Source organism: Lissotriton vulgaris, chromosome 11, assembly GCF_964263255.1.
Source record: "Lissotriton vulgaris chromosome 11, aLisVul1.2, whole genome shotgun sequence".
Taxonomy (NCBI): Eukaryota; Metazoa; Chordata; class Amphibia; order Caudata; family Salamandridae; genus Lissotriton; species Lissotriton vulgaris.
Window position 1 is genome coordinate 590,909,291 of NC_141699.1, and position 144,179 is coordinate 591,053,469.

The 144,179-nt window shown below is 44.0% G+C and overlaps 1 long non-coding RNA gene across 1 annotated transcript; it reads left to right on the forward strand.

Annotated features, from left to right (window-relative positions):
• The first annotated feature begins 9,442 nt into the window (after window positions 1-9,442).
• On the forward strand, window positions 9,443-116,678 carry LOC147683188 (uncharacterized). Its single transcript, XR_015301026.1, has 4 exons — window positions 9,443-9,528; window positions 61,983-62,058; window positions 116,223-116,423; window positions 116,582-116,678. It is a non-coding gene; the product is annotated as an uncharacterized LOC147683188 (long non-coding RNA).
• The last annotated feature ends 27,501 nt before the right edge of the window (window positions 116,679-144,179 follow it).

Sequence of the window (144,179 nt, forward strand, 5' to 3'; positions counted from 1 at the left end):
TATGCACCAATGTCTTAAGTGGTTTGTGGGAAATGTGATGGTGTGACCATGTGTTATATGGGATTAAGTACCTCATGCCATTTATGATAAGGATATTGCAAGCCACCTCAAAGTTCCATAGCCTTATAAAGAAACTCGGCCTTCAGCCTTGTACCTCTATATGGTTATGAAACTCCTCAACGACTTCGAATATCCTTATAATGTACAGCAGTAGTACTTTGTCCCTTATATATTGTGGAAGTACAGAGATTATATCATAAAGTGTCTGTGTTTTAAAGCATTTCTAAAGTTATATATCAATCTTATTTTATCATTTAAAACATGTGATGTAATTTTGTGAAGAATAGATAACAAATAAAAATGTTTTGATTCACAGATCTGAGACTACATGGATGTACTTACTTCTAGCCTCAGTTCACCCACTTTCCTAACTGGAGGGTTGCATGGCTTCAAACCTTCTTCAAAGGATGATGCAAATACCTTTTAGCTGCAGCATGTTAAGAGGTCTGATAGCCAAAATATAAGCTTTGACTGAATGCTTTATGACTGGCATAGGTTTCAGGGTGTTTTTATTGGCTTGTCGTCAGAGACTGAAAAAAAGTTCACTTTTAAGTGAGAGGTGATTGATCACTGTATTGCATGCAATTCTTTGATTTATCATATGATAATGATATTACATCCCGTACATGCACCTACCACTACATTGCAAGGTAAATATATGTATAAGGTTCTTACTTCCTCTTTTACTTAACACTCAAGGTAAGTATGGGTGGAGTTAAGGATAATAAAAATATACCAAAGCTGCTGCATCTTGCTTCGCGATACTAAAGTCCCTAACAAAAATCCTTGCTCTCTTGCCCATGGACTGCAAGAAAAGAATGAGCCAGGAGAAGATTATGTCACACCTGGATCACAGGAATTTTACCTGAATATCTACTAACAAGACATCAGATAGTGCAGGGCATGACCAACAGACTTATTTTGGGTCTTCACAAGAAGGATTCAGTCAGGTTACATCTCTCTAAGCTTCACTGGCTCCCCATTCAAAAACAGATCTTTAAATGTTGTTGTATGGCTCACTGGGTATTCCACGGTTCAGGGCAATCTTTTACCAAAATAAATTACAAAAATGTATTCCAGACCAATATTTTTGATCAAAAACAATGCATCTTTTAAACATCCACAAAAAAGGAACATTGTCTCTGGACACAAGGCCTTTTCTTTCTGTCCAGTGAAATATTGGCACCGCCTTCCTGAACAGACCAAGGAAGACATTTCTGACTCCAATTTTAGGAAGGATTTGGAGATTTGGTTATTTGGTCAATCATTTTGATTACATTTTTTTCATCTCTTGATTCTCCCAGGTTTTTCTCTTTCTTTTCCTTCCAGTGGTTTGCCTGTGCTTGGATGCTCCCCTCAGGGTCGATGTATTGGTTTAACACATTTATACTCATACCTATACTACAAAATAGTGGTAGGTCAATGTAGTGAATGAGATAGTACTGTAGATTGATGTTTGTAACCTCTGTAGAAGTTCATCAAGGTTGTTAATTCATTTTGGTGATCTTTGCAGCAGTCTAAAGAGTGATTGCTGGCACATCACCAGATTTTCTCTGAAGAGCTGTACTCTTTGGCTTCACATTACTACATTGCATGCATTACATCATATGAGAATACATAAAGATAACTACCACAATGTAAGGTAAGAATAGTAGGTGAACATAATAGTCAGTAAGACCTATGTTTATAACTTACAACGAATGCTGTTACTGAACTGATTTGTAATGCGGACACAGCAAATGTATGTTTAGACTTTATAAATGTTTTCAAACTTCTTTTTAACTTTATGAATTTATATAATCTGATTTTTAAGTCATATCAGACTTGGAATGTTATTGCATAGCGAAGTTAATCTATGCAAAGAATATATGGGATAAAGGACCCCCTGCCGTACATTATAAGGATAGGGGGACCATCAGAATAAGGGCTTCAGACTGGCTGCCCTATATATAGTGGAAAGTCTGATGTTCTTTTTTTCTGTCTGTCACGGACAAATAAAATAGCGACCCCCACAACCTGGAAGAGCACTCGCAGGGTATGGGGCCATTAGTTTTATGTTTTTCAGGAACAAACACCCACTTGGGCAGTTTCTTATGAAAATCAAAAGAATTTAGTGCTTGTATGCCTCAAAGACAGCAGCCATTAACCAAATATTCCGTGTCTTCACAGGAGCTCCAGCCACTGCGGCTCCTCTGAAGTCAAAGAGATCCCTGTGGGGCCAAGGGTGATCTCCTAATTTGGCAGGTGGCAGTCCGGCTGAGTTGGCAGAAGAGAAGGCCTCTGCTACCCTGATAGATGGCAGGCCGCCCAGTGGGGGGCTACATCAGACAGATTGTTATTGCCCAGTCATGGGTAACATAATGGATACCCATTTAATTATAGGGAATAGAGGTTTTGTTAAGTACTTCTTACACTTTTCTTTGATTTAAAAATGTTGGCATGATTAAATTTCTATTTGTGCTTAGAATTAAAGTGTCCGGTGACTCCCTCTCATTTCTTTAATTTGTGCAGCTGCATTAGTTGTGCCTATCCATCATCTCTCAAGAACAGCTTTGCCTTTGGCCTTCTGTCAAACAGAGAGAAACAGAACCTACCTTGGCTAATCACTGATCCCTCGAATGACTATGATCTGGAAGGAGATTGGCTTTTATGCTTTGCCAAAGGCGCATCAAGAACCTTGCAAAGTTGAAACAGGGTGAACGGTGCTTTAAGTATCTTCTACACATGCACCTTCACCTGTCAGTTAGAAAACTTGACTTTTCTTTATGTTTGTTTGTTTAAATTAGCTAAAAGGAAGGACTAAGATATGTGTAACATATCTTGACCAGGGCCACTGATATTATCCAATTCTGCGGCCACAGCGATTTCTGCATAATAATGGATTTGTCACATTTGCCACATTATCCATCATCTGCCACATAATATGCAGATTTTAAATAAAAAATGTTTTTGTTTCTAGCTTAAATGGATCAAACGTAACAAAAAAATATGTTGACTTGGGTTCCTGCGCACCTGAATTTTTCTGATTAGGTTGACTGGTCATCTTTCATTTACTAATTGTTGTATTTGGGTGTTAACTTGGTACTCATTAAGGTGAGCTCTTTTTTCAGACCCTGTTACCAGGTGTAAAAAAGACTGCAGGATAAGAAATACTATCACAAAATGTGCTGCATTATGCTGCTTAATTTGCCTTTTCTTGTCGATTAAATTATTCAACCTTGCAGTATCATTTGGTCTTCGTCTGCTGCATAATTCCACTGGCCATGATCATGAACTCTTAAGGCATATTCATCCAATCACCTTCAACCTATAAAAGAGAAAGACGTCTCTCTTTCGCCCAAATTTATCAGATAATTGAGAATATATTTTTGGGGGTTGTACTCAGAATAATGTCTCAATATAAGAGGCATCCTAGAAATATGGCAAACTCTCTGTCATTAAATGAAGGAAACTTAGCCTATTCGTCAAGTGCCTTTTCTTTAAAGCTATTTTTGCACATTTTGTTACAACCATACATTTTCAATGTCCAATTTAGCAATCCATGAATTTAGATAATAGTTAAAAAATTAAGGTTGTACATGTTTCATCAATAAAACTGCTTTCCGGATATAACTTGCAAAGGAGCTGTGGAAATCTTGTTTAAATAGTGAACTAGTTGGCACTAACTACAAGGCTATTATCACCCTGCCAAGGTCCAATCACGACAAAAATGTTTGAGAAGTAGCATTGTTTGAGGAAAGCAGATAACAGCAGCACTTATTACTGTTAGCTCATGGTCTGCTTCCCTTTGCCAAAAAGCATAATTTAATAATGGAATCACATTACAAACACATGCCCACATCAGAAGATCAATTGTAAAACCACTGTATGTATTATTAAATCAGGATAATCCATGGGCTATTTGATTAGATAGGAAAATCTGAAGGTAGCAATTTAAGAATGATGTAATCACAACAGTGAGGTCTGAATGTCTTTCCAGTGTTAGCGAAATCTGTACGCCTTAAACTTGTAACTGCTTTTGTCAAGTACTATAATCTTTGTTCCATTATTATTCATTCATTGAAAATTTGCCTCATATGCGGACATAAAATAAAGGATTCATTATAGGCCTTTCAAAAAATGTATTAAAGATACACTAGAATACTTCTATGGTGCCCCCTAAATGTGTTGTGCGGAAATTTAATGCAAAGGTATAATCAAATTTGTTGTACGAATATGAAACAAAACTTAGACAAGACTGTACCTTTAAATTGACCTGCTAAGAATTTTGAATTTATTGGACAAGGTGATGCCAACTCCAATTTGTATACAACACGATGGTTCAGAGTGGATGGGTCTCACCAAAGTTAACAGTAATGGATTTATACCCTATTTCAGGAGTTTATTTCACAAAAACAATGAATTAGCTCGACAAGTGCTACAGTGTAATGTTAATGCTAACATTTTGGATCGAGTGACTTCTGGTCATACATATTGCTGCTTGTTTGGGTATAGTCAGTATGTTAAATATAAGAGTTTTTCTGTAAACTGTACCTGCTTTACTTACAATTAGGACATTCACAGAGTGTGTGTAAGTTTGGTGTGCATTGTGCATTGCACACCATAACAGGCATCTTTTGGGGGATTTTCAATGTTGTGCTCGCTGAACCGTAACTGTACTTTAACTCTTGTTTGTTCAATGAATTTAATTGATTTTGATGTACTACCTTCACATGCCATCTACCCATTCTGCTCTATGCTTACCCTTTAGCCAGGCCCTGTGTCCACCCCTCCTAGTTTCTGGTCCTGCCTATCTTTATACTTGTAGTCTAAGGCTAAACTTTGAGAAAGTTCTTTGCAAATGAAACACTTACTTCCCCTTTGATGGCTCTGCTCAAAACTTGATATCATCAAAAGAAAGATAAACTTTCTAGATGATTGCTCAATTTTGTGCTTATGTGCCAAATGTATTTGTAAATGAACACTTCTTTGAAATGGAAATCTGACCCTCCATCATTGATGGGCCTGCATGAAATGGAGACAAAACAAGAGCATGCTAAATATGGAGAGTCTATGCCAAATGTCACTTAGTTGCATCAAACAATTTCAAAGTTATTAGTATATAAAAAATATTTGGGCCTCTATCTTTTACCTCCACCCTTCCAATTGCATCTGCGTGATACCTGAACGACATACATTGGGAGGAACTTGGTAACTGCATGACACATTTGGTGCAGATTCATAAAACAGACTTAAAGTTCAGAGTAAAGGAAAAGTTATTGTCCCCTTGCAACTTTGTCCCACCCCCACCTCTGAAGGATTGGCGAAAACATAACAAACCAATAGAAAACCAATACTTTCAAGCTCCTGCCCATTTTTGCGCAGATTTCTCTTACGGTGCCAATGTTATCAGCAAATGAACATTTCTACCTTTCCTCTTTTACACTGGGCCCCATTGATGGATATGAGCAACCTTAAAAACATCAAGCGAAATCTAAACAGGCTAAGTATCTTTCAATTTATGTGCCTATCCATCAATCCTTGACTAAGGGCCTTATTACAAGTTCGCCGGGCCAGCTGCGGAAGGACCCCAAGAGCTATGAGACCGCTGCACCTGTGGCCTTTTGACCGCCGTGTTATGAGTTTATCGACTGCGTATGTGTCAAATGCACACATATGCATGAAATATGTGGAAAAATACCACCTATCCATTGCCGGAGTCCGACCCATATGTGGGCAGTCCTGGTAATGGGTACATGGTACCAAAGCACTTACCTGTATTTTTCAGAAGACAGGGTCGTATTCCTCGGGGTGAGGAAGCTGCTGTGGGATCCATGTCAAAATCTGCTTGGAAGAACTGGATAGGGGTGAGCATGCACCCTAAATCCTTTGCTTTCGCTGACCTATAGGCGGCGGTCCAACCGCTGTGGCCGGCTCATTTTTTAAATCAATACGTAATATGGATGGCAGTGTTCACCTATGTACTGCTCAATGGAGTCTGCCTTCCCCCAGCCACGACCCTGGTGGTCGGTGGTGTGCTGATGGTGCCTTTAGTCTAGCTGCGGTCTTCGCAAAGCCAATCAGCCCAACTCGTAATACGGCGGATTGCTCACCGCCGTCAGTCTGCTATCGCCTGGTCAGTGGTCCAAGACCGCCAAACTCGTAATAAGGCTCTAAGTTATTGGTAAATCAAAAATATTTTTGACCTCACCCCCTTAACTCTTCCCCGTCAAGCAGGTCATCGCACAATGTGAAATACTTGTAACTTACTAATGGCCTGCCACATTTGATGTAGATTTGTCAAGCTGCAATAAAGTTATTAGCAAACTAAATATGTATTGACCACCTTTATCTTTGCCCCTGCCTCTTGATGGATTGGCAGAAAATATGACATAGCAATAGAAAAGTATTTCTTTCAAGCTTTTGCCAAATTGTGTACAGAATCACACAATGCCAAATGTATTGGCTAATAACCACTTGTTTGCCTCCCTCCTTTCTAAACTGGGCCCCACGGTGGATCTGAATGAATCTGAAAATACCAAGAGTGATCTCAATTACTTAGGGGTCTATTATGATGACGGGCGGATCGCCACCGCCCGCATGGTGGTGGTGAACCGCCCGACATCATCCCCCGCCCAGCTCCCATTTCCCCCCCACCATATTATGATGGCGGAGGACAGCAGCGGATGGAAAAACTGTCTGCCACTTTTCAGCCCGGTCAACGGGTCGACAGGGCGGAAAGGGGTTGCATATGGTGGCGTGGTTGCTAGACACCGCCAGCCATATTACGATGACAGAGGGAAGCAGCCTTTCCGTGGCGGCGTTGCCGCCATGGAAAGGCATGCAGATTCCTGAGTTGAGGGCCCGTTGCGGGCCCCCAGGGTGTTGGGGAGTGGGGGGACACATGGGGGTACCTATGGTACCCCCCTGCATTTGCATGGACGACGTGGCAAGCACCGGGCGGTGTCTGCCACATTGACCTCACCCCCTTAACTCTTCCCCGTCAAGCAGGTCATCACACAATGTGAAATACTTGTAACTTACTAATGGCCTGCCACACTTGATGCAGCTTTGTCAAGCTGCAATAAAGTTATTAGCAAATTAAATATGTATTGACCACCTTTATCTTTGCCCCTGCCTCTTGATGGATTGGCAGAAAATATGACATAGCAATAGGAAAGTATTTCTTTCAAGCTTTTGCCAAATTGTGTACAGAATCCCACAATGCCAAATATATTGGCTAATAACCACTTGTTTGCCTCCCTCCTTTCTAAACTGGGCCCCACGATGGATCTGAATGAATCTGAAAATACCAAGAGTGATCTCAATTACTTAGGGGTCTATTATGATGACGGGCGGATCGCCAACGCCCGCATGGTGGTGGTGAACCGCCCGACATCATCCCCCACCCGGCTCCCATTTCCCCCCACCATATTATGATGGCGGAGGACAGCAGCGGATGGGAAAACTGTCTGCCGCTTTTCAGCCCGGTCAACGGGTCGACAGGGCGGAAAAGGGTTGCATATGGTGGCGGTGGTTGCTAGACACCGCCAGCCATATTACGATGACAGCGGGAAGCAGCCTTTCCGTGGCGGCGTTGCCGCCATGGAAAGGCATGCAGATTCCTGAGTTGAGGGCCCGTTACGGGCCCCCAGGTTGTTGGGGAGTGGGGGGACACATGGGGGGTACCTATAGTACCGCCCTGCATTTGCATGGACAACGTGGCAGGCACCGGGCGGTGTCTGCCACATTGAGCATGCAAATGCACGAATACCTTCTTTGAATTGCAGCGGGTCCTGCTGACAGCACCGCCCACCGCAATGCAAAAAATTCGGGATTCGCCCACCAGTGTGGCAGGCACATCCTAATTGCCCATGCGGGACCGCCGCACCCTTAGCGGGCGGTCCTCTTTCCCGGGCAATGGCGGGCGGACAAAGTCCGCCTGCCATCATAATAGACGCCTAAGTGTCTGCCAAATGTCATGTGTATTTCTCAAACCATGCTAATCAATTCAACATATGGCTTTTCAACTAATAAGCTATACCAAAGTGTTAACCTTTAAGCCTACTAGGCACATTTTCCAAGCAGTAATATCTTAAAAACTACTGAATAGATTTACACCAACCTAACAAAAGCTCACTTTGTAAAGTTTGCCTTTCATGCCAGATTTTGTGTAAATGTGTTCAGTGGTTTTGGCAGTAGATGCAAACAAATGTTCCTGTAGGCCCTAAAATAGGAAAGCACATCTTTCATGACCAACCCTCTTCTCTTTTTTACTCTTAGTTGAATACCCTAATTGAGTGCCATAATTGGTGGAGATTTATCAGTGGGGACCAAAATTATAACTGCTGCCCAAACGTAACTAAAACATGCGCCTTCGACGTAGACTGCTAAATACCCTACATAATACATCACTCTTGACAAGTTCTATGTCATCACTGATAACATCACTTCAACATCTGAAATGTCATATTTGATGACAAGAATGTGCATGGTGAGGGCACAATTTATAGCTTCTATATTGCACAAGGTATAGTTACCTGAGATAACCGATATGGTTCGGAAGTGTATAGTAAAAAATTGCAGTATCCTTAAAGGAGATCCAGTAATTGGTCCGAATCTCCCTGAGAGACCGAGCATAACCTACAGACGCGGCCGTAATCTCAAGGAAATTCTAGTGCACAATGACATAAACAACCTCAAACTTAACAGACGGATTGATCTCTGTGGCTTTTACCCGTGCGGGCATTGTAAAGCCTGTAACAACAGTCACTTGGTAAAGGAATATTGGAGCCCCAGTTCCAACAAAATGATTGAAATAAAACAGTTTCTGACATGTACCAGTACCTTTGTCGTATATGTGTTAGTCTGCCCATATGATCTCAAATACGTGGGCAGTACTACACATATGGCGAAGAAGAGAATACTGGAACACACTAGGGCTATCAACAAAAATGATAAACAATACCCCATTGCCAGACATTTTGAAATGCACCACTTCTCAGATCAAACCAAATTGTCATACTTTATTGTAGAACAAGTCAACGTAGGACAGAGAGGTGGTAATCGCACTTTGAAATTAAGGCAAAGAGAATCAAGATATATCATCAACACGTGCACCAGGTATCCGAAAGGACACAATATGGACGAGGAGCTGGACATACATTTACAGGATGAATAATAACCTCCATATATGCTACACTATTCTCAAGGTAGAAGAATTGCACAAAGCATGATAATTATTGTACTATATGTTCTGGTTATCAGGGAACGTTTGTTGGAGAGTTATATAGATCGAGTAGAAACAATTATGTTAGCAGTGGAGTAGCATTTACGGTATTTACAAACAACCTCGTTCTATTTCTCTAATTTCTATTGTTCTCTCCTGTCTCTCTCATAGGAAGGAAGGGAGGGACTTTGACGCAGGCTTGCGACATTTGCACCCTAAACCTTTCTCCGTGATTCATCCTTCATCTACTATCGCATGATGTAATGTATATCTTACTTTGAAAGTATACGGTTTTAATATTAATCTTCATGTGCACTGAATTTCCGATTGATTCTACTTTACGATTATTGTGTGAGGTTTCTTTCGTGCTAAAGAAGGACTTGTTGATCACTATATCCTCCTTTAATGTTATGCCATTTAGTTATGTGACATGATATTTATACGCCTATTGATGTGTGTATTGATATTCTGGCACTGACCAGCCATTACCTACATTCGTGCTGCAACATGTATTATTTGTCAAAGGCCCCCGCTGTCCGACAGTTTGCTCTTGCACTAACCAGCCATTATCTAACCGTTTATGTTGCTTACATTATAGCGTACATAATACCCCATCACGAGACTTAACTGTGTCATCATCTACATGGTGGGCAAATTAATTTACTTTAACCATTTACTTTGGTTGACAGCGGTCCTAAAATTCAATTGCTTTATTTGCATTTTAAGAGAGTCGGGCTCTCCATGTATGAAACAGACTGCGTTTCCCACAATGCATGACGTTGAGCATGAACTCCTTACACACTCTACAATAGACCAGTCCGGGTTCCAAGCTTAAGGTACTGACAAACTCCATATTTTATGATACACAACAGGAGTTGGATTATGATAAATATCACGATGAATTTTAGAAAGTATCACATTTAAATGAAAGACATGTACACCTTTGATGTGTATTAGCTTTGTGAACCTGTACAATATCGCGGTGAAAAACACAGTTCTCTTTCAGTGAGTATGAAGTGAACATATGTTGTTTTTTTCACTTTTTTGTATGTCTCTTTATAAGCACGAACTGAATACACAAACGTTGGGTGAACAAGCGCTCTGTGGAGTGTGAAACGCGTCACAAGGTTTATGACTTGAATAAACCTCGCTATCTTGGCTTAAAGGACCCGACTCCCTGTGTTTTGTATACAAACTAAGTGCTCGAAAGGTACGCCATTTTTTTTGGATATTTATTTTCGGCTGCTCCGCCGGTCACGAGCCACCCCTTGGAAGGTGAGGGATTTCCAGCAGGAGTAACGTTGTTGATGGATATATATATATATATATATATATATATATCAGCAAGGTCCAATATCACGATTGGAAATGTAAAAACTCACTCACTCGTGTTGCTTTTAAAGAATTACAGCAGCTTTATTTACCAAGTATTAGCTAAAGCCCAATGCGTTTCACCTTATCAAAAGGCTTGATCCTGTGATTATATATATATATATATATATATATATATATATATATATATATATATATATATATATTACCTACTGGCGGTCGCCAGTAGGTATATATAGTTAGGATTGTTTTGAATAGGGATTTCTGAAAATTCTATGTTGAATAACTTTGGCGTTGAAGGACGGAAGTGGCAGAAATTTTCAGGAAAATGGCACATTGTTTCTGAGCGTCCCCTGAAAGTTTGGGGGTGTTTCATGAAGTGGGGGCCGAGAAAAAAGGGGGGTCCCAAAACGTGTTTTTATCATTGAGTTTTCCATAGGGCGGTTGGACTCACTTTTAGCTCGAACGGCTGAATGGATTTCTATGGAACCTGGCAAAATTGTAGGTACTGGTAGCCCGATGTGCCTTTGCTAGGTCTCAAGATATGTGCAATAGAGGATTTTTAGTAATTTAGGTTAAAAAAATATATATATCTGTAAGCGCGCCCCCGGTACGCGCACCGGGGAGCGCTCCGGGCGCGCTACGCAACTTGCGCGCAGAAAGCTGATTGGCTCCCCGGTGTCTGTAAACATTCTAAACAGTCCGGAGCGGCCGCCATCTTGTGTCTCGGTAGGATCGAGACACAAGAGGTGGCCAAAACAAAGGGGGAAATAACCATAAGGGGGCAGAGTAGATCCGCCCTGACCCTCTAGGTTTGATGTGGGGGCTTTAAAAGGGCCCCGCGGGGCAAAACAAATATTTTTTTTTCGTTTTTTTGCGTGGGTACGCGCACCGGGAAGCGGTCCGGGGAGCGTAATATGGGGGAAAAAGAATGATAGCATTTTCAAATATTGTATGTTTATTGATTGTTCTTTTTGTTGTTTTTTTATTTGTTTTTTTTTATTTAAGTAGCAACATGTAGGTACCAATGCAGAGTCTAAAAATTAATATAAACCGTCTCCTTTGTAGATATCTTGCATGTTGTTTCAGAAGTTATTGTGGTATATGGAATTCATACCATAGTTTGTCAGGAAAGCAGAAACAATATGGAGGCAGAAGATCATAAAGAGATGTTAAATACACATTGGAGACAATATAGTTGGAGAAAGTAAGTAACTATGAGCAAACTTACTGTGTAACACAAAAATGTTGCACAGTATATTTTAAGTCTCACTTTATATTATATCTTTTTGGGTACTATTTCATAATTTTCAAATAAAAAAAGAATAATGTCTCAAACAATTTTAACTTTTAAAATTTAAATTTATTGTTCTGATTTTTCAAAATCTAAAAGAATGTGTAACATTAATTCATCAGGTATGTCCTCCTTTTCATTCCATGATTCATATTCTTCAACACATTTAATTAATTCTTCGTCTAATGTGTCATCCAAAAAGTCAATTTCTTCATTTTCTTCCTTTGGATTGTTTTCAATCTTAATTTGAAAGGAAATATTATTTTCTTTCTGTTGTGCTTCCATTTTCTTGCTGTAAATTGCATAAAAAATAAATATATCAGTAGAGATAGGTTACTGTTGGGTTAAAGTTCAGACAGGTACTTGTGAGTTTTTAACAGTGAAGTTATCTTTGGGCACTGTATGGATTCAGGCAGGAAGTAGAACTATTAAAAAGTGCCTGTGATGAAGACTAAGTAAATTCATAATTATACCATAGAAGCCTAGCTCAATCCATAATTATAACAGAGAAGCCTATCTCAATCTTTAACTCTTACAGAGGGACAGTATATAACTATCTGAAAACGTTTACACAAATTACCATAACATAGTTCTCCTTTCAAATTTTTAAAATAACTTCTTAGCTTTCAAAAAGAAGTTTAAGTTGTCAGTGAAAATGCTCTTCAAATGTACTTCAGGAAGTAGTAGTCAAAATGGCTGTGTTTCTCTCTCTTTCTTTATATATATTCAGGTACATAACCAATCAAATGTCATGATATAATAGTAGAAAATGAAAGTAACATTTTAATTGGTTGTCAATTCTAACACTTCATATGTGTTTTTGTCATGTAATTTACCTCAGGATATTTAGTCAGGCCTACAGCATAAATGTCTCAATGGAATTCCATCAAATGTGGGTAAATGGTAGGGACTGCTATGTAGTAGGGCCTATTCTATATTTGTTGAAAGTGTCTCCAGTGGTTTTTCTGTAAATTACTTTCCCACCTTTTTTTATCGAGCGCTTACCGGTTCGCGCACCGGTACGCGTAACGGCAGCGTTACGGGAGTCCTCCATTTTGTGTTTCGGTAGAATTGAGGCACAAGATGGAGGGCAAACAATGTTCGGAATGGGTAGAAGGGGGCACAGTAGTCACTTCCTGACCCTTTAGGTTTTCTGAGGGGGGCTTAGGACGCTCATATAGGCAAAAAAAAAATAATAATAATAATAATTTGCGTGGGGAGCGCCCAGTACGCGCACCGGTAAGCGTACCGGGGAGCGTACTTTGGTGAAAAATAGTGAAAAAACTTAGAAAAAGATAAACGTTTAGAACGATCAGAGGTAGGGTAGCTCTGAAAAGAGCTATTGGGTTCTGTGGCTGATTTAGGTACCTTCAAGTAGGTTACAATGCACAGTCTTAAATTCAGGAGGGATATTCTATTCCCCTCATCTGAAAAGTGCACACCATCTCCTCTGTAGATGTCTTGCATGTTGAAACGCAAGTTATTGTTGATTATTGAACCCATTCCATAGTCTCTCATGTCAGCAGAAACAGATTTATTCACATGTTTCCGTGATTTCTCAAATTGTGGACAAAATTGGTTGGACCAGTTCCATTTCTGTCTTAGGCATATATTGGAATATACCAAGGCAGTTTGGGGAAAAAGTGTCATCAATTGATGAAAGGTGTCCTTTAAAAGCATTTCCAGACCAACCCCAGTCATATTGCCCAAATCATTTCCACCACAGTGCACTATTAAGAGGTCAGGGTTTGGCAGATGCATTAACAAATTATATTAAAAACATATAAAATATATTTTTCATTTAAAAGAATAATACATTTTACAGCTTTTGATATTTGCTATTAAAAAACCATTGAAATTCACTGAAAAAACCATAGGTTATAGACCATATACAGTTAGGAATTAGCATTTACAAAACCTTGAAAATTCACTGAAAAAACCATAGGTTATAGACCATGTATAGTTAGGGATTAGCATTTAAAAAACCTTATTTTACTCACACAAAACCATTGAAATTCGCATATATAGTTAGTTGCACTAACTATATATCGTGCACTCGCAATCCACTGCTGATGACATCACATATTACATCATTCATGACATGGTCAGTGACATCACTGATGACATCACTGATGACAACTCAAATGACATCACTGACAACATCACTGATGACATCATTCATGTGTTAATACGATGAACCTCTTCAGACTCTAATATAACCTTAGATACACTCAGTGTAAACAGACACTCACAGATTGTCACTCATCCATGGAGTTACTCATACACCTACTCAGTCATGCAAAGAATCAATCACACCTCCATTTCCTCTACTATACAGTTATACACACCTTACTTATTCAAACATATTCTAACTCATATTTACTCTCTTTTACAATCACTGATACAAGTTTTAAATGATCCATGCAGCCACTCACACATTCACTGGCTCTTAAACACAGTAATTTATATATGTCAACTCTCAATTGTACTGTGTTTTACAAATGTACTTACTTTGACATGTAGCACTGACATATCCATTCACTCACCAATACACTCATGTACACAGACAACCACCCATACAGCTGTTTCCACATGCAGTTTTGAACCCATACATCTAGTGAATCAACTGTTCACACATCTATGCACAGTCACACACCTCCCAGCCACCCCCACACACACACAAATACTTGGGAAACCAATCAATAACCCATATAGTTACTCATATAGGTACTGATCAACACATGCAGCACTTTACAGAACAACAGATATAATGATGCACAAATTAAGACAGTTTAATCACTAACCCATGCACTCAGTGAGACACATTTAATCACTCTCTCATACAGTCAGTCATGCACCTACTAAATCCTTCATCCAGACATTTATACATCCACTCATTCTTCAATATGTAAGACATATTTTAACTTTACAGAAACATACAGTCACTGGATGTTGTCATCAGTGATGTCATTTGAGTTGTCATCAGTGATGTCATCAGTGATGTCACTGACCATGTCATGAATGATGTAATATCTGACATCATCAGCAGTGGTTTGCGGGTGCGTGATATATAGTTAGTGCACTAACTATATATGCGAATTTCAATGGTTTTGTGTGAGTAAAATAAGGTTTTTTAAATGCTAATCCCTAACTATATATGGTCTATAACCTATGGTTTTTTCAGTGAATTTTCAAGGTTTTGTAAATGCTAATTCCTAACTGTATATGGTCTATAACCTATGGTTTTTTCAGTGAATATATATATATATTCACTGAAAAAACCATAGGTTTCACACCAGTTATAGTTAGCTGGAAATTTTACTGACATTAAACCATTGAAATTCCCACGTTATAGTTAGTTGGACTCACTATAACTTGCGCGCCTGCAATGCACTGCTGATGATGTCACATATTACATCACTCATGACATGGTCAGTGACATCACTCATGACATCACTGATGACACCATCCAGTGAATGTGTGTCTTTCTGAAAAAAAAATATGTTTTATATATGTATATGAAAAAGGACGATGGAAGAATAAATGTTTAAATAAGGGTGTTAATGGATGTTTTATAAAAAAAATTGATTGGCTAACTGGCTTATTGTTAGCGAGTATTGTTTAAATATTTAAATGTTTGTATCAGTGTTTCACTTTGTGTATAAGTGGCTGCATGGGTTGGTGAGTAGCTACATGTGTGTGTATATGGGTTATTAGATTTTTTTTAGTATCAGTATGAGTGTCTGTATGGTTTGGTGGGGGTGTTACTTAACACATAGATGCATCAATGATTGACTCACTGTTTCTATGTCTTTTGAAGACAGCATATGTGCAGGACTGTATGGGTGGATGTGTGTGTATATGTGTGTGTTAGTGAGTAAATGACTGTCTCACTAGTGTCTTTATCAGTAATTACATATGTTTTAATCTAGTATATGTGAGTATTAATGTATATAAGTGAGTATATGTGAGAGTGAGAGATTGAAAGAGTTCCTGTTTAAATAAGTATGTGTTTCTATAAGTGATTGTTTAGGAGAGTAAGTATGTGTAGGTTTCCTTAGAAGTGCTAGTGTGTGTATAGCTGTATATTCAAATAAATGGATGTTCAATAGTTTATTTGCATGTGTGAGTATGTGTGTGAGTAACTTTTGGTTGACTGTCGGTGTGTAACAGGATGTATATGTGTATCACTACATATGATGAGTCAGTATATGTATGAGTGGCTATATAGAACTGTTGCTGAATGAGAGGATGTTTATATAGATGGTGGAATTACTGAATTGGTTGTTGTAACGGGTATGGGTATCTCCATTTTTTTGAAAATGTTAGTTTCTATTTTTGAATATGTGTTCAAGGGTTACATTACACTGAAAGGAGGTCTCTCACTCTGTCACAAGGATGGTGTCATCAGTGATGTCATGAGTGATGTCACTGACCATGTCATGAGTGATGTAATATGTGACGCCATCAGCAGTGCATTGCAGGCGCGCAAGTTATAGTGAGTCCAACTAACTATAACGTGGGAATTTCAATGGTTTTATGTCAGTAAAATTTCCAGCTAACTATAACTGGTGTGAAACCTATGGTTTTTTCAGTGAATTTAATAGGTTTTTTAAATGCTAATTCCTAACTATAACGGATGTGAAACCTATGGTTTTTTCAGTGAATTTCATAGGTTTTTTAAATGCTAATTCCTAACTATATATAAGGCCCCAAACCTATGTTTTTTTCTTTGAATTTCAAAATGTTGTTAATAGCAAATGTCTATAGCTATGAAATGTAATATTTTTGAAAATGAATGAATCATATATTTTATTTGTATTTAAAACAATTTTTTTGAAACATTTTTTTTTACCCTGGAGCGCTCCCGGGGCGCGCCCCAGTGAGCGCCCCGGAAAGCGTAGTCTTTTGAAGCTCCCCAGTGCGCGCTCCGGAGAGCGTCCCGTTAGCGCTATTGCCGCGAACGAAAACATCATCGTGACGTATCGTGTAGCTGCGTCCACGTGATACGCACGGGAAGCGCACCCGGAAGCACTCGAGCGATTATGATCGCGCAACGTAAACATTCGACGCGCTTACGCGACGCGACCCGGGGAGCGCCGCGTAAGCGCGTCGGTCATGTGACCTGAAAATAACACTTTTTATTGGTGCAGAACAGTTTTGGTTTCATAATGATGAAATCCCTGGTCTTGTGACCTGAAAATAACACTTCTCATTGGGTCAGGCCTTTTTTTTTCCAAATGATGAAAGACCCCACCTTTTTTCCATATTCTGACTTTGTCCTTTGACTTAGGAAGACCTGTTTTGCAGGTATATTTTGTACTTTGAAATGGCTACAATAGCAGCAGCAGCTGGAGCATCTGCACCACCACCACCACCACAACCACCAAGAGGACCACCAGAAGATTACATTGGTGGTCAACAAGAGGAGGAAGAGGAGGAGGAGGAGGAGGAGAAGATGGCTGGAAGAACACAATCAATCAATCAATCAATCAAGGCATTTATATAGCGCACTACTCACCCGGAGGGTCTCAAGGCGCTAGGGGAGGGGGGGTCCGCTACTGCTCGAACAGCCAGGTCTTGAGCTGTTTCCTGAAGGCACGGTGGTCCTGGGTCAGGCGGAGGTGGGTCGGGGGGGAGTTCCAAGTCTTGGCGGCCAGGTAGGAGAAGGACCTTCCTCCTGTGGTCGCTCTTCGGATCCGGGGGACGGCGGCGAGGGCGTGGCTGGTCGAACGAAGCTGGCGTGTGGGAGCGTAGAAGTGGAGGCGGCTGTTGAGGTATGCTGGTCCTTGGTTGTGAAGGGCTTTGTGTGCGTGGGGAGGAGACGGAAGGTGATTCTCTTGTTGACCGGGAGCCAGTGCAGATCTCTCAGGTGTCCGGAGATGTGACTGCGACGGGGGATGTCCAGGATGAGTCGTGCTGAGGCGTTCTGGATCCGCTGGAGTCTCTTCTGGAGTTTGGTGGTGGTTCCGGCGTAGAGGCAGTTGCCGTAGTCCAGTCGGCTGGTGACGAGGGCCTGGGTGACAGTCTTCCTGGTCTCGGTAGGGATCCACCATAAGATCTTACGTAGCATGCGCAGGATGTTAAAGCACGATGAGGAGACGGCGTTGACTTGTCTGGTCATGGAGAGGGAGGAGTCCAGGATGAAGCCCAGGTTGCGTGTGTGGTCTGTTGGTTTGGGTGCGCTGCCCAGGGCGGGGGGCCACCAGGAGTCGACCCAAGCGGAGGGTGAGGATCCCAGGATGAGGACTTCCGTCTCGTCCGAGTTCAGTTTCAGGTGGTGGTTCATCATCCACTTGGCTACTTCTGTCATCCCTTCATGTAGGTTGGCTCTGGCAGTTGCGGGGTCGTTGGTGAGGGAGAGGATCAGCTGGGTGTCGTCGGCGTAGGAGATGATGTTGAGGTTGTGTTGGCGTGCGATGGCTGCGAGGGGGCTAATGTAGACGTTGAAGAGGGTTGGGCTGAGCGAGGAGCCTTGAGGAACGCAGCAGATGACTTCGGTGGCTTCTGATCTGAACGGGGGGAGACGGACTCTCTGTGTCCTTCCGGTGAGGAATGAGAGGATCCATTCCAGTGCCTTCTCCTGGATTCCGACGTTGCTGAGGCGCTGCACTAGGGTGCGGTGGCAGACAGTGTCGAAGGCCGCGGAGAGGTCTAGGAGGATGAGGGCCGCTGTTTCTCCGTTGTCGAGCAGGGCTCGGATGTCATCGGTGGCTGCGATCAGGGCGGTCTCGGTGCTGTGGTTGGCCCGGAAACCAGACTGAGAGAGGTCGAGGGATCCGTTTGTTTCGAGGAAGGCGGCCAGTTGCTTGTTGACGGTCTTTTCGATGACTTTTGCAGGAAACGGGAGCAGGGAGATGGGGTGGTAGTTCTTGAGGTCGGTGGGGTCGGCTGATGGCTTCTTTAGTAGGGCGCTGAGTTCGGCGTGCTTCCAGCTCTCTAGGAAGGTAGCGGTGTCGAAGGAGGTGTTGATGATGTCCCGCAGGTGGGGTGTAATGACAGCCTCGGCCTTGTTGAAGACGTGGTGAGGGCAGGGGTCGGTCGGAGATCCGGAGTGGATCGAGTTCATTGTGCGGATGGTGTCTTCAGTTCTGATCGGGGTCCAGGCGCGGAGGGGGGTGGTGGGGGGCGGTGGTTCAGTCGTGGCATGCGTCGGTTGGGTGCTGAAGCTGTTGTGTATGTCCGCGATCTTGTTATGGAAGTAGGAGGCCAGGGAGTTGCAGAGGTCTTGTGAATGGTGATGTCGTTGTTTCCGGCATTGGGGTTGGAGAGCTCTTTGACGATGTTGAAGAGTTCCTTGCTGTTGTGTGCGTTGTTGTCCAGTCGTTCCTTGAATGCAGACTTCTTGGTGGCGTGGATCAGTTGGTGGTGTTTTCAGGTGGCGAGCTTGAGGGCAGCCATGTTGTTCAGTGATGGGTCTCTGCGCCAGGCTTTCTCGAGGTCTCGGCAGTTCTTCTTGGAGCTCTTGAGTTCGTCGGTGAACCATGGGTCTTTCTTGCTGCCGGGTCTGCTAGGCGGGGTCTTCAGAGGGGCGAGGTCGTCTGCGCAGTCGCTGATCCACTTTGCGAGGTTGGTGGCCGCCTGGCTTGGGTTCGTTGTGCTGGTGGGAGGGTTCAAGCTCAGGGAAGTCGCGAGCTGGTCGGCTGTGATCTTGTTCCAGCTTCTGCGTGCAACCTGTTGCTGGTGGTGGTGGATCGTGGTTCTTCTGAAGCTGAAGTGGATGCAGCTGTGGTCCGTCCAGTGGAGTCCGGTGGCGTGGCTGAAGGTGATGTCCTTGCTGGATGAGAACACGGGGTCGAGTGTGTGTCCAGCGTGGTGGGTGGGGGTGGTCACCAGCTGCTTGAGACCGAGGTTGGCGAGGTTGTCCAGTAGGGTGGTGGTGTTGCGGTCGTTGTTGTTCTCCAGGTGGAAGTTGAGGTCCCCGAGGAGGATGTAGTCAGCGGAGGGGAGGGCGTGCGGGCTGATGAAGTCGGCGATGTCTTCGCTGATTTGTGTGCGTGGTCCCGGGGGTCTGTAGATGAGGGTGCCTCTGAGGGTGGTCTTGGGGTTGATGTGGATCTGGAAGTGCAGGTGTTCGGCAGGTACGAGGGTGTCGTCGGAGTTGGTCGTGATGCGGTTGGTGTTCCTGTGGATGATGGCGATGCCTCCTCTTGTCTGGTTGACGCGGTCCCTCCAGATGATCTTGTAGCCGACCGGGATGGCGATGGCGATGTCGGGCGCTGAGGAAGCATTCATCCAGGTTTCCGTGAGGAAGGCGACGTCTGGGGTTGTGGTGTCGAGCAGGTTCCAGAGCTCGACGGCGTGTCTGTGGATGGAGCGGGTGTTGAGCAGGATGCACTTGAGGTGGTTGCTGCTGTGGCTTGGCTTGGTCGATGCAGGTGGAATGCAGGTCCGGATGCAAATGAACTTGCAGGAATGGCAGCAGAAGGGTCCGTGGGTGCGTCTCCGGGTGGCCCGGTAGCAGCCCAGGATTCGACCGGCGTTCAGTGCGTAGAGTTCGGTGGCGTCGTAGGTCCGGCGGGCGGGTTGGGGTCTGCGGGAACCAGGGGTCCTGGCACTGGGCGCGGTCCAGGAGCGGACGGGCGCAGTTGGGCTTACCTTTGGCACACCTTCGGCGCTCAATCGGTGCTCCCGCTGCGCGGTTGCTCTGGGGGCGTCATAAGAGAGGAGCCAGGAGGGCGGGTCAGCTGGGTGGCGGGAGCGGGGTGGCCAATGGGCAGGAGGGGGGCGGAGACGCCGGAGGACAGTGGCGGGAAGGGAGGACCGGGGGCGGCTCAGCGGTGGCTGGGTCGTCCGGCGGCTGGGCAGGGGGCACACAGGGGGGTACAGAAGGCAAAAGGAGGGGAGAGGGGAGAGGGGAGAGGGGAGCACAAAAGTCAAGCACACAGGGCAACAGAGACAGGCTAAACAAACGGCGGAGTGCAGAGGGGGAGACAAAAAATAGGACAACAGGCGAGCGGCAACAGGGGAGACATGGGGGAAACAGGAGGTGAGCTGCAGGGCAAGGAAGGCAGCAGCAGGAGTGCGCAGTCAGCAGGGCAGGATGCTGGCATGTAGCGGGCAGGAGCAGCGGTGTGGGGGCGACCTCGCCTGGAACAGGCTCAGCCAAGACCACACATTGTATGGGAGTTTTTTTCGATTCCAGAGGGCAAGAAAAAAGTCAATGCGGCCAAGGTGACTTGCCTAATCTGTGGCATGGAATTTTCAAGGGGGAACCCTAATAAAAAATATTCTTTCGGAAACAACACAATGATTAGACACATGCAGCGCAGGCATCCGATCAACTATTCTGCTGCAGAGATGAGGGAACTGGCCAGTAACCCTCCCCAATCTACAAGCACCACCTCCAAAAGAAAGCAACCCACTCCGTCGGGACCAGGGGCAAGGGAGACGATCCCTTGCATTCAGCCACGGTTTGCGGATTTCCGAATAACATGTATTCATTGTGGTAAGACCATCTCCTTTGGTGAACTGAGCATAAAGCTCATCATCCTTGCTGGGGAAAACCACAAATGCCCCCCAAAAAACCAAATTTTTTCTTTTTTTTTTTTTCTCCAGTTGAGCCATTTTCAATTTCCTGTTTTTTCGTTTCTCCCCATGAAAAATACAAAAAAAATATAAAACTGTTCAGAAAACCCCAAAAAAGTAAAAAATGTTCCAAAAAACAAACAAAAAAAAACAATTCTTTTTAGAACTACCTCCAATTTATAAAAAAAGGCTAAATTTTTTTAAAACTCTGTCATTCTTCTTTCCTTATGGGCCGCTCCCCGGTCCGCTCCCCGGTGCGCATACCGGGCGCTCCCCCGCGCAAATAAAAAAATATATATATATTTTGCACCGCGGGACCCTTTTATAGCTCCCACATCAAACCTAGGGGGTCAGGGGGGGTCTACCCTGCCCCCTTATGGTCATTTTCCACCTCTTGTGTCTCTATCCTACGGAGACACAAGAGGGCGGCCGGTCCGGACTGTTTCGAATGTTTACAGACACCCGAGAGCCAACCAGCTTTCCGTGCGCACCTCGCGTGTCGCGCATGCTGCGCTACCCGGTGCTCACACCGGGGCGCTGCCATAGATATATATATTTTTTTGAACCAAATTACTCAAAATCCACTGGAGCACATATCTTGAGACACAGCAAAGGCACATCGGGCTATGAGTCCCTACAATTTTGCTAAATTTGGTGGAAATCCATTCAGCCGTTCGGGCTAAAAGTGAGTTCGACCGCCCTATTGAAATTAACATGGAGAAAACACGTTTTGGGACCCCCCTTTTATCTCGCCCCCCGCTTGACGAATCCCCCCCCAGCTTTCAAGGAAGGACCGGGGCTCCGCGAGGCAAATTTGAGGAAATTTTCAGGCAGATTCGTCAACCGGTGCCAAAGTTATTCACAATAGAATTTTGAGATTTTGCATTGAAAAAAACCTAACTATACCTACCTACTGGCGACCGCCAGTAGGTAATATATATATATATATATATATATATATATATATATATATATATATATATATATATATTCCAACGTTTCGTCCACAATTCGAAAGAACGACGTCCAAGCCACAGATGTATTCAAACTGGATTTATTATCACAGCCCTACTCGACGCATTTCGGGAATTACCTTCCCTTTGTCACGAGTACCATAGTCTGTTTACATCCATATTTAAAGTAAATCACATGACTTAATTGCATGATAGACATAGCCAACAGACTACCAACACATCATATGTCTGGAGCTATATACTACGCACTCTTTATCAGAATAACTGTGGTGTGGTATGCATAAATCACAATTCAAACAGTACATACATTGTATCTAATTTACGAGCTGGGTAATTGCGTATGCCAAGAAGCACGTTCCTTCATTTCATTTCGCGCCTGTTTTTACATATGAGCCCCTAGTTCATGATAAATAACACTCGGTATGGTGTACAACCAGAAAGCAAATATGCCTAACTCAGAACTACTTTTTGTTCAATGGTGCCATCTACCACCAACTACTTGGCACTTCTATGGGCACTTGTTTTGCCCCTAGTTTTGCTGGGATTTATTTAGGATGGTGGGAAGAACTGATTGTGAGAAAATTAGATCTATACTGTACCGGAGTACGTACCTGGCTCCGGTACATAGATGACATTTTTATCATCTGGGATGGTACCAGAGAGAAGGCAGAAGAATTTGTGGCGACTCTGAATGTAAATGAACTGAATTTGTCATTTACTAGCCACATTAATGAAAAAACTGTTGACTTTTTAGACCTGAAGGTCAGCATCAATGAAAATAAGCTAGTGACAACCTTATTTAGGAAGGAAACTGCAGGAAACAGTCTCCTGCATGCACAAAGCTGCCATCCCCGAAATCTGATTAACTCAATACCTTTTGGCGAACTTTTGAGAGCCAGGAGGAATTGTACAAGACAATTTGACTATGAGAAAGAGAGAGACATAATGTGTGACAGATTTAAGTCTAGGGGATACAGCAATAAATGTATCAAGGATGCTGTACGGAAAGTGAGAGAGAGAGAAAACACTGAACCCCCTGACAAAGAAAAGGATGAGGAAAAAGATGGAGTGAGATTCATCACTGACTACCACTCCCAAACCAAAGGAGTGAGAGGGGCACTGAACAAATACTGGAGCACCCTTAAAACTGATAAAGATATCTCACTCAGCATCAGAGACCATCCCCAGATCACGTACAGAAAACCAACCTGCTTAAAAGACAAAGTATGTCAGACACTGATTGTAAACCAAAAAAGAGCTAATCCAGTTCAGGGATTCTATGTATGTGGCAGATGCAAAGCGTGCAAATTTAGCCACAATGTCAAAGAAATCAGACTATCTGAAGTGTGTGGGCCTTTTAAAATCGCTAAACACCTGAATTGTCACACAGAATACGTGGTGTACGCACTAAAATGCCCGTGCAACAAATTCTATGTGGGCAGCACTATAAAACCAGTCAAAGATAGAATCTTACAGCATCTCAGAGCCATAAAAAATCAGGACAAACAGTATCCTATGGCTAGACACTTTGCGTCTCACCATAACAGCAACAATAGCCTCCTATCATATGTGGCACTTGATCAGGTACCACTAAGAGAAAGAGGCGGCAACCGACTTCAGGAACTTAGACGACTAGAGTCGAGATTTATAATTAAATACCAACTGTTACAACCCCAGGGACACAACTGTGATGAAGGTTTGGGTGTGCATCTGGGCTGAACTAATGAAAGTATGCGTCAGTTCTGCTAAACTGCTATCAATTCTTTTGGTATTTTAATATGAATGTATGAAAGACACGATATGTATTAATCTCACTGAATCACTATTATTTTTTTGTTATTTTGCCACAGGTACCAAACAATGTGGGAGAGTATGAAATTGCACCAAATTCAGAGAATGTGTGACAGTATGTTTCATGATGCAAAGAATAAGCTGGCAGCTCACAATGAATGACTTCTTTCACGTAAGAGTCAAGATTTGAATATGACTCAATAATGAACTTTTGCAGGAACTCAATGCCCACTGGGGCTAAATCCACTATCGAATTATGCCTGACCTACTGAAGCACAATCCGCTTGAATTCAGCCTGAAAAATATCCTCTATATGCAATGGAAACAATTGTACTGAGCGCCGCGAGCAATGCTATGAATGAATTGGTTTAGCTCAATCCATTGCGCGAGCGCGCGGTAACACGCAGGGAAGGCTCGGCCGCGAGTTCGCAGCTCCTATTAGAATGGAGTAAATATTATGAAAGCGGCTGTATATTTAATTAATTTTTTTGACTTTATTATAAGTTTAAAACATAGAATGGAGATAATTCTATTTATACGCAATTACCCAGCTCGTAAATTAGATACAATGTATGTACTGTTTGAATTGTGATTTATGCATACCACACCACAGTTATTCTGATAAAGAGTGCGTAGTATATAGCTCCAGACATATGATGTGTTGGTAGTCTGTTGGCTATGTCTATCATGCAATTAAGTCATGTGATTTACTTTAAATATGGATGTAAACAGACTATGGTACTCGTGACAAAGGGAAGGTAATTCCCGAAACGCGTCGAGTAGGGCTGTGATAATAAATCCAGTTTGAATACATCTGTGGCTTGGACGTCGTTCTTTCGAATTGTGGACGAAACGTTGGAGTATTTTGGGACTGGCGATCCCGTCCAAAGCCCGCCGCTGCAAGGGGCCAACACAGCTTAGCGCTAAAAACTTTTGCTGGAATATATATATATATATATATATATATAGATTCTCCACTAGTGCTGGTTTGAGAGTTGTGCTGTCAATGGGCGGTCCTGCGTAGCCACCAGCCGGCTAACGTATTCATTCCAAAATCTCCTCTGTCAAGATGAACACAGGACACCCAGAGCTTCTGTTCAGGAATTTATTCTGACAGATGAAAAAGTCTTCATGACGCGTTTCGCCACTAAGGCTTGATCACTCTTGATCATCTGCCAGAATAAATTCCTGAACAGAAGCTCTGGGTGTCTGTCCTGTGTTCTTCTTGACAGAGGAGATTTTGGAATGAATATGTATATATATATATATATATATATATATATATATATATATATATATATATATATATATATATATATATATATATATATATATATATATATTCACTGAAAAAACCATTGGTTATAGACCATATATAGTTAGGGATTAGCCTTTTCAAAACCTTATTTTACTCACACAAAACCATTGAAATTTCATATATAGTTAGTTGCACTAACTATATATCGCGCACCCGCAATCCACTGCTGATGATGTCACATATTACATCATTCATGACATGGTTAGTGACATCACTGATGACATCACTGATGACATCTCAAATGACATCACTGATGACATCTCAAATGACATCACTGATGACATCACTGATGACAACATCCAGTGACTGTATGTTTCTGTAAAGTTAAAATATGTCTTACATATTGAAGAATGAGTGGATGTATAAGTGTCTGGATGAAGGATTTAGTAGGTGCATGACTGACTGTATGAGTGAGTGATTAAATGTGCATGGGTTAGTGACTAAACTGTTTTAATTTGTGCATCATTATATCTGTTGTTCTACAAACTGCTGCATATGTTGATCAGTAGCTATATGAGTAACTGTATGGGTTATTCATTGGTTGTCCAAGTATTTGTATGGGAAACTGAGTGTGTGTGTATGGGTGGCTGGGAGGTGTGTGACTCTGTACATAGATGTGTGAGTAGTTGATTCACTATATGTATGGGTTCAAAAGTGCATGTGGAAACAGCTGTATGGGCGGTTGACTGTGCATGAGTGTATTAGTGAGTGAATGGATATCTCAGTGCTACATGTCAAAGTAAGTACATATGTAAAACACAGTACATGTGAGAGTTGACATATATAAATAACTGTGCATAAGAGCCAGTGAATGTGTGAGTGGCTGTATGGATCATTGTGAACATGTATCAGGGATTGTATAAGAGAGTAAATATGTGTTAGTATATGTTTGAATAAGTAAGGTGTGTATAACTGTATAATTGAGAAAATGGAGGTGTGATTGATTTTTTGCATAACTGACTAGGTGTGTGAGTAACTCCATGGATGAGTGACAGTCTGTGACTGTCTGTTTACACTGATTGTATCTAAGGTTATATTAGAGTCTGAAGAGGTTCATGGTATTATCACATGAATGATATCATCAGTGATGTGATCAGTCATGTCAAATGAGATGTTATCAGTGATTTTATCAGTGATGTCATTTGAGATGTCATCAGTGATGTCATTTGAGATGTCATCAGTGATGTCATTTGAGATGTCATCAGTGATGTCATCAGTGATGTCACTAACCATGTCATGAATGATGTAATATGTGACATCATCAGCAGTGGATTGCGGGTGCGCGATATATAGTTAGTGCAACTAACTATATATGAAATTTCAATGGTTTTGTGTGAGTAAAGTAAGGTTTTGAAAAGGCTAACCCCTAACTATATATGGTCTATAACCAATGGTTTTTTCAGTGAATTTTCAAGGTTTTGTAAATGCAAATTCCTAACTATATATGGCCTAAAACCTATGTTTTTTTCTGTGAATTTCAATGGTTTTTTAATAGCAAATATCAAAAGCTGTCAAATGTCAAGTACGTGATAGGTAAAAACTTTTTCGTGTTTATGCACGCTGATGTGCTTTGAACGCTGCCCCCCCCCCTCTTTTCTTTTAGTAGTACTCTCTCTTTGCAGATAGTGAAGAGTAGTTAACGCAGGCCTTTACCCCCGTTGTAATCCGTCGTGCCTGCTTGTCTCTCCATTTGATTGATTGTTATCCAAGCATTTACTGTTTTACAATTGATTCTCTTTGGTTCATTCTCTATTTACAAACAAGCACAAAGTCGCAATACTCTGTTTAGTCTTTGCAGATAGTGAAAAATCGTGTAAAAAAATAAAATTAATCGAGCAAAATCAGTAGGCCACTAATTGGATCTCTTTTTGACCTCGCTAAAATAGAAATATTAGGAACAACCCTTCATGAGAAATACGAAAATAGTGAGATGAACTGAGCTCCACACCATGAGGGCTGCAAGACAGCTCGGCTCCGTCACCCACCCCGCCCAAAATAACGACAAACCCTATGCAAATATTAAAAATATATACAACACACCAGCAAAGAAACAGGGTAAAACATTTTATTAAATAACTATTTACATAACTATTTTATACTTTTTATTGCCCGATCCGGCTAGCTCAATCGATCGAGCATGAAACTCATGCACTCTGATAGCAAGCGTTGCTACTGATGCTATGCAGACCAAAACTGGTTTTCAGTTTGTACATTTTTCTAGATTTTTCCATCCAAGGTTGGTTGAGTTTGTAGAACGATGGCTTCAGATTTTCAACATACGGTGTGGTGGCGCGGACTGGGAGGGGGCGGTTCGCTCCTGCCCCCTCCCCAAGTAAGATTTTCATACGTGAAAGTACGTTAATGGTTTTGGTCCCTGAGTTGCTTCGATGTCACTGCCATTCTCAAATGGCATAAGTTCTGGATGTTGGGTGCCATAGTTCAGAGTTCTGAGCAGCGCTTGTAACACTGTCTGAAGCTTATTTCCACCTACTGCAGCTTCACTATTCTAAAAGTAAGAGAGGGTCGTTTGTGGACCTGACTGCATTTGAAAACAATGTGATATGGTACCTCCCTAAACCGCTTGACGGAGGCCCCCGAGGGGCGGTGTGATGGCACGGACTTGGAGAAGACGCTTGGCTCCGACCCCCTCCCCAAGTCTTATAGCACCGGTTTAGCCTGAGATCGCCCCCGACATAGGCGGCCGGCTCCCGGGGTCCGGCGGAACTTTTTGCCTTTTGATGACTCTTCTATTCTGGACCTTGTCCCACAATCCATTTGACCTGAAGACACGCTGTAGTGGAGCGCCCCTTTACCGTTTTAGTTGCCATTCCGCCCGCTTTTGCTACACTGTGCCTCTTCCGCCATTCAGCTGTTTACCGCCCGCTCTTGCGACTACAGCGTCTCGCTCACCATGTAGTTGAGTTGCTCCCGCTCTTGCGATGCAACGATAAGCGACTGCCACAGGACTCTCAAAATGGCGGCCGGCTCTTCAGATTTGGGCGTGGTCCACTAAAATGGCCCTGGGACACCTTGGAACTCGGACGCTTTCCTGATAGGGCTTGGGTCCCATTCTCGAAAGCGTCCCCTCAGCCGTGAAGATTCTACAAAAGTCTTGGGGGCCCCCGACTCCCGCAGGCTTCTGGTGGGGAGCGGCTGCCATGTTTGCTCGTGGAATGGCCACGACGGACCTACGAGATGGTAGTGCTCTCATGCTGACGCCAGCTTTAGTCTGAAACATCCAGAAACACTGTAGACTACCAATTCGATCAGTTCCGGTAGCGCCCCAACATGACCCGGTAGAGAAGAACTTGCCCTCCCCTCTTTGACTGATGGTTCTTGTTGCCTGTCCCCTCTGTTGTCATTTAACAGAACTTTTTGGACTGCTGAAAGGGGTTGTCTTCCGAACGCTGGTTGGTGGAGACATTTTGACTATATTCTTGACCTACGTTGTCGCGTAATGCGTTATATGACACGCCGCGTTAGCGCACCCGGAAGTGATCCGGGGCGCGGCGCGCAGCACGTAACGTAAGCATAACAGGTCATGTGACTTGTTAATAAAACTTTTTATTGGTTCATTTTACTTTTGTTATTTTAATAATGAAAAGCTTGGTCATATGACCTAAAAAATACGCTTTTTATTGATTTCGAACTTTTTTTTTTAAACATATATGTTATAATATTCCAGGCTAATGTACTTTCCCGGAAAATTTACAACTGTCCTGCAAGTAAAATATATTCCTTTTTCGAGAAAAAGGGCGTTTCTTCGTTCCATGACGGAGCCGTTGAGTAAAAGAGACTCGGCCTGCTGTCTTAGTCGCCGATACGCCTGATTATCAGATTCTTATCGATCACTTTATGTTGCAGGAGTGGAAAACACAACTGCCCTTGACCATTTAACTTTACTGCGTTCCTACGTATTATACCTTTTATCCGTCATGTAATTGGACTGCTTTATTTCACTTGCCTTTTACTGATTCGAAAACAGTGACTAAAAGTAAAAACTTTACCAATGTAAATACTACTACCATGTTTTGTTTTAAAAACCTTTATTGTGAAAATGTCAGTATACAAATACGGGCCTATAACCACGTGGGCCGGCCACGGAGCAAACTGAAATCGTATATGATGAGGAGACATTTACATTATAGAGGAACGTAACGAGCGGGCCATTAGGTTGCAAGAACTAAGGTGTCTAACAGTTGCGGAATCGGTGGACGTACATTTTGTAATTAAAATACGACAGGGCCAGTTACAAAAAAATTATCTAGATATACATTTGCGGGCAAGTACCATGGGTGACGTTAATTCGAACTTTCAATACTACAGTAATCAATAACACATCAGAACTTAATATCAATAGGGATGTCAAAATATTCAATCAATTCTCGTCCCCGCCCGCCATGAGCATCAAAACTGCATTCATATCTCGTGATATCAAGGTTGTTCAACCAGTACACAACAAGGAGTTACGAGTCCCATTTATACCGGCGCCATTTTGGGCGAGGCCGGGCTGGTCCAAGATATAGTCAAAATGTCTCCACCAACCATCGGCCAGACCAGAACCCATTTCGACCCTTTATGCTACAAGATGGTGTCTTCCATTCAGAAAATATTGTTGGCAGCATTTTGAAAGGAAAGATAAACAGCCGTTCTCATAGTGAGTCTCACATTGTTACATTTAGGAAGAATGTTGAAGAGTAGTATGTGGAAAATCTGAAGCCATTTTTCTACAAACTCTCAATCAGCCTTGGATGGAAAAAAAATCCTGAAGAATGTACAAACTGAAAAACAATTTTTATCCGTATAGCATCAACAGCAACGCTTGAGTCAGCTTTGTGTGAAGCCGCCATTTTGATTCAATCAATAACGTCCCCCTGCACACATTCAGGGACCTGGTCGTGTCTTCAGGTGAAACGGATTGTGGGACAAGAAGCAAAAAGGAAAAGGAAAAAAGTTCCGCCGGACCTCGGGAGCCGGCCGCCTATGTCATGTGCGATCTTTGGCCACACCAGGGCAATAGTGAAGCTGCAGCAGGTGCAAATAAGCTTCAGACAGTCTTACAAGCACTGCTCAGAACTCTCAACTATGGCACTCAACATCCAGGACTTGCCATTCGGATCTTGGCGCCTTGTGCTGGTTCCGACCTATTCACACATCGGTCCACTACTGACATCACCTCATAAGCCAACGGGGCACCCCACGCCGACTTTCGGCGCAGCATTGTAGGATGGCCACACCAGTGCGGCAACTTGCTGGACACCACCTCGGTGCCATCCGGATCTCGGCGCGTTCGAGTCACTGTACCGCAAAAGTGACCGGAACTCAGCTGGACACGCTGTCTTTCGGCGCAGCATTGTAGGATGGCCACACCAGTGCGGCAATTTGCTGGACACCACCTCGGTGCCATCCGGATCTCTGCACGTTCGAGTCACTGTACCGCAAGAGTGACCGCAACTCAGCTGGACACGCCGTCTTTCGGCGCAGCATTGTAGGATGGCCACACCAGTGCGGCAACTTGCTGGACACCACCTCGGTGCCATCCGGATCTCGGCGCGTTGTGCTGCCTTCGGCCTACTGTAGCCGCAAGTGCGGACGCAACTCAGTTGGACGGCGAGTGAAACGCTAAGGGGCGCCGCACTGCAGCCGAGGAGCCTCCATCTTGGGGGAGACGCACAGCCCCCACTGACTGACGCGACCTCACAGGCCAATGGGGCGCCCCACGCCGACTTTCGGCGCAGCATTGTAGGATAGCCACACCAGTGCAGCAACTTGCTGGACACTAACTCGGTGCCATCCGGATCTCGGCGCGTTGTGCTGCCTTCGGCCTATTCGCACATCGGTCCGCTACTGACGCCGCCTCACGTGCCAACGGATTTTCTACGCTTTTTGTAGCCCTATGCCGCATAACAGGTCATGTGACTTGTTTATAAAACTTTTCATTGGTTCATTTTACTTTTGGTTTCCTAAAGATGGAAGGCTTGGTCATATGACCTAAAAATAACACTTTTCATTGGTTTAGAACATTTTTTTTCCCAAACGATGAAAGCCCCACCTTGTTTCTGGATGATTCAGACTGAAGCTGGCGTCAGCATGAGAGCACCACCATCTCGTGGCTCCGTCGTGGTCATTCCGCGAGCAATCATGGCAGCCGCTCCCCACCGGAAGCCTGCAGGAGTCGAGGGCCCCCAAGACTTTTGTAGAATCTTCACGGCTGAGGGGACGCTTTCGAGAATGGAGCCCAAGCCCTAGCAGGCAAGCGTCCGAGTTCCAAGGTGTCCCAGGGCCATTTTAGTGGACCAGGCCCAAAACCGAAGAGCCGTCCGCCATTTTAAGAGTCCTGTGGCAGCCGCCTATCGCTGCACTGCAAGAGTGGGCGGAAGTCAACTACATGGTGAGCGAGACGCTGTAGCCGCAAGAGCGGGCGCAACTCAGCTGGATGGCCGCCACCTGCGGAGGCCCGTTCACGCCGCCTCCCCCAGGCCCCCCCCGGGCCGCCCCACGCCAATTTTCGGAGCAGCATTGTAGGATACCAAAACCAGTGCGGCAGTTTACTGGACATCACCTGGGTGCCATCCACATCTCAGCGCGTTCTGCTGCCTTGGGACTATTCGCACAACTGTCAGAATCAACCCGTTTCGGGACGCTGTCCGCGCAATGCGTGGGATCCTGCAGCCTGCTACACTGGACTACAATCCCCATGAAGCAATGGGTGAAGTAGCGCGAGAAGTAAGGAGTAGCCCGGAAATATAATTGAAACGGAAAGCACAAAATATACTAAAAATATATAATGTCATTTCAAAAATAAAATATGTGAAAATAAATAGTTAAAAAAATGTAGAAAATCAGTATCAAAAAAGAAAATATAAAAATTGTTACATTTAAAAATTGTCATTTAAAAAAACCTTTGAAATTCACTGAAACAAAGATAGGTTTCAGGGTTGTGATAGCTGGACATTTCACTCGTACGAAACCATTGAAATTCCACCGTTATAGTTAGTTGTACTAACTATAACTCACGCGCCCGCAATCCACTGTATATGTGACTTCATCAGCAGTGGATTGTTGGCGATCGAGTTATAGTTAGTACAACTAACTATGACGGAGGAATTTCAGTGGTTTTGTACGAGTGAAATGTCCAGCTAACTATAACACCCCTGAAACCTATGGTTTTTCAGTTAATTTCTAAGGTTTTTTAAATGCTAATTCCTAACTATAACATGTCTGAAACCTATGGTTTTTTCAGTGAATATATATATGTATGTATCCATGTAAACTTACCTTTCAATATAGTTGTCCTTGATTTTTTGGCTATAAAATAAGGTATGACGATATTCCGTACTTAATATTCCAGATGACAACCAGAAAAGACCTCCATTCATTGCTTACAAAGAATACGGTTCTCTTCAAGGTTGCCATTTTGACCTTCAACAGTCATCTGTGTACATTTAACAGAAGAGCACAAAGATTTCCTTTGAAGATCTTTGGATTCATGCAGTCTTGGCGAGCCATACCCTATTTCTGCTTCTTATCTATGGGGACGAGGTGTTTTGAAGTTTAAGCACTAGAGGTTTGGAACTCTCTTCTGTGCCCCATAAAGCTGTGCTCTTCACTGAAAACATTTTGCAAACAGCTGAAATTCAGCTTTTTGTAAGGTTGCGGCTTAAAGGGTATAGGTTCACAGCTGCAAGAGAAGATTGATTCTGTTCGGTGCACCCTTACTCATAGTTGTAATGACAACATTAGGAAAAGATGGAGAAGTCCCCTTCAAGAAAAACACATTGAAAGAAATGCTGAACAATAAATAGTAGACCGCTGATACTGTCCCAGCATCAGTGTCACTCATGGGTATGTGTGATGTTGCTGTGTCATTTATGCGTGGGTATTCAATTGGTCGTGCAGTTAGTCATACATATTACATTCCATCTGGAGTCAACTAATCTTTTTTAATATTTTGTATTCGCATTTTCAGAATGGACAAAATTATTGTATTCAAATGTTTAGAATAGGGAAAATATTTGTATTCAAATTATCAGAGTAGACCATGCTGGAGCAAGTAGGAAGCGTGTAATAAAGAAAGCAAGATACAGGAGCAGCAGCATCTAAGGTAATTCAAGAAAGAAAATGGGTATAGGGCTGCGCTACTACAGAGAAGTGGTAGAGATGTGTGTGAGGGTAGCTCTAGAGGTTGGTAGTTAATGAGTGATGGCTGTACTACATAAAGGACACAAAGGCCGTCTAGCAAACCACCCAAATAAATAATGAATTTTCCCTTGTCATCATCTGTTGAAATCCCTCCACTCACCCCACCCTTCTTACTTGCATGGGCAGCGGCTGTAGCAAACTAGGTTGATGAGTATAAGAGAGAAAGACATTGATAACAGCAGAACCGAACCGCTCGTGAACACAAAAACACATAGGGCCAGATGTATCAAGGCTTTTGCGACTCGCAAACAGCCTTTTTGCATGTTTTCATATGTATGAAAAAATCGCAATTTAAGGAATCGCAATAATTTGCGATTCCTTATTTTGCCATAGCATTTAAGGAATCGCAAATTTTCCGATTCCTTAAATGATATGTATGTAACATTTTGAAATTGCGATTTTGTGTTAAGAAATCGCAAATTGCGATTTCTTTTAAAAATGCCCTATTTGGCATTTGTAAGGGTGGCATGTGAGGCACATACATGCCCATAGGGCATGTATGTGCGCCACATGCACACACATGTAAATTCCAGGGGTGCAGCAGGGTGTCTTTGAGACACCCCTGCACCCTTGAAATAATTCTCAAATTGCGATTAGCTAATTGCGAATTCGCAATTTGAGAATTATTGCACTATCATTCCTATGGGCCTCCTGGCCCATAGGAATGCATTGGAAATTATTCTTTATTTGCGAATTCGCAAATAAAGAATAATAAGGAATCGCTAAAAAATAGCGATTTTGTACATACATTCCATTTTGCGATTTCTAAATAGCGATTCGCAAAAAATCGCTATTTAGAAATCGCAAATCGGAATCTTGATACATCTGGCCCATAGTTCGCATTTACAGATAAGACCCCAGTAGGATAGGCTGATAGTGTCAACCAGACCACTGAGGGACCAGGAACAGGAAACAAGGCAGCAGGTTGGTGAAATACATTAAAGTGAAGTGGTTGGTCAACACCAAGCCACAGGATTGTTACAATGAATGGCAACTTCAACAAACGGAAGTGGCCAATGTAGCAACACCAGGATGCATCTCTAACTGCAAGGAAATTGGTGGATGTTGCAAATGTTCATTGCCTCAACACCACTGGATTGACATCTGCACCTTAGACCAGACCCACAATACTCTCTGTTAATATGCACACATAACAAACTACATGACGGGTTCTTTCCAAGCTGCATGAAATGGTGTGATAAACAATTCCCTATGCATATTGAAGTCTCTAATGTTGTGGGCATATCTATGAGTCACACACTAAGCACCCTCAAATACCATCTGCACTTTGTTAGTGGTAGTTAGAGCTATATAACTGCAGATACCTTGCAATGGGAGCCACAGATGACACAAAGTTGCTGTATGAAATGACCTGCAACAATCCAAACGACAACAATTATACATTGTTAGGCACAGGGGCCTACTTATGCAGAAGAGGCACCTGCCCAAAGTCCCTCAAAAGCTCCCCCACCAAAAACTCAGCCCAGAGGCCCCCTTCCCTATTCCAACCACCTTGGCAGTGCAATTAAACCCATTGTGCCCTTTTTGCATATGTTTGATGAGCCATCATTGTTTCTATGTTAAACCCCCGGTTGCATCCACTTTACCGCTGGAACAGCTCCCAAGGCGGGGACGTCTTTGGGACCATCAACACTCTGCCTGCTGACTTTATCACCATTTGCCTTTTGATTGTAGATTTCAGACTTTAAATGGGCGAGCAGCTCTAGGCAAAGCTGTGGCTTGCATGGTCCTCCTGTGTGCTGCTTCAATGTACAGATATGTAGTTGTGCGAAGGACATGCGGCTTCCAGTTTAGATCCTGCAGGGATGGAATGTGCATGTAAGACCAGGACATGCTAGGTTGATGGGCAGGAAGTCCCTGCCCCATATTGAAACCGCAGAACAATCTGTTAAAGGAGGACATAAAGTTATGAAATATATGAATATCAAACAATATGGAAAGCCAGTCAATACTTGTCGCCTTTATTCAAATGTGAGAATGACATGATGATAGCCACTGGACAAGAGCTCCACTCTTGTCCCCATTCTTCAGAATTTTTAACCCCTTGGCTGCGGGGCACATTCCCCTGCTGTGGTGGGGCGAGGGGGGCGCGCACAGTGCCCCAGTGCTCGTGACAAACTCAGCTCGTCATGAGCACGATTCTCGTGTGCTCATGGCGAGCTGAGCTCGTCACGACCACGCCCGTTTGATGGAACGCTCAGCACAGCGGGGGAATTATCCCCGTGTGTGAGCGTTCCAATGGTCATGACGGGCTCAGCTCGTCATGAGCACTCGGGAACCGTGGCTGATGACCGGCTGAGCTCGTCATGAGCATGGGAGGGGTTAACAGTAAAGGATCAGAACTTAAAAGTCAGAAACCTTATGAACCAAGCCAGTCTATGACCCTTTGTCCTGTACAGCAGCGGCCCATGCAGGGATGAGCAGTGGGGCGATGGGGTCGGGGGGGGGAAATTTGACAGATGACCACGAGGTAAAATTAAAATTAAATAAACAATTACTAATAATAATAATAAAAATAATAACAACTAATAATTAATTTTCCCTCGTCGTAGTATGTCGAAATCCCCCGCACCTGGCCCGCCGCCCCACTGGACGCTGCTGGTTCTATAGAGTTCACAAAACTACCTGCTGATTCCTAGTCTCTTGTGTATTGTCTGTCCCTTGCAGTGGGTATTTTCCTTCCTTCTTCTGATCGACTGGTGTCCTAAAATAAAAAAATGAAAATCTGCATTTTATCCAATTATACAATTTCCCATCAATATCAAGGAACACTGGAATTTTCTGATTTTAAGACTTCTACATTTCGCTTTTCATTATGGATTTGATATGTTTGCAGCAAAATCCACCCTCTGCTGCATAACCTGAAGATCTCAACAAATGACTTATGGTGAGAACAGAGAATAAACCCAAAATTGAGATAAAGAAGGCAGTTTTTAAAACAAAAATGGAATGCCGGAATAAAAGTGTCACTCCTTCTATTATAAAAGAGTAAACATGAGTATTTTATTCCGAGGACAGCATTGATTATATTTTACTCAAAATATTCTGCAATTAAAATTAGCTAACACCTGTATAAAACACGGCGTTGGTGTTATTCCATGTAAGAGATAATCATTAATTAATTGTTAGGGAATTACATTTTATGGTTCAAATCTTTTATTGAGTTTCCAGAACAGAGAAAAAAAAACAGGTCACATTTCCCCATCAGATGCAATAGTCCTAAGTCATGTGGCACAAACCCCGGGTGTAAAGTAGTAATTATACTGACAATGTTGTAAGGGTGGGGCCTTGCAGCGGGGAAACCAAGACCAAAACCCCCCTCCTCCCACCCCCCCTCCTTGTCCACAAAACCAAAGAATAGGTAAAAGGAGATCACCGCTTCACCACGATGAGGTCGTAGATCAGACATCGGCCCTTGGTTTGCGCCTGCGTGGCTGGGCTTTAGGTTTCTTGAGTGGAGTGTCTGCGAGGCGTAGCAGGTGCAGATAGCGTGGACAGCTCAATTCCCTAAACTCACCCTTGAGCAGAGCTCTGAAAAGTCCTCTCCCCTCCCCTCTTTCGCTAGTGTCAATTTCTCCATCCCCAGTATCATCCACAGCCTTTGGAGCCAGCCAGTGTATGGAGGACGTTGCGTGGTCCTCCAGTGCGCCACAATGTTCTGGACGGCTGCCCCCAGCGCAATTGCTATGAGTCTCCCTCCTGGACTTCAAGGGGTACATCAAGGCGTTGGGGAGACCGAGCAGAACATAAGCGGGGAATCTGGGAAGTTGGGTGTCCAAATGGGAGTCTACTTCATCTAGGATTGAATTCCAGTAGGGTCGTAGCGGTCACAGCTCCACAGTAAATGCTCTAGAGTGCCCAGTTCCCCGCATCCCCTCCAGCAGCGATCACTAATGTGGGGGTCCCATCGGTGTAGGCGGTCCGGTCTGTGATACCAGTAGGTGGCTACTTTGGTCAGGGTTTCGGTGAGTCCAGTGTGGTAGGCGGAGTGCCTGGCTCTATGGTATATGCCTTCCCATTCTTTGCGCGTGAGTTGTCTCCCTAGATCTCTCTCCCACCTGGCCTGCCCCGCGTTGTAAGTGTGTATGTTGGTGAGGAGGAGGTGTTGGTACAGGTCGGAAATCAATTTCTTGTCTGAGGTGCGTGTCATTAGCCACTTTTTGTACGGGGTAAGGAAGCGCTGGGTGCCGGGTTTGACCGCCGTCTGTAAGGCCCAGTGTCAGACCTGCAGATAGGGCAGACGGTCAGTTTCTGGTATGCCATAGTCCTTCTTCACCTTCTGAAATGGGAGGATGCCATTTAGATCGAACAGGTCTCCCAGAGCTTTACATGGCGAACGTCTCCAAGCGACAAACGCCCTGGGGTCCAGACCCGGTGAGAAGTCTGGATTATCAAAAACGGGGTCATCGGGGAAGGGAACGAGGTAAGATCGTGCGTGACCGCTACTTTGTCCCATACGTCTAATACGGTGTTCGTGATCTGTGAGGCATAGATATTGGGAGGCCTATGGCATCGTGGTAGAAACGGAATCCCCTGAAGGGGCCTGCCAACACGACTTGGTCCTGGAAGAGCCAGTGCCTGCCTGACTCCAGCTGGTGTCACTCCACGAGGGTGCGGAGTTGTGTCGCCCGATAGTATAAGGCGAGATCAGGTACCCCCACTCCGCCGTGCGCAGGGGGAAGTATTGCAATTGCATGCTTAAAGCGTGGACGGCGACCATTCCAAACAAAGCGAGCCAGGTCGGACTGCGTCCGCTGAAGCCAGCCCACGGGGGGCGCAGAGGGAGTGTCTGAAACACGTAGAGGATCTGTGGCAATAAGGTCATATTGGCGGCCGCTATCCGTCCCAGCCAGGAAAGTGAGTAAAGCTTCCACCTCCTGAGTTCATCGCTGAGGCGCGAGCGAAGCCTGGCGTAATTAGGTTCGGTAGTGGCCTGAATGGTGGGGGCCAACAGCACTCCCAGGTAGGGGACAGTGGAGTCGGAGCATTGCAGATCAAACTCGTTTTTAGCCTCCACAAGCACTTCCGGTGACAGAGATATGTTCAGGACCTCTGATTTCTCTATATTAATTTTAAAACCCGAGGCTAGCGCGAAAGTAGGAAGCTCAATAAAGAGCGCACAGAGGGATTGCATCGGGTCCGTCAGGGAGAGCAGAATAAAGACTAATCTTATGCACGTCTCCGCCGAAGGGAATGCCTCTGATAAGGTTGTGGTGCCTGATCCGCTGTGCTAGCGGCTCCATGTAGAGGGCAAACAGGATTGGGGAGAGCGGGCACCCTTGCCTGGTGCCCCTGCCAATGGGGAAGCGTGGGGAGGTGTACCCATTAACCCGGACCGTGGCGTTAGGCTGGCGATAGCAGTTCAATATGCGGTTACGCAGAGTCTCTCCCACCCCAAATCGCTGCAGGACCAGCTCCAGATAGGGCCAGTGCACTCTATCAAATGCCTTTTCGGCATCGATGGTGAGCAGCATGCAGCCAGGCCTCGTCCGCGACCCGCCTTCTATGAGGTGGAGGACATGTTTAGTGTTATCGCTGGTCTGCCTTTGGGGAATGAAACCTGCTTGATCAGGTTCCACTAGCTGCTGCATGTATGGTGCCAGCCTATTTGCGAGAATGCCCGTGTAGAGCTTAAGGTCAATGTTTAAAAGGGAAATCGGTCTGTAGGAGCTACACCGAGTATGGTCCCGGCCGGGTTTGGGTAAAACCGATATCGCCGACTCCAATAGGTCCGCAGGGATGGCACCAGGCTGGTCAAATGTATTGAAGAGATCTCACAGTAATGGGGCCACCTGATGACAAAGGGTTTTGTAGAAGGCCGCTGAGTAGCCATCTGGGCCCGGTGCCCTGGGTCGATCAAGGAACTCCGCCTGTGCCTCGTTCAGGGACGGGAGGTGCGCTCCTCCCAGGTAAGGCTGGCCTGCCTGCATGTCAAGTGAGTCTGCGGCATATAAGTCGCTGTAGAAGTTCCCAAAAGCCGCGGCGATGGCAACGTCGTCAGTGACAAGGTCGCCCTGACTGGACCGGATGGTTCTAATTCCCTGCCTTTGGCGCTGTTCCCGCAGTTTACTTGCCAAGAGTTTCCCGCACCGATCCCCCACTGTGTAGAACGCGTGTCGGAGGCACAGGGCTGCATATTCCGCCACATCCTGGTCTAAGGCCGCCAGCATCTTTCTCTCTGTACAAAGTTGGCGCCACGCCCGGGCCGCCCCGGTGCGTTGGCGCATCTGTTCCAACTCTGCTACACATTGAGTGATGTCCGCCCGTTTCTGCGTGCGTTCCCTATCATTAGCTGTAGCGATAGAGATGAATTCTCCCTGTAGGACCGCCTTGAGTGCAGCCCACTGTGTGGCCTTGGTAGTGTCTGCGTTGGCGTTATGAACAAGAAACTGAGTGATGGCGGTTTTGATCCGCTCCACTGTGGCGGGGCTCTGGAGCAGGGTGTCTCGTAGGCGCCAATGACGCTGCGGGCCAGGCGTGGGTGTGAAGAGGAAGGAGGCCATCACCGGGGAGTGATCCGACAGGGAGGTCGGGAGGATGTCAACAGCTTGCGCACGGGGCACCAGCTGGGAGGAGCACAGAAAGTAATCGAGCTGTGCGTACGTTTTGTGGGCAGCTGAGTAGTAGGTGTATGCTGTGGCTTGTGGGTGGAGGTGCCTCCATAGATCAACAAGGCCCAGGTCAGCGAGGTGTGTGTGGCCTGTCTTTGAGAGTGCCCCCACCTGACCATAACGTTGTCTGGAGCGATCTGCTGTGTTGTGAAAAACTAGGTTGAGATCGCCCGCTAGCAGCAGGTGTGGCTGGTTGTTAGCTGTAGCCGACTCGAATGCTGTGTGTAAGAATTTCTCTTGTCCTTTGTTGGGTGCATATATCGTGCCCACTAAGAATGTCTGCCCTGCAATGAGAAAGCGGTGTACCAGCATCCTGCCCTTGATTTCCGCCTCCTTCTGCAAACCCCCCCCCCTCAAACGATCTGGACACCAGGATCGCCACTCCCGCCACTTTCTTAGTCGCTGGCGAGAAAAACTGCAGGGGGAAGGACCGGGACTTAAGTCAGTGATGGTCTTTGGGTAATAAATGTGTCTCTCTCCTGTAGGAGGCAAATGTATGCCGTAGAGTGCTCCAGAAGGGAAAGTATCGCTCGTCGTTTGATTGGGTTATTAAGGCCCCTCACATTAAGAGAGAGGATATTCAGTGGGCATGACATCTTAAGTGGGTAGCCGAGATGGCAACGCGCTGCACCGGGTATGCAGTGACCAAAGAAACTAAAACAAAACCCGTGAACAAGGAGGACCCCCCTCCCCCCCTGAGCCCTAACTCTCCAACCATCCCATCCCCCCCGCACCCCAACCACCCCCCGCCGCCCGCCATCCCTCTCACCCCACTTGAACCGTCCCCAACAATTCTCCCCTTCCCATACCCCATCCCAACTTTCCCCAAGCCCCCATGAGAGAATGTAGTCCCAGACCTGCCCTCTAGGGGTGCAGGCTGTGGAGAGTACCTGTGTGGACGTCCAGCCACTGTGCCTTCTCGGGACCCCCGTCTCCCCCGCACCACTTCATTGAATCATGCTAATGTGTTCTCCCCCCAGAGATCAATCATTCTAAGGACGAGGTGTCTTTAGCCACCTCCTGGATGGCATTGGCTCTCTCCGACTGGATAGTGCGTGCATCAAGTTTCGAGTGTTCTGCAGAGGAACGCCGTCTCCTCACTTGTTGCCAGCCATCCCTGGGTGCACGTCGGGGCGATCTCAATAGAGTCTCTTCTTCATCGTGTGTCAGGCCGAGCACTGAGCATGTATCCTGAAACGACCGAAGTTGGTGCAGGGTGCCGTTCCATCTAAATATCAGCCAGAATGGGTGGCCCCTGGCATATGGTACCTCTTTGCTTCCGAGATAGTCTGTTGCAGGTTTAAAGGCTTTGCGTTTTTGTAGCGTGATTGAGGAAAGGTCCTGAATGAGGGTCACTGGGTGGCCTCGGAACTGCAGGGATTGCCGTTTACGTGCTTCCTTGAGGATGCGCTCCTTAAGCGGGTAGTCAGGTAGGAAAGCTAGGATGTCTGGGGGTGGTGCAGGGCCCGCCTCACCAGCCCCACCCTATGTGCCCTATCGATTCTGATGGGGAATTCCGCTGGTTCCCCGAGGATGTCCCGGAATAGGGCCTGCAGATACGCCTCCATGTCTGTGCCCTCTTCTTTGGATGGCACCCCCCGGACCAGAATGTTATTCCGCCGAGACCTGTTTTCCAGGTCGTCGCTGTGAGCTTGCAAATCTAGCTGTTGTTCTTTCAGGCATATAAATTCCTGCTGTAGCTGCTCCAGTTCCTCATCCCGTGTTCGCCCCGTGTCCTCTATGTTGGCCACCCTTTCGCCGAGGCCGTCAACTTCCCTCCTAATCTCTCGGACCTCGCCTGCCACTTCTTGTTTCAGGGCAATGAAGTCTTCTCGGAGGGAGTTGAAAAGAGACTCCAGGAAAGACCTCGTAATGGGCAACTCTCCCTCCTCTGGGTCTTGTTGCGTCTTGGAGGAGCCCGGGGACGACTGGCTTTTGTCCCCTTTGTTTTGGGCCTTTTTCAGCATTTCGAGGAGGGTTCGGTCCCCTTTCTTCCTCTGCCCCGCCATCTCGAACCCGCTGTTTCCCCGTATGGGGTCCCGGCCCTCGCCGTCTTCTACGTGTCCCCTGCCCGTCGTATAGCGTCGCGCTGGGCGTCCACCTTGGTCGCAGAGAGCGCCTCGCTTGCAAGGGAGGGCCTGTAGGCAGATGTCGCTTGTGTATAGTGGGGCCCCAGGCAGACCCCTTGCTGCCCACCCGTGGCTCACCCTTCTGCGCTCAGATGTTCAACTCTCATGCGGGGGCTTGCGCGCTGCAGGGGGCATGTCTATCCGGCCCGCGAAGGCCCCAGGGGACCCCGTCCCACCGATGTCTAGTGTGAGTCCGCCCCTGCCGGGGTCTCCGGGAACACACAGGGCCTCCCGCCTCCACTGTTGGGTCTCAACTGCTCTTCACCATATGAAGTAGAGGTGGTTCCGGGGGGGTCGGTATCCCGAAGGCAGACAGTATCTGTTTAAGCTGTGCAGGTGTGAAGCTGCCCCTCTGCTCCTCCGGTGGGCCCCTCCCAGGCCGACCAGCCGAGTTCTAGCCCACTGTCTAGGCCGCGGGCACCACTCCCGACAGGCAAGAGTCCTAGCGGGCAAAATGGCGGTCTCCTGCCGCTGTTCCCGCCTCGCCACTGTATTCAGCTAGGTGGCCGGGAATGTCGCCGCCGCCGGCGTATCCCTTGATCCGGGTGCCCGGGGCCCCCTCGCGTGTCGTACGGCTAGGGGGAAGAGCTAGAGGCAGCTTGGGTGGTGCAGTGCGTGCTGGCTCAGGCGGCAGCTTGTCGGAGCTCCTCCCCCGCTAGGCCGAAGCCACGGCCTCAATTTATGTCCTCCGGCCCTCTATCCGCACCTCTGCTGGGCCGTCCCGCTTGGCAATCCTCAGTTGCCGCAGGGCCTCTTGGCGCCTTCGGATCTGTTGTTGGACCGATACGCCGGTTCTGGGAGTCGAGTGCGGCAATCAGCCCGGTGGAGCTGCTTATTTCTCGTTGGTGGCCTGCGGTACTCTCTTCCCTGCGCCACTTGTCTCCGATGGCACCGGGCGTCAGGGCCACCACTGCTGCTCCGCTTGTCGCCACTCTGTGCTTCTTCGGCCCCAAGTGCCTTACTGTCGATTCCCGTCCCCTGTTTTGCTTCTGCGGGTGGAGAATGCTGTAGATTATGGCCCGGGTTTGATCGGTTCGAAGGAGCCCCGAAGAGACGCGTCTGCTCACTCCGCCATCTTGGCCACGGCCCACCGGGAATTACATTTTAAACACAATCTTGCGGAATCTGAATGTTGTTCTCTTTGTTAAGAATCATTAGGGTTTTTATTAAGCAATGTGTTCCCTTTTGTATTTCTATATAAGTGTTTTAAAGTGTCGAATGGCTTCACAATAAAGCCAGCAAATGTGAGGCTGAATTAACCTTTAATTCCATAATGTGCTGCACAGTTTGATTTTCCTTGTTGCTCAATGCGTTCAGCCCTGACAAATAATTTTGCTCTACATTTTGCCCTACATCTCATCGGTCTTTCTTTCATTTTGAAACTGCATTACTTCATTTGTCAGCACCTTTTAACAAAGTCGAACGCCCTCTACGCCGGAACCACCGCCAAGCTCCAGAAGAGACTCCAGCGAATCCAGAACGCCTCGGCCAGACTCATCCTCGACATCCCACGAAACAGCCACATCTCCGGCCACCTGAGAGAACTGCATTGGCTCCCCGTCAACAAAAGAATCACCTTCCGTCTCCTCACCCACGCACACAAAGCCCTACACGATCAAGGCCCGAGCTACCTCAACAACCGAATCAACTTCTACGCTCCCAAATGCCACCTCCGATCAGCCAGCCACGCCCTCGCCGCTGTCCCACGCATCCGAAGAGCGACTACAGGAGGAAGGTCGTTCTCCTACCTGGCCGCCAAGACCTGGAACTCCCTCCCGGCCGACCTGCGCCTGACCCAAGACCACCTCTCCTTCAGGAAGAAGCTCAAGACCTGGCTGTTCGAGCAGTAACGGCACCCCCCCCCCCCCCCCCCCCCAAGCGCCTTGAGACCCTACGGGTAAGTAGTGCGCTATATAAATGTCTTTGATTGATTGATTGATTGATACTCTTCTTTAAGTTCTTACTATTTTCGGTGTTTTGTTTTTTTTTCTATTTTGAACTCAGTCTCACCGCCCTGTCCAAAAGTGGACAGGGTGGCAACAAGGAGGGAATAAGAACGCACCTTCACAATAAAAAGCCAGCATTTTGCCTGAACTATGACGCAAGCCAATGGGAAGAAGGGGCGTGTCTTCAAGTCCCCTTCTGAAAGTGTATCGATGACAATAAGCCTCGCAGAGCGAGGAGCGCATGGCGCTCCAGCGCTAGGTCTGCGAGACCTGAAAAGGAAAATGCCTTTAAGGATTGTTTTTGTGCAGGAAGGTGTCCCTGACTGCACAAAAAACAATCCTGCTTGTAACGCAGGCACCATTGCCCCGAGGTGCAAGGGTGCCTGCATCGGCACTAGGCAGCGCACAGTGCGCCAGCAGAAGGAGGCAGAAGAAAGAAACCATATTTTTGTAAATATGGTGCATTTCCTATGTCTCCCTTTAATACAACGCAGCACAGCAAGTTGCCTTGCTGCGCTGCGCTGCGTTGCAAGAAATGTTACCAAATCTGCTCTTAAGCTTGTAGAAACCCAGGAAAGAGCGATCCCATTTTTGTTTCAGTATCCTTTTATTGTTTTGTGCCATCCTCTATTTCCTTGCACTTTTCATGTGAATTCCCCAGTAACTAATGCTTACAATCTTATCTTTCTTATTCTAAAATTCTGTTTTTTGGGGCATAACTGGAAGGAAGGTGCCTATTCATCTCCATGTTATTAAAAATCACCTCAGCTACCAGATTTCTGCTTCTGAGTTTGGTCCCTTTGCCTCTGTTGCCCTGATGTTCTATCTATGTGGGTCTTGCTATGCATAGTAAGTATCTTGCATCTTCAATGTACCAGTCGCTTTTTTGGTTAGGATTGTCTTCTATCTTTCTTATTCCTCACGTAAATCATCAGAATTTCGATTCAGTTATGTTTATGTATAGGCTATACCTTCCTATTCATTGTATATAAACGCATTCACTTCTAACAATCTAAACTGATCCCAAAGTATAACCTAACTAGCAGGTAGATGCATCAAGCATTTTTGCGAGCGCAAACGGTGCGAATCCCAAAATTCGGCCGTGTGCGCCCGCAAAAATGGCATTTGAGATGCATCAAGGGATCATGCACTTGCAATTTAAGAATTCGCAAATAATTGCGAGTTCTCAAATTGCGATAGCATTTATGGAAACGCAATTTGCGATTCCTTAAATGCAATGCATGAACCATTCCTAGATTGCGAATTCGCAATCTGGGGCCAATATTTACCGCAAAGTCAAACTACGTGGTAAATAGCAAAGACTTAGAAATATGCACTTTAGTGCATTTTTCTAAGTTGTATGTTACACACACACACATGTCCTTGGGACATGTGTGTGCGCAACACCAGTGAAGATTACCATTTCAGGGGTGCAACAGGGTGTCCTTTGGACACCCTGGCACCCTTGAAATTGCGGCACATTTGCGATTAGCTAATTGCTAATCGCAAATAAGGAATGACTCACCATTCATTCCTATGGGCCTTTAGGCCTATAGGAATGAATGGGAAAGCCATTCCTTATTTGCGATTAGCAATTAGCTAATCACAAATTAGGAATCAGTAGGAATCGCAAATAATATTGCGATTCCTACATGCATCCCGTTTTGCGAGTCTTTAATAGTGAATCCTTAAAACTCGCTACTAAGGACTCGCAAAACATAACTTTGATGAATCTTGGGGTAGATACTTTGTTCTACAGCTTGATAATGTTTTGCTTCTTCTCGAATACCTCGTGTTCGTCTAAGATGCTATTGTCCTGTCTTCTCGCTCCCGAGAAGCAGCAATCGCTCCCCGATCGGTTTCTCTGACTTGGCTCTGACACTCCTTTAATAGTGACCCGATGACCTTTTATAATATAAGGCTTTTCCACAAGATTACTCTTCCACAGCATTTATGCTATTCAGAGTTCTATCGTAATTTCTATTTGTATACTTTCTTTCCTTTTATTTTGTACTTTTTAAATATATGTTACACAGCACATTCAAACAAAAGCTGATGAAATAAGATAATAAATTACATAAAAGAGAGAACACATTGGATTCATGGAAATGCATCACAATATATTATTTTGTTTCAAAGAGAACAGCTTTTTCAAATCACACCAAGCGATTTTTTCGTAGTCAATGGAAAACTCTTTATTGGGGTTACGTCGACAAAATATTGACGCAAAACACCTTAATATGCCTATGATTGGACAGCCTGAAACGACCTCCATGTTTGTATCTGACAAAGCCTTAACTTGTGCAGGAGCAGCAGTGACTCCACTCGCTGGTGTCCCCAGTGAGTCCCCCTCCACTCATGTCTTTCTCTTGGGTTAAGGCACAGTGAAAGCCGGAGAGATGCTGAGGCGCTGCTCAGTGCGCCAACATTGGGAAAAATGGCGCAACTGCAGTGCCAGCGCTTTATTTATTTTTTGGTATGGGTGGTGAGCACCGCACTCCTCTCTGGGGACCAGGGCTTAAATTTCTCCCCTCAGACTTTCACCCAGAGCAAGACAGAGAGAGGCATAAAAGGATTAAAGGAGGGGACAGTGAAAGATAAGAAAACAGTGACAGGGAAAGAAAACTGGGATGGAAAAGAACCTGCACGAGTGAGATAAAGAGCTAGAGAATGTAAAGTGATGAAGGTAAAAGAAATACTTGGCAGTCTTGGGGTTCAACAACCCTTGAATTCAACAGCCCTTACTGTGGCACTTAATTCAATATTTGGACTCCAGCACTTATCTTTTTCTACAAATTAAGAGTGGCTTCAGCACAGGGAAGAACAAGAGTGAATCAGGCAAGAACATCCATTGGGGCACATATCCCCCCACTCACAAACACTCCTTGAGCCAATGAACGTTTTAGCCCAATTTGGATCAATGGAAGGTGGCCAGCTGGAGTTGCTGGAAGATGGCGGTCCTGACTGAAGTAGGGTCATCAGTGCAACAGTGCTGTAAGGGTATAGGGAGGGACATCCGTAGCAGGAAGGACGAGCAGTCGAAGGCGCCCACTCGGCCATCTCCAATGTGATAAACAACTCAGTGTGCCACGAGCTGGGGTGATGCCACGAGGCTGGTGCCCTAGCACACTGGCAGAGCGAATGCGGTGCTATTTGTGGCAGTAGCTTTTTTGCAGTTTTATATAGCACGAATGTGTTCCAAATGCATCAGAGGGCTGGGCGTGAGCACTAGATTAGATTACACAAGGTCAGATTTTTTATAGGCACGAGGAGATTAAGTGATTTGCCCAGAATCACATGATGTTGATGGACGAAGTGATTTGCCCGGAATCACAGGATGTTGATGTATGATGATCACCGCTGCCACCCCCCCCCACCCCCCCCCGCCCCCCAGTTCCTAAATTAGGAATTCTGGCTGTTAGGTCATGCCTCCCTTCCAAGATGCATTTTACTACCTCAAGCGGTCCAAGTGCTGAAAAACAAATATTAAAACTGTGATCTTGTGTAAAAATGAGGGGGGGCGGGGTCAGAGTCTTGGCGGAAAGTATAAAATATAAGATAAAGTGCAAAAAGACTTGCAAAATATGCAAAATGGTTTTGTTTAAATGTGTACAGTGCTTTCAAAAGTTCTGTTTTTAGTAAGGAACTTTGTAGCTAGTGCAAACCTTTTGAATAGGTTTCTTTTTAAAGGACACGTTCTAGATTCTATCAATCAGTTAAAAGCCTTACTGGATCCCAAGCAGCATTCAGATTTGCCAGTTATATACCCGCACACATTTACATTTCTTTCAGGTAGCAGGCATCTTGCAGAAAAGGCTTGTTTTTTCTCTAGCTGCCTGTCATTTCTCTCACTTCAAGGTAAGGGAGTCCCTTCTTTTCCTCTTTCATCCTGCAGCAACACAACCGTTGAGGAACTGTTGGTTTTTTTTTTGAAAACATTTTTATTTTGCAAGGTTTTAAGTAGAAAAAAGGGAGGAAAAGAAGGCGAGAAAAAGAAGGAGGATAAAAATAAAGGAACAGGCGACATTCCGCCATAAATCCCCACACAGGGGGTGCTAGAGAACATTGCTGCAAAGAAAAAGACCAAAATTACATCAGGGGGGACGGCAACTAGCGTTGTCAAATGCAATGCAGGAACTGTTGTTTTTTAAATAAATAGCATGGGAACTGTTTTGATCAAATTGATAAAATCTTAGCACCTGTCATTCCCTGCCCACTTTAATCTCTGTCCACCCCCTTTCTCCCTCTATTGGGTGACATTTTCTACTCACAGGGGCAATAGGACGCCACCGCAGTCGGCAACTACCTACTAGTGCTTTGCACACGGGTCACTGTTGTATCCTTGGAACGCCAGGAGTCCTATACAAATGCCATAACATAACTGGTGTTAGAATGGCCAGCATCTGCTTTTTCTACTGTCACTCTGACTGAAAGTCAAAAAGGAATTTTCCCTTTGGGTTCATTCATCAATCAGTCACTTATTCCATAAATTCACTGTTCACTCATTCGAAGGTACCCCCTCTCTGATTGAGCATGACGCACTTAACAATGTTAGAGTGAGTGATCAGAGTCAAAAGCTCGAAAGTCCACTTGGCAGAATATAACACATTAAAATGGTTAGGGACAGGTTCGCTTTCAGATAAGGGATTGCTCGGAGTATATCCTCCAAGCTGCCATTGAGTTGAGAAGGCCTACTCAGACTATGGGTGTAGATAGGACCTAGTTGTGAGTTTGGTCCCCAAGAAGGTCCAGGTGCCTGTAGCAAGGAAGGCCCACGGCCCCAAAGGGCCAAGGACTCAGTAACCCCTTCAGGGGGTTTATGCCAACCCCCCCCCCCCCTCTTTTCAATACAGCATAACGACTGGACGAACCCAGCAGGTCTGTATTACCCAGAAGAGGAAGAAGAAGATGCCGGTCCCGTGGGCGGACCCGACAGCGACGTCAAGAACGGCTGCCGAGGATGAACAGGTGTCCTTGTTCACCGGAGAGAGGAGAGCGGAGTCGAGAGGAGAGTTAACGGAGGCAGTTACAGAGAGAGACGTGGGAGAAAGCGGAATTCCATCTACCGGCATCAGGAGCGGGAGAGATGGTCCGTCGGCAGCATGGGAGCCAGGAGGCCAACGGCAACACGAGCCTCCCAGCCGCACACCAGGAGGTGTGTGGCTCACAGAGGTACTGGGGCGCATAGCAGGCTGGGTCGGGAGAAAGGGCGGCTCCGTAACTTGACCCGGCTTCCCCCGCTTCCCTATCCCTGTTCCCTACTGCACCTTCACCCCCCTATCCTGACACGTCGTGGTATCATTTTGTTTATACGGGTGGTGCATCCTCACTCCTTTTTCCCTTCACTAACGGAGTGTTACACCAAGAGAACTGACCCCTATCCTTTTTGTCCTTTCTTCCCCACACTTCGTCACCTGAACCCGACATCACGGAGCCTTCCAACCCCAACAAGAGGAGAAGTCCCGGAGTGCCTAGAAGAGAGGAAGAGGTCGCTAAGAGAAGAAGCCGACCCGGTAGAAGCCGTTCACCCCGACGAACACCCTCCACTAGGAAGACGTGTACTGACTACCTCTTTTCTCGAATAAATCCAGTAGTTACTAAAACACACCTCTTGCCCTTTTCTACCCCGCCTGCTACAGTGCCCTAGATCTGGCAAAATCACAGTCCAAGTTGGATTGGGTTGAAGGGGTTATGTGACAAAGAGACCTTGGTGACTCATCCCTCTGGGTACGAAAGTCCCTCCCTAAAGTACCTTGGCCGAGAAAAACCCACCAAGTGACAGAATTAATATTCTTTTATATGTTTTGTATTTTATATAACATGGCCAAGATTCCAGATTGCATAAGAACAGTTACAATAAGTAAGCACACAAGAAACGTTGTGTTTAGGATGCCGGCTTGAAAGTTAAAATCAAGACTAAGGGCTAGATGTACGACCGTTTTTAGCAGTCCCAAACGAAAAATTGGCCAGTTTGCGACTGCTACTAAGGGTTGCGGCATGTACAAATACTATTTTTCGAGTCAGTGACTCACAAAATAGGGTTTGCGAGTCGCTATTAGGAAGGGGTGTGCCAAGGATGGTCCCTTCCAAATAGCGAGTCACACTGGTATGTACGATTGTTTGCAGTTTACCACCTACTTCAAGTAGGTGGTAAGCAATGTTCCCTCAATTTTTTTTTTTGACGAGCGGCAAGGCAATGTCTTTGTGCACACTATTATGAGATGTGTGCGCAAATGGAATTTACCATGAGCCATTATGCCAGTAAGCCAGCTACCTCTGGGGTGATCAGGTGAAAGAACAGTTTAATATTTGTTTTTACACAAATAAACTAAATAGTAAATTATGTCCATAAATGTTATTATTAAAATGGTATTGTCTGAAGGCAATTAGGTAGTGGTGACATTTCGGAGAGGGTGTGGTGCAGCTCATGCAATTATCCATTCTTGGCAGTCACCCAGAAGATTCAAGGAGGAGCTTTACTAAATTTTAACATGCTCCTTTCCTAATTCACTGTAGCATATCCCCATGCAGGCTTCTTTCTGCCGACAACCCCTGAGTGCAGGTCCAGCTTCTCATGCTCTTCTCTGAATAACCCTTTATACCATCTACCAACCGAGTACTGTGGGCAGCACCTCTAGGCTCCCAACTCAACCTTAGATGCCATGCTTAATTTGTAAAAAAAATATATATATATATATGTATATATACATGTGTATATGTATATATATATACATATATGTATGTATGTATGTATGTGTATATGCATATATATGTGTATATCCTTTTACACAAATTATGACTCCATGTGCGTTTTTTAAGTTTTATTATCTGACGCTACCAAACGCGGTTAGACAGTGACAACCATCTTGTTCACTGTGAACAAGACTGTTGTCATAGTCGAAATGCTTTTGGTAGTGGCAGAAAATAAAACTTGAAAACCGCACACAGCGTCGTAATTTGTGTAAAAGGATTCATAGGACCCGTTCTCGAGGGGTCAGAGCGACGACGCAACTCTCGATCAGGAGTGGCAAGGAATGCTTGAGGAGGACGAGAGAATATATGTGTATATGCATATATATATAGATGTGTATCTATGTGTATGTGTGTGTGTGTGTATATATATATATATATATATATATGTATATATGTGTATGTGTAGGTAAAAATTCCCACTTTTTTAGGGTACCCTGACCACTTATCGTACTGACACAGACTACTTATCCCACTGGCACCGCTTGCTGTGTGCGTGGACAATGCCCAAACCAAACCAGTGAGCCTGCCTCAACCGTCTGTAATTCTGGGCAAATCACTCAGGGGCCGATTACGGTGATAATGGTGGTCCCACCTCCATCGGAACTATGTAATCACCCCGCCATATTACCATGGCGGGTGTATGGTTGGCGATTGGAAAGACCGACCGCCACACATCCGATTGCGTCGGAGGTAAGACTAATTACCTACAATATTGGCGGTGCCTGCCAGGCACAGCCGTAGGGATTATGATGTCACTTTCTGCCCGCCCGCCATGAAAAGGCAGGCAGAAAGGGACTTTGGGGGCCCATAGCAGGCCCCCTACTCACTTGCCGTAAGCTGTGGGTTTGCCCCCTACATATCCCTGCACCATGTGGAAGGCACCGCATGGTGCCTGCCACATAGTGCTGGGATATGTAATGTATCCCCTTTTTGCATTGCGGCGTGTGTTACAGCCAGCAGCACCCAACGTAATGCAAGAGATAGCAATTGCGACCACTGTGGTGGCCGTCGCATCATAATGCCTCTGTCGGGCCTGTCAGGCGGTCCCGTTTACCCAACTGCCATCCTAATCAGCCCCTTAATCTTCCCATGCCTATTAACAATAAATGTTGACCTTGTGGAATGTAACTGGAGCACAGGTAAATCACAGCAATACCTTCGGATTTGTTCCTGCTATATAAAAACTTTTGTAAAGTGCACAAGGGGGTAAGGGGAAAGCTGTAACATAAGGAATGTCAAATAGGTACTCATTTACTGCTTGATTTGTACAAAGTGAAATCAGAAAACTTGAATTAATCATGGCTTCCCCGCTTAAATTGTGTGATCTTTGGCAAATATTTTATTTTAGCAAACCTCTTTTTTTCTTCATTATCACGTAAGAAAGCACTTCCAAATATATGAGTTCAGAAAAGCAGTTGTTTAAAAACCTATGTTTGATTTAATAGACTGCAATGTTGCTTTATAATAACCTGGGGCACATACACGGTTTACATGAAAGTTGTCTTGCCTCTTAGTTCACTCATGGTTCATGTTTACAGTAAGTCACACTGCAGTGCTAAAATGTGTTGTACTAATGACAAAGTTTCCAGGTGGTAAAGAAATAAACTTTTTGAGTTTTGAAGAAATAGTATCATATGTACATGATGTTTGGTGTAGAGTTTACCTGTTAAATATTTTCAGGGCCTGGCTCTTCCCTTTAATTTGTTAGTTTGCCAACCTGTACAAAACTTTGGGATTTAATGACACATCTAATTTAAAAAAATTAAAAAAATGTGTAAATAGAAATCTCACTGTAGCGTGCAGTAAAATGGAAAGAAATCAGCAATTTTTGGCAGACCTCTCTGTGCATACGACAAGGAATCTTGGGGCTGCCTTTTCCAAAAATAGCATTAATGTAAAAGTTTTGTACAGGTGGGCAAGCTTACAAATTAACGGGGAGAGTCAGTGTCTGAGCTGAGACCTGAACATATTTAAAAGCATCCATTTGCGCCTGTGAATGGGTGATGATCATTGTATTTTGCAGAATTTTCTGTGTTCTGATCTGTTGGCAATAAAAGTTTAATGCTGCTAAACAGGAGGGAGATTACCCCAAACACAGATGCAAATGATTGCCCATCAGGTTAAAATAGCCCTGTTTGTTTTTGTTTCTCCTCTGCTGGATTTCTCCACTTAGACCTTAAAGGTCTCTCCTTTCAAGTGCGTGCTACAGTTTGCCCCCTGAATGGAGATTGAATGTGGCGTGTGCGGCCGCCCAGGCGTGTACCCTAGATGGAACAATGGTGGTATGTCTCTCCCAAATGGGGTCCCCTTCATGAATGGTTTCAAAAATATTTTTTAAGAGCGGGCAGTGCTCCCATGAACCACTACCTGCCTTTAAAAAATGAAAAGAATTTTTTTTTTTTAGCGCATCCTGTTTTTGCTGCATTTGAGGAAAAAAAAAGTAGCTTTATTTAAAAAGCAAACACAGACATGGGGGTATGTTGTCCCCAGAAGGCCATCATCCCTGTGTTTGCAGGCCATTCCCAATGGGTTACAAATTGTGACCTTCCTCATGAATATTAATGAGGGCTGCCCCGTGCGACCCATTTGAGAATCACAAACAGTGTCTCAGACCCCGTTATACATTCCATTTCGCGTGTTGCAAAATATTGCAATTTGCAACTCGCAAAATGCAACAGTCATACATCCGGCCCTAAATGGAAACAAAAATCACAGGTAACAAACAAATGTAAGAATTCAAGGTCTTAAGAAACAGAGTGCCTGGTTTAGAAATTGGTGAACCAGTAATCAGTCAGAAAAGTGATGCCCACGCCATGCTCAGTGCTGTTGGCACTAAAATCCACCTTGTTAAATCAGCCATCGTCAGTGTGATAAACAGCACAGTGTGGCCTTATTACTATTGCTATAGGATATAATGCACTGGAAATATGGTGGATGGGATATCTGTCAAGTTTGTGATGAAGTACCCTATCTGCAAAACTCTAAATCAGGCCCAGTCTATTAAAAAAAGTTGCAGAATGACGTATGTACTCACATGCGTAATTATATACACATGCTGAAATGGAATTCTCATGATTTTAGTTTATTGAAGGAAATAATTTTTGCTCCAAAAAAAATCCTGTACTAAATCAATTATGGAGAGGTTTCCTTTCCATTCTCATCCTGTAAATCAACTTACACCTGCCCGGGACGTAAGCAGATTTGCTTACGTGGAAAATTCTGCAATGTTGGCAATATTTTATGTGCAGGTACCTCCCTTTCTGAGTTAAACATCACATTCAATTAATCAATAAATGGAGTTTGCAATGGCAGCAATTATATCAACAAGCCCCAAGATATAATAGACTGGTCGACATTCTTTCTCAAGAAAAGCAGTTCCCCTGGGTCGGAGGCTCCATACAAAATTAATGCCTGCTGGTGACGTCACCCAGGCAACACAGCATACCGACAGGAGACAGCCTAAAGCATATCCACTGGAACATCAAGTCTGTGCATTTGTGGTGGGGCACTGACCTTTTCTGGGTCCTACCCAAGCACAGGGATGTTGGAAAAATGTTCACACTTGGGGGGGTTGGACCTGGAGAGTGAATATGGGGATGCTGGGCCAACTCCAATCCCCAATACTCCCCACCCACCCAACCCTCCCTCGCCCCTCCAATTAAAGCTCTGAGCACAGGCTTGGCAGTTACAAGGCCAGTTGTTCCTGATGAAGGAAACACTGAAAGTGAAGGCACCATTTTGGTTGTGTTTGTGTAAATGGCCAAACACTGGCAGACCCAGGCGTACTCCTCCACGAAACAGTCCTTCCTGGGCTGGCCATACACATTCTTCAAAAGAAGGCTCCAGTGTACAAACATAAACTGCAGATTGAGTTCCTTACCTTAGCCAAAACCCCTGAAAATGTTGCAGAGTGTGGACATAACACACTTCACCCATTACCTTTTATGAAGACGCCGTCACACTCATTGCATCCAATGACAAATCCATGGACACCACATGAATCTGTTGTCTCCCCACACATGCGCGGGTTGGCTGTGAGTCATGAACCCAGCACTCTCCATCATGTAGAGATTCATGGGGCAACAACCCACAGCCCTCAGGTTCTGAACCAGGAAACAAGAAATGAGAGGGTGTACATGGTTCTCCACTGACATCTACTGTGATCTACAGCTCATGAGTTCCAATCTCAGCCAGACCAGCTCTATCTTCCATCCTTATGATGAGGCTGGCACACCAGTAGTCAAAAAGGGAGTGTTGATGACTACTCACCATGGAAACATGCATGGTGGCTCTGGGCGAATTGAGAGGATTGCTCTATGGCATCCTCTGAGATAAGGGCCGAGGGGTGATGATGCACGTTTCTAATGGGGTTCTAGAAAGGGTAACCTGAAAGATCTCCTTGCCCTGCTCTAAATTAAGGACATAGGGTGATAAAGACTGGGTAGATGAGACAGATACTTCCCTCCTACCAGCGAGCCAATAGATCCCTGGAACTGTGACGTAGCGAGGCTGTAAAGGACCCTGGTGCAAGCCATGGGAATGTGCCCCTTTCCACTGGTTGTCCATTAAAATAAAACCACAACATGAGTTGTAGGGGCGTCTAAGGCCATGGAGCCACTGCATCAGCTGCACCAGTGATAGCTATCAGGCGCGGGCTTCAGCCCCCCCGCCCCCCCCCCATGTGTGTCAGCCCGGGCTGAAACAGCTTCGCGGGCTGGCGACGGCTAATTGGAACCGCACCCAAGTACTTCACAGGTCTTTAAAAGACCGTTTACTTGTAAATGAGCCTTTTGTTGTGTTTTCACCCCCTTTTACAGCCACTCTGCTTATGGCTGGAAGAATTAGCCCCCCGCAAATCTTTTTCAGCAACCACCCCCCCCCCCCCTCCTCCACCCCGAAATTTGCCTGGTAGCTATGCCCTCGAGTACGTGTGCGCGCGACCAGTAAAGCCAGCCCTTGAGCCAAAGAGCGAGGCGCCGGGGATCGAGGCATCTTGGCGACGGAGTCGCCCGTCACTGAGACAAGGGCTAGAGGAGATGGAGCCGGGGAGCGGGTCGTACTTGCGACTGATGCTCGCTTCACCGAGCTAAAGGTCAACGATGACGGACTTTTGGAAAGATGCGGCCTCCAAACTCCAGAGAGTGCTGAACTAGTGAGGTCCCACCAGGTCGCCGAGCGCCGTCAGGCCTTCAGCAGAACAGAGCACAGAGATGCCAGCTGCGCCCGCAGAGCACGATGGCTCTGTCTGCATGCCAACGCTTGGCACCAGGTGAGAGGCGCACTGCGGCGTGCGCTGTCCGCAGCAGGCCGGCGGGAGATTCGGCGTGACTGCGCCTTTGGAAGGAAGGTGCTGCGCGCGCTAGACGCACTCGCTTGGAAGGCTGGCACCTCCTCCCCAGACGTCTTTACTATTCCAAGGCTTATTGGAAAACGTTCCAATTTCCCCCCAAGCTCACAAGTGCCCGCCTAATCCCAAACCGTCGAATATTTAAGAGGTTACATCTTGTCACGCAAATGTTACATTAATTATGCTTAGAGGAGTTGAATAAAAGTACCCAGAACAGAACCAGATGCACCCCCTGACGCAGAATACAAGCCTTATCTGGGCCTGAGTCAGCGCTGGGTTGGAATGGAAAAAACTCCTGATTTTAGAGTTAATTCTACATTCAAAGGGAAATCCCCAAATGGATTCGTCTCCAACTTGTTGTCTGGGTGCAGGAGGAAATTCCACTCTTGGATTCTCCACCTAATAATGCATTTTCACCAGAAATTAAACGATTTTACCTGACAATCTAATACTTAATCAGGCTCATTACGTCCAGATCCAGAGGCGTAGGGTCACTCAGGGGCGTAGCTTTCAATGGTGCAGCAGGTGCAGTGGCACCAGGGCCCGGGCTGCCAGGGACACCCTGGACTTCAATTTTGAATGTTTTTACTACCTAAAAAGAGACCGAAGGGCCAATTTTCAAGGACTATATTAGGGCACATGAGAGTTCCTGCACCACTGGGGCGAGTGTCCACAAGGAGTGTTTTAAGTCTTGGACCTTTGTGTTTTTTTGTCAAGTAGAGACTACAAGAAGATAGAAAGACAACCCTGGACAAAAGACACTCCCGGAGCAGCACGGCATTGAGAGGGAAGTCACTTTGTAACCCTGCACCAAAATGAACACTCTTCAAAGTGTGCACTGCATACTGCACAGGGGCACAGTCTCCATAGCACCGTCCTAGGTGGTGCACTTTATGACAGCACCATCGCAGAAGGGTACACATTCCATAGCACACCGGCCTAAGGACATACTCTCAGCCTCAGAAAGACGCACACCCTCTGTAGTGCTAGACGAAGAAGGTCAGACTCTCTATAGCGTCAGCCTAAGAAGGAAGCACACTTTCTGTAGCACTAGACGAAGAGGGTCACACTCTCTATAGCATCAGCCTAAGACAAACACTCTCTGTAGCACTAGACGAAGAGGGTCACACTCTATAGCACCAGCCTAAGAGGGACGCACACTCTCGGTAGCACTAGACGAAGAAGGTCACACTCTCTATAGCGTCAGCCTAAGAAGGAGGCACACTTTCGGTAGCACTAGACGAAGAAGGTCACACTCTCTATAGCGTCAGCCTAAGAAGGAGGCACACTTTCTGTAGCGCTAGACAAAGAGGGTCAGACTCTCTATAGCGCATGTCTAAGAAGGGCAGACACTCTCTAGAGCACTAGACAGGGTTCTAAAAAGTCGGTCCTGGAGGACTGAATCCATGCCAGATTTTTAGCATATCTCCATTTAGATAAATGCAGTTATCTGAAAGATTTTGGCATTGTTACTGCCCTCCAGGACTGAATTTGAAGAACCCTGCACCAGACGAAGAGGGTCACATTCTCTTTAGCTCCAGCCTTTGAAGCACGCACACCCTCGAGAACACTAAACTAAGAAGGAGACTTTCCCAAACCACCATTTTAAGAGAGGCTCAATTTACATAAAAACATCCAATGAGATGCAGCCTAAAAAGAGCTTGGCTAGCAGGCAAGTGCTCATCACAGCACCAGCCTGAGAGAGACTCACTCCCCACAGGACTGATTAAGGCAGCCAGCCAAGGAGGGGCTCTGTCTCTGAGCACTAGCCTAAAAAGACACGCTCTCCGTAGCACCGTCATATAGCAGTCTTGCTCTCTATAGCACTGACCTAAGAGTCACAAGCCCATCATGGCACCTTCCTAAGAGGTGCTTGTTATTCAAAACACCAGACTTTAAGAGTCATGCTCCCCACGGAGGCGCAGCATGCCCTAGAAGACTTACAGCCTTATTCAGAGTTTGGTTTGAAGCGGGAAATCCGCCAAAAAGTGGTCGATGTTCCATCTGCCCTGTCAATTGGTCCTCTAAGCACTCTAAATAGGTTGGACAGAACCACCACCTCTTTCTAGTGGATGTTCACATTCTCCACACTCTAAATGAGGCCTTTCATGCCAAACCAAGTGGCTGCCACGAGTCCAAGGTCAGTGGTCTCAGTCCGACGCGCGGTCTATGGCCACCTTCTTGTAGAGGGTTCCTCCATTTCCCTAGGTTAGATGCTGTTAAAACTGAGGCAACTGGTGATGAGTATTTCAAGAGGGTTGGAGCATAACTTCCACCATTCGCATGTGGGAAAGAGATAGCATGGTGGCTTCCAAATCCCTCGCCTGGGCAAACTGCACTTGGAACAAAAGGCCACTCTGGAAAATGTGTGAATACACCTCATTTTACACCCTCTGACCTTCTTCAGGAGAGTTAGAGGCGTGAGAGGAAAGGGGTCGGCCCTTCATCCTTCACATGTGTTTTAAAGGTGCTTAGAAATTAATCAACAGCCCCATTTCCCAAACATATTGACTAACTCACTCATGTTGATGAGTCATGAAATACACCAGTGCTTCAGAATTTATAGCAGCACCCAGGATGCATTACTTCTCAGTAGCAGCAAATAATTTGTACAATTGTGTGGTGCTCCCTCCGTGCACCTTTCATATCTGGATGCAATAAAGATCCTTCAGCCATCACTCCATGATGGCCGCCTCCTGTACGATTGTCCATTAATTCTTTGCTATAATTAAGAAACACTTCTCTTGACCTACAGTGCTGCTGAATAGCCCAGCCATTACATAGTAAAAACCGGGAAGATGGAGTTAAATCCATGCGTTGAGGTAAAAGTTCACTGCACAAACATGCCCGTAGGCACATTAAAATGAGGGCTCCCGGTTTTATGGTATTTCGTTGGTGGGCATTTCCGTCTGTATTTATCCAAATTATTTTTTTTGTCAACTTTACCTAGAATTATTCATATTTATTGTGGGTTTTGTGAAAAAAATTAAAGCTGAAACTGGTATATTTCCACATTTAGTGAACCAATAAATATGGAGTCATGCTTGAATGTCTGAGAAGTTTCAGTAATATGAACACCCGCAGAAGATAGATCAATGCGGTATGAACATATGCACATTTCTGTTTCAGCCTTGTGCATATTTCCAGCTGTTTAAGCCTCTTTACTAAAATTCCTTTCTTTTTTAACCCTGTTACCTATCAATGCACACAGTATTTAGAATCACCCAAAAAGGCCCCAATTTCCCTCAATATATACATTTAAAAATAAATACAGACAGAAAATAAATGGTTTTATGTCTGTATTTATCTGTAAAAATCAGTAAAAATGGAAAACAGGGAACCTAAATTGCAATAGACCATACCACTTGACTAGTCCAGGACTGCTGCTAAAAAGGGGGGAGTTGCATAGCTTTCGCTACTCTTTCTTGGGAGTGTAGAGGGAGGGGAATGGACTCAGACTGTGCCCGGAGCACTGGAGAGTGGGATGGGTTATACTACTCTCAACTGGGCAGGGCAGAGTGGAGGGGCTTCCATTGCTCACTAAAGGCTGGGGATAGTCGATGTTTTCAGTGCTGAGTAAAGGTGAGGAGAGGATGATAAAGAGTAACTGGCAAGAGACCGCATGCAGTCGCAAAACATCTCCACCTACTATTTTATGAAAACATTGCATGAAAAATGTAAATTCCCCCCTTTTTTTTATTTTGGGATGCCCCTCTCCTTTTCCTGTGCCTCTTGTTTATGTAGACAACTCTAAATCACATGCTTGTCTTAATCTGTCTTGCTTTGAAACCACATACCTGCAACCTAACAACATCTATTCATTCCATCAGCACTTTGCTTCTCACATAATCCCCTCAAATTATCTCACCTAAATCATCAATGTAGCACAAAGAAACAGGACTAATGCATGGATTGGTTTCTTTGAGATAACAAGAGTAATCCTAATACCCAATAGGTTGACCACTAACTTTGGGCTCCCGAGTAGTGTGCTACTTGCTGTAAAGTGCTTCATTGCCTCGTCAAGAATACTAAGTGCTATATATGTATGGGTTCCAGAGTAGCGTGCTACTCGTCAAAAAAGCATTTCAACACCCTATCAGGGGTAGCAAGCGCTATATAAATGCAAACCTTTTCCCCTTCTCTATCCCTCCACTATCCTTCTCAATCCAAATAACCAACATATCTACCACTGAAATTACTTTCATATTTTCACTATACTAATTCACCACTAATCCTTTATGGGTTCCGGAGTAGCGTGCTACTCGCCGAAAAAGTGCTTCAACGCCTCATAGTAAGCCATATATAAATGCAATTACAATACAATACAATATAAATGCAATTTCAATTCAATAAATTCACTTCCACTACTCTCTTTTGGGCTGGGAAAGGGACAGTGTCTTCCACTGCTTTCACTTGGGCGGATGAGAGCAGGAGGACTTCAGTACTCTTTCCCGGAATGTGTAAATCAGGAACATTTCCATCATTTTATTTTCCCCAGAGCTCAATAGCACCAGGTTTTCACCTCATGGGCACACCAGGCGACTCACATGCTTTTCATAAGCGCAGGATGAGGAGCCCCCGTTACCACAGGAGAATTTGCTCCAGCCCTCTCTGTCTATCACTTTCACACGCCCTGATAAATTGCAATATATCCCTATGGGCTATCTACATTAGCAAACGGGGGCTCAGCTTTGTGATGCCTGAGACGCCAGTTTGCATTCCAACATGAGTATGTCAGATTGTCACACATTTTGCGCCAGCAAGATTCCCACCAAGTCTTACCTTCTGTAATATTTGAGCAGATATCACGAGGAAGGCAATGTTCGCATATGTGTAAATAGCAGATGATTAATTGGGACATGAGCAAATACTGCCTGACTTGAGACTATGCACCAGAAACAGAATTAGCTCCAATATTATTATTCAGGATCATATAGTCTAAAGGACAAAATCTAAAAATGACTGACATTCACCAGTAATGGTACCAAAGCAAACTTAAATCTCGCCCTGCCATGATGTGTGAAAGATTGACAGGTTATGTTTAAAAATGAATGGACGTCCAGTTGAGTGTGAGACAGTTTGAACGACTGAGTAGCTAACCTCATTGAGCCACGGATGAAGTGATCGTGCAATTGATTGAACCATTTGGTATCAGTGTTACTGGAATCTGTATTGGCTCAGATGAGCTAGAAACAATGGGTTGGAATGCAACCTAGAGTGAATATCAGGATTCCACTCATCACTTTCAATGTGATCTTATATGTGATGTCATCAGTGATGTCATTGACGGTGTCACCCATTATGTCATGGGTTATCATTGAATCCCTTATTACATTTTATAGGTAATTATTAACTTTGTGGTTACTTAATTTGGAACGGCATTTGGTGTTGTTTTGTACAAGTCTGATTACCACTAGGTAACTTTTTGTGTTGGGATAGTATTGATTTCGTGCTTTGTTTTTTTGTAGTAATAGCGCACTCCATGAATGTTGGGTCTCTGCATCCCATTGATCTCCCAGAAGGCTGGAGATTTTTATGTTACAAGTGGGTGGTCTTTTATCTACTTAACTAATTCGTTTCACTTGGGTGCTTCTGGCATTTTGGGATGAACCTCTTTCTTTCCTCTCTTGCAAAAAATTGTGATGGATTTTAACTTCACATGGTAGTTTGATTTTGTTTGAGGGGTAAGTTATGTTTCTCTTTTATTACATGGGTGATGAGATCACAGTACCGGTGGTAGCCGTTCATTCCTGTTTGGATAGGGAATCAGCGAAATGCTGCTCTAAGGACGCACCACTGATTGTCCCTTAGTTTGACATAGGTGAATCATTTGATCCTTTGGAATCTTGAGACGTCATTCGTGGTCTGTCCAGTGGTCATTTCTGTGAGTACTTGGCCTCTGATTCACCATTACCATTACTATTAGTTTGGTATTTATGCATTTGATTGTGCCCTCTCCTGTATATATATCTTTTATGTTTTCCGAGTGTTCGTCTTATGGTTGCTTAAAAAGTATTTTCCTGTTCTGATGATGAACTTACCGGGTCTTCATCAGGACAGGAAAATACCCAGTAAGTTGGAAGGGTCGAAACGTCGTCGATGCACCCTTGGCAAATTGGGGTAAAGCTTTGACTGTGTTCTTTTCCTGCCATTGAATTGGAAACCCTTTGCCATTGTGACTGTTTTTGTGTACACTGTATTTTGTTTGGATATGTCTGTCTAGTGTAACATGGTGAGCACAAAATGTTTGTCTTTGTACTGTATTGTGTTGTTACTTTTCTAAAAACGTAATAATAACTTTTACTGCTGAGACAAATTATTTTTGTGGGCACCTGTTTTCCCTTTTCTTTTTCTTGTTTAAGTTTTATTCTTTGTTTAATCTGTCTCTGGAACAATTGTGTTTTTTATTATCACATCATATAGAGACTCTGATGCCACGATCGCAAAGCGGGTACCCCTTTAGGGTGCCGAAGGCAGACCCGTCGCGTCTGTGCCTTTCTGCATCCAGGCCACAGCCAGCCATGGTGCTGGTAAGTCTTTCTATAATGGGCCCCATGTTCCCTACACTAGGGAAGATCTCTTGGTGTTATGCTCCGCAGCTTGTGGGCCTGCTTGTGAGATTACATCAATTAACCCAGGAGTTGAATTTAAATGTCCTGGGTGTGGGTTCTCGCTTGAAGCCCCCAAGTCTTGCTGTTCCTTATGAGACAAGGACTATGATTTATCATCACATGTGTAACTCTGCTCTTAGCTGCCTTTTCGTCTGTCCTGATGAATAGTCGCTCCTTACCAAGACATACACTTGACAATTTCAATTTGCTATCTGAGAACTAATGGGATTTAAGGTTTCTTACCCAAACCTTACTCAAAGATAGCTCAGTCGCCAACGTTGCTACTGAAATTCCTCCATATACCATATTTCTCATTTAAGCATCTTGATAGGACCGCCAAAAAACGGTGGTGGGGTGTCCAATATACACCGATCTGCCTACTCTTGATCTATTAATAAACTTATGAATATTAACAATATTGAAAGGATGTTCCTTACCATTACTCTAAACCCCACATTTGCAGCATCTGACGTGCCTATCTATCATCTGCCTGATGCCTTGGCTGCCTCTCTGCAGCATCTTATTGACACTGTCCCCTCTCCATACCAACTACCTGCTATTGGGCGACTTTAACCTTCATGTGGAAGACCCTAACAATAAATCCACACCGCATTTCTTTCCTCTTTGGAAGGTTTTAACCTCAAACAACTAATCAAGGAGCCCACTCACAAAGCTGGTCGTACACTGGACCTTTAATTTAGCAAATCCTTCCACTGTAGTGGTAAATGCAGTGCTGGAATTCACTTGGTCCGACCATTTGCCGGTTCCTTTTAAGATACTCTCTCCATCACCCTGTGGCACCAATGAAAGGACTAAAAATTTGTCTAGACCCTGGCTTAAAATTTCTGACTCCCTCCTCATGGAGTCACTTTAGGCCCTTCCCTGTCTTAGAACAGGGGACTTAGAACAGGACGCATCGGTTTTTAGCAAATGGTTGGTGGACGCTATAGACTCCATTGACCCAGTGAAATTCCACTCCACTAAGTGGTTAAAACCCTCCGCTCCTTGGTTCTCGGGTGCCCTCAAGTCAGAGAAGTCTATTTGCAAAAGGTTAGAAAGGCAATGGAGAGCCAAGTATGACAAGGATGCTAAAGCAATCTACCATGCCGCGCTGAAAAAATACCATGCAGCTGTTTGGACGGCCCAAAAAACCTTTATTGCTTCTTCCATATCTGAGCCTGCAAACAAACCCAGTGAGCTGTTTGAACTTGACAACTCTTTTCTCTTCCTGTGTGTTTTGAAAGCCTCCCTTTTTCCATCCCTGGAGCTAGGTGAAGGCCTCTCTGACTTCTTTTAAAATAAGATACAAACCATCTAATATGAATTTGGGGCGTAATGTGCTACTAGTCAAGGACTCTTGCCTCTCCCCTACTCTGGCCCATTCCTCTCAAGATTTGTCCCTTTATCCTTGGAGGAATCTGCAGCCGAACTCGCAAGTTGCAAGTCTGGCTCCCCTCAGGATCTTTGTCCCACAACCATCCTTAAACTTACCACTAGTGTGGTAAATCCTTTCCTGAATAATCTGCTAAATGAATCCTTAGAGCATGCACTCGTTCCTCCTAGTTGTGAACAAGCTCTACTGTTCCCCCTGCTTAAGAAGCCTTCAGCTGATCCTAAGGTTCTCAGGCATTTTAGACCCATTTCACTCCTCCATTAGGTTGCTAAATTACTTGAGAAAAATGTACATAGGCCGATACCTCATTTTCTCAAGTCTAATCATCTACTTCATAATTCCCAATCAGGATTCCGTGTGGGATACAGCACAGAGAAGTCCCTTCTTAAGGTCTCAGAATATATTAAATTCAAGTACCTCAGTTCTGGTTATGCTTCTGGACTTCTCTTCGGCATTCGATAAGGTATCTTGCGCTATTTTGCTTTCGAGACTGGAAAGGATCATTATTAAAGACCAAATCCTGCAATGGTTGAAATTCTTTATTAGTGCTCGTTCATGGTCTGTTTACCTTCCACCGTTCACCTCTAGGGCTAAACTTGTAGAATGCGGAGTCCCTCAGGGCTCAGCTCGTAGCCCTACTCTGTTTAATATATATCTGGACTCACTGGCAAAACTAGCTGAATCATGGGGAGTGAGAGTGGTCTCCTATGCGGATGACACTCAAATCCTCCTGTAAATGTATGTAAATGTATTGGCATTTATATAGCGCACTACTTACCCGTAGGGTCCCAAGGCGCTTCAACCGCTGCAAAACCCTTCCTGGTTTCCCTGAGAGATGGTCCCTTAATGGGTATCTCCAGGGTGAGACCAGGCATCCCCGGCGGTCTGGTGGGGCCGTTAGTGAAGATGAGGCAAGCTAATGCCCAGAGTTGCCGAGTGTGATCGCTGATCAGAGTGGGCACCGAGGCGAGAGAATTATCGAGTCCGCTGACCCTGGTCCAGAAACCTGCCGCGCCGGGAATCGAACCCTGGTCCCGGGCCGTCCTCTGCTCTCGGGTCTGCCGCCTCTAACCAGTGAGCCACACTACTTCACTGGCCTTTCAGGAAAAAGATCTTACCAGCTTGAATTCTCTTAAACTCTGCCTTAAATCAGTGGTAGACTGGATGAATGTAAGCTGTCTAAAGCTTAACCCTGAGAAGACTGGCATAATTTTCTTTGGGTCTAAGAATTCCCCTGACTCCAGCTTTTGGTGGCCCTTGGAAATGCCCCCTTCTGACACCAGTTGTAAGAAATCTCAGGGGAAAGTTTGATTCTGACCTCACCTAGAACTATAAATCAGGGCACTATCTCCACCTGTTTTTTCACTCTGAAATCCCTAAGAAGGATGCTACATATGATTTCAGTGTATTTCCCAAGAAACCTGGCTTTGCCTTCATCACCTCCAGGTTGGATTATGGCAACAGCTTGTTCTTGAGCCTGTCTGCTTTCCTGGTACAGTGTCTTCAAATAATTCAGAATGTTGCTGCTCGGCTAATTCTTAAGATCCCCCAGGTAGCCGGGTCTGGCCATTTACGGTATCTATACTGGCTTCCATTGAAAAACAGGAACCGATTCAAGGGACTCATTTTGGCTTTCAGGGTCTGTGACTACAAAGGCTCTTTCAGTCTTAGCCGCTTTAAGCCCTACAGCCAGTTGAGATCACTAAGATCTAACAATTCCAAATTCTTCCAACTCCCCCAACTAGTGATCTGATCATTAGTTTTCCTTGCCTCAAAGCTTTGGAATGCCCCCCTCTTGACTTGAGAAATAGCCTATCCAAAACCATTTACAAAAAAGAGCTAAAAAACCTTACATTTTGACTCCTGCCTTGACGTTATTTAGACTCTCTGCTGCCAGGCACTCTGTGGGTGATCTTTCCACTAGCGCCGGGACACCTCCTTGGAGGTAGATATGCACTTTACAAATGCATTGTATTGTATTGTATCCTAGGGTTCCTCTTCACACCACATCAACTTGTTGTGCTGTGGGCTACAACTCCTAAAATATGGGGAGCTCTTGGATTATTTACACCCTATGTGAGTCTAAAGTGTGGGTGAGTTAGGCAGAGCTCAAATTGTACAGTGTAGTGAAATGATCAAACTGTCACCCGGTCAGACCCTCCAACTTTAGTCTTGTCTGCCTGGGACATGAATAAAACCATTAACATAAAGCAGGGAAGGAATCACTTCCCTGACTATATCATTGGGTCAACATGTTTCTGCCCTTGGATTACCCCAAAGACAGGTGCAGGGTTATAAATCAGGACCTATAAAACATCACTGTGCTGAAAAGGTGCATAAGTGACAATATATATAAAAATACTGGTACAAACGGTGGTCATCAACGATCAAAGGAAAGAGCCACCTGTCAAATACCTAAAAGTAACAAGGTAAGTAGTCAGTATTGTCATACATCCAACAATGTCCAGGTGACACATCAATAATGTACCTTCAAAATATACCAGTGCATTCCCAAAACACAGTGAAAATCATGCTACTTGTGTGTATGGTGAAGACCAGTCGTGCCAAATAGTACACAAAGTGAACAATCAATATACACAGTTTTGAACTCCGGTTAAACTCACCCACACCTTAGGCGGCTCACATAGGGTGTGAAATATCCAAGAGCTCCTCCTATGTTAGGAATCGTAACCCACACCACAACAGATTGCTGTGGTGGTAGGAGGAACCCTATGATGAGGCATGCCACCTCAGGGTAGGTGAGGGTTCTCGTCCTAAAAAAGGTTACTTTTCTTTTGCTATAATCATTGGATTTTAGTGAGATTTTCAACATCCTACTTAGTTTTTGCTGTTAGACATTGTTATGTTTTCTTTTAAGTCTTTGGGAGTCTGTACCAGCTGGTTTTAAAATACTGCCTGGCCCTTCTTGTGCTTTTTGATGATACTGAATAGCTCTTTCAGGAAGTTAGTAAGCCTAACTAATAAGGCAGGATAAAACTGAGTCCAGTTTTCGGTTTGACCACGAACAACATGGAAAAGACACACACACACACACACGCACACACACACACACACACACACACATATATATATATATATATATATATATATATATATATATATATATATATATATATGGAGATATTCTATGGAGGCTGTTTACATAGCTTTTTGGTCCCTCCGATAAACTGCCTGGGTTGTATTACTTGGTGGATCCCCATGTCCATCCCTAAAAAGTACATAGTTGAGCAACGTGGAGCATCCTGGATTTGAAGCATTCACGTGTCCTATCTCCATGAATGTCAAAGGAATGGCAGTGTTGGTGTGCTGATGGAATTATTCACTCAGAGATCAGAATGGTATTCCAGCTCCACTGGAGGGAATGTGAAGCCCACTCAGAAATTCACAGCTCTATACACAATGATATGTGGTGGTCACTGAGCCAAATCTTCTCGGGCTGCTCCAGAGTACAAACGATTTCGGGCCATGATCTGGACAGAGAGGGCATTCATCTCAGTACATACACGTCACCCATTAGGACATCTGAAGCAGCCCTGGCAGATGTTTAGTACAAGAACAAGAAGATGTGCGGTAATTGGGCCAATTGCACCATTCGTCACTGAGCTATTGCAATCATTTTATTCCATGGCTTGAGGGATCCATGAGATTGGGCATCTTGTCCCTCATCATGTGAAAGGCAAGCAGGGAATAGAATAGATTGGAACAAAACTTATAAAGCAGTAGAGCTAACAAATAGGGCATCAAGGTGGTGGGACTGAGTCTAGATCGATGGCAATCATAGAGGACTGAGTGATCAACCAGGTCTTAAACTGTTGGCGAAAAAACAAGAGGATGGAGAGGGTTGGATTACCGCCTGAGAAAGGCCTACACATTATTTTCAAATGTATATATGTATGTGCATATTTCTGGTACCATTTGATTATATGTGCTACTTTTAAATAGCATTTAAGCAGTAAGTAGGCTTCTTTAGAGCACCAGTAAGAATATAACTGGAGCACAAATCTCACATCCCATGTCTTTGGTGCTTTCAAAGTATTCCTGACATCAGCTTGATGAATTTGTGGTTTAAATGAGAACAGTATAAGAATGCAAAGCATCTTAAAACATTCACTCCATTCCTTAAGTTTAATTTCATATCGCCCCCCATACATGCTGCTGACAGGTGCAGGACATGGCCAGGACCTTCGTTTCTCTGTTACGAGTACCCTGGGCGGGGGGACTCGTCCCAAGGTTCCTTTAGCCATGCTGGGGTTTAGCGGTGGGCAGGATCATAGGAACTGTGCGTTGCCTTCTGCTGCTCTCCTGCTGGTACCTACATGCGCCGGCCAGTCTGAGTGTCGCAGTAGTGCTCTCTTCCTCGATTTGGCTGGTGATGGTCGCGGGAGACTGCCCTGATGACAGGCGCTGAGAGAGGCTGCGTCAGTACGTGGGACTCACCCTGGCCTTCGGTGGAGTTCCTGTATCACTGCAGAGGTGGGTGTGCTGAGCGGTGTGTTAGCAGGGGCCAGCGACCGGAGGTGGGGCCCCTCACAGTGTTGTCCCTTGGTATCTAATGGAAAGTAAAACCCTCAAAAAACCCACAATTGATGGACAGTATGCAGAACAATGTCATTCATTCATCCCAGTACGGAGATATTGTCCTAAATCCATAGTTTTTTTACTCCCATGCCATACCAGTTTGAACCTACCCATATGCAAATCAGTCTTTACCCTGCATCCAATGGGAACAGTCCAACCCGAACTGCCAAGCCAGGTCCTCCCTGGAACAGAAAGAAGCATCCTAGAACTGGTTCCGGTCCCTGGGTGTCAGCCCAGTCGGCTGGGTGCTCCATCGTATCTCTGGTGCTTCTGTCCCGTCGCTTGGAGCGGACTGCCTCTCTGGGCCCATGCCCTGCAAAGCCTTGCGCCCATAGGCCGCCCCCTGTGGACAACCTATATCCCCCTAGACCTCTGACCTCCATTAAGAGGAGATACTGCCCGGAGCTTCTTCACTAATCAGGAGCCGGTCTGCTCATGCCCCTTGGTCCTTTTTTTGTGGAGTCTGCAGCGAGGCAGGACTCAGGGGGCTCTCTGCACATCATGAGCAGCGGTGGATGACACAGGGGCCACGTCCTACCACAATAATATCGGAGAAAAAAGGGCTAAAGCTGTAATGTAAAAGAAATATGTTCACACGATCAAATGTGCTTTAGAAGTACCATAGGGGCCTCTGGTATTTTAGAATTGTTTGTGCTCAGAGAAAGTTTTGTTGGAGATATTCACCTTTTATTTCTTGTATTTTTTTTCTTTTAACTCACAAATGTATTATTATACTAAATGTATTTAAAAATGTGACTTAATGTATATCTTAATGAATTGTGTTGTGACTCTTTTATGGCATTTAAGCCGAAATAAAGAAATTAAAAAAAAATATATATATATATATCTTTACGCCACCTATTGGAACTGGCAGTGTTGGTTGGCTAAGGGATGCCCCTAGCCAATCAGAGCTACAGCTCCCGTCAAGGGCAAATGATTACACTTGCTTTATTACTCATGCTCACCCTTGCCTAGGTTGGCTCTGGGCAGTCAGCCTTCCTACAGAGGCAGTGTGGAATGCAAATGTCGCAAAAAAGTCTTCACACAGGATGTGGGTAACAATGTTTATATTACAAACATATGTAATCATTATAACATGAACATCGTATACTTTTGGGCATAAAACATTTTTGGAAATATTACTAGCAGTACTAGGCTCACTCGTATTGTTATGATATCAATAGTATGCACACTGGGGACAATTCCTAATGTAACCCTCCGCCCCAGTTGGGAGAGAGTACGCTTATGCGGTGCACAATATCACAATATCAATATTATGTACATGCACCAAAATAGAACACTTTTTGGCAGCACTATGGGCCGGAGTCATGCGGGGAAATCCAATATCAAATGTGTTGTGCTCTTGGCAAACAAACATTGTATAAAGCGGCACTGCCGGCCAATGTCGTGAATAAACGAAGGGTCTCTCACGATCACTCCCATTCCAAACACTCACTCTGCACCACTTCGCTGGGCAATAGGTATCAGCCAGTCCATACGGCACGCTCTTACAAACCCATACGCACTCAGCACCCTAATGCGGTGCCACTGGCACCTAGCAGGTCAGTGGTTCACCCACTGTAGACTCCGTGGCCCAAGCCTCCCTCCACCCTCTGGTTCACCTCAATTGTCCTATACCCCCGTATGGAAGATAATCGACCCCGCCCTCCTCCCCCTCCCGAACACTGGACCTCTCGTGGTCGAAGTTACACTGTCTGGGCCCTTGGGAAACAGGTGGTAATTAATCCTATTTCTTTTGTTCCCGGAATAGCTGTTATTTTGAACAGTGAATTCACGAACTACATTTGGGAAGATTGGGCAGACATATGCTCTAGAAATTGGCTTCCTGGAATGAGTAAAGAACAACATTACCAGCATTTTCAATTTTAAGCCACACGAAAGACCTTCTACTGGAACATTTATATGTTTGTCTTCTGAGTCTACTGCCTGTCTTAAAACCAAGTAAGTGTGGGATAGTACACAACCTCAGTCATTTGTTTTAGTCATGATTGTGCTGTATAAATCATAGATATTAAGTCTTATTGAGTCTCTCTCTCTCTTCGTCGTTGTTTATAGGACTAAGCGAAACAAAAGGGGATGATGGACGAAGCGTTTGAGCAAATCAAACACTCACCCCCAGTCAACTGATCTGGGTTTAATCCATCACCATTCTTTAGCTCACTCAGCCACCCCTGTTCAGACATGGCCATATGCAAATCAGTCTGACCATGTGCCTCATGGGAACAGTCCAGCCCGAACTGCCAAGCCATGTCTTCCCTGGACCGGAAACAAGCATCCTGGGACTGGTTTCAGATTCATAATCCTCATCAGCCAGGCCATCTTGAATCCAGTGGCCAAGTGAGCAAGGGACTCACGTCTGAGCATACCCTGCCAACTTAGGGCGAACAAAGCGAAACAAAAGGGTCCCAGGATGCTTGTTTCCGGTCCAGGGAAGACATGGCTTGGTAGTTCGGCTGGACTGTTCCCATGAGGCACAGGGTCAGACTGATTTGCATATGGCCATGTCTGAACTGGGGTGGCTGAGTGAGCTAAAGAATGGTGATGGATTAAACCCAGATCAGTTGACTGGGGGTGAGTGTTTGATTTGCTCAAACGCTCCATCCATCATCCTCTTTTGTATTGCTTTGTTCGCCCTAAGTTGGCAGGGTATGCTCAGACGTGCCCTTAAACCTCACATGGAGGAAGCCAATGTTCGTCTGCTTAATCTAGAATCCAACTGGTCCGTCACTGAACAGAAGGTTGGAGTGTTGGAAAATCGTGTTGATCTTATCCAAGGTCTTGCGGATCAGATTCCACCCATGTCTAAAGAGATTGCACATCTTAAACAGCAGGTTGAACAGTTAGAAAACCGTAATAGGCGCAAGAATCTGCGCATTTATGGCCTAGTTGAAGGTTTGGAAGGTCCGTCCCCGATTTCCTTTTTTCAAACTTTTTTGCCAACGCTTCTTGGTCTTCCTGACTCGCCAGTTTTGAATATTCAGCAAGCGCATCGTCTTGGTTCAAGTCCATCTTCTTCAGCGTCCTCCCCCAAGCCTAGGGTAGTTATTTTGTACTTTCTTGAATATACTGATCTTCTTCGTGTGCTGCAGGCTGCTAAACAACGGGGGAAGATTATTTGGAATGGCTCTACACTATTTTTTGCACAGGACTATGCTAAAGCTACTGCAGAAAGACGTAAGAAATTCCTGGATATGAGGCCGGCATTACCAGCTTGAATGAGCGATATGGTTTATTCCACCCCTGACTTTTCAAAGTGAGTTATAACAATAAAACCACCACGTATGATGATCCTGTTCTTCTTCAACGATTTCTGAACAGCTGCAGAGTGGATTCAATGGACATTCCTCAACCATGAAGTCGAAAGCCTTTTTACAATGATTTTTTGTCCTTTCTCCCTCTCTTTTGTCTGTCGTAGCGTCTTTCTTTATTACTGGTTTTTTATTTTTTATTTTTGCTGTTGCTTGTTCTTTGATGTAATTCCCCTCCTATACAGAGGTTATGCTTTGCTTGTGTTCTGTTGTATGCTTGTTGCAAGTTTTCCCCTGTTTTTCAAGTTTTTTCTCCCCTCTTTCTCTCCCCTTCTAGGTGATTTCGTGTACGGTCCCAAATTGTTTTTTATTCTCTTCGATGCGTCCTGGAGTTGTTTCCCGCTCTCTCGTCTCGTCATGGAGTTTTTCCCATCCTTCGTTTCATCTCCCTCATGTGGCTTCACCATCCCTGTTTTTTCTATTTCCCTGTGGTATGTTTTTCATATATTGTACTTTTTCAATTTTTGTTCTGTACTTTTCCCTTTCTTTCGCTTTCTTCCTTCTCTATCTCTCTTCTTTTCTCTTTATCTTCTTCAATCTTTTTCTTTTTCTTATATTTCAGTCATCTATTTCTTTATGCTACATTTTTTCCTCTATTTTCTTCCGCATTTCCGGTCTATACTTCTTTATCTTCTGTTAATATTGCTACCTTGTGGTTTAGTTGTATATTTTGCTGGTTACTTATGTTATTGTTGCTAAGTATCGTATATTCGATATTTTTGATACATTTAAATGCCAATTAACGTAATTTCGTGGAATGTCAAAGGTTTGGGGTCCCCGATTAAGAGACAACGTGTTCTATCACATTTAGCTCATTTGAATGCGGATATAGTTTTATTGCAAGAAATTCATGTTAAAGATGTTGAAATAGCTACGTTACGCCGTAATTGGGTGGGCCATGTTTATGCCTCTCCGGGTTCCGGGAAGCGTAATGGGGTTGCAATTTTATGTCATAAACGTTTAAACATTGAACTCCTTTCCCAAGATAACGATACGGAGGGTAGGTGGGTTGTAGTTTCGTTATTGGTTAATAAAATTCCTTTAACTATTTTCAATTTATATGCCCCTACTGCTCCTGATAAACTGTTTTGGCCTTCTATCCTTCAATCCTCTATGAAATATACTGATGATTACTTTATACTTAGGGGAGATTGTGATATGATTATAGATCCTTTTCTAGATAGGAAATCAAATTCTCGTTTTTCTCCTTCTCAGGTTCATACTCAATTTACATCCACTATTTCACAGAGGTCTCTTGTTGATTCCTGGAGACTATCCAACCCAACATTACAAGAATATACATATTTTTCACCTGTCCACTCCTCTCAATCATGAATTGATTATCTATTTATTTCCAAGGCTCTGACACAACATTTCACTCACTCTGACATTGGGTCTATACTAATTTCCGACCATGCCCCTGTTTCATTAGGTCTTGATTTACTCCCTCCTGTTAAAGGAACACGAAGATGGCGATTTAATAATGCCCTTCTTTTGGACGCATCTTTTACCTCTGCTTTCCTTGATTTTGCTCCACGCTTTGTTGCAGAAAATGAAACACCACAATCTTCCCCTCAATTAATTTGGGACACTTTTAAAGCTGCTTCTAGGGACTTTATTATTTCTTATGTTGCCAAGAAACGTCCTCTTGCACATCAGTCTTTATCTTCTTTAACTTCTCAGATCAAACAATTGGAGCTTTCTTATCACTGAACCAAATCTCAGTTGGTCCTTACCCAACTCATTAAAGCTAAACTTTCTTTTAATAAATTAACTACCAATTCGGCCAATTGTTTTTACTCAAGTCTAGCGCAAAATTTTACTCTACAGAAAACAAGGCTGGGAATATTCTTGCCAATTATCTTAAAGTCAAGAAAGAACGAACAAAAATCGATTTGATTGTTTCCTCTTCTAATACTATACTTCATAAAGATGAAGATATTTTAAATGAATTCCCTACTTTTTATCAAAACTTTATACTCTTGAATCTCCTCCCGCACCGTCCGATATTGATCAATACTTATCCTCTATTCCTCGTCCACACACGGCTGATGTGGATTTTTCTTCTTTAGATAAAGATATTCTTCTCAAAGACATTTTAGATGCCATTTATGTGCTTAAAAAAGGTAAAGCGCCTGGTCCAGATGGATTTTCTTTAGAATTCTATTCTCATTTTTCTTCCTTTCTTGTTCCCAAACTTCACCAGTTATTTTGCTTTTTTATATCATCTCAGAAATCCGCAGGTACTTTCCAAGAAGCTCTTATTTGTCTCCTTCCTAAGGACAACAAAGATCACACCCTATGTAAAAATTATAGACCTATTTCGTTAATTAATTTAGATTACAAAATTTTTGCTAAGATTCTAGCTCTTCGTTTGGATAAAATTCTCCCACACCTGATAGGTAGAGAACAATGTGGTTTCATCAAGGGACGTCTTCTTTCGGATAATACGCGCCTTTTCTTTAAAGTTCTCAGTAAAGCTCCCACTTTCAATCACTCCTTAGCTGCAATTGCATTAGATGCAGAGAAAGCGTTCGATAGAGTTAACTGGTCTCTTATGCTCTCTACTCTCTCTTGGTTTGGTTTTGGTTCGAAATTCATATCTTATATCTCTCTATTATATTCCTTTCCTAGGTCTTTTATTTTTGCTAACGGTCTTGTATCTTCTTCTTTTCCTCTTTTTCGTGGTGTTCGTCAAGGATGTCCTCTTTCTCCTTTACTTTTTATCCTCGCTTTAGAACTGTTTTTGTCAAAAGTTAGATTAAATAAAGATATCATTGTTTTCCATATGGGGATAAGCAGCTAAAACTCTCTGCTTATGCGGACGATATTCTTTTGTTTATTTCTCACCCTCAAACGTCCATTCCGACTTTTCTGTCTGAAGTCTCTTCATATGCAACAGTCTCCGGTAACAAACTTAATGTTGATAAATGTGAAATTCTCCCTCTTAATAAATATTGTTTTCATGCTGATTTTTTAATTTCATCTTTTCATTGGAGCCCTACTAAAATCAAATATCAGGGTCTTGAGTTTACTTCTTCTATTAAAGATACTGTGGCTTTGAATATTAAGAATCTAATCGGTACTATAACAGATTAACGACTAGATGGCACCCCCTATTTTTATCCTGGTGTGGTAGACTAGACTCCATTAAAATGATGTTGGTTCCGATAATTTTATTTTTTCTTTCTAATCCCCCTGTTAATCTTCCAAAATCCTGTTTTAAAAACATTTATTCTGTCCTTTCAAAATTTCTATGGCAACACAAGAAAGCTAGGATGTCTTTTGCCAAACTTAAACGCCCTAAGTTTTTAGGTGGAGTGAATTTTCCGGATTTCGCATCCTATCATTCTTCATTCTTCCTTTTCCATTCAGCTTCCTTTTTATTAGATGCGGAGTCAGATATCTCTTCACTTCCAATATGGGTTGCAATTGAATCCTCCTTCTTTCATCCTTTTACTTTCAAAGAATTTATTTTTCTCTCTCACGTTCCCTCTAAGATGTCTCTTCCTATTCTTAAAATTGCTAGAAAACTCTTTCTGCCTCTTTTCCCTAATGATCTTGATGATCGAGCTCAATTTATGCAATCTCCCATATGGTACAATCCTTTTGTTAAAATTAAAAATAGAACATTTTTCTGGAAGGAGTGGCAGTCTCTTGGTCTTATTTGGGTTTATCAATTCTTTCAAGATGGCATTTGCCTTCCTTTCTCGTCTCTCCAGTCTCGTTTTTCTCTTCCTCAATCCTTTCTTGGTAAATATAATCTTTTGCGCGTGGCTCACCAATCGTCATATGATTCCTTTCTTTCACCTTCTTCCCCCCCTGTTGCCTCTTCTCTTACTCTTCCTTTTCTTTTATCTTCGCCTTCGGCTTCACAAGTTTATAAAAAATTACATGATTTTCCTCTAGTTAGAGTAAGTCCAAGGTAGAACAAGATTGAGAGTCTGACTTAGAAGACACTTTCTCTAGTTTGTTATGGCATGACATAAGGAATAAAATAAGAAGATCTTCCAGAGCAGCTAATACTACTCAGACTTTATTTTTTATTTATAATAGACTTTTGATCACTCCTGTCAGATTACACTCTATTGATTCTTCTATCCCCTCCACTTGTTGGTCCTGCTCCAATTCATATGCAGATCTCAAACATATGCTTTTCACCTGTCCCCTAATTCATTTATTTTGGTCTAAAGTATGGCAACAAATTAACTCCATTTTCTCTACACAATTTCCTTTTTCAATCACTCATATTTTCCTAGGTAGCTTGTCTGACATATGGTCCTCTATGACCTTTAATATTTCTATTATTGACTTGCTTTTGGCGGTGGCTTTTCAGCAGATCACTAAATCTTGGAAAGATACATCATCCGTCTCTTTTCAAGCTTGGTGGTATGGTGTCTGCTACAATCACAGATTGGATAGAGCATATGTATCCCCTCTTTTTCTTGCTATTAAACGTGACCTCTTATGGTTACCAATTACCAATTTTCTTGATGTATCTGCTCAATCTCGTCCATTACATACCCCTGCCACTGAAGAAATCCCCAAACCTCCATAATATTGATATTGTTTTTTATAGAATTATATGTGTATATTACATAATTGTTTTTTCACTGTTTATAATATGATACTTTCTTAATTAGCAACTTTACCGTTTTATATATTATTAGGAATTTTACATAATGAACTGTTTCTATTTTCCTACCCCATCTCGTTTCCTGCTTTTTCTCTTTCTTTCTCTCTTCCCTTTCTCTTCCCCTCATTAACACTGTAATGTATCATTTCATATTCTGATTGCTATTTACTTTGTATTATGAGTATATTGTATGTTTTTCGATTGCGATCTTTTCTTGAAATAAACTCTTTTTTAAACTTAAAAAGGAATGGCGTCATTATCTATTAGGGTCCCCTCATGTAATCACCATCTGTTCAGATCATCGGAATTTCCAATACTTTAGAACAGCTAGAGCTCTGACACCTAGGCAGATGAGATGGGTATTCTTTTTCTGTGAATACGATTTCGTTCAACAATTCCGTCCTGGAGTGAAACAAGGAAAAGCAGATGCTTTGTCTCGCTTGGGAAAATAAAATAAAAGCTCTATGGAGACACCAGTATCTATAATCCAGGAAAACAAAATCATTGCAGTGGGAGATCGTACTAGTGGAGAACCAGATTCCTTTTCCTCACCCCTAGAACAAGCTTATGCCTCGCTAGACCAGGAAGAATGGTTAACAGATCCTCGCAACTCGATAAAACACAGCCTCTTTTTCCATGACAATCGTTTGTTTCTCCCCACTATAGAAACCAGAGCCTTGATTATAAAATGGTGTCATGCTTTACCTTTGGCGGGACACCCTGGGGAAGTAAAGACAACACTAACATGTCAGAGATGGTTCTGGTGGAAAGGGATTACCCAAGATATCGCCGACTATGTCAAGGCTTGTCCTACCTGTGCCAGACAGAAAACTTTGCATTGTGCTCCTGCTGGTTTCTTGCAACCTCTACCCATACCCAATAGCCCTTGGTCGTCCCTTAGCATGGATTTTATCACAGATCTACCAGTGACGCGAGAGTATACCACTATATTAGTAGTGGTGGACATGTTGTCCAAACTGGCTCATTCCTTAAGAAATTGCCCACAGCCAAAGACCTCACTGAAGTATTTACACAAAACATTGTCCGCCTTCATGGATTGCCCTCTGTTATTGTATCAGACAGGGGCCCCCAGTTTATATCCAAGTTCTGGCAAGGTTTGTGTAAAGCCCTCCACATGGATCATCGTCTCTCTACGGCCTATCATCCGCAAACAGATGGTCAAACAGAGAGAACAAATTAGACCCATGAGCAGTTCTTAAGATGTTTAATGGTTACCATCACAAGCGATGGTTTCAAGCTCTACCCTTGGCAGAGTTTGCATATAATAACACCACGCACTCAGCCTCTAAGACAGGGGTCTTCAAACTGTGGGGCGTGACCCCCAGGGGGGCCGTGGAGCGATTCAAAGGGGGTCGCGCCTTCCCAGTCACACTTCTATCAAGGCCCAAGGGCTTCAGCCCTCCCTCTTTCCCCGTCCTTTGTCTCAGCCCGGGCTGTTGAACTGCTGAGGGTTCAGTCAGAGGTGTAACACATGCCCCCCGCAGGTCCGTGTTGCTGGGGGAGGGGCAAGTTCCAGGGGGGCCCTCCGCAAAATCCAGTGAATGCCCGGCCACCAGAAACCCAAGGCTGCATTCTCATGCTAATGCCGGGCGCCTCGGGTGGGGGCTAATGGCTGAGTACCGGGCGAGGTGCAAGTCTGCACGTGCTGCTTCTCTATCCTGACAAACAAATGCAGCACTTGACCCCCCGACCTCCTCAGGCTGAACAGGACAGCCCACCGTCCCTAAAACCGTATTCGATGCAACAAGTCAAATCAGGATTCTTTTATTTCTCAAAGCCCCTACCAGTATTACAAAGAGGAACATGCAGTAACTGAAACAAAAAATAAATATAGGTGACTTTGCATTTATTCATTTGGGAAGAGAATGAGCCATTGGACTGTGTCTGGGAGGACAAAGTAAATGCTAAAACCAGGAAACAGAATATTGATTCTTATCAGGCGAAGTACAGAAAATTGAGGTTGGTACAGTGAGTTTCTTAAAAACCGCTGAAGATGGCATGCGTATGTAAAACGTGATGTTTGTATCAACAACGGTTTGCTGGGAAATACAGAATTTTGGGAGTTTCACCATCCAGAAAACAAAATGCACATATAATTCTTTTTTGAGACTTTTTAAAACAACTAATGTAGCCAGGGGCTGAGACAGATGTTTTTCCAGCAAAAGGTCAGTTTATTTGCTAAAAAGTCATAAATTATGTTCTTTAAATCAACGAGAATTATTGCTTATGCTTTTTTAGTGAAAAGGTGGTGTATTGGGGAGTAGCATAAGAAATAACAAAAGGTTCATCACTTAAAAAGACATACAATTCCTGTTCAAGAAGAAAATATCACCCAATTTGAAATCGGGGCTACAGGAATGGCATTGTTACAGGACTCTTAATACAACTTCTACCGACTCAATATTAATTCACACATTCTTGTGAGTGTTTCTAATGCATGGCTTTGCCAGCTTATCGCTTGACCTGTTTACATTCCAAAAGCATTGTACAAGGATCTAAAATGGTGACCCAAACATCACCAAGGCCCTTAATTACAAGTTAGCAAGTTTTAGTTGTGAGTATGCAGATTGTGTGGAACCTTGTTTTCAGCTGGTATTCCAGCAACTAAATGTGTTTGTTCCTGGCATGGGGAGTAACTATGCGAACCAACGAGTCCCAGACAAAAAACCTATATGTTTTCCCTGATTTGGGAGACTGCTACACTGACATTTCCACCTGCTCTCAGAAGTTGAAAAATGTCAAGAGAGGGTTGGAGAAAAAGCCATCCATAGGAAGTAGCCAGGCTCGGACAGTATTGTTTAACCATACTTTGGCTCTCATTGCAAGATGGCAGAGCAACACCAAAGGGACTACACAGGGTTGCAATTGTGATAAATACAAACTGTGGTATTATTGCTACCCCTAAGCCCATACATGATACTCATGTTAGATGGATAATTGCACCTTTGAAAGTGGGGCTACAGCATTTGAATATAGTTTCATTTAATGATCTAATGCACAATAACGTTTCTTCATTGCAAAAATAAGGTTGCCAGTTAGTTTTTAAGAGGCACAGTATGATTGTTTTTCAAGGGGTATGCTTTACCTTGGGGTTTGGTAGATCCATAGAGATAAATTAATCTTGACTTGAACACTTACTCAATTTAAAGCAGGCAGATTTAAGCCTGCCACTCGTATGGACTATCGTTTAGTTTCAGCTGCTCTTCCAGATCTTAAAGTTAGCTATGAACTTCTAGATTCCTAGGATATTGAGCCAATATATTTATTAAAGGAGATTTGAGAAAACTTTGCTTTTAGAGAAATAATTTATTTCTAAAATCAAAGCATAAATATTAGCTGAAGCCCCACTGGAGGTAAAGATTTGTAAGAGGGAGGCAAATATACCCTGGAAGTCCCACCCAGCTGAAGCCCCACTGGAGTTAGAGATCTGTAAGAGGGAGGGAGAGATGCACTGGAAGTCCCACCCAGCTGGAGGCACAGGCCTGTAGGATGGTGGTGCAGTGGCGTAACACAGGCCCCCACAGCCCCCGGTGATGCGTGGGGGCTGAGTAGCAGGGGGGTACTCTTGTTTTAGAGCTCCTGGTAGAATGCAGAGCTGGGCCCCTCCATGCACCTTGCATGGGGGCCCCCTCAAATATTGTTACGCCACTGGGCTCAGCTGGGCAGTGTCTGGAGTCTTGTCTCCAGCAGGCCCGAGTTTTTCACAGATCTTTAAAGACCATTTGCATATTTACATGCCTTTGTAAACTGGTTACAAAGGCTTAGTTTTTTTCCTGGTTCCAGCACCCTCTGGGCCCCCACTCTGCCTATTCCTTACATTTGAAAATATGGCTTTAGGTGACAGCTTATTTTTGTACCGTCTGGGCCATCAAAATAATGAGCTGGCAACCCTAACCATAGGACTGGAAGTTTGTTGCAGGATCAGCACATTATTTATTTCCTCCACCCTCGATCCCCGATTAATGCCATAATAGCAATAGTTTAACTTAGATCTTAAACCCTACGCCGCCGTCCATAACATGCTGAGTTACTTCAAGTGATTGGGAATGCAGCCTGCATTCAAACAACTCACTCATTCTCGCCCTTCACTTTCACGCTCCCCCTGCACTCACAGCGATCACAATGCACTCTGAATGAATGTGTGCTACCTCACCCTGCAGTCACACAAGCACACTACTCATCCAGCACTCAAGTGACACTTCACTCACCTGTCCCCCTCACAACTGAATATGCAAATCACTCAAACAAGCCCAGCAGTAATCATACATTCTTTCGTCCCATTCTGAACTTACATCTGCACCCAAATTCATACGTCACCTCACTCACCTTGCAGTCCCTCCTATTACCATGCTCTCACGCGGTTGCATCGCTCACTGTGCACTCACATGGGCACTCTTGTCACCCACACAGTGCAGAAGGTTAATGTGCCTGCTACAAATAATATGTACCATCCAGATCACAGAAATGAGTGTGACTAAACTGTGAGTAGCGCTATAAAAAAAGAAATAGTTGTCAGAAAGGTGCTATAGAGAGATGAGTTGCATTGTTGGTGAGTGGCAGTGTAGATATTCATAGAGAAGGAGGACACGGGGGTGGGGCACCAATAAAATCTGTTGTACAGTTTGTGACCTATACTAGGACCAGCCCTAGCTGGAAGTGTTAGCCCCCTCATCCAAAGTTCTGGTCTAGTGACACCCCTGCTTCTGCCTATTATTATTATTTACATTTGTAGTGTGCTAGAGTTACCAAAAGATGTCCTGGGGCTAATAACCATCTGCTGCCTGAAGGCAAATGAGAAACACACAGAAGGAGAAGGAGAACCAGCCTAATGGGGTAACCTACAAAGCATTAAGAAAGGTTTTTATATCTTCCTAAAAGATAATATATTCTTGGTTGAGTGAAGCAAAGGAGGGTGCAAGTTCCATAACTGCACGGCCTGCACCAAAACAGCAAGACAGACAACTCATGCCTTCTTGAATTTGGGAACAATAAGTAGAGTGGCATAGGCCGAGAGGAGCATACAGGTCCGACCCGTATGCTTGGTGAGGAGACATGAAAGAGGACAGCAAGGGAGTGAGAGTATTCAATTGAAGAGGTCAGGGATGAGGAGAAATGTGAATTGCAGAAGAGAAGTGCAGACATGCAAGAAGTGAGTGTAGCCAAAGGTGAGGGCTTCTGTTAGAACAAAGGGGAGATGTGAAAGATGAATGGGGGGACTGGAGAGGTGTAAGATACAAATATACAAACATTTGAATGGAGAGACGAGGTGAATGAGAAGTGCTGAGGGGCACGGGAGGTGACGGGCCAGAGAGGCCATGAGATAAATGCGAGAGACTGTTAGAGATGAGGGCAGTGAAAAGAGAGAATGGCGAGAGGTGATTAAAGGTGAAGTGAGAGGTTGAATGGGGAGATTTCAGAAGTTGTAAAAAGGGGTGAAAGAAAATGGCCTACAAAGTGAGAGAATGATCTGGGGTTGGGAGAGGAGAGAGGGATGGAAGGGAGGGGTTGAGAGGAAAGCTGCTTGGATAAACTGCTTAACTCTGCACAAAACCGCCAGGGTTTCAAGGGACCCCTGCTTCTCCCGGCCAGGGCCAGGTGAGCTTCTAATGTGGCAGCACATATTCCTGCGGAGTGGAAGGCCCTTCACAAAGGTTTGACTATAAATCTTTCTGATGTTAATTGCTATATTTTGGTTATAAACTGGTACTGATGAGGTGAAATCTTTCCTCAGTGTTACATGTGTAAAAAATGTCAAAATAATGAAGCAATGCTATCCTAAAATTTGTGGCATCACATAACATCTTTTACATTTTCTACCCACACAATTTAGTCAAGCCTGTTGTGTAACTTGGTCCTCACCCCCTCCAAATTCCAGCAGTCCTGCCTACAGGTTTAGACATTTTTGTCAGGAGGGGGTCCTTACATCTCAAAATGTTGACAGGGGGGTCTCGGCATCCAAAAGTTTGAAGACCTCGCCTCTAAGATATCCCCCTTTTTCTTTACGACAGGATATCATCCCAAATTTCTTCCCTTGGATTTACTCCCATTTATATACAGCACACCAGCCGTTACAGAACATCATGCACACCTCCTTTCTATTTGGGTACAGGCCAGGTTTGAATTAACTGAAGCCAAAGAAAACATGAAGTACCAAGCCGATAAACACAGACACCCTGCTCCTACTTATAAAGTGGGAGATCAGGTTTGGTTAGCCACTTGAAATCTTAGGTTAGCCGGGCCACGCAAGTTGCAACCCAGATATTTAGAGCCCTTCACCATCAGTCAAGTGATAAATCCTGTAGTGATAAAGCTAGAACTCCCACCAGAAATGCAAATACACCCTGTATTCCATACTTCTTTATGAAGCCATTCACTCCTCCCTCGTGCCCCGAACCGCTGCCCCCTCCTTTTAATGTAGAAGGAGAATTGGAATATGAAGTCAGACGTATTGTTGATTCAAGAAGACAGAGGGGTAAACTGCAATATCTGATAGGCTGGCTGGGATATGGCCCAGAAGACAGAACATAGGAACCCGCTGAAAATGTACATGCTCCTTTGTTGGTCAGACGATTTCATGCACTACATCCCTCCAAGCCTAGACCTGTGAGGAGGCCTTTAGGGAGGAGAACTGTTAGGCATCAGACTTCATGCCACGTGTCTAAACTACAAATCCCAGAATGCTCCAAGGGAGAGAGTGGTTGTGTGCTGTTCCATACTGATTCAGGAGGGGTCAGGTGATTGGGAGGTACTTAAGCTTTCAGCAGCTGTGTCTCACTGCTTGGCTATCCTCCGTTTTGATCCTTGCCCGGCTCCGTGTTGGAAATGTCCTGTTTGATTTCACTTGCCTAGGATATTTCGGGATTTCCTGTTGGAGATTTCTATACAGAAGTTTATTCCTTTGTTTGTTCATTACTGAGCGCGAGGATGCGCTTCTAATATTTTTCATTGGTGCCTCTCTTGCCGCTGCAAGCAGACAACGTCTTTCTCCCTGCTAGAATGCAGCGCTAGGACACGCTGCAAATCTACAAGTGAATCAGATTTAAAGCGCGTATATTTCCATTTTGTTTCACTGCGAGTAGCCGTTGATTTCCCTGATAGCAATTCCTTTTTTTTGTCAACGCGAGGACGCGTTGAGGTTCTCTCCCGCTGCCGTCTGCATTGAAGATGCGGGATCACTGACAAAATATCGACCTACAAAATATCGACCTACAGGAATATCGAGTCGAAAATATCGAGGGCAAGAATATTGACATCCTATCTACAACATGGTAAGTACAAAAATATCGAAAAAAATAATATAGATGTTAAAAATATCGATGTTAAAAATATCGTTTTTTTTACTTTTATTATATAAATGTAAAATAAAGTAAATAACACTAATAAATAAAATGTACATAGTTAAAAGTATCTAATAATATTTAAAATTTATAAATAATACATATATAATAATAATACTTTAATTAAATATATACAGTAAATATATAGTATATATGTACTGAACAATAAGTAGTAATAATTATTTTACTAATTTATAAATTAATAAAATATATTCTAATTTACTAATACATTTACAAACATCAAACAATAACATCAAATGTAAAAAATATAAATAATAAAATATACTTATAATATTTTTAACATTAATTATTTAAAACGTTGCAATGCTCCAGAGAGTGCAACAGTAGGGAAAGCGTTGGATAGCATAGGGGTAAAAATTACTATTCCCACTCCAGAGAGTGCAACAGTAGGGAAAGCGTTGGATAGCATAGGGGTAAAAATTACTATTCCCACTCCAGAGAGTGCAACATTAGGGAAAGCGTTGGATAGCGTAGGAGTAAGAATTACTATTCCCACTCCAGAGAGTGCAACAGTAGGGAAAGCGTTGGATAGCGTAGGGGTTAAAATTACTATTCCCACTCCAGAGAGTGCAACAGTAGGGAAAGCGTTGGATAGCGTAGGAGTAAATATTTCTATTCCCACTCCAGAGAGTGCAACAGTAGGGAAAGCGTTGGATAGCATAGGGGTAAAAATTACTATTCCCACTCCAGAGAGTGCAACAGTAGGGAAAGCGTTGGATAGCGTAGGAGTAAGAATTACTATTCCCACTCCAGAGAGTGCAACAGTAGGGAAAGTGTTGGATAGCGTAGGGGTTAAAATTACTATTCCCACTCCAGAGAGTGCAACAGTAGGGAAAGCGTTGGATAGCGTAGGAGTAAATATTTCTATTCCCACTCCAGACAGTTCAACAGTAGGGAAAGCGTTGGATAGCGTAGGAGTAAAAATTACTATTCTCACTCCAGAGAGTGCAACAGTAGGGAAAGCGTTGGATAGCGTAGAGTAAACATTACTATTCCCACTCCCGAGAGTGCAACAGTAGGGAAAGCGTTGGATAGCGTAGGGGTAAAAATTACTATTCCCACTCCAGAGAGTGCAACAGTAGGAAAAGCGTTGGATAGCATAGGGGTTAAAATTACTATTCCCACTCCAGAAAGTTCAACAGTAGGGAAAGCGTTGAATAGCATAGGAGTAAAAATTACTATTCTCACTCCAGAGAGTGCAACAGTAGGGAAAGCGTTGGATAGAGTAGAGTAAAAATTACTATTCCCACTCTCTAGAGTGCAACAGTAGGGAAAGCGTTGGATAGCGTAGGGGTAAAAATTACTATTCCCACTCCAGAGAGTGCAACAGTAGGGAAAGCGTTGGATAGCGTAGAGGTAAAAATTACTATTCCCACTCCAGAGAGTGCAACAGTAGGGAAAGCTTTGGATAGCGTAGGGGTAAAAATTAATATTCCCACTCCAGAGAGTGCAACAGTAGGGAAAGCGTTGGATAGCATAGTGGTAATAATTACTATTCCCACTCCAGAGAGTGCAACAGTAGGGAAAGCGTTGGATAGCGTAGGAGTATAAATTACTATTCCCACTCCAGAGAGTGCAACAGTAGGGAAAGCGTTGGATAGCATAGGGGTAAAAATTACTATTCCCACTCCAGAGAGTGCAACATTAGGGAAAGCGTTGGATAGCGTAGGAGTAAGAATTACTATTCCCACTCCAGAGAGTGCAACAGTAGGGAAAGCGTTGGATAGCGTAGGGGTTAAAATTACTATTCCCACTCCAGAGAGTGCAACAGTAGGGAAAGCGTTGGATAGCGTAGGAGTAAATATTTCTATTCCCACTCCAGAGAGTGCAACAGTAGGGAAAGCGTTGGATAGCATAGGGGTAAAAATTACTATTCCCACTCCAGAGAGTGCAACAGTAGGGAAAGCGTTGGATAGCGTAGGAGTAAGAATTACTATTCCCACTCCAGAGAGTGCAACAGTAGGGAAAGTGTTGGATAGCGTAGGGGTTAAAATTACTATTCCCACTCCAGAGAGTGCAACAGTAGGGAAAGCGTTGGATAGCGTAGGAGTAAATATTTCTATTCCCACTCCAGACAGTTCAACAGTAGGGAAAGCGTTGGATAGCGTAGGAGTAAAAATTACTATTCTCACTCCAGAGAGTGCAACAGTAGGGAAAGCGTTGGATAGCGTAGAGTAAACATTACTATTCCCACTCCCGAGAGTGCAACAGTAGGGAAAGCGTTGGATAGCGTAGGGGTAAAAATTACTATTCCCACTCCAGAGAGTGCAACAGTAGGGAAAGCGTTGGATAGCGTAGAGGTAAAAATTACTATTCCCACTCCAGAGAGTGCAACAGTAGGGAAAGCTTTGGATAGCGTAGGGGTAAAAATTAATATTCCCACTCCAGAGAGTGCAACAGTAGGGAAAGCGTTGGATAGCATAGTGGTAATAATTACTATTCCCACTCCAGATAGTGCAACAGTAGGGAAAGCGTTGGATAGCGTAGGAGTATAAATTACAATTCCCACTCCAGAGAGTGCAACAGTAGGGAAAGCGTTGGATAGCATAGGGGTAAAAATTACTATTCCCACTCCAGAGAGTGCAACAGTAGGGAAAGCGTTGGATAGCGTAGGAGTAAGAATTACTATTCCCACTCCAGAGAGTGCAACAGTAGGGAAAGCGTTGGATAGCGTAGGGGTTAAAATTACTATTCCCACTCCAGAGAGTGCAACAGTAGGGAAAGCGTTGGATAGCGTAGGAGTAAACATTTCTATTCCCACTCCAGAGAGTGCAACAGTAGGGAAAGCGTTGGATAGCGTAGGGGTAAAAATTAATATTCCCACTCCAGAGAGTGCAACAGTAGGGAAAGCGTTGGATAGCATAGTGGTAATAATTACTATTCCCACTCCAGATAGTGCAACAGTAGGGAAAGCGTTGGATAGCGTAGGAGTATAAATTACAATTCCCACTCCAGAGAGTGCAACAGTAGGGAAAGCGTTGGATAGCATAGGGGTAAAAATTACTATTCCCACTCCAGAGAGTGCAACAGTAGGGAAAGCGTTGGATAGCGTAGGAGTAAGAATTACTATTCCCACTCCAGAGAGTGCAACAGTAGGGAAAGCGTTGGATAGCGTAGGGGTTAAAATTACTATTCCCACTCCAGAGAGTGCAACAGTAGGGAAAGCGTTGGATAGCGTAGGAGTAAACATTTCTATTCCCACTCCAGAGAGTGCAACAGTAGGGAAAGCGTTGGATAGCGTAGGTGTAAAAATTACTATTCCCACTCCAGAGAGTGCAACAGTAGGGAGAGCGTTGGATAGCGTAGAGGTAAAAATTACTGTTCCCACTCCAGAGAGTGCAACAGTAGGGAAAGCGTTGGATATCGTAGGGGTAAAAATTACTATTCCCACTCCAGAGAGTGCAACAGTAGAGAAAGAGTTGGATAGCGTAGGGGTAAAAATAACTTACTTATAAATATGTGCTTTTTTTAGGAATACAAATATAAACTATTAAATAAATATAAACCATACACAATACCTATACACAATAAAGACATGATTATCAAAATATATTTAACCAAAAATAAATATGTAAAAATACCATTTTATAATATTTGATTACCAATTAATAATTAATTATCAATTATATTAACAAAACAATTAATTGAAAAACATTATTACTTAATTACATTAAAATTACTTCCCACCATATTCCCCTATAAACCCACTACCCGCAGCAGAACACATTTATCTATTTATTATTTAATTAACATTATTTACAAATTATTTAAAATTAATTACCAATTAATTAAAAGTAATTACCAATCATTTACCAATTAATTGCAAATAATTTATAATTCCTACTAATTAATAATTAATTAAACATAATTAAATTACTTCCCACCCCATTCCCCTATAAACCCACAACCCGCTACAGAACATATATATCAATTAATCAATTAATTAAAATAAATTACCAATTAATTAAATTTATTTACCAATTATTTAAAATTATTTAATAATAACTACAAATTAATAATTAATTTTACATAATTAAATTACTTCCCACCCTGTTCCCCTATAAACCCACAACCCGCTACAGAACATCTTTATCAATTAATCAATTAATTAAAATTAATTTCCAATAAATTAAAATTAATTAGCAATTAATTACAAATATTTTATCATTCCTACTAATTAATAATTAATTAAACATAATTAAATTACTTCCCACCCTATTCCCCTATAAACCCACAACCCGCTCTGGTACTAAAACATATAATTTACTTATAAATATATGTTTTATTATATTAAATTAATACACATATAATATTGTTTATTTTAAATACTTAAGTAAAACATACAACACAAATATCCAAAAAATTATACAAATATCGATTTTAGTGTCATCGAAATTAGTGACATCGATATATATGCTATCGATATTACTAACTTCGATTTTCCTTACATCGATATAAAGAATTTCGATATTACTTACCTTAGGGTCGATATTCTGTCCAACGATATTCTTGACATCGATATTCTACACCTTCGAAATTTCAAACACGATATTTTGGTAGGTCGATATTTACAACTCGATATTTTGACTGTACCGAAGATGCGATATCCTCACCCACCCTTTTGCCTATACTTCAGCGCATGCGGCGCCTAATCAGTTTCTTTTGGTTCCGTTCCTTTTTGCCAATAAAGCTTTATTGAAAGCTTTGGACTATGTTCTAAGCCTTCTGAGAGTCATCGTATTTCTTTTGTCCCCGGAATAGCTGATATTTTTAACAGTGAATTCACGAACTGCATTTGGGAAGATTGGGCAGAAGTATGCTCTAGAAATTGCCTTCCTGGAATGAGTAAAAAACGACATTCAATTTTAAGCCACACAAGAGACCTTCTGCTGGAACATTTATATTTTTGTCTTCTGAGTCTACTGCCTATCTTAAAACCAAGTAAATGTGGGACAGTACACAACCTCATTCATTTGTTTTAGTCATGATTGTGCTGTATAAATCATAGACATTAAGTCTAATGGTTTATTGAGTCTCTCTCTCTCTTTGTCGTTGTTTATAGGACTCCAAGGGGTATTTGGACTGACCTTCTCCCTACTGGTGGCGAGTGGTTATTTTCTGCTGGTCTTCCTTGGTCTCTTCCTTTTCTGGAGATATTTTGCGCTCCTTTAGTGTGTTTTACTCGACACTGGGGAGGCTGTATCTCTGGAGAAGGGTGGGACTCCCTCTTCGCTCCTGGGGAACGGTTTCTTCTGTCTGGGAAAACTGTCTACACCTGACACACACAGCGAATAGATGTAATTCCATACCTCCCTGGAAACAAGGCAGAATGTCTGGTGCACAATGATGCAGGTTGCACCACACCAGTCTGGTCACACACATATAGGCACAAGTTCAGCAGAGCCACATGAGGTAGACCCCCATCTCCGAGAGTCGCACCCAATGAATCATCCACCGCTCACAATGAGCATGCAGTCAGTGTGTTGTACAAGAGAGATGAGGCATGATCAATGAAATGGGCCACACAGGGTCCCGAAACTGGTGAATCTACTCACCACCAACTAGACGCTTATGAGTGTTGGGGTCCCTGTAGAACAGGAACCACATGTCCTAGATGTGGGGCAGATTTCTGGGGCTCCATGCTAGACAATCTGGTCTCCAGAAACAAGTCTTAGTTCCATGCTCACACCACGCTACCCGTTGGGATTCAGTAGCCGAGGTGGGTACTTGAGAGGGCACTGCTCTCCAGATGTCACAGGTAGATGGTGTAGGTCCCTTGCAGGAGATCATTGATGTCTCTGAGATCTCCGGGAGAACAGGAGGCCCACGGTCGGGCCCATGGAGAGCACACTTCAGGGTGCCACACTTCAGCAGATCCTCAACACAGGCAGCCACTATTCCAACAGTTATCTTCCATGTGCAGTACGAAGTCCTCTAAAAATGTGCACTACGCAGTCCGAGTTCTTTAGTCCCATGTCCCCACAAACATATCTCACCCTTTGCTGAAGGATGGCACCTGTAGTTACACTGTCATGTGTCTTTGAAGATTGGGGTGGTTTAGGGTGTTTTCCCTTTGAACCACAGATGTCTCTAATAAATTGTAAACCTCTCTGCCATGTAGTAGTGGAATGCAGATCTTAATCTTTAGTGGGGCCATGATCCAGCCCCTAGAGGCTAAGTGTCCAACCTCTACCGTCAATCTATCCCATTCGGTCCTCAAATGACGGAGGCCTGTCGTTCCCTAGGGATACCCATTGTTTATGGCTGTCGCTTGGGGAAAGCACCAACGTGCTTCCCCCTGACCCGTGGTGGCCACTAGAGCCAGACGCCACTGTCCCCAAGACTCATGGAGCATAGAACTTTCCATATTCTATAAGTGGCATTTCTAAGCAAGTTATGCCAAAAATCCATTTACCAATAAAAAGTGTTTAGCACAGCAAATTGATTGATATGAAACATCATAAGTCTGCTCCACTGTAATCCACTATTGCAGTCAGAAGTAATGTCAACTACTTCCCCAAGTTAAGCTGTGCGAAGAGCAGGCCTCATAGGTAGTGAGAACACACATTGGTATTCCTCACTACCTGGGTGCACGTGCACTAGTGCGCACACCGACCTGTGATGGCAGAGGTGCAAGTGCAGCCGCCCAAGTCTGAACAGCAGACTAGACATGGGTTTAACTAATATGTGCAAAACCAAAGGGGATGATGGACGGAGTGTTGAACATTGCAAGCACTCACCCCCAGTCAACTGATCTGGGTTAAATCCATATGTTAAATAATATGCTTTTCTGTGGCACGTAATCACGTGTACCATGGGTGTGGGTGCTCACCTACAGCCTCTAACAATGGCAAGCTGCTCATGGGATTACTCACAATAGATGCCAGTACATACACACTGGTCTACAATGACAGATCGGCCCATGTTTCAGAACATTGAATTAGCGCTACTCCCCAAAACGGATAGGAAGGGCACACACACTTTTGCACCATATTTACAGTGCGTAAGTGCCCAGAGCCTAGAGGCCACATAAGAGAATCAGAAAAACCCAGGCGGAAAAAGCAAAAAGTTCAGGAAAACGCAACCTGACAAGTATCAGGTCCAACACCACCCTTGCGGATCTGCAAAGTACATTAAACCCATTTTTGCTAAAACAAAAAATATTGTGTTTGCTCCCGGCAAGGGCTCTCCATTTCTCTACCAAGGGCCGGGTTTGAATCTGCTCGTGACCCCCGGGTACCCTAGGGACACTGGGGTGAGGCAGGACTCTGAGTGTTGCCAGCGAGCTGTGCTCAGTGATGGGTGCCCATCTTTCATCATGGGCAAACAGGACACAAAACAATCTAAGCTGGCATTTGAGGGTAAGAGACAGATGTGCATGACTGACCTGGAGCATAGCACCCAAACCCTCACTACACCCGCACCTAGGGTGCTTATGCAAGATCAAGACATTAGGGACGTGCTCTTCGAGGGGAAAAGTAGCCCCTACACTATCAATTTCAAAATAGACCTACTGACTAACAGGATTGATCGCATCAAGGAGAAAGTCAATAAACATGAAGCCCGCCTCAATCAATTGGAGAGCCGCACCTCAGACATTGAAAAATCCCAAACCTCTGTCGACCTCCTCAGAATGGAGAAAGTGCTGGAGGTTATGAAGTCCTAAAATGAGGACCTTGAGTCACGTTCGCGTCACAATAACCTTGGCATCCTCTAGTTTCTGAATACACCTCCATTGCCAAAATGGAAACCCATGTGAAAAATATGCTTCGCTCCTTGTTTGAGGACGCATTGTCCCCCAGTATTTATTGTGGAATGTGCCAAACGTGTGCTGGGCACGCACCCTCCACCTGGCGAAATGGAGAGGCCTGTCATGGCCAGACAGCTTAACTACAGGGACAGAGACTCCATTATACCAAGTACTTCACTACAAAGGAAATGCTAGCTCTCTCTACCCTTGCTATCCAAAATGCTCAGCAGGAATTTCAGCCTGTGAAACGCATGCTCCAAAATGTTTTTAGATGGAAGTTGTAGGAATATGACAAAGAGGCGATTAGGGAGGCCCAGTACCTGAACAAAGAAGCAATGGCGAGGTGCTACGGCAAGGGAAACAAGTCGGGGAGGGCGTTGGCGGGACTTCTTCGCAGACCCTGGGCAAGCGCGTACATTACTGAACTCATAGATGATCAGCAGCTAGCACACACGAGGCCTGACAAGGTCATGTAGGTTCTGACACACTTCTATACTGACCTCTATCAATCTTCAATGACCTCAGATACAGCAGCCCTCTGTGATTTCCTGGACACGGTCCGGCTACTATGATTGGACAATGTACACAGCATGTTTCTTGACGCTTCCTTTATGGTAGAAGATATCATCAGACCAGACCAATCCGGATTTGTGCCAGACCGGTCTACTGTGCAAAATCTACGCACCATACTTGCATTTATGTATACCATTAACCCTAAGCTTAGCGCGGCAGCAGTATTGCTTGACGCCACCAAGGCGTTCGATTCCTTAGAATTGCCATATCTATTCCAACTTCTCTCCTGACTTGGGATGAGCATAAAAGTTCTGTGCTTGATTAAACTATTGTACACCTCCCTGGTGGCTAGACTGCATATCAACTGGGTGGCTACCGCTCCATTCTCTGTGACTAGGGGCACCAGGCAAGGCTGTCCTCTCTCACCAAATTCTTTTGCAATAGCATTGGAGCCCTTGGCGGCCTGCTTCTGACAACACCACACACAATGGGACCTTAGCTTTACTGCCAGAGGTGTATCGGTATCAATGTATGTGGCCGATATTACATTGTGTTCTCATAACCCCCAGATTGATCACCCCCCAATAATTTGCAAAGTGATCTTTATCCATTTGGTTCCCTATTCCCTCTCACTCCGGCCGCCTACCAGTTTGTACTCGAGTACCCGCTTCTGTGGGTCACAGAGCCAACCTGCTACCTGGGAATTTGGCTGAGCATAGATATCAATGAACTCTAGAGGGCAAATTAGGGCAGAGCTATGACCTTGATTGAAGAATGCATACCGATATGGTCCAGGCTGCCCCTGTCCATGGGGGGCAGGATCCCCATCACCAAATGATTATACTCCCCAAGTTCCTTTACTTGTTCATCAAAATTCCTATTCCGCTCACAGAACACGTCCTAAAATGGCTACATTCCAATCTGGTAGCTCTGGCATGGGAGAGCAGACAACTGAGGGTGACGTGCCAAATTCTGACTTTACTGTTCTGACAGGGATGTCTCAACACCCCTGACATGCATCTTTGTTATTACTGTGCTCAAGCCCAATTTGGACATTTATGACTGCATCCTATGCTATTCCAGGTGTATATGGCTGTGGAGGCTAACAGTGTGACCTCTGCTTCTTGACCACTGCATTATACCAGACGGGCAGGTCTCCGTGCATTGAGATAGACACAGCGGAATGCACTCAGTGGGCATGGGACAGCATGCCCTGGCAGGCCCGTATGAACTGCCTCCATGCGCTCAACATGCCGCTGGCTAATAATCCAATGCTTCGAGTGATGAAAAATGAGAGTGTGTTCCAGCGGGCCCGACGGCTGGGGCTTACCATGCTTGGCAACCTATACTCTGGCAAGCTTTTTATACAGCAAAACACACAAGGTGATAGACGTAATGTTGCACATTAGCAAAACATTCACCCCCAGTCACAGATCTGGGTTTAACCCATCGTTATTTTGCTCACCACGCCACCCCAGTTCAGACATGGCCATATGCAAATCAGTCTTGACCCTGTGCCTCATGGGAACAGTCCAGCCCGAACTGCCAAATCATGTCTTCCCTGGACCGGAATCAAGCATCCTAGGACCGGTTTCTGGCTATCAGCCATCATCAGCCAGGATAGCTTGACTCCAGTGGCATAGTGAACATAGTATAAGGTACAACCCATTGCACACAGCGCTTAATATCCTACTATACAATCTACTTCCTGTCACCTTTTGCATTTTGCACACAATATTCCTGAAACCGCCCCCCACATTTCATGCTGTAGAGCACATAATAGCTTGCCCTTTCCCCGAAAGCCTATCACCCGCCTATATGCTATAAATCAGGAGAAAACCCCTGTGAGAACCCCTAGGACCTGGGTTGCTTGGGAGGCAGACGCCTATCTCCTATTTCTGAGGCACAATAGAACTACTGTTGTCCCCAATCCAGTGTCCTGTCTCTAAACTACAAACTCAGACAAACACTTCCTGCATAGAATGCATCATACACGTCACACTCCATAAAATGAGACTTGTGAAGGATGAGCGATGCCTGAGATCCGCTCCTACCTTAGCTACTTTTCTTCACTTTGCCTGGGACTGCCCTGCCATAGCCTTTTTTTAACCAATGCCTATTTAGACTTGGCCCACATCACCGGCCATTCTCCGCCGTGAGTACCGCAGGTAGCCCTCTTGGGTTACGTGAAGGAGATCCCTCCTGAAGTTCAGCAGCTTGCAGCATGCTGCTCCTTCTGGCTAAACGAAAAGTGGCCATTCACTGGCGGTGGCAGCGCCACCCTGCTCAAAAAATTACAGACTGGCTTTGGGATGTGATGTCCTGCCAGGAACAGTTGCTGGCTAATGGGAACTCATGCCGGAACGCTCCTGCCCTTAAGACATTTGGGCCCTCGCAAGTGCTTATATTGCCCTGCAAGAATGAGGCTTTGGCCCTGAAGGGTGTCATGTGCCCAACAGACTTGCGTTATGCTTTCCGACTACGGGCGCTCATTTCTAAGGGCGCAGCCCCCACGTATCTCCCCTGACCAGAACTATGTCTGTGGCACTAAATCATCAATCCCCGAAGCCTGTTCCTTACCTGCTGGGGTTTTCATTCTTATATATCTTTCTGTTGTGATCGCATGATACTGCTATGCATGTAGGGTATGACCCCCTTTTTCCTACACCTTCCCCTTGTTCCTTACTGTCCGTTGTTGTTTAAATCCAATAATTACATTTTAAAACAAGCATTTGCAATGCAATAGTTCTTGCATTAGGAAAGTTTGCGCTATTGGTATTGTAAATGACAATTTTTTTATTTATGTATTGGTTTTGAAAATAGCGAAATTAATAGCTTTGTCATTTACAATGCCAATAGTTATATCTTTCGCAAATGTGACACCTATAGCATTTGTAATGCAATATGTGTTGTATTTAAGTGACTTAGATGTATTGATATTACAAATAACAATGGCTTTTAATTTTTTTAAATAATTATTACTTAAATAAAAGTTATTGTAATTTATAATGGCAATAGCTTAAACTTTTGTAAATAACTTTTGTGAACATTATGTTCAGTGTATTTTATTGTGACGAAAATCCAAGAACAGAAGTGAAATATTAACATCTTTTTGTGACATTTGTAATAAAGCTTGAAACATTGATAGAACATATTTGAACCAGTTGTTGTTGAATGGTTGCACAGATTGATGCTGTGGTGGCGCTGAGTGATGTTATGGTGGCAACAAGTGATGCAGTGGCGTTCAGTGATGCTGTGGTAGCGCATAGTGATGTTGTGGTGCCCCTGAGTGATGCTGTGGTGGTGCTGAGTGATGCTGTGGTGATGCGATAGATAGATAGAGTGCGATAGATAGATAGAGGGAGGGCAATAGATAGATAGAGGGAGTGCGATAGATAGATAAAGTGAGGGCGATGGATAGATAGAGTGAGGGCGATAGATAGATAGATAGATAGATAGATAGATAGATAAATAGATAGATAGATAGATAGATAGATAGATAGATAGATAGATAGATAGATAGATAGATAGATAGATAGATAGATAGATAGATAGATAGAGTGAGGGTGATAGATAGATAGAGTGAGGGCAATAGATAGATAGAGTGAGGGTAATGGATAGAGTGAGTGCGATAGATAGATAGAGTGAGGGCGATAGATAGAAATAGTGAGGGCGATAGATAGATAGAGTGAGGGCGATAGATAGAGTGAGGGCGATAGATAGAGTGATAGAGTGAGGGGCGATAGATAGATAGAGTGTGGGTGATAGAGTGAGGGCGATGGATAGAGTGAGGGTGATAGATAGATAGATTTATAGACTGAGGGGTGATAGATAGATAGAGTGAGGGTTATAGATAGATAGAGTGAGGGCGATAGATAGATAGATACATAGATAGATAGAGTGAGGGAGATAGATAGATAGATAGATAGATAGATAGATAGATAGATAGATGGCGATAGATAGATAGATAGATAGATAGATAGATAGATAGATAGATAGATAGATAGATAGATAGATAGATAGATAGATAGATAGATAGATAGATAGATAGACAGACAGATTGAGGGCGATAGATAGATAGATAGATAGATAGATAGATAGATAGATAGATAGATAGATAGATAGATAGATAGATAGATAGATAGATAGATAGAGTGAGGGCGATAGATAGATAGATAGATAGATAGATAGATAGATAGATAGATAGATAGATAGATAGATAGATAGATAGATAGAGTAATTATGTGGCGTATAATTATGTGGCACTGAGTGGTATTTGGAGTGTATGTTGCGTTGAGCGCAGTGTAAAAATGTAGCATATAATTATGTGGCACTGAGTGGTATTTGGAGTGCATGTTGCATTGAGCGCAGTGTAATTATGTGGCGTGTAATTATGTGTCACTGAGTGGTATTTGTATGTTGCGTTGAGCGCAGTGTAATAAAGTAGCATATAATTATGTGGCACTGAGTGGTGTTGTCTGGAGTGTATGTTGTATTCAGTAGAGTGTAATTATGTGGAGTGTATTTATGTGGCATTGAGTGGTATTGTTTGGAGTGTATGTTGCATTGAGTGCAGTGTAATTATATATCATATAATTATGTGGCACTGAGTGATATTATGTGGAGTGTGTGTTGCATTCAGTAGACTGTAATTATGTGGCTGAGTTGTATTTGGAGTGTATGTTGCATTTAGTGCAGTGTAATTATGTGGCATGTAATTATGTGGCACTGAGTGGTATTTGGAGTGCATGTTGCATTGAGTGCAGTGTAATTATGTGGCATGTAATTATGTGGTACTGAGTGGTATTTGGAGTGTATGTTGCATTGAGTGCAGCGTGATTATGTGGCGTATAATGATGTGGCACTGAGTGGTATTTGGAGTGTATGTTGCATTGAGTGCAGTGTAATTATCTGGTGTGTAATTATGTGGCACTGATTGGTATTGTTTGGAGTGTATGTTGCATTGAGTGGAGAGTAATTATGTAGCATATAATTATGTGGCACTGAGTGGTATTGTGTGGAGTGTGTGTTGCATTCAGTAGAGTGTAATTATGTGGCATGTAATTATGTGGTACTGAGTGGTATTTGCAGTGTATGTTGTATTGCGTGCAGTGTAATTATGTGGCATTTAATTATGTGGCACTGAGTTGTATTTGGAGTGTAAGTTGCATTGAGTGCAGTGTAATTATGTGGTGCTTAATTATGTGGCACTGAGTGGTATTTGGAGTGTATGTTGCATTGAGTGCAGTGTAATTATGTGGCGTGTAACTATGTGGTACTGAGTGGTATTTGAGTGTAAGTTGCATTGAGTGCAGTGTAATTATGTGACGTGTAACTATGTGGCACTGAGTGGTATTCGGAGTGTATGTTGCATTGAGTGCAGTGTAATTATGTGGCGTGTAATTCTGTGGGACTGAGTTGTATTTGGAGTGTATGTTGTGTTGAGCGCAGTGTAAATATGTAGCATATAATTATGTGGCACTGAGTGGTATTTGGTGTGTATATTGCATTGAGTGCAGTGTAATTATATGGCGCGTAATTATGTGGCACTGAGTGGTATTTGGAGTGTATGTTGCTTAGAGAGCAGTTTAATTATGTACCATATAATTATGTGACACTGAGTGGTATTATGAGGAGTTTATGTTGTATTCAGTAGAGTGTAATTGTGTGACGTGTAATTATGTGGCATTGAGTGGTATTGTTTGGAGGGTATGTTGCATTGTAATTGTGGAGCATATAATTATGTGGCACTGAGTGGTATTGTGTGGAGTGTATGTTGTGTTCAGTAGAGTGTAACTATGTAGCATATAAATATGTGGCACTGAGTGGTATTGTGTGGAGTGTGTGTTGCATTGAGTGCAGTGTAATTATGTGGCGTGTAATTATGTGGCACTGACTGGTATTTGGAGTGTATGTTGCATGGAGTGCAGTGTAATTAAGTGGCGTGCAATTATGTGGCACTGAGTGGTATTTGGAGTGTATGTTACGTTGAGTGCCGTGTAATTATGTGGAATATAATTATGTGGCACTGATTGGTATTGTGTGGAGTGTATGTTGTATTCAGTAGATTGTAATTGTGTGACGTGTAGTTATGTGGCACTGAGTGGTATTTTTTGGAGTGTATGTTGCATTGAGTGCAGTGTAATTATGTGGCGTGCAACTGTGTGGCACTGAGTGGTATTTGGAGTGTACGTTGCATGGAGTGCAGTGTAATTAAGTGGCGTGCAATTATGTGGCACTGAGTGGTATTTTGAGTGTATGTTACGTTGAGTGCAGTGTAATTATGTGGAATATAATTATGTGGCACTGAGTGGTATTGTGTGGAGTGTATGTTGTATTCAGTAGATTGTAATTGTGTGGCGTGTAGTTATGTGGCACTGAGTGGTATTTTTTGGAGTGTATGTTGCATTGAGGGCAGTGTAATTATGTAGCATATAACTATGTATCACTGAGTTGTATTGTGTGGAGTGTATGTTGTATTCAGTAGATTGTAATTGTGTGGCGTGTAGTTATGTGGCACTGAGTGGTATTTTTTGTAGTGTATGTTGCATTGAGTGCAGTGTAATTATGTGGCATGTAATTATGTGGCACTGAGTGGTATTTGGAGTTTATGTTGTCTTGAGCGCAGTGTAATTATGTGGCGTGTAATTATGTGGCACTGAGTGGTATTTGGAGTGTATGTTGCGTTGAGTGCAGAGTAATTATGTGGCGTGTAATTATGTGGCACTGAGTGGTATTTGGAGTGTATGTTGCTTTGAGGGTGCCGAGTGTGTGAGAGTGCAGAGTGTGTGAGGGTGCAGTGTGTGTGGCCTAAAGTAGTGTGAGGGCACAATGTGCGTAGCCTAACCTAGTGTGAAAGCGCAGTGTGCGTGGCCTAAAGTAGTGTGAGGGTGCAGTGTGTGTGGCCTAAAGTTGTGTGAAGGCGCAGTGTGTGTAGCCTAAAGTAGTGTGAGGGTGCAGAGTGTGTGAGGGTGCAGAGTGTGTGAGGGTGCAGAGTATGTGAGCATGCAGAGTGTGAGGGTGTAGAGTGTGAGGGCGCAGTGTGCGTGGCCTAAAGTAGTGTGAGGGCGCAGTGTGAGTGGCCTAAAGTAGTGTGAGGGTGAAGTTTGCGTGGCCTAAAGTAGTGTGGGGCACAGTGTGCGTGGCCTAAAGTAGTGTAAGGGCACAGTGTGCATGGCCTAAAGTAGTGTGAGGGCGCAGTGTGCATGGCCTAAAGTAGTGTGAGGGTGCAGTATGCATGGCCTAAAGTAGTGTGAGGGTGCAGTGTGTGTGGCCTAAAGTAGTGTGAGGGTGCAGTGTGTGAGGGTGCAGTGTGTGTGAGGGTGCAGTGAGTGAGGGTGCAGAGTTTGTGAGGGTGCAGAGTGTGTGAGGGTGCAGAGTGTGAGGGTGCAGAGTGTGAGGGTGCAGTGTGTGAGGGTGCAGTGTGTGAGGGCGCAGTGTGTGTGGCTAAAATAGTGTGAGGGTGCAGTGTGTGTGGCCTAAAGTAGTGTGAGGGCGCAGTGTGCATGGCCTAAATTAGTGTGAGGGTGCAGTGTGCGTGGCCTAATGTAATGTGAGGGTGCAGTGTGTTTGGCCTAAAGTAGTGTGAGGGCACAGTGTGTGTGGCCTAAAGTAGTGTGAGGGCACAGTGTGTGTGGCCTAAAGTAGTGTGAGGGTGCAGTGTGTGTGGCCTAAAGTAGTGTGAGGGTGCAGTGTGTGTGAGGGTGCTGAGTGTGTGAGGGTGCAGAGTGTGTGAGGGTGCTGAGTGTGTGAGGGTGCAGTGTGTGAGGGTACAGTGTGTGAGGGTGCAGTGTGTGAGGGCGCAGTGTGTGGGGCCTAAAGTAGGGTGAGGGTGGAGTGTGTGTGGCCTAAAGTAGTGTGAGGATGCGGTGTGCATGTCCTAAAGCAGTGTGAGGGCACAGTGTGCGTGGCTTAAAGTAGTGTGAGGGCAGTGTGTGTGTGGCCTAAAGTAGTGTGAGGGTGCAGTGTGTGTGGCCTAAAGTAGTGTGAGGGCTCAGTGTGCCTGGCCTAAAGTAGTGTGAGGGCACAGTGTGTGAGTGCGCAGTGTGTGAGTGCGCAGTGTGTCTAAGTGTCAGTATAATGTGCATGGTGCTCATGTAAATCACTCCAGTGCCTTCAGGTACACGAGTGAGGGCGCAGGACATGGCTGAAGCAGGGAGCTGAGTAAAACAGAGCACGGAAAAGGACGTGGTGGGTTAAAAAAAAACATGGCGGCAAGCCGGTCAGGGGCTAGTGGGTTAACACAACGAATGCTCCTGACCCTGAAATGGGTTCAACTCTTGGCGTTGCCTCAGGTCAAAAGCAGCTGGGGTGTTGTCTGTAAACAACAAGCTCTGGCATTGCACAGAGGGGGCAGGGGAGCGGACTCATTCGTAGTGTAAACCAGCATGAGTGCGGAGAGAGACTCACAGGCTGCCAAATGGTGTGCGATGTGCATGCGACTGCACATGCACTGTAGGCAATATGCCTGGAAAAGCCTTTGGGAGCATTTTTAAACCCCTTGGGCACGGCCGCGATTCTGTGCCTGTGCGGCCGTTTTAAAGAGTGGATGGGTTTATGACGGCCCCCAGCCGTCATCAGCACACGAGCACTGTGATGCATGACGGCTGGGGCCGTCATCCGCATGGAAGGGGTTAAAGCCCCTACTTAATATCTCGCCAAGCATCGCTAACACAATAGCTTAGGCGAGACCTAAAAAGGACTATCTGAGGGTTGAAAGAGGCCTGTCTAAGTGACTTTATGTAGCCAGTCAGTACATCTCCCCACCAGATTAATGGAGACTGTGCCACCATTAACAATCAATTCACCATCAGCAGTCAGGATCCATGAAATCACAGGAACCAGGCAGGATGACACTGCAGGGATGATTGGAGTCTGCCCATTGCCAAAGAGTGAACAATTTGATTAAAGGTTTTGATCCCCTTGTCCATTTCACCTATCCAAACACAACTCTATTTGGTGGAGAAAGTCCTAAGTAGTGTGTGTCCCTCTCGAGCAGATGGGCGCTGAGACAGATTGTAAACAAACACCCTGGCTGCCCAACCTATACAATTGATTATCACAAACACAGAGTAAGTCCTCATCAATCACCATAATGCTAACACAGCATTACTAGCCAACTCTGTTTCCAATGCTTCTCTTCACACACCCACAAGAAAGTCCAATGTGGTCCCCTCATCAATAACTTCACTTCTTCCCAAGTCCACCTCAGTGTTAAGATACACTCTTATAATGACACTCCCACTCTCCTCCATAATTCAGGTGAATGAAAGAGGAATCTAACAAATAGCCGTTCAGGTGCCCTTGCTAAAGCAGTGGTCCAGCGCTAGCCTTTCATAGGCTAGACTGTTTACCTGATTGTAGTGCTTATCAAAAGTACCTAACCTAGTACTGTCTGACATGCAAGCAATGTTGTTTCAACAGTTTTGCATACTCTAGTAGTTGCATTCAGTCTCAAACAACCTCCTTTGTATTCCCATGAAAATTGATTTTGACAAAAACTTCAAATTATTGACGCTCCTTCTCTTCCAAATGAACCTCTCCTTACTTTCCACCCCCTGCATGACTCCTCTCTCTTACCACAACTTTCTCTAAGTCACAAGCATGTTACCTTAATCAGTATTATTATATTTCTACAAATTTCCCACACCTCATTTCAAAGATTGTAACTTCCCCTTTAAAGGTCACACCCTGCAACATAACAATACCAAACTTCCTGTAGCTCATCTATTAACACTATTTGCATGAATCCACATACTCCCTGAATAAAGATCACTCATAACTTCTTTTAATTTAATCTACCACATGGAAACTAGAGTAAATGCATGGAATGGTTTTCTTAAGAGCACAAGACTACTCCCAATTAACAACATTAACTACTGAAAAAATACACAAACCTTGGGATCTAGTGCCCGGCATATAGTGCTTCAATGCCTCGTAGTGGTAGTAAGCACTGCATAAATACAATTACAATCCATACTAATATAATAAAGAGAGAGCCCAAACCTTCTGAGGCGGGTAATCTCAGGAACCACAGCACCAATCACAACACCCAATACAGCATTGGAAAAGGCAGTTGCAGCAGAAGGACATAGGCTATGCAGATGCCCACCATATACATTTAAAAGGTAAAAGAACCGGGCCAGCAAAGTAGTCCCTTGTGGGCGTGTCTGCGTTGTGCTGTGGGCATGTCCTGGGTGGCGTGACAAATGCTGGGGGCGTGTGGTATGTTCCGCCCTTCATGCCATGTCTCATATCGTGTGCTAATCCCAACCTGCTCCATTTAAATACCCCTGCACCCCATAATCATAACCCACACTTACTCCTTAAAATACCCCAACACCCTTAAACACTAACCCATCTTAACCCTGTAAATGTACCCAGTAACCCACATCTCAAACCTATCCCTAAACCCTAAAAATACCCCTGTGCCACAAAACCCAAACCTAGCTCCGAACCCTATAAATATCCCTGTATCTCAAAACCCAAACTTACCCCTGAACCCTAAAAATAACCCTGTACCCCAAAACCCAAACCTAGCCCTGAACCCTAAAATACCCCTGTACCCCAAAACCCAAACCTAGCCCTGAACCCTAAAAATACCCCTGTACCCCAAAACCCAAACTAGCCCTGAACCCTTAAAATACCCCTGTACCCAAAAACTCAAACCTACCCCTGAACCCTAAAAATACCCCTATACCCCAAGACCCAAACCTAGCCCTGAACCCTAAAAATACCCCTGTACCCCACAACCATACCTATACCCATAAACCCTTAAGACTACCCCTGTACCCCATAACCCAAAACTATATCTGAACCCTTAAAATACCCAAACACCTCAAAACATATACCTCAGTACCCCAAAACATATATCCCTATACCCATACTTATCTTATCCAAACATTAAAAAAAACATGCTTTTACCATTCATGTATTTACAACGAATTTCGTTGTAAATGTATGAGTGGTAAAAGCATATCAAATGTAATTCCATGCGTTATAATGGCATTGCGGAGTCATGGTACTTTCGTAATGAAAGTATGCGGAGTGATGGTATGCGGAAAGAAAGTTGCGGAATAATGGGTGTGTACCCTCCCCCGGTAAGTACATTGGTGGCACGACGGCCCACATCTCCAGCAACATACTCATATTTTTTCACCACCCATTTGAAAAATGCACAGGTCTCTCTCATTGATGGCCAGCACTGACATTCACTTTTAGACACACCTTCCGCCACAAGTTCTAGAATTGCGAACTTTAGAGCTGGGGAGCTACGTTCGAATCTCAGCCTCAGCTCAACATCCTGTGATTCCAGGCAAATCGCTTTGTCTCCCCGTGCCTACCACAAATGAATGTGTTCTTCTTTAATGTAAACTGTGCTCATGCCATGTTGTCGAGTTCGCGCTATATAATATTGCAAGGAAAAATAAAGGAGGAAAACTCGAGTTCACACACTACTGAACGTGCACTCTTAAGTGCATCAGCAGTGCACTGTGAATCGGAGCGTTTCACAGGCCTGTCACAGATAAGAAATGCTATCAAAACGAAATCCTACAAAACAATATACTACTGGCTGGCAGCATTTCATACCCGGACAACGTCGGGACGGGCTGCTAGTACAATATATAACGCTCTTGGTCCACACTAATATTATAACACTTAGGGGTCGGGCAGTCAAATGCATTACATAAAGGTCTAATAAAGGTCTCATAAGAGTTCTCTTATATTGCTCAACCCTCCTTAACTCACATAACATAAAACTGCTAAGGTTCATTCATGCCCATCATGGAGTACTGTACCAGTGCATAGAAATACACCACCCATCATGAAGGGAGCAGGCATGGAATAACTGAAGAGATCACTCACATGCGGCTGGCCGAGTTAGGAATTTAAATTAGTCTACCACTTCAGGTCCCCACTAGCTACATGCTGTGACAGCTTCATGACATCTCACAGTGACAATCAGATATGGGATGATACTATCAAAGTCCACTGCAGCAGACCACACCAGCATTTCTCTCTCTAATCTATTTCTGCTCAGGACCACAAACTTTACACAAAATATCTCAGAATGGACAACTCAGCGCAGTAGTCAGTTAATTGGATGATGACCATAAGAAATACCACAGAGGGACCTGCAGAGCTGTTCATAGCTGCCAGTCTACTGAAAACCATAATTTGCAATCCCCTCTTTCACACTCCTTCATCCATAATGCACGGCTAGGTGCTGCTTTCCAGAACACAATAATTGCACCTTAGTGGTCATCGCACATGACATGGAATCGCTTCCCATACATATAGGATCAAAACAAAAACAACACACTTACAAACATGCACCCTGCAGGTATAGCATGATACCCATGTAGGCCCACATTGGGGAAGTAAAAGCTCTATAAATGGTGCAATACAATACAATAAAATGTGCGATTCTTTCAAAATCACAAATAGCACCCACTAACACAACAGAAGCCATAGTTTCTAAACGTAACACTACCCACCGAAACAAGTCGTACATAGATATGTGGTTCCAGTGTGAGAACCATCAAAGGAAAAAGAAAACCTAAACCAAAATAGGAAAAGCAGTATTTAGTAAATTTGAAGATTCAATGTTAATTAATCACATAGAGTCTGAAAACAATCCATGATTCATAATTTATTATAGGCAATCAAAAAAGTTCCACAATTTTAAGGAGGACCAAAAAACACACACAGTGCCCCGGGAAGGGAAGGGGTGGTGGTGGGAATAGTGTAGGTTCAGGGGAGGATAAGTGACATAACACTAGACAAGTCAACAATGAGACTAAAAGCCTGATTTAGGTCTTGACGGGACTGGTGCGCCGTTGCCTTTTCAGCAGTCTTCCCGCCAACCGCCTTTGCGGTCCGCCCGCTCAATTTAGATGCAGTTAGACCCCCATTGACCGCGTCACATTCACAGCATCCTTACAGTAGCTCCAGCATCCTAAATCCCTTTCATCAGGACCACATTTTAGGACTCCATTGTAACACAGATAATGTTTCTGCAACCATTGAAGGATTGGGTTTCCTGTGAAGGTAACTGTTCTTGAAGACCTTACTGGTCCCCCTGACAAGCTCTCTGCCAGTGTTGATTGTTCCAAGTGCTTCTAACCGCAGTTACACTTACCTAAGTTTTCTATGAAAAGGATTCTAAGAGTCTAATTGCTAGGATTTATTATTGCTTGTAAAATCTATATCTCTGGAACCACCCGGTGTATCTTTTTCATTCTAGTGTCTGAATTCTTATAATATAAACTGGTGTTAGATTTCTTGAATGTTGTGTCGATTTCTTCTTAAATTGGTTTTGTGCTGTTTAAATTCTTAACACTTGTTGCATAAGCCTTGCTGCTCAGTGCCACATTTGATTGAGCCAAGGGTTTGACAGAAAAAACTCAAGGGCCCTAAAGGGGTTGGTAATTGTATTACAAGTTGAGGTTGCAGTACCCAACCATATAATGCACCCCAATTCCTCATATTGGTGCCTAGCGATGGGATCTAGAACTTGTGTTTAACAGTAACATACAGTTACTAAAGTTAAGGCCTCTAGAAATCTGCATAGTTACCCATAACAGTCAGCTTGGGTGGCTCTGAACACAGCCAGAGATCTATAAAAGAGAACATGGTAACCCTGAACTTGGAGGAGAGGGCCATAGCTATGGCTGAGAAAAAGCTGTCCCTAGAAGAAAAGAGGGCCAGATTGGGCTTGGAGCCCAGAGACGATGGTGGCAGCAGATCTGAATGTGCTGATGGGAGTGCCTGCTGGTTTAAGGGTACCGAAAGCAGTTGTCCCTAGTTATGTTTCAGGGGCTGAAATTGACAAACAGCTGTCTACATATAAGAGAACTCCGAATGCTCTGGGCTGGTTCTTCAAATGTGACTCTGCTCAATAGACCTTTGATAGTATCCTGAGAGGAAAAGGGGTTAACAACAATTCAAATCTTAATGTACAGTGTGATCTTTAAGACCACACAATAAAAGTCTCCATCAGTAACTTGAAGTTAAAGTGTTTATTACAAACTCAAAGACAGACAAATATAAATCAATCTAAAAAATATATTATTAAAGGAAGACGGAAGTGGCACAAAATATTGGTCCTTGACAGCAAAGTGCATATAAGGCTCTCAGTTGCAGCTATGCAAAATATAAGGAAAAGGATTTGATGACAAGATAAATAACAATGCAACTCCATGGAATGATATAAAAAATCTGAATAGATTATACAAAAAATTTTTTTGGAAAGATCAAAAATTCAAACCAGGAGCAGTTCTGGACAAGGCTTCTTTTTTGCACCAAAAAAATCTAATAATCAAGCATTTTGGAAATAATAAATGGTATATCCGGACCTTCTCAAACCATAAATGGCGCTTGTGTAACAGAGTCGGACTGGGTACACTACTTGAGAAGTATCTTTAAGAAAGATACAGGTGGTAAAATTAAAAATAGTTATATTGGTTTGGAATCAAAGTCGCCAGATACACCTAAGGAACAGTGTAAAAGTAAGGCCTCCCAAATAATGCCGGATCACCAGGTAGCTGACAGGATAATGAAAATAATAAAATCAGGTCGAAGGGACGGGGCCCCGGGGCCTAATGGAATATCACAGGCCATCTTCTCTGGGACCACGAATACTGGGCGAGCCCGTTGTCAGGTCTGTTCCTGGAGGCAAAATTAACAAATAACCTGCCAATGAGTTGGAAAGGTGCTATAATTAACACAGTATTCAAGGGCGGAGACAGATCGGATCCTGTAAATTATAGGCTCACAGCTTTAATGGACGTAGAAGCAAATTACTACGCTTCTCTAATCCTGGAAGATCTAGTAGAATGGTCTACTAAAAATAAGATGATTCCTATGAATCTAACCGGATTTCGCAAGGGGTTCAGTACAACAACTAACATACTTGCTTTGACCATGATTGCAGAAAGGTGTAATCGTTTGAATGTAAAATTACAGCTCTGTTTTATTGGCTTTAAAGCAGCTTTTGACAGCATAGAGTGCTGATTATTGTGGTGTAAATTGAAGAAAATGGGTCTCCCAGAGGTCCTACTGCGTGCCATTATTCAATTGTATACGGGAACATGGATACAAATAAAAATTGCAAATGGTACGAGAATTTCAAGGAAAATCTACACTGCAATAGGGCTAAAGCAAGGCTGGGTATTAGCCCCCCACTTATTTAATCTTTTTATGGCAGATCTTTCAATAAAACTAAATGAGATAAATGCACATCCCCCTCGTCTAGGTCCATTGCCGATAACGCATCTTTGTTACGCTGATGATATAGTCCTACTCAGCCAAACACGAGTTGGCTTACAAAGATCACTAAATGAGCTTGCTTCCTTTGCGAAGGTCAACGCCTTGGAAATCAACATAAAGAAAACAAAGACGATGACTATTGCAAAGCGGGCAGGGCGCAAATTCCCTGTCAGGCTGGGAGAAATAACACTAGGGGTAGTTAATAACTACAAATATCTATGTCTGTACATTGATGATCCTTTAAATTTCAAAAAACCTAAACAATATTTCGAAGCAAAATGGAATGGTCTAATATACACATTTACATTTTGTGCCCTCTCAAAAAAGTTAAAGTGTCCATCTTTAAAGCCCTTACTAGATGTAATGGCCGCCAAATTGATGCCGACAGTGGAGTACGCAAGCGTCGTTTTACACGGAACAGATGCTGAACTGTTGGATGAGATTCAAGTAAGAGCACTCAAAAGGGTCTTTAAGATACCGCAGAATGCGTCACCAGCACAGGTGAGGTTGTAATTTGGCCTTATTCATCAACGGATTAGAACAAATTATGCATATGTCAAGAGTTGGTATAAAATCTGTTGAGTCGAGCAAACGTTTTACATGATGCCTTGTGGCGAGTCCAGGAAGAAGATCAACATTCCATATATGGCACGTTTTTGAAATCGGCCATGGAAGAAACAAAGTCTAAAGAACTTTGGGCACAGTCCCCTCCTTTCCCGTTTTTCGTAAAGTGGTAAATAAAATGGTGAAAATACATGCATTAATAGAGGATAAAAATACATTTGCAAAGAGGTCGCACGCTTTGATGGTAATACAGTCTTATACCAAATTACATCCGGCAGAATATTTGAGTACAACATACTCATACTATTTAAAAAGGAAATTCATGGCCACCAGGTTTGGGTTATTACCAAGTTTAGAGGATCAGCCCATGTGGAGATACAATGGGCCTACTTCGTGTACACTATGTGGCACCGAGAAGCAAGACCTTATTCATCTTATTTGTATATGCCCTGGCTTAAGGCAGATCAGTGTGTGGCTTTTGAAAAAGATATTTATTGAGAGGGGCATTAGGTCTTGTAGAACCACAATAATCAAGGGCTTAAACGCAATGGATCCCCGTCTAAATTGTAAGATTATGAAATTTTTGATACAATATGACAAAATAATAATGAAAAAGGATATCAAAATCACCATGCCATTGATGGGGTAGTGTTTGGCATATATTAATATGAACTGTTCGTAGAGACAGCATCATTGACTACAATAGTAGCAATGGAAGCCCTGCTTTTTGGTAAATATATATTGGGTTAGATACATTGCTTTTTTCGATTAGATAGATTTTAAAAAGAATTGTTTTCGTTTTTAGTCAAAAAGTCATTAACATTGTATATTTTTGTAGGAAATCACTTTAATATAATCTGTTGAAAGCTTTTGCAAAATTTTAAGGAAAAGAGAATATCAATTTTTTCGATATTGTATGGTTTTTATTAACTGAAACAATAAAGATTTAATTTCATTTCGAATGGTGTCAATCCTTCTCCCAAACATGAAAAGGATTTGCACCATCTACTAAACTATATACTAAACTAAGGATAGTGAAACCCTATTGAACCAAAAAGCAAAAAAGTTGTCGGCATCAAAACCTTTCTAGATGTTCTATGATTAAGAAGTAATAAATAGCATAAAGCCACACAATCAGAGATGACAAGACAAGTCTGTACCTCCAAGCCTAAAGGGAATCTGACCAAACCCAAGGGGGGTTAACTGATTAAAATGCACAAAGCACATTTAAGAAATATGACCTCATACACATCATAATATGTTTCCAGTTCCCAGAAAAGGACTTGATGCCTTGAACACTTCTCCCATATTCCAGTTTTCACTTCCACTGCATCCTTGGTTCCTCCCATCGTCTGATAGTACCAACTGGTAACACTCCCTTCATTCTTCATCAAAATTATTTGGCCTGGCCAGCTCATTCTCACCTCACTGTATCTGAAATACAATGTGCTTCTTTGGTCTGCACCTGCAGAGGAGAAAACATGCAGAAAAACAACCTTCACATTAATATTAAATGTCTCACTTGTAAGATTAACTACCACAATCAAGCTAACTTAACAGTTTTCCTTAAATGCATTTTAGTTCTACAACCTACATATAATCCAATAAATTTAATCTTTAATAAAGGAATCAAGCTCTTTTGTACTGTTCTCTTATATGATTTAGGCCCAGATCTCTGTAATGGGGTGAATGTATGACATTATTATGCATTCTGTCCATCAACTGTTGTTTTTGCAGTACTCTTATATGTGGCACAATAAATCAATACATGTATTATTAAGCAAAAACAACAACTAGTCACAATTTATACAGAAAGCATTCAACACATATATCATTCATTCTCACTAATCCTTGATGAATGCACTGCATTAAATGCATTTTAGTGTACCATTTTATAATCTAAACCTATAGAAGATTAGTATCAGCAATCCAGATGTTTTCTGAACGGATTTTATTTTAATATATACATACATATATATCAAAACACACAGTAGATGCACTTGATATAGCTTTGGTGCGCCATATCTCATTAATATTATTCCGTTTCATGAGGACATGGGAAAAGGTAAAACAAAGAAGGATGGAGCCAAAACTATACTACTCCAATCCCCCCTCTGATGGCGATCGAGCCATCACAGATTAGAATTAGATCATTATCACATTAGACCAATCAAAAACCTAGTGGTCTTGAGCATCTTTCTTCTAGACTCCTCTAGACGCTTCATATCATCATAATATCGGCTCTGATTTTCTTCTACCGCCACAGCTGCTCTCTTTCTTTTCATTTCATGTACTTCCTGTCTAACTTGTGCATGCTGACATTCCTTAAAGATCAGGAATAGGAATATCGCACAATGGGCGATTATCAAAAGAGGTTTCAAAATAGCACACATAATTCCTCTTTGCAAGCTTCCAAACCATTGACCTACCAAAGCAAATCTATTTCCAATAGCTTCCTAAGCACCTGTCACTAGTAACTCTTTCAAATCCTCCATCAACCAAGATATATTTTTAATATATTTCTCCAGGTCCTTACTTTCCTCTGGAATAAAAGTTCAGCATTGCTGAACTTTCAATATTCAATAGGCTCCACTCTCTTTTGCCAGCAATAGATCTAGTGCAAGGCAGTTCTGCATTTCATAGACCTTAACCCAATCATATCAGTATTTACAAGTGCTAAGGAATTTGCGGTGCTGGTAGCAAATTTGTCCACTATTTTAGACAGCTTTCTAGAGTTAATATTTTTTAGAACTACTCCCACAGACAGGATTATGGCACCAAAACTATCTCCTACTACTTCTGCTGCACTAACACCCCGTTTAGTTGCGGATTTCTCTTCCAATACAGGATCATTAAAATGCTTCACATGATAAATCTTGGGGAATACTATGCCAAGAAAACAGGTTCATGCCATCCATGTGGCAATTGAAAATATACATTTTTTCCTTAAATAAAATAGACTCCAGGAATCACAGGATCCTGTCCTTCCAGGAAACAAGGATTTTTCCTTCTTGCTTCAAAGTATGTTCACATTCATTCTTCCCTAGAAACAATGTATTTATATTACTCTGAACAACCTGAATACACAACTTTCCTTTGTGTTTCCAATCTAAAACTAAGGTGGGAAATTTCCTTTTTCCTTATGTTCAATTTCTTCGCTACTCCACTTGTAAATTTTAAGATTCTGATCCGTTTCAGTTTGAGACTTCAGGTCTCTCCATCTATCCTCCACCAAATTCAAAAATTTATTTTCCACATGTGACATCAAACAAGTCAAATTATGTCTATATGCATACAACATATATAATGACTTAAGGGGAACAAAATAAAAATTTTTATTTAAATGTTTGATGAGGGGAACTTGTGGGAGAGCTACATCATAATTTGAAAAATAATTTGGAAACTACCTTCTCCATAAAATATACTTAATAGACGACTTCAAAAATACCACATGTCAGAGGGAGATATTGATAAGTAATTCCCTCTGAAGCAGATGCAGCTGTACCACCATAGCAACTTCTAGCATTCATTGTATCTATGTACTCAAAATGCAATCTAAAATAAACATTCAAGGTATAATCCCCTCTTAATGCATCTGTATGTAATGTCACCCCCCCCCCACAGCTGCATGTTACTATTAGAGGAATTTGATGTGGTATTGGCAACAGTAGACATATATTCCACTGAGCTGTCTGTGGCTGATTATAACCATATACGCACTAAAACCAATACTACAACCAAAGCCATTAGTGTGCATACTATGATGTATCTACACCTACTAGTATTAAGATCGGCTTCCATTACTTCACTGGAATCTAAACCTTTGATGGAACACAGTAGCTGCAGAGACGTCTCTGTTGGTTTCTATGTGTGCAAACAGCAAAACCAATTTTCAAATGATATGCAATAAAACATATACAGAAACCTTCATGAGTCTTCTTTAGCCCTACGCTCTGTTCTTCAAAAAGACAACCTTCTGCTCCTTTGCTTCCCTTGAGTCTCGGTACTCTTCTTTTTTCCCTACACAGTCTAGAAAATGTATTTAATAATTAACGGTTCTAATCCACTCACTATCAGTCCCAATATGAAATGCTTTAGTTCATCAACCAGCACAGGAAATTTGTTTGCATCAAAAAAAGGGAAATGCAGGCGCATCTAAGATAAGATGTCTCAAGGGACTCCGTTTTGTAAACAAAGGAAGTTCAAAGGTAAGATCAAACTGAAAATCAAGTTCCTGAAGTTTCAATTGAACTTTCACAGTGATCCCAAAATTCCAAGAACTTGTCTCTCCTGCCATTTGAAAGATAGTATGTCCATTTAGGGGATGCATACTTTACTTCCAACAGGGCGCTCTTCACTCAGGTCTGAACCCTCTATATCCTCTGGGATTTCTGGGAGATCACTTTCTGCATGCAGGACCAGTCTACCTCTCTCTTGCCTTCCCGGCTAACATTCTTCTGCTGCCCCTCGCGGTTCTCTAGCATTAGGCCCTTCGTCAGGGTCACAATCTATCTCTGTTACAACCACTGGATAAGCCTCGTCTTCACCAGTTTCATCATTCAACTCTCCAGAACATTCCTCAAGCTGATCAAGTTCTATTTCAGTTTCTGACAGTCTCCCTACAACTTAACTAACCTGCTCCCATGTTCTCTTGACCCTCACTGGCTCTTCTGGGAGAGGTGCTGTTATTTCATCAAGGAGACATGGAGCTCTGCGAGTATAGGACGTATGGTCCCAACTAGGGAGACCTTCACACTTCACAACAGGTGTAGTTACTAGTATGACTTGGTATGACCCACGCCAACGAGGCGCCAAGCACAACTTCCATAAGTTCTTCTTCATCACCACCCAGTCTCCAGGATTCAGGCAGTGGCTTTGCTCCTGGTGTGGTGGGGCTGTAGCAGCTTCAACCTGATGAGACACAGAATGCACCACGTCAGCCAATCCTTTGCTGTAATCTAGCATCAGATCATCAGTAATATTCACAAGTGCATTTGCAGACACAGCTGGCAATCTCATTGTCCTTTCCATGATCACCTCATGAGGAAACAGTCCCGTCCTACGATTGTGTGTGCTGCGCAGACTCATCCACACCAACTACAAATCATCTGACCATTTCAACGATGTAGAAGCACCCACTTTTGGCAAGTCTTAATCTCAGCGTCCTGTTGACTTGCTCCAGCTGACCTGGAGCCTCAGGTTGGTAACTACGATGCAGTCTCTGGACTAACCTGCAAGCCAGCACACAACATCCTCTGTACTTCGTTAATGAAGTGTGTGGCTCAATCCAATTCCAAAGAAGCTGGGAAGTCGAACCTTAGTACAATCTCCATAAGCAACAATTGCGAGACTATGATTCCTTCTTGTGGGCTATGCCTCAAGCCATTGTGAAAAGATGCACACAATAGCTAACACATATCTCAACCTGTTGCACAGAGGTATCTCAATGAAGTCCATCTGCATCCTATTGAAAGGACCACCTGACCTCCCTATGTGGCTCAATGTCACTGCAGTCATTTTCCCTACAATGTTCTGTTGGCACACAACACATCTCTGACCTAAACCTTCCTCCATCAACCTGAACCTGGGATTAAACCTTGTTTGGTGAAACAATCTAACCATAGCATCCCTCCCTGAGTCAGACCATGGTAATATCTAGCCATTGGCGGCAACAAACTATATGGCAACACAGGTCTGCCATTTCCTGAAATCCATATTTCATCCTTATCTCTTTTAACACAACCTGCATTTACCCAGCTCTGCTGTTCTGCTTCTGGCACTTCTTCCTGAAACCTCTAAAATTGCTCCCAAGTATCAGCTGCTGTGAACAAAATGTAAGTGGTCTCATCTGTTCCTTCATTTACATATGCTCCATTAAATGTACAAGCATTGCAAGCACTGTACCTTGCAACTTTGTCAGTATATCTGTTGCTGACTGTCACATAGTCATCTCCCTTGTAATGTGCTGAACATTCCACAACCACAACTTGTGCAGGTAACTGCATAGCCTCTAACAGTTTTCTCACCTGCTCTCTGCTACATATGGGAGATCCTGATGACATCATAGATCTCCCCTGGGTCCATAGCTGTCCCAAGTCGTACACTACACCACAAGCCGTACTGGCTATCTGTAAATATAGTAACCTGTAATCAATGTGAAATGAGGCATGCGTGGGTAAGTGCAATCAATTTAGCCAATTATGCGGAGAATACACTTAAACAAAGCAGCTTCCGCTACTCCTGAAACAGCACAGACTGCATAAACAGCTCTTAAATTTCCTTTGTGATCTCGTAAACGCGAGCCATCAACAAACAATACATAATCAGACTCAGGTAGTCATTCATCTTGTATATCTGGTCTCGACTTGGTGCATAGTTCAGTGACATTGAGACAGTCATGCTCCACTTCACCATCATCATTGTCATTCTCAGAAAGGGGTAGCAAGGTTGCAGGATTCAAGACAAAACACCTCTTCAGGGACACGTTCTCAGCCGAGAGTATGATTTGCTCATACCGGGTCAGGCAACTGTGAGATGCTGTGTCCTCGTTCGACATAATGAGGAACATACACAGCCAAGGGATGACTCATTACTATGCTTTAGCACCTTTCGATGTTGACACTTGTTGCTGCCACCACTTTAAGACAGCAGGCAATGCTGCAGCCACTGGATCTAAAGTGACTGAGAAATAGGCAACAGGTCTTCGAGCTCCCCATTGATTTGAGTAATACTGAAAGAGCAAAGTAACCTTTTTGAATGCAGAAAAGTAAAAACGCTTTATTGTAATCAGGCATTCCTAGTGCCGGGCGCGGGAGAGAATTTTGTAGTATCCTGTCCGTGTTAATGTTATGCCATTTTCACCTCCTGCTCAGCCAGAGTGTTTGTGCTGTGTGCTGCATGGAATGTTGGATTGATGATGCGCTTCGGAATGTTGGGTGCCTGAGAGGTGAAGTGTGACAGTTGGAGAATGGGCTGAGCAACAGGCAGGCTTCTCCTGGTGGGGCTGCTTCACTACAGCTACTCTACTTGTAACCTACTACAATAAATCTACTAAATCTACATCCTACCTGCGTGGACCTCATTACTACATTATTTTTGCGACGAGTTGGTGACTACCAACGTGTTACAACCATATTAAAGGGACCTGCCCAAAAAAAGAGGACCTGAAGATGGAGCAAACTACAAAGCCTACATATGCTGCCAACCCAAAGTACAGGAGGAGGAATCCACAGGACAGAAAAAAAAGAAAAAGAAAATACATGGGAGTTCTTCACAGAACAACAAAGACGCCCACAACAAAGTAATATGTTCTCCAGCCAATACTCAAGATGTCAACAATAAATAAAAATGAAATTCAACACAGCCCCACCAGTGTCTTCCTATCAGATAGCGCCAACCTAAGCGTGCTGCATTCCTTAACATTACTATGGACTTTAGATGTACCACTGCAATCTGTAGTATGATCTCTACAACTTTCTGACAGTTGTTTATCTCTTCATGATTTTCTAACGGTGGTGTGAAAAGGTTTCATGGAAGGTCTGTCTGTGTATTACTTTGAGCGCACATTGAAAGTTTTCTGTGTCTTACTGGGAACTTTGTGGCTGGGGCTGTGGACTGTGCTCCCTACATTGTGTGATCCTCTGCAAAATCTACTTTATTTCCAGAGGGATGTTACAAGAAGTGGCTGCAGTGTCTGGTCATGTCGTGTTTCTGAGGTGGGGACTGTCTTCGCTCTAAACCCTCTGTACTTCCAATTTCTCTGCCAATCGAAAGGAAAACAGGCAGCACTATCGCCAGGTTGCCGACGGAGAAGGCGAAGTGAACTTCCATATCTCAGGATTCTCACAGCATGGTATGCCATTCAGGTGAGGCACCAACCTGCTTGAGTCCACTGCCACCTATTCCATGTTGTCAGCTCTAGAACTCTGGTACACCCCAGAAACATTAAAAAACTTGCTTTGCCTGACCTGTGGTGTACTTTGTAAGTGCATTTTGTGACTGTGGTTCTTGGTTCTCTCTTCAGGCTCACACAATTCTGCATCGACATGCTTTATGTGGTTGCCTCCACCTGATGCTATTCAACGTTTGCCTTCTTTTATTAGCTGAGAGTGCACAAGGTAGTTTTGAAGACATAAGCTTTTTCACTTACGAACGTTTGCTGTGTGTAATGTTAATTTGATTCCTGTTGTAAGCCTATTGTGTGCTAGGCTGTTTTTACAGCACTGTATCTATATTTTTGGTTTTCATGCTATGGGATTTGTTCGTACTATACATAATGCTCCTGGACATTGGGTACTCAGTTTTTATTCTTTCCATGTTCTTTTCCCATGGTTACATTCTACATTTTATTCTTCCCTACATTAGGGATGACGATGGGTATCAGCCCCATTTGGTTACTTTACATCTGTCTCAATGGGTGATAGCCCCATTTTCTCTAAGTACTTTTGCCTACAAGGCCTACTTGCGGTTTCTACCCTCACACAAGGTGTGTCTGTTTGGGGTCATTACCATTCACATTAGCTTACGCCCTTATGTCCCGGGGTAGGTCATGGGTTTTCGTCCCATCCTCTTATACATGGTTACCCTCACACCGGGTGTGTCTGTTTGGGGCCAGACCCATTCACATTAGCTTATGACCTTATGTCAGAGATAGGTTATGGGTTTTAGTACCATCTTCTAGGACTAGTCGTTCACTGTTACCCTCACACAGGGTGTGTCTTATTGGGTTAATTCTCATTGTCTACATTTTCTATCCTCGTTTGGAGTATAGTTTATTTTGTGTCTACACTAAGACTTTGTTGTTAGATATACCTTACGTTATGTTTACATTATTATTTTGTCTATTTGAAAATGGGGGAGGATGAGTTATACTCAGTGTATTTCATTCTCATCTTCTATGTTTTCTCTCCTGTCCAGTTCTCCTTGTGAAGTTACATATTCTTTTCATCCTTGGTATCTGGACTATATTGGTTGTTAATCTTCCTTGTCCCCAGCCTTTCCCTGATTGTAGTGTCATTCTATTTCTTCCTGGTTCAGGAGGAGATCCGTCCTTCTTTTCTTTGTGTATTTGTGTGTAAGGCTGGTGTTTAGGTCCTGTCATGCCTTGTCCTTCCTTCCTTGCTTGCCCGCCTGGCCAGTGGGTGTGTTTAGGGGTAGTCTTTGGTGCATCTATGTATTTCTGCTAACTTGTTATTTCCTATGCATTTTTACTGTTTTCTTCCCTTTCTAATTTCATTGTTGGAGAGGATGGGTTATTTCAATGTGTGTCACTTACCCATTGCTTCTTCTTAGTTTTCCTCCACCTATCTCTTCGCTCTTTCCTATCTGTCCTTTTCTTATCATTTATTCTGTTGCTTCTGTGTTATTCTCTGCTATTCCTTTATTGGGTTCTTATTGTTATTTCTCTTTCAGGTATTGGACCATTGCTCCTGTTGTATAAGGAAGGGGGATATGTAGTATCCTGTCCATGTTAATGTTATGCCATTTTAACCTCCTGCTCAGCCAGGGTGTTTGTGCTGTGTGCTGCATGGAATGTTGGATTAATGATGCGCTTTGGAATGTTGGGTGCCTCAGAGGTGAAGTGTGACAGTTGGAGAATGGGCCGAGCAGCAGGCGGGCTGCTCTTGATGGGGCTGCTTCACTATAACTACTCTACGTGTAACCTACTACAATAAATCTACTTAATCTACCTACTACCTGTGTGGACCTAATTACTACAAATTTCTCTCAATTCTAGGAAGGCAACAAAACAATCATTGTCCCAAGGCACCGGATCAGATACACCCCTGTGTGTCAATCTTTGCAAAGGCTTGACTACTAGGGAAAAGTTGATTATCCACTGACAACAGTAGCCCACCATTCCCAAAAACATCCTGACTTCTTTCTGTCTTGTTGGCAGGTTCAGTTGCATGATCACCGAAATTCTGTCCTGTGACACCCTTCTCGCCTTTCTCAATATGAGATCCAAGATATATGACTTCTCTCAAACAGTGATGGAACTTATTAAGGGACAACTTATGTCCATTCTCAGCCAAGTGGTGTAGCAATGCATTAGTGTTATTTTTGCATGCTTCGGGAGTATTTGACACAACCAGCAGGTTGGCAATATATTGGACTAAGACAGATTTACAAGGCATAACAAGAGTCTGCAAATTATTCTTAAGAATCTGGTTAAAAATGGAAGGGCTCTTGATATACCCTTGTGGGACTCGTCACCATGCCAAAACACGTTTGCTGAGTGAGACTAAATGCAAAGAGGAAATGACTGTCCTCATACAAAGGGATGGAAAAGAACGCCTGGTACAAATCAATGATAGTAATCCACTCAGCCTCACATGGAATCTGAAACAAACTCACAGCAGGAGTCAGTACCATGGGACAACAAGGGACCACGATATTATTGATCTTTGGCAGATCCTGCACTACACCGTACTTACCGCTAGGATTATGAAAGCCTATAATAGATGAGTTGCATGGACTCCCCATAAGCTCCTTCAGTGTAACCTGTTAAATCATTGTTTTGATCACCTGAGTTATTCCAGAAATCGTTTCAGGGGTCACATTATACTGCTGTATTCTGTGATATTCTGCATTCCACTTTATCTGTGTAGGGACAGGTTCAACTCCTTTAATGAGTCTAATGTCCTTTCCTGAAAAATCCTAAAATTCTGGATTCAATGAATCTCTGAGATCTAAAGACAACTCTTCTGTTGTCATCATCAGATACAATCCAATAATTCGATTTTGATTTGCAAACTTAAAGACAATGCCCTCATCATGAGTCTGTTATTCTATTCCTTTTGGGGTACGTTATATGATGTAGTTCAATTTGCACTACAAATTGCATCCTTACAAACTCACAGGACTCGAATCGCAAACCACAAATTGATGATTATCCTCAAAACTCTCTATCTTGATAGGGATTTCCTCATTAATGGGATTTTTCATTTGCTGTCATTTAAGGAATTCATTTGTAAATGAAGCAAGAGCACTCCTACTCCAAGCTTCACATATGTTACCTCCACTAGGTATCTCCAGTTAAGGAAAGCATGAAGCTCATGTCTGCTCCCCCACCCCCTGGGTGAAGGTGATTCTCCCGTTATTCTCTTGGGAGTAATTATTTTTTACCATTTAACTTCCCATTTCTCATATTCACTCCAAATTCTGATGCTGTGGATTAATTCCAAAATAAATTTGTATCTGCATCCCTGGTATTCTCATATGTTCTATGTCCTGCTCACTAAAAGCGAGTCGGTGGCTCTTCTGTAAAGCCTCTGTATGCTCTAAATCTACCTCATATTCCTGAGCTAGTTCAAATAATTTGTCATGGGCTTGTCTTACTCTCCTAGTAACATCCTTACTCTTTTCTATTCGATCCAATACAAGACAACCACTTAGCATTTCATCCAATTTAAACATCAATTTTCCCACAATCACCAAATTTGCTTTCATAGTGGACTGCAGAGTTCCCTGACTCACTTCTGTACTCCCACTCTCCTTAGATGTAGAAATTAAGAACTTCCAAAAAGTTATCCAATTCCTAGATATTAAGAACAGGATGTACCTTGAAAGCTTTAGCTACTCCCTTACTTCAGGTGTTCTGCTATGCATATTTAAAGGCGGATCCCAGGTAAGTGAACGCAGATCGAGCAACCCCGGGGATTACCTTAAAGGTCCAATCCAGTCTGATGTACAGATGGGTCTGTACATAGGAGAACCTGTATTAATTGGTCTTAAAGGAACTAATGATCCTACCCTCTGTCTCATGGATGTAATCTCTGATGCTAGTTGTTGAGCGGGGACAGCTGAGTTTTGAAACCCATTTTTCCTAGAACCAGATTATATATAGAAACCGCTGGTTGAATGGTAACAGGAACTGTAAGTGCATCTGGGACTGTGCAAGCAGTGCAGGTCCCAGGAACGCAAGTCCCTGAATTCCCTCCTATCATATCCATGCCGAATGTGGCAATCCAGAATTCCCACCTGTGGCCTCACTCCCACCTCCCTCCGTTTGAATCTCATTATATGGAGGTGGTCGCTCAGACATTAACATTAAAACATCAAAAGATTATCACTAGTATCACTATCACTATTTTCATCGTTCTCTCCAAATTCTCTTGCATTATCCTTATTTCTATTTGTGGTCCCTCTATCAACTTCTCTGCTTTTTAATAATGTGTATATTTTGCTCCTTCTATCATATCAGTTCTCCACCTTTTCTACTCCGCATTGCATCTTGCATAAGTACGCCCTGCCTTATTCACTCACCCTAATATCTTTTTCTCTTGCATGAGCCGCATGTTCCCAAGCGTTAAGGGATTCAAATTGCTTGCATCTTGGTTGTGGTCTCATTGCATGCAGAATTGTCTATTAAATGTACCAGAACATGGAAACAACAGTGCACCTTCTTTCTCAGTGATCTTGTGTCACTGTTCGAGCCAAATACATGTGTGTAGCTCTACAGTTAATGCCATATAATGACCTGCAGTGTCTTCAAGCGGGGATTATTTCCCCCCTCTAAGAGATATCTCAAAATCTCATCTAAACAAATCTTGTATAACTTTAAAACATTTCATTTTATATAAAATGTATTAATTATGACTAGGCTGTGGGGTTTTAGGTTTAAACCTATAATAACTGATAAAACCCCACTGAAAGAAAAATAGCCCTCACCAGTGAAAACATATAAACACTGAAAAAACACCTGCACAACCACAAACTAAATGCCAATCAAAGAAAGGAAAAAGAGAGTGAAAGAGTCATTTTATTCTTCCAGAAGAGGTCAATACATTTTAACTATGTTATACAAGCTAGCAGTAAGAAAGACTGGCTAACATTATTCTGCTTGAGTTTTGTTCTTTAGGGATGCCACTAAAATATTGTTTCTTCTTCCTTTTACTTTTTCCAGTTTTGTGGCCTTTGGTCTAAAGATGCAGGGTTTAGTTTCATATTTTAGGTGTAGTTTAATTATTTTCAGGAAATATCAAACTCATATTTTATATTTTGGCTGCATTTGATTCTTTCACTGATCGGTAAAATGGCTCGTTTCATAAAATCTTTCCTAATATGTGTCATCACATTTACCCAGAGAGAATGGGTAAAAACCCCTAATACGTCAGACCATAGTTTCAAGTGGGTCAGTATTGATAATAGGTGAATTACCAACACCTCAGGCTTTAAACATTCAATGCAAGGTTTAGTGATAAGTATATATATCACCAAGCATCTGGGATAGTGGTGAAAACATGACACCAGACTTTTGGAAAACATGGAACGCAGTGTCACTTGTAATGCTCTGCAAAAAAGGTTCTTTCCAAGTTCAACAAAGATTGGAGTGATATTGTTTGTATTTGCAGTGATTCAGCTATGTATATAAAAAAGTTGTGTGATGACCTGTCAAATTGATACCCAAGCTGAAGTGATTCCCTGTAGGAGATCCTTGCTACTTGTTAGGTGGTATGCTGAAAGCATCTTTATAATCTTCAGCATTAATAAGGGATGCTAATGACTTTTTAGTCCATTCTGGTGCACTGTTTTCTTATGCACAGGAACTAAAACGCAAATATTTATCATTTTGTGCTTTATGTGGAATCAAAGAAAGGGTCATCCCAACTGTGTCCCTTAGCTGATGGTTCTCATCCCATGGGGCTGTGAATGCTGAGAGGGTCTTTTCACAGAAGTTTACATGGGAAGGAAAGAGCGAGTGCACATGACCCAAAGACTCACTGAAGAAGTATTGTATGGTGTACTACAATAAGATTAATTTGCAAAAATCTATTTTGACCTCATATACACTATATGTAAACTGTTTATATACCATGTTCTTTCAGTGCAGAAAGCAAGCAATAATAAAAGCAAAACGTTCCATAAACACCGGAAAAGCACTTTTTCTGTTGTTTGTAGTGGCGCGAAAATGTGTAACCACTGATAACAACTGTTTTTTAAGATATTGAAAACACTGAAAAAACCCCACCAGAATTTACCAAAAATAGAAACTGAAAACAGGAAAGCCTAATTATGTCACAAAAATCTATATTTTACTTAAAAATCTTGTTCCAAGTCATCAACCAATAACAGCGCTGCACCTGGTGATGTGGACAGTCAATTTAAGTACAGTGTGATCATTAAGACCACACAATAAAAGGTGAGTCAGTAATTTGCAGTTGCAAAATCAAAGACAGACTAGAGGGGCGCTAGAGGGCGCCGGGCAAGCTGGCCACACGTACGTGAGGCTCCGCTGAGACCATGTAAAATCCATCATTTATCCTGAGAATCCTGCTGCTATTTCTCCCCAGCCCGACGGGAATTGACAGCTACAGCGGTGCAGTAAGCGGTGTGGAGTTGTTTGGCCGCCGAGCAGGACGCTGGACCAGTTTTTCTGGAAGTGCGGTGCTACGCCGGGGCCGGCTCTGGAGGTGTGCGGCCCGGTGGCTTGAGGCCGGCGGCCGTCTCGCTGCAGTGCGTAGTTCCCCTTGTTCGGCGGAGGCGAACGCTGTACCAGCTACGAGATCTGGTGGTGTGGAGAGCGAGCCCCGACGAGAAGCAGAGAGGCGTGGACCCCGAGGCCCGGAGCTTGGCCCCGCTGCGAGCGGTGAGTGAGGTGTGGTTCTACGCGAGTCCGGGGCTGCGGAGGTGGCACTGGGCCGCACTAGGCCGCGCCGAGCGAGCTGCGACTGGCGCGGGCGAGGGAGGAGCGGTTGCTCTAGCTGAGAGAGAGCTCCGGGAGTCACTGCCCGTGGGGTCGGCTACTGGCTGGGCTGCTGCACCGCCTGGGAGAGAGGCCTTGGCCGGTGTGGATCGGTGCTTTGGATCTTCACTTTGAAGGCGGCAGGGGGGCCCTGACGCGTTCTGGCCTTACTGATACTTGTTAGTTAGGGGCCCTGCACAGACGGGAGCATTGGGGTACCGCCCTTGGACCACTGCGGACTGGCTGGTCGGAGGACCTAGAGTCTCAAGATGGGCAGGCCCGAACGAAATCAGCCCAAGCTGACCTTTGACGCTAAAAAGACTGCGCTGTCCTCCTCGCAGGGCCCCACGGACACTGACCCCCCCTGGGGCGGTCGGTGGCACCCCTAACTTGGAAGCTACTTTAATGGCGATGCAAAAGACACTTCAATCCATAGAGGGCACCATGGAATCGGTTAACCATCGACTGGACCACATGGCGACGCAGTTTGACCGGCAAAATGAACGCATGGGTGAGGTGGAGCAACGGGTGTCTGCCACCGAGGACTGGCTGGCCACGGTGACCACGAAAGTGTTCAATATGGAGAGAGTATTAGCGGTCATCCAGGCAAAGAATGAAGAGTTGGAAGGGAGGTCCAGACGCAATAACATCCGCGTCACGGGCCTGCCGGAATCCACGAATGTGGGTAAAATGGAGGATTTTATGGAGCGCATGCTGTTGGACATTTTTGGGGCTGAACAGCTATCGAGTGTGTTCATTGTGGAACGCGCACATCGCTCTTTGGCGAAGAGGCCGGTGCCGGGGGCGCAGCCTCGCCCTATCATTGCCCGTATTCTCAACTATAGAGACCGAGATGTAATTCTGCGCCTTGCCCGGGAAAAAGGCACTGTGGAATATCAAGGAAATAAACTTGAATTTTATCCGGACTTCACAGTTGCGGTGCAAACTGCGCGTAAGGAATTTGCCTCAGCGAAACAGCTTCTTCGTGCCGAAAATGTTCCATACGCCATGTTGTATCCGGCTCGGCTTCGGATTGGGCCTCCCTCAGATAACAAAATCTTCTCCTCCCCTAAGGCAGCCATGGACTACGCCAAAAAACAGAAAAAACGTAAAAGAGATTCCAATATGGCGCGGGACGAAGAGGACATTCTACAGGAGGAGGCGGGTTAGGCGATCTCACGGTTGATCTTCGAGAAGGGCGAACTATCACTGCTACTGGACAGGCTCGTTTCTTGACCTGCAAGACCACTGAACACGCTAATCTTTCCGTTATTAGTGGACACTTTTGCATATTATGTACACTGAACTTACTGAGACTTGTTGCTTGCGTGCTTAATATGTTTCATTGCCAATAGATCAGGTCACATAGGTCACTTTGCACTGGGGGGTGGCTGTGTAGGGGTGGGCCTGTTTTGGACTGGTATGTCCGCAGTTATACTGTTCGAAGGCTATCGAACATTGTCTTGAAACGAAGGTTATCTAAAATGTGCTGCGAGGGGTGGGGAGGTGCTCTGGTTGCTCCCTTTCCGCCAGTTGCTGAGGGCTGTTACCCACTGCTTATTTTTGATTTTTTTGACTACTGTAGGGCTGGGGAGGGAGTGGGGGGATGTACACATGGGTCACGGTCTGCTCTTCGTTAGTTCGCTGACGAGAGCTGGGCGACTCTGCGCCCCCGTCATAAGGGAGATCCCCACACATTAATGGTTGACTGGGTGGGGCTTTGGGGTTTGTGGGGGTGGGCACAGCTTTGGCAGGTTTGGGGTGCTGAAGTGGGTGGTGGGGGGTTGTTGGGGGTTCGGGGCTTGAGGGTCAGGGAGGTTTGTGCACAGTGTTCGGGGTTGGGGTTGGATCAGGCGGGTGAGAATATGGGTCAAGGCTGGTTGCTGGGGGACGATATGTATGCAGCGGCACCTACTGTCTGTTTTTTACTTGCTTATCTTCTGCTATGTTCTATATGTGGGGTACTGCACCTTTTCAAATGCTCACAGGATGTACTTATGTTCTGGTTCGATGAATAGGGGGGGTGAACTGACTTGTGTTACCTGGAATGTGAGAGGATTGAATCATCCACAGAAATCTAGACAAATGCTCGCATTCCTGAACACACATGTGGCTTTCATACAGGAGACTCACTTACGGGGGAGAGCGGCTGAAACTGTGGGGAAACAGTGGGCGGGTACTCGGCTAGCCTCGAGTTATTCCGCCTATGCACGGGGTGTTATGATTTTGATCAAGAAAAATGTACCATTTGTCTCAATGCATGAGGAAATAGATGAGAACGGTCGTTATATTATTCTGCATGGTAAGCTTTGCGGTACGCTGGTTACGCTCATAAATGTTTATGGCCCCAATGCTGATGATCCCGATTTCTATGTAGATCTCTGGAACAAGGTCTACCTGTTGCCCCCATCGGCTATCATATGTGGAGGAGATTTGAATGTTACTCTGGATGGTGCACTGGACAGGAAACAGGATAGGCCGTCAGTGCGGAAGAGAGCAGCTGACGCGGTGCTAGATGGCATGGGAGGGCTTGGAATGGTGGATGCATGGCGGTTGAAACATCCTGGGTGGAAGGAGGGTACGTGTTACACATCAGCTCATGACACGTGGTCCAGGCTGGATTATTGGTTGGTGACCAGAGATGTCAACGGGTGGGTGCTGGATGTTGGGCATCTTCCCCGAACCCTTTCTGATCATGCACCAGTGTGTATGAAGGTGAGCTTGCCGTCGCATGCGCCAGCCCCGTTTGCCTGGAGACTACCGCTGGGCACTCTGACTGATTTGGTATTGCGTGAGCGTCTGAGGACGGTTATTGAGGAGTTCTTTGACAAGAATGTTGGGTCTGTTGACAGTATGTGCACGGTATGGGAAGCGTTCAAGGTGACGGTGAGGGGCGCATGTATAGGCTTGCAATCGAGTGTCTTAAGTCATTGAGAGATACGATGACCAGGTTGGAGGGCGAATTGATGATGTTGGAAAGGCAGTTGGAAGAGCACCCTGAGGAGACTTTGCTGGCTGATATTCGTGTGAAAGTAACTGAGTACAATGATTTGGCGGACCAGGAGGTAACATTTCTGTCCAAACAGATCAGAGCACGCTACTACGGTGAGGGGGGTCGACCTGGGCGGGGTTTGGCGGACCGTATTAAGGAACCTTGGGCTAGACACTGTGCGGTGCAGGAGATAGAGGACGAGGGGGCCACTGTCACTAATGCAACTGACATTCTGAATTGCTTTACTAAATACTATGAACGAATGTATGAGTATAAGGAGACGGCGGGGGAGGATGAGATTGCACAGTATCTTGAGGATATTGCGCTGGTCTGGCTCTCGAAGGGTCAGCAGGAGTTCCTCATGCACCATATTACGGAGGGGGAGTTTCGGGATGCGATTGCATCATTATCAAATGTCAAGGCAGCGGGCACCAATGGGTTGCCGTCCGAATTTTATAAAGAATACGTGGATCTCTTGCTCCCACATTTGGCAATGGTTCTAGAGGAGGCGGTGGAACGGGGTCAATTTCTGGCCACAATGAGAGAGGCACTGTTGGTTGCCCTTCTGAAGCCGGGTAAACCACCGAACAAATGCGAATCCTATCGACCACTGTCCCTTATGAACACTGACGTTAAAATTATAGCGAAAGTGTTGGCGACCAGACTACGTCTGCTCCTTCCGGAAATGGTTTTGCCGGATCAGTCTGGTTTTATTCCCCTCCGGTCCACCACCGACAATTTGAGAGCTATCTTTGCGGTGCTGCATCTTCTCAAACCGGACTTGGCTGCGGTGGCTGTCATGCTCGACGCTGCAAAGGCCTTTGATTCGGTTGCGTGGCGTTACATGGTGGCAATACTTCATCATATGGGAGTGCCGTTTTTTTATACATCACTGGTGACTTTACTGTACACGAACCCCGTGGCACGGGTTCGAGTGAATGGCCATGTCTCAGCTCCATTTCCTGTTTGTCGAGGGACTAGGCAGGGCTGTCCCTTGTCGCCTTTACTATTCGCGCTTGTGATGGTGCCCCTGGCATGTGTCCTGCGGCAGCGATATGCGGAAGCTGCTCTGAGGTTTCCTCTTCGGTCTCTGGCGGTGTCCATGTATGCCGATGATATGGTCCTATATGTGCGGGAGCCAATGCGGTATCTTGAGCCTGTCTTGCGCGAGTTTATTTGGTTCGGCCATCACTCAGGGCTTTCCATAGACACTGCGGCTCCCTTCCCATTGGAATTCCCCTTGGAGTGGGCCGAGGAGCCGGTGCGTTACCTTGGAATCATGATACACAGGGACAGTCAGGAAGTCATTAGGGCTAATTATGGGGTGGCTATTGCTAAGCTTGAGGACCAGGTGGTGCGCTGGATTCGCCTCCCGCTCACGTTTGCTGACCGTGTATCTCTCATTAAAATGATAGTGCTGCCGAAGTTCTTATATTTCTTTGTTAATATTTCTCTCCCGCTTAAATCGCATTTTTTTGCTAGATTACAGTCCTTATTGATTACGCTAGTGTGGGCCGGTAAGAAACCGAGAGTGAAATGGGACGTGCTGACTAAACCATATGCTTTGGGGGGCTTCGCCATCCCGGATATGAAGCTCTACTACTTATGCGCTCAGGCGCAGTTTGCTGCTTATTGGATGTCAGCCCCGCCGTACACGCCACATGTGGCACTCGAGGCCAGTGCGGTACTGCCTATTCCATTGAAAGCGTTGATTGTTAACTCACATTCTGTGTTTGAGAAGGGGGAAGTAGACACGGTGCGATCCACTGCTAACGCCTGGCAGGAACTGGGTAGGCGGGCGGGCCAGCTGCCGCTATATGCCCCAGATATGCCATTGCTGTATCACACGGACATCTCGGTCTCCAGTGAAATTGGGGCTTTGCAGCTCCTTCAGGGGGTGGGCCTCCACACGATGGGGGACCTTTACCCAGGTGCCTCTTTTCTCTCACTGCGGGATATGACGGATCGTTCTCCGAACGTGGTTATGTCCACATTTATCTATGCCCGACTCCGAGCTAACGTACACACCTTATATCCTACGTATCCGAAGGAACCATTGTCGCTGGGCGCTCTGCAGTTGCTGTACACCGTGCCGGATAAAGTTAAACTGCTCTCCAGACTCTATAAAGCTTTGCAGGAGGATGAGGGGGGGGGGGGGGTGCAGTAACGGCGAAGGCTAGGTGGGATGCTTGCTTGCCAGAACCGCTAACAGACAATGAATGGGCTGAGTGTTGTTCTATGACTGGGGGGTTTATTGCAAACGGTAACTTTCGCCTTCTCCATTACAAGTTCCTGCATCAATGGTACTACACCCCTGTCCAGTTAGTGAGGTACGGTCTTCGTGAGACATCTCAGTGTGTTCGATGTGGGGCAGATGGGGCGGACTTTGTACACTTGGCCTGGGGCTGTGCACGTGTGTACGATTTTTGGGTCGCTGTGACTGATGCACTATCTACAATGACGTCGGTTGAGGTTACGATGGATATTTGCTTATGCCTACTGGGCATTGCCTCTGGAGTGCCTGCAAGTGTGAGACGATTGATACTATTGGCATTACAGATTGCTAAACGTAGAGTGGCTATGGCCTGGGGAGGGAGGCGAGCGCCTGAGGTACGAATGTGGCTGCAGGATGTGGCGTACTGCAGGGATCAACTGGTTTGCTACCACGAGGGGCTCCCTGCTAACTCACGCCCGCGCAATATCTGGGACCCGTTTACGGTATACATGCTTTCTTTGGACGCGGATGGAAGCACTAGCGGTGTGCATGATGGCTCCCTGGCTGGGGAGGAGGCTCGGGGTACTTAGATGCAGGGGGTTCACTAGTAAGGAGTGCTAGATGCGAGTCGTGATTTCTCCACTTTACAGACAATCTTCGGCTGCTCTCCTGTTGAGCCGTGTGGGCTAGTTGGATGGGGCCTGCCGCTATGCTCAGTGCGCAGGTGTTAATACTCAAGAGCATTTGGGGTGCATTTAACTGATGTACTATACAGCTGTATGATGCTTGCTGCTAGATTTACAACCTAAATCACTGTGTACAACTATCGAGACCTGACTCATGGGGTGTGGGGTGGTGGGAGGTTGGGGCATTGAATTGTTAATTGTATAAAGCACAAAATGAGACCATACTTCCTGTGTACAGTGCTATTGTAAGATGCAAGTGACACCTGGGGAGCGGAGGGAGACCGCCTTCATAAGACCACTGCGTGTTGTTCTCTATGACGAACTGTGTGCTTCTCCTTGTCGCTGCCAATGGGTTGTAGGCCTGTTGCCGTGTACTTGTACTCTTTGCAATAAAGGTCCACCAAAAAAAAAAAAAATCAAAGACAGACTAATATAAATTAATCTTAAAATCATACTGTAGAAATACAGGATTATTGAAGGAAGACCGAAGCAGCGTACAATATTGGTGTCCAACAGCAAAGAGCATATAAGGATCTCTGCTGGAACTATTCAAAATATAAGGAAGAGGATTTTATGACTAGACAAATGGTTTCGATTCTTCCCCCACACATGGAAAAGATATGCAACATCTATTAAAACCTACACTAAGCTAAGGATAGGGAAACTCTATTGAATCAAGGAAGCAAGAAAGGTGTCAGCATGAGAACCTCTGTAGAAGTTCAATAGGCAAGAAGTCATGTATGGCATGAAGCTACACAATCAGAGAGGACAAGAGAGGTCTGTACTTCTCCAAGTCTAAAGCGAATCTGACCAAACCTAAGGTGGGTTCACTAGTTAAAATGCACAAAGAACATTCGAGAAATATGACCTCATACACATCAAAATATGTTTCCAGTTCACAGAAAAGAACTTGACACCTTGAACACTACTCCTATATTCCATTCTTTGGTTTCTCGCCTGACTAAATACAATTTGCTTTTAACTAACTATTGAATGCCTTTGGTGTTCATCTGCAGAGGACAAAACAAGCAGAAAAATGACTTTCAGGTTAATATTAAATGACTCAATTGTAAGCTTAAGGCCCAGACTCAGGCTAATTTAACAGTTTTCTTTAAATGCATATTAGTACTTTTGCCTCTTATAATCCAATAAATTAAATCTTTAATAAACAAATCAAGCTCTTTTGTACTGTACTCTTATATGTGGCACAATGAACCAATACATGTATTATTAAGCAAAAACGACAACTGGTCACAATTTATAAAGTAAGCATTCAACACACATATGATTCATTCATTAAATTTCCATTTAGAGGTTTCAAACAACTCTGACAGTGATTTTCTGGTGGATATCTTTAATAGTTTCAGTCTTACGTCGATCATAAAGGAACCCACTCGCCAGGCCAATCATACTCTGATGGAGTATTTTCTAACAATCATTATCTGAGTTTGGATAAGGTTTTGCCAATAGTATGGCCTCAACATAAGGCCATTTTTCTCTCACTTAATGCACCCACCTAGTAAGGGCCCTTGCACAAATGTATCCAGAACCTTTAAATACAGTCCCTGGAACAACCTACATATTAATGAGTTAAATGGAATTCTTTCCAATTGGAACCCAGACCCAGATAACAATGTTGAAACTGCTGCAGTGAATTATACACAGAATCAGCAGTTCTCAGATTGGTGCCAGAAACGTGCCATAGGAAAAACCCATTGGCCCCTTGGTACTCACAAGAAAAAAGCTTTAAAACAGAAATATGTACTCCAAGAGCACAGAGGGAGGAAAGAACACTGCCCAGAACAAAAGACTAAATATAAAAGGTTTCTTATGGAATATATAAGGCACTAATTATTTCAGCAAAGTCTATATACTTTAACCACATTGGTGCGGTACGATTTACCGCCTGGTGCTGACCCCTAATGGAAATGGGTGTGGTCATGACGGAACGGTTCCGTCATGAGCACAGCTCAACCGATGCTCATGACAGAACCGTTCCGTCATGAGCATCGATGGGGTTAAAAGATAAGTTACGCTAAGGATACCACCAGAGAACTATTCAAAATGGTTAAGTCCTTGTCTAATTTTAGTAATAACAGCACTTTCGATCCCAACCAATCTTTCTGCAATAAGTTGGCAGAGTTCTTTCAGGCCAAAGTAAATCTTATCTTCCAGGATTTCCATCCTACCCAGAAGAGCTTTTATGCAGGAGGTGTTTGGGCCCCTGTAGAGGGGTTGGACACTCAACAATCCCACAATGACCCTGACTCTATAAAATTTGGAAAATTTAGCATATTTAATAAAGAAAAGGAGATTAATCTCATTAACTCCACAAAGTCTGGGGCTCCTTCTGACCCCTCCCCCCTCAGGTCCTACATGAGATCTCTAGATCAGTAGCCGGTCTGCTTATGGATTTGCTAAATAAGATTGACCATAGGACAGTTGACGGCTATCAGGAGAAAACCTCCATTCTGCCTTTGGTGAAAAAACCGTCATTGGACCCGAAAGATGTGAGAAGTTACAGGTTATATCTCGTCTTCCCCTTCCTGTGAAGATATTAGAGAGGGCTTTGAATGAGGAAATGTTATCTTGTTTAGACACTAACTAGCTTCTCATTTCCTCACTATATGGTTTCAGAGCAAATCACTGTAACAAATGAGCTCTGGTAGCAGCCTCTGAACAACTGAGAATGGTGGTTGACAAGGGCAGAGAGGCAGCATTGATTTTACTAGATATATCTGCCGCCTTTGATATGGTCCACCATTCACTCCTCCTAAATCGGCTCCAGTCGCTGAGCTTCAGGAATCCAGCACTGGCCTTGCTGAGTTTGTTCCTATTTGATAGGCAACAGACCGTGGAGCTGGGACATTCCATCTCAGACCCATTTGCCCTTCCCTGTGGGTTGCCTCAAGGGTCCTCTCTTAGCCCCCACGCTTTTCAATGTCTATGTTACTCTCATCTGCAGTTATGGTTTTTCAGTTTGCTCCTAGCGATTACACACAAATTGCGGTGTCTATATCATTTTATGTCGAAGAGGAGGCAAAACATTTCTGTACCTGCATATCTCACATTGCAAATTGGATGCAGAGAAACTGCTTGAAGCTAAACTCACATAAAACTGAGGTCTTGCTTTTTGGGAATCACTCCACTTTTTGGAACTCGTCATGGTGGAAATCTGATCTTGGCCCCCTTCCTGCTCCTGCTCAAAAATCTAGAAATTTGGGAGCCATCTTTGATACCAAACTGTGCTTCTCAGAGTAAATAAACCAAATCACCTCACTCAGGACTTTAAAGACGATCTTCCATTTCATTCCTCTGGAACTACAAAAAACAGTGATGGTGGCACTCATCATCTCAAAGATAGACTACCGCAAATGCCTTGTACCTGGGCGCTCATAAGCAACTGGTGAAAAACTTCCATCTCAACAAAATGTAGCTGCTAAACTGTTTCTGAAAATTCCCAATTTTGCTCCTATCTCTCAATTGTTACAGGGTCTACTCTGACTTCCAGTTAGGAAAAGGATTAATTTTAAGGCACTGGGTCTGGTCCATAAGGCTTTTCACCGGACCGGAACAGAATATTTTCAGAAAGTATTCTCATAGTACTCTCCCAGTCGGAACCTTAGATCTAGTTCAGTACTCTCCCCGGAATAAACAAAGCTAGGTGGGTGGCAGGACTTTCTCCTTCTGTGGAACTCTTTGCCTCTAACCTTGCGCTCCCAATCCAACCTGTTGCAATTTAGGAAGCAGCTAAAAACCTGGCTTTTTGCTGAATCACTTAGTTAATCTTAGTGACCTGCTCTCTCTTCACTGACTTTCTGGTGATAAACTGCTAGCACTAAGACATCTATGGGCCCTCTCTCAGGGAAAAGAGGGAGGAGGATAAAAAGAACGCTAGCCCCAAAGTGTACCCAAAAAAGCCTGAGGGTGGAGTCCCGAGCAGGATCCCAGTCAAAGAGGATGGGATATCATGGAAAGACGTTTGACACCTTGGGGGTGTGCGTTGACTGCAACCAATCAGGGAATAAAAGAGGGGATGCAATGTGCACCAAAAGGCATTCATAGTGACCAGTCAAAAGGATCGGCTAGTGCAGGGATTGAAAGGGAAGTTGCCCCTAAAGATTCTATAGGGTACAGAGAGGCCACCCTACTGTCCCTGGGTGAGGAGAACATTGAGCATTTGACCTACTGGTCTCCTAGCATGGAGAAGTATAGGCAATGGCCAAAAATCAATGGGGTGGAGGTGAAGGCTCTGAGGGATACAGGTGTCAGTATACCCCTGGTTATGGCTAAACTGGTTTCCCAAAACCAGATCCTTCCAGAAGAGGTGCACGAGATTCTCAACGCTGACATTGTCACAAAGTCACACCCTATGGCTATGGTTGACTTTGAATGAGTAGGAAGTTCTGGCCCAAAGGATGTAGCTTTGTTCCATGCAATCCCCGTTTGGGTGGGCGGAACTCAGGGAGTTTCACTCCACAGAATTCTGTGGAATTACATGAAAACTCTGCAAGATTCAGCAGAGTTCCGCAAATTCATCACTTCCTGATGCTCACACTGATTTTTCACACTGGGTGCTTGTTCCATGCTGCAAACTCAGGCAAATGGCACTACACGGTGTACCAGAGAGCACAGCTGCTTTGCTACCACTCGAGTAGAATTTCTACTCGAGTGGCAGCTTTCTCACCAGGAATGGTTGACACCACCCGCGTTGAGAAAACTCACCGGGTGCCCTCCTACCACCTGAGAATCACGCTAGAACACACCAATTCAAGCTCACCAACTTACCGTTGCCATACCACGCATGAGAAAAAACTCTGCCATGCGGCGGTTGGCAGAGTTTTGTGGGAACTCCGTATTACAAGCGTAACAGAGTGGGCAAAACTCTGTGAACTCTGCCAGCAGAGTGGAATTTATCACTTACCCCTATATCCCAGAAGAGTTTTTTCTGGACAATGACTCAGAAATTTCTGCTTGTGCAGAAGTACAGAGGAGGACCCATGCACCCATGCTGGGTCTAATTGAATGGGTGTGTGTCACAATCAGAGCACATAAGGCCCGAGAGTCAAGGGATCCTGGGGCCTAACAATATGGACCAGATTCCAAAAACCAAGAGGAGGGGCAGGAAGGCTGGCAACCCAGCCTCCAAAGGCCCACAGGCCCAGAAGGAGCCCAACCCTCAGGGGGAAGACCTGGTGCCTGAAGAAGAGCTAACTCCTGGAAACCTGTCCGATCTGGCAGAACTCCAAGGAGCAGGAGGTCTCACTAGGGAGGACATGAGCAATGGTAAAGGACCTGTCCCACTCAAGAAGATCTGAAACAGTTAGCTGTTAAACAGGCACAAAGGGATACCAGTGGTACCCATAAGGTATACTGGGAGGAGGGGCTCCTGTGCAGTGAGAGAAGGGCCCCCAAACAAGGGGGATCCAGGAGACTTGTGGTCCTCCAACAGTACAGGGAGTTTCTCCTTAACCTGGCCCACGATATCCCTGTGTTAAAACAATAAGACATTTATAGAACAGTAGTATTCCATCTTAAACAAGTGCTCACTAGGTTTAACATAATTGATTATAGAAGAATTGTTGAAGGTATTAACAGAGCTCAATCAAGAAACAGCACAACTGATAAATGAAACAGAAAGAAAATTGGACAGCAAGCGAATAATGGGACAAAGTTTGGGAGGATATTAATGATCAATTAATAAACTAAACCAAAGAGATCAATGAATGAAAGAAGAGAACAATAATTACAGACACCATAGATTATAAGCTTGGATAGACATACAACTGGGTGGAAATGTATGCACAGAAAAAGGTAAAAACAGAAACCCTCTCTGGCATTCAGTGGAAGAGGCTTTCACATTGGGCAAGGAACAAATAAATATACATCAAAATGGGAGTGTGAACAACAGACAAGATTGGTCAAAGGGACTAGGCAATAAAGCAACAAAATAGATTTTAGGAATGGACACTCTACACGCCCAGAAATCCCACTACTTATTTTGGTATAAGCCTGTCCCAGGCAAAAAACAGGAGAGGAATGGGGAACAGATGAAAAAGGAAACAGATGTTGAGGAGTCAGACAAAAATAGTAATGAACACATTAAATTTATATTGTTGTAATGAGTATGAAAATACTACAAAAAAGGAACTTAGTTCATCCAACTTGTGAGGTTGACCAAGAAACAGAAATAGCAGTATATAAATTCATGAGAACACTTAGGGCCTGATTTAGATCTTGTCTGATCTGGTCCCACTATCACTTTTTTGACGGTTTCACCACCCCTCTACTTGGCAATCCACCAGCTCAATTTAGATGTTAGTGGGTCCAAGGATGAAAGACCGTCTGAGTGCCACTGACTCCACCAGGATTTTGCACCGGCGTCGGCAGTGATATAAGGAAAAGCGCCTGTCAGATGGAGTTCAGCCAGGCTTTCCCCTGGCCTAATCACGATGTGCCTTTCCGTCGGCACAACTGTGTTTCCGCCTTGAGCACCATTGTCCAGATCAGTCCTTTGCTGCTACAACTTGACCATGACGCTAATCAACTCCGTTGTCGCCAGGCTCAAAGGTAAGTTTTTTACACATGTATTACTATGAATTGTGTGTTATCATTTCCTTTAGCCTTGTGCATTTCTACATTGCCCTTATATGCAAGTTTATTTGTATATGTAATGCATTAGTGTTCATTTTACACATTTTCTATGTAAAATGAACACACCTCTATTGAACTGCATTATATTTGTTTTTGTCATGGTTTTCGGTGTTGTGTTTGTGATGCATTTGGGTGTACATTCAATAGTCTGTGCATGCTGTATGTGTGCTGTGCTATATGTACAAAAAGAAGCATGACACATTACCTACATATATTTTAAAACCACACACAACCTATATATGTAGTGGCACTTTATAAAACTGGTACTTACCAGTCTCAACTCGGCCAGGAACTCGATGGGGAAATCTAAATTGGCTTGGCACAAACCCGCCGGCTTGGCAATTATTTCTATAAGATATATGGAGATGTAGAATCTCTTTGCCCTAGACATCCTTCCAGCTCAGTAGGGTGGAGTCTATTGGCTGCTAAAAGTCCATTAATGTTGCACCTACATACCTGATAAAACCAATGACCTGAAAAGTTACATGAAAGACATTACTGACTTAAACAAAGACCTGAAAGGGTTAACGACTGATGGTGCCTGGGAAACAATTGCACAGAGATTGTCAACTGTTAGCAACTGGTTGGATAACTTAGGAAGTAGGTTAGTGATAATCAATCAATCAATCAAGACATTTGTAGAGCGCACTACTTACCCGGAGGGTCTCAAGGCGCTTGGGGGGGGGGGGTGCTGTTACTGCTCGAACAGCCAGGTCTTGAGTGATAGCAATCTTGAGACACTTACTGGCAATTTCTTTGTGGGAAATGGTGTTGTTGGTGACTGTCAGATTTTGTAACCACAAGGAGATGATGGACGGAGCGCTGAAACTTTTCAGACACTCACCATCAGTCACAGATCTGGGTTGAATCCATCGTCGTTCTTTAGCTCACTTTGCCACTCCAGTTCAGACCCAGCTATATGCAAATCAGTCTTGACCCTGTTCCTTATGTGAATAGTCCAGCACAAACTGGCAAGCCAGGTCTTCCCTGGACCGGTAACCAGAATCCTGGGACCAGTTTCGGCGTAACACTCCTCATCAGCCAGGCTTTCTTGAATCCAGTGGCAAATTGAGCAAGGGATCCACATCAGGGCATACTCTGCCAACTTAGGGCGAACAAAGCAAACACAAGGAGATGATAGACTGAGCACTGAAACTTTTCAGACACTCACCCTCAGTCACAAATCTGGGTTGAATCCATAATCGTTCTTTAGCTCATTTTGCAACCCCAGTTCAGACCCAGCTATATGCACATCAGTCTTGACCTTGTTCCTTATGGGAACAGTCCAGCCCAAACTGCCAAGCTAGGTCTCCCCTGGACAAGAGTTGAGAGTCAAATACAGGACCAGGGGCCATATGTATGAAGCTCAAATGGGTTCGCAAACGCCGAAATTTGCAGAATTTCGGCGTTTGTGAACTGATTTTTGCGAAATGGTATGTTTGTAGCAAATTTGAGTGCAAAATAAGGGCTCGCAAATTTGCGATTCCTTATTTTGCGATTGCATTTTAGGAATCGAAAATGTTGCTATTCCTTAAATGCAATGTATGAAGCACCCAAGTTGTGCGATTTCTCATTAAGAAATCTCAAATTACCACCAACTTCAAGTTGGTGGTAATTTGCGATTTCTTTCACAAAAGCACTTTTTTTCATTTGTGAAGGTGCCATGTGGCGCACCTACATTCCCTTAGGGCATGTATGTGCACCATATGCGCACACATGTGAATTTCAGGGGTTTATCAGGGTGTCCTTATGACACCATTGCACCCTTGAAATTATTCTCAATATGCGATTCCCAAATTGCGAATCGCAAATTGAGAATAACTTCACATTCATTCCTATGGGCCTCCTGGCCCATAGAAATGAATGGGAAATTATTCCTTAATTGCGATTCGTAATTTGCTAATCGCAATTAAGGAATTTTAAGAAATCGCAAAAAAATGTGAATTTCTACATACTTATCAATTTGCAAATCTCAAATAGCAATTTCTAAAAAATCGCTATTTGAGATTCGCAAATCTGGATGTTGATACATCTGCCCCTAAAACACATACATTGAATTAGAGAAAGATCACACTGGCGACTTACAGAGAATATTTAAAACAAGTTTAATGGAAGCAAATGATAGAAGGATTAGCACAGAAAAAGGAAAAACATTCTTAATGCAAGAATTTCCTAAAAGACTGAAAATATACATGCTGCTTAAGATACACAAATATGTTTAAAATCCTCTATTTAGACAAACATTATCAGGCATAGGATCTATACATGAACTAGTGGGTAAATATCTAGATCATCGTTTACAACTACTAGTACTGCACAGTTGATCATATATTAAAGACAATACAGATTTTCTACTGAACTGCAACAATTAAATACACAAGAGGAAGAGCAGGTCTGATTATGAATTATAGATGTTAAATCATTAATTATATCTATCGGGTATAATATAGGATTAAAGGCGGTAGAAGGGGAACTCATGTAGAAAGGGAAAGCCAATTCAAAGAAAGTATTCATCATGAAATGTTTCAATTGCCAAGGCAAAATAGAAATGTTGGAACATCAGATAGAAGAGCTTAACAAAGTAAATAATATGTTTAATCTATAACATTGACCATGAGAAATTAACATACCTGAATGTGCTCGTATTAATGGATAATGGTGTCATGAACAAAGAATTATATATCCACAGATCACTACAACCTACTAAATTATAAAAGTTTTCATCAACATGCTCTCAAGAAAACATTTGCCATATTCACAAGTTTTTAGGAACTAACAGATTGTTTTAGGTCCTGAAAAGTATGCAATAAACAAGCATTTACAATGCAATGGTTTCGCCTTTGGAAAAGTTAGAGCTATTGGCATTGTAAATGACAAAATTTGTATTTATGTGTTAGTTTTGAAAACAGATAAATAAATGGCATTGTCATTTACATTGCCATTAGCTTAATCTCTCGCAAATGTGAGACCTATTGTACCCTACGGACGAGCTCAGCAGACAGCAATTACTACCACACACACACCCAGAGCCACACACAAGGTTGATTTGTGGAACGGTGAGATTAGAAATCAGCGGGTTTAAGGCCGTTTTTTGTTTCTGGGCTGAGGGTGCAAAAGAAAGGGCGATGATCTCTGCAGATGTTCATTGCAGCGAGGTGGATGACATAAAGGTTTAGCTAATAACTCCTCTCCACAAGGGCCTGGTCAATTAACTCCGGGCTCTGCAGTTTACTATCACCATTAATCTGTTATGCGCGTCTCTGCTTTTCGAGTATTGTAGAATGACTACCTCTGCAAACAGCACGTGTTCTCCCAAAATAGGACCCTTTCCACCTCGATTGAACATGCACATCTGTGAGTAAAGCCTTCGACACAGTTTTAATGTGATTGATAGCCGTCTAAATCAATAAATATGATACTGTGCAGTACGCATAAACATTTTATGGGCGCTATAGGGAAATCGGGAGATGCCCTCCTGACAGCGGGTGCCCATGAACTTCTGAAAAGGAGGGTAGAGGTATGGTTGTTTAACGTGACGTTGTTAGAAGCATGGGCATAGTCACCCGCTCTACGGCACAGCTGGGACACTTTTTGACAGCTTTGGGCTGGTGCGCGAGTTTAATTGTTATGTTGAATGTTTGGATGGCGCTTTTGAGAATATAGCTTTACTTTGAAGCGCCCGGAGAAGCAAGAGGGATGGAAAAGATACAGGCGGGGGCTAGAAAGCGAGGAGGGGGTGTTGGATGAAAGCAGCTTCTCCAAAACGCTGGCAACGCACTAGACTGAATGACAGCACTTTACGGGAGCGCCTGGAGGGTTCTTGCAGGAAGGGAGGAAGATGAGCTGGAAGGTAGAAGAGAGATGACAGCAAGAGGGCAGGAGGAGAGGGGGGGCAGTCAGGTGATGGTGCGAGAGAGCACAGTTTGGGGAGTCCAGACCGGACTGAGTGAAACATCACAGTACGCCGGCTCAAAGATAGGTGTGACTGGGAGTCCAACAGGGAGACCCCCCTCCCCCTCCCAAACTCTGCTTTTAATGGGGCAACATCTCGTGGGTCCTGGGCTTATAGGACGCAGCACCTGAGTGAATGAAAAGTAAGGTGACGGACCCCCCTCAGACCTTGTCTAGTACTGCCAGTGCCTACATGCCAGGGAATGAATGAAATAAGGCAGTGCGTCCAGATGGCGTCACAACCTTTGGGATAGCCCAGTGTAGCATATACAGGCTATTCACCCACACAGACCGCTAGTAGGGTCAGTGCAGCAGCTTCTTAGGGGCGGTGTCTCTGAGGGCCGCTTGGCCCAGGGCAGAGTCACCGTCCCCTCGAGCTCCGCCTGATTTGGCCCTGGCGCCTTTGGTGTGTGTCAGCAGGGGGTGAGACGGTGAAGAGCTGCCAAGGGGGGGGTATTGGGATGGTAAAAACAGTGCCCACTGTGTGATAATGAGGGATTAGAACCACTTTAAACTGGAAAATCAGACAGAAACATGCACTCATGGATAAGGCTGAAGCAAGATGCTGTTGGCATTAACTTAATGCACACAGCTCCCTGCGCCCCTCTATATTGGCGGCCACCCATGCTAAATGAAGGCCCTGGGTTCCACAGCTGTTCAATGAGGATTCTCCCATTACCACTGTGTGACACTGCGCTTTATCAAACTGCACCATGACATGCTATATTCTTTTGTATCAACACACTTAGGATCTAGTGGGATCTGTCACAGCCAAGAAGTACTGATCCCTTCAAGAATTATAATTCACACTAGAATACGACTGACTCAGTCTTTGTGAGAGGAAAATAAGAGGGCGGGTGTTCTATGGAAACCTGTAAGGGGAATATTTTGTCCTGGGGGATATCTCCCCCATACAGGTTTCCATAGCACACTGGCCCTCTTATATTCCTCTCACAAAGACTGAGCCAGTCGTATTCCAGTGTGAATTATAATTCTAGATTCTTTCACACTGCCTTGCGTTAAACTATGTCTCCTACTAGCACAATGTGCTCCTGGGCTGCAGCTATTCTGCACTGACGTCTAGGGGACAATAAATATTATTCTGTGCGACAATGCACTGCAGCCCACAATACTTACAGTAACGTTGCTATACTGTACCACAATGGATGGGCACACTCTGCATGATTTACATCTGCACTGTAACGGCGTACTCCATTACGGTAGACGTACACCTATCCCTCTAACAGTTCTATACATGTGATCAACTACACCGCAGTAACTACTGTGAGTCACAGAGCCCCATCCACGCCACACTGTGCCCGCAACAACACAAACTGGGTAATATAGAACGACTTGCTGTAGTACACACACACATTTTAGTCAGCACAAGCACAGTGACAAAGATAACGTAATAATTTGAGCCTTGCTATTGGCTGTCACTGTAGTACAGCGGCATCACACAGGGAAAACTTCTGTGCACATCTGCACCACATCCTTTCCCAGAAAACCCTCATCCGAAGCAGCGCAGCGAGAAGCGTGTGGGTAAGGCAGCAGGAATGTTAGTAAACAGGCGCCTCCGGGCATGTTTCTTGCTCCCGGTTCAAGTGCCTGCTGATCAGACGGCTTCCCTCCTCCCCCCGGCAACAGAAAGACACAGACGGAGACACTCGAGCGCAGGGAGACGCGCGGGGCTTCCACAGGCTGGAAGCCGCGCAGCCTCCCTCAGGCCGACACAGACCCCGCCATCCCCAGATCACCTTCTGCCGCCGGCCGCCTCCTCTCGGGGCGCTGCGGGCAGCGCGCGCCCGGGTCCCCCGGGACTGCAGGTCCAGCCGGGGCCTCTCCTCGCCCTGTGGTGGCCGAGGAGGTTGTAGCTTCTCTCGGCTTTGAGATAACCCGGGCCTTGGCTCCCGTTACTTGTTGCTCAGCAGCAGCGACACCATCCGCTGCCGCACCGGGAGGAGCCTGAGCGCGTTATCGCGACGTCAGGCAGGGGGCGGCCGCGGCCCCCTTCTGTGCACCCTAGAAGCCCCCCCGATTTGGGAAGCCCTGGTCAGACTTTCTTTGGATACTGTCAGAGCGTACTTTTACAAGAAACCATCACGTGTGTGTTAATGATTCTTGCTATCTTGGTACACACTTACAAACTTTCCTTACTGATGGAGGGTTCACTCTATTGTTTCTCAGCAATGTTGATCGTTTTCAACTTTCCCCCCCTTCAATATTCCTACCAGCAAAGCAAATATATTTGGAAATAGTTTGGTTTATTTCTGCGGGAAAAACGTTACCATTAAAGCCTTGATATTGTTTTCAGTTGAAATAGTCCTGGATTAAATAAATAAAAAACAGAGTTGAATCTCAAAAAATAACTATTCCGCTCTCACCTTTCTATTTGCAACTCACGGCTCATTATGACTGCCAGAAGCGCTTTAGACCGGGCGGCAACCTAGCCATTTTCCTTCTGCTTTTGTGACTCAAAATCAACATGCACCTACGAGGACACGGGGGGGAGGGACGGAGAGGACACGGACGGCGGGAGGGGGGCGGGAGAGGACACGGACGGCGGGAGGGGGGCGGGAGAGGACAAGGGGGGCGGGAGAGGACACGAACGGCGGGAGAGGACACGGACGGCGGGAGGGAGGCGGGAAACGTGCACAGGACAGCGAGGGGAGGGAGGACGGCGGGAGGAGGGACACGGAGGAAGGCAGGACAGCAGCAAGCACGGCCCGGCCGGACCAGATTCGGGGGCGTTCCCGGCTTTTGGCTGACGTAGCATGACGTAGCCAAAAGCCAAAAATTCTCGGGAACGCCCCGAATCTGGTCCGGCCATGACAGACGCCTCTCTGTTCCAATGGCTAGCCTCCATTTATGGAGCTAGCCAATGAAACAGAGGGCGTATTCCAAGAGTCCCTTACTGAAGACTAGAGATTTCTCTGGGGGCAGAGCTTACGCTCCGTTCCCCAGTCGAAACCTAAAAAAGAAATGAAATGTCAATGAACTATTGAAAGAGAATACCAAAAATGGATTGTTGAACAAACCTAAGTGAGAACAGAAAGAGAAACAAGATACAACTTATTAGCAAACAGGGGAGAGCAGCATTCTTATAAACATTTTCAACTAGTAGCTTCAAAATCAAAAGAATAGTAATAACACTTTCAGGAATCTTTATAGTAAAAAGCCATTATTTGCATATAAACACACCAAGAACATCAAAGATATGTTAACAGGTGACAAAATGAACACCCACAAACAGGACACATCAAACAAGGGGATGATTCTTTGCCAGAGCTGTGTCGATTACACCAGCATAATTCCTAGCACAGAGATAACCTATCAACATAAAGGTCACGAAATACAGATTAAAACATCACCTATCTGTGATAACCAGAACGTTATTAACATGTTAAAGTGCCCATGTGGATTGTTTGTGGCGGAAAAATTGAATAGCAGTAACGTTTGCAACAGGAATGAAAAATCTACAACACCAGTTCATTTTAATAAGATAAAACATAACATTTGATAACTAAAGGGTGTGGTACTGGAAGCAGTGATGAAGAAACCCAGCAATGATTTAAGAAGAGAACTGTTACAGACAGATATACAATACCTGACAATGAAAGAACAGAATTGTCATGCTTCCTTTAAACTTGTTGAACCTTTGTATTTTGGACTCAGAATAAGTTCTAGTTTGTTTTTGAACCATATGTAAATGATGCATTAGTAAGAATATTGTTCACAGAAATACCGCCTAAAACCCCACATTATGTTGCATTTCATATGATTGGAGTTGTAAATGGGAAATAGACACAACCTAAAATATGATATTACTTGAAAGCTTTTTTCCCTTAATAAGAGATAGTTCTAACATTATGTTGAAATTTGTATTGGTTGAATCGGCTACAGAAATGCAGTTAATGGGGTATCGAGAAGCTCACACTCAGGGCCAGATGGACGACTGACTTTTGTATGCGCAAATGGGTTTTAGAACGGTTTGTGCATGCAAACAAGCAGTGGGCCATGTACTAACCCTATTTTGGGAGTCGCTAATTAAATATCGACTTGAAAATTAGGGTTAGTGACTCGCTATTAGGAAGGGGCGTTCCGAGGGCATCCCTTCCTAATAGCTAGTCTGAACCCTATGTAAGAATGTTTTGCGACCAGACACTTGCAGTTTACCACCTTCTTCAAGAGGGTGGTAAACCATTTGCAAACTGGAAAGGGTCCCCAGGGGATCCCTTCCCCTTTGTGAATGGGTGCGCAAATATTTTTTCAGAGCGGGCCGTGCTCTTAAAAAATGAAACAAAAACTTTTTATTTCTTTTTTTAAATGCATCCCGTTTTGCTTCAAGGAAAATGGGCTGCATTTAAAAAAACCTGCTTTATTTAAAAGCTGTCCCAGACATGGAGGTCTGATGACCCCAGCGGCCCACCATCCCTG